The sequence below is a fragment of the Ursus arctos genome, unplaced genomic scaffold, assembly GCF_023065955.2.
Source record: "Ursus arctos isolate Adak ecotype North America unplaced genomic scaffold, UrsArc2.0 scaffold_18, whole genome shotgun sequence".
NCBI classification, from domain to species: Eukaryota; Metazoa; Chordata; class Mammalia; order Carnivora; family Ursidae; genus Ursus; species Ursus arctos.
The window spans coordinates 21,500,728-21,644,906 of NW_026622852.1; the positions used below are offsets into that span (position 1 = coordinate 21,500,728).

Genomic DNA, 144,179 nt, shown 5'->3' on the forward strand with positions numbered 1-144,179 from the left:
CCAAGGATCCTTTATCCAGCAAAGCTGTCATTCAGAATGGATGGAGAGAGAAGGAGCTTCCCAAGACCAGCAGAAACTGAAAGAATATGTGACCACCAAGCTGGCCCTGCAAGAAATAATAAGGGGGGTTCTATAAAAGAATAAAGACCCCAAGAGTAATGTAGACCAGAAATTTACAGAGACAATCTATAGAAACAAGGACTTCATGGGCAACATGATGGCAATAAAATCATATCTTTCAATAATCACTCTCAACATGAACAGCCTAAATGTTCCCATGAAATAGCACAGGGTTGCAGTTTGGATAAAAAACATGATCCATCCATATGCTGTCTACAAGAGCCTCATTTTGAACCTAAAGATACATCCAGACTGAAAGTGAAGGGATGGAGAACCATTTTTCATGCCAACAACCTCAAAAGAAAGCTGGGGTAGCAATTCTCATATCAGACAAATTAGATTTTAAGCTAAAGACTGTAGTAAGAGATACAGAAGGACACTATATAATTCTTAAAGGGTCTATCCAACAAGAAGATCTAACAGTTGTAAATATCTATCCCCCCAACTGGGAGCAGCCAACTGCATAAGCCAACTGTTAACCAAAATAAAGAAACATATTGATAATAATACTTTAATAGTAGGAGACCTCAACACTCCACTCTCAGCAACAGACAGATCATCTAAGCAGAAGATCAACAAAGTAGCAAGAGCTTTGAATGATACACTGAACCAGATGGATTTCATAGATATATAAAGAACATTCCACCCTAAAATGGAATACTCATTCTTCTCGAATGCACATGGAACTTTCTCCAGAATATACCACATACTGGGTCACAAATCAGGTCTCAACCAATACCAAAAGACTGAGATTATTTCCTGCATATTCTTAGACAACAATGCTTTGAAACAAACTCAATCACAAGAAAAATATTGGAAGAAATTAAAAAACTTGGAAGCTCAAGGCCATCCTGCTTAAGAATGTTTAGGTCAACCAGGAAATCAAAGAAGAACTTAAACAATTCATGCAAACCAATGAGAACAAAAACAAATCGGTTCAAAACCTATGGTATATTGCAAAGGCAGTCCTAAGGGGGAAATAATAACTATGCAAGCCTCACTAAAAAAAAAAAAAAAAAAAAAAAAAATAGAAAAATCCTGAATACACAAATTAACTTTAGACCTTAAAGAACTGGAGAAAGAACAAATAAAGCTGAAGCCACACATGAGAACAGAAATAATTAAGATTAGAGTAGAGATCAATGAATTAGAAACAAGAAATACAGTAGAGCAGATCAACGAAACAAGAAGCTTGTTCTTTGAAAGAACTAATAAGATCAGTAAACCACTGGCCAGACTTATCCAAAAGAGAAAGGACCCAAATTAATAAAATTATGAATTAAAGGGGAGAGATCATGACTACCACCAAAGAAATAGAAATAATTATTAGAAATTATTATCAACTATATGCCAATAAATTAAGCAACCTGGAAGAAATGGATGCCTTCTTGGAAACCTATCAACTATCAAGACTGAAACAAGAAGAAATTGACAATCTGAATAGACCAATAAGTTGAAGCAGTGATCAAAAACCTCCCAAAAAACAAGAGTCCAGGGCCAGATGGATTCCCAGGGGAATTCTACCAAATGTGTAAAGAAGAAATAATACCTATTCTTTTTTTTTTTTTAAAGATTTTATTTATTTATTTGACAGAGATAGAGACAGCCAGCGAGAGAGGGAACACAAGCAGGGGGAGTGGGAGAGGAAGAAGCGGGCTCATAGTGGAGGAGCCTGATGTGGGGCTCGATCCCATGACGCCAGGATCACGCCCTGAGCCAAAGGCAGAGGCTTAATGACTGTGCCACCCAGGCACCCCAATACCTATTCTTCTGAAGCTGTTTCAAAAAAAATAGAAACAGAAGGAAAACTTCCGAACTCATTCAATGAGGCCAGCATTACCCTGATCCCAAAACCGGGCAAAGAGCCCATCAAAAGGAGAATTACAGACCAATATCCCTGATGAATGTGGATACCAAAATTCTTTTTTTTTTTTTAAGATTGTATTTATTTATTTATTTGACAGAGAGCCAGCAAGAGAGGGAACACAAGCAGGGGGAGTGGGAGAGGAAGAAGCAGGCTCCAGCAGAGGAGCCTGATGTGGGGCTCGATCCCAGAATGCCAGGATCATGCCCTGAGCCGAAGGCAGACGCTTAACGACTGCACCACCCAGGCGCCCCTGGATACCAAAATTCTCAACAAGATCCTAGCCAATAGGATCTGACAGTACATTAAAAGGATTATCCATCACAACCAGGTGGGATTTATTCCTGGGATGCAAGGATGGTTCAACATTTGCAAATCAACCAATGTGATAGAACACATTAAAAATAGCAGACACAAGAAGCATTGATCCTCTCAATGCGGAAAAAGCATTTGACAAAATACAGCATCCTTTCCTGATTAAAAAACCTCAGAGTGTATGGATAGAGGGAACATTCCTCAAATTCATAAAAATCATTTATGAAAAGCCCACAGCAAATATCATTCTCAATGGGGAAAACCTGAGAGACTTTCCCTTAAGATCAGGACCATGACAAGGATGCCCACTGTCACCACTATTGTTCAATATAGTACTAGAAGTCCTAGCATCAGCAATCAGACAACAAAAAGAAATGAAAGGCATTCAAATTGGCAAAGAAGAAGTTAAACTCTCTCTCTTCACAGATGACATGATACTTTATGTGGAAAACCCAAAAGACTCCACCCCAAAATTGCTAGAACTCATACAGCAATTCAGCAACCTGAAAGGATACAAAATCAATGCAGAAATCAGTTGCATTTCTATACACTAACAATGTGACTGAAGAAAGAGAAATTAAGGAATCGATTTCATTTACAATATCACCAAAAACCATATGATACCTAGGAATAAACCTAACCAAAGAGGTAAAGGATCTGTACTCTAGAAACTACAAAACATTTATGAAAGAAATTGGGGAAGACACAAAGAGATGGAAAAACATCCCATGGTCATGGATTGGAAGAATAAACATTGTTAAAATGTCATGCTACCCAGAGCAATCTATACATTCAAAGCGATCCCTATGAAAATACCATCAACATTTTTCACAGAGCTGGAACAATCCTGAAAGTTGTATGGAACCAGAAAAACCCCAAATCGCCAGGGGAATGTTGAAAAAGAAAACCAAAGCTGGGGCATCACAATGACTGACTTCAAGCTGTATTACAAAGCTGTGATCATCGAGACAGCATGGTACAGGCACGAAAACAGATACATAGCCTAATGGAACAGAATAGAGAGCTCAGAAATGGACCCTCAACTCTATGGTCAACTAATCTTTGACAAAGCAGGAAAGAATATCCAGTGGAAAAAAGACAGTCTCTTCAATAAATGGTGCTGGGAAAATTGGACAGCTATATACAGAAGAAAGAAACTCAGCCATTCTCTTACACCATACACAAAGACAAACTCTAAATGGATAAAAGACCTCAATGTGAAACAGGAATCCTTCCAAATCCTAGAGAACATAGGCAGTAACCTCTTCAACATCCACCACAGCAACTTCTTTCAAGACACATCTCCAAAGGCAAGGGAAACAAGAGTGAAAATAAACGTTTGGGACTTCATCAAGATAAAAAGCTTCTGCACAGCAAAGGAAATAGTCAACAAAACAAAGAGGCAGCCCACGGAATGGGAGAAGATATTTGCAAATGGCACTGAAAAATAAAGATAACAGGCTGGTATCCAAGATCTATAAAGAACTTCTCAAACTCAACACCCAGAAAACAAATAATCAAGTCAAAAAATGGGCAGAAGACATGAACAGACACTTCTCCAAAGACATATGAATGGCTAACAGACACATGAAAAAATGTTCAACATCATTAGCTATCAGGGAAATTCAAATCAAAACCACACTGAGATACCACCTTACACCAGTTAGAATGGCAAAAATTAACAAGGCAAGAAACAACAAATGTTGGAGAGGATGTGGAGAAAGGGGAACCCTCTTACACTGTGGTGGGAATGCAAGTTGGTACAGCCACTTTGGAAAACAGTATGGTGGTTCCTCAAAAAGTTAAAAATAGGGCTACATTATGACCCAGCAATGGCACTTCTGGGTATTTACCCCAAAGATACAGATGTAGTGAAAAGAAAGGCCACATGCACCCCAATGTTCATAGCAGCATTGTCCACAATAGCCAAATTCTGGAAGGAGCCGAGATGTCCTTCAACAGACAAATGGATAAAGAAGATGTGGTCCATATATATAATGGAATACAACTCAGCCATCAGAAAGAATGATTACCCAACATTTGCATCAACATGGATGGGACTGGAGGAGATTATGCTAAGTGAAATAAGTGAAGCAGAGAAAAACAATTATCATATCGTTTCACTTACATGTGGAACATAAGGAATAACATGGAGGCCATTAGGAGAAGGAAGGGGAAAATGAAGGGGGGCATCAGAGGGGGAGACGAACCATGAGAGGCTATGGACTCTGGGAAACAAGCTGAGGGCTTCAGAGGGGAGGGGTGTGGGTTGATGGGTTAGCCCAGTGATGGGTATTAAGGAGGGCATGTATTGCATGGAGCACTGGGTGTTATACACAAAAAATTAATCATCAAAAACTAATGAGGTACAGTATGGTGACTAACATAACATAATAAAATTTTTTTAAAAAAGGAAAGCAGCCATGATTACATACTATGTAATTAATGAGCATGGCTGTGTTCCAACAAAACTTTATTAAAAAAATTATGGATGTAGAAGGAAATAAAATGACATTTTTATTAGGCTATAAAAAAGAACTGTCAACTCAGAATCCTTTATTTAGCAAAAATATCTTTGAGAGTGAATTAAAAGTCAAGATACTCTCTCAGATGAAGGAAAAGAGGTTGTTTTTTTTTTTTATGCCAGCATACCTACCCTAAGGAATGTCTAACAGAAGTTCTCTAAACAGAATGCAAACAATAAAAGTAGAAATTTTGTAACATTAGGTAGGAAGAAATGGCAATAAAAACAGAAAAAATTATATATGGGAATTCAACAGATTTTCCTTCTCGTGATTTCAAAATCATGTTTCAATAAAAAATTATAATATTTTTTAATACAGTCTTTTTATACAGTCGAATTGGTAAAATGTTAACATCGTGGATTTTGCTATTATTTATATTTAACAATCTTAGAGCAAGCACTAAAGAGCCATATAAAGAAATACACTAAAAAATACTGGAGATAAACATTTTTGAGAATTCCATTTTTAAGGGACCTCAGAAAAGCAGCAAATATGGAAATATTAAACAGAAAAAAATAAAACAGACTTAAATCTTGTTAAAGCCATAACAGTAAATGTAAATTGTTTAAATATTTAAAAGAGATCCACAAGTGGAAAAAAAGCACATCACCTAATAATATGCTGTAGTCAAACTCATTTCAAGTATAATGGCATACATAGGGAGAAAATAAATTATAGAAAATATATAATATAAAATCATTAATCTAAAGTAAATATAAGTGGCTATGTTAACATGAGATAAAATTTACTTCACAGTAAAGAAAATTACCAAGGACAGAGAGGGTAAATTTTATAATAATGAAAGAGTCAGTCCATCAAGTAGATATAGTAATCTTAAAGCAATGAACAACAGATCTGCAAAATATATGAAGCAAAGACAAAAAATTCAAAGGAAAAACAGATGAATCCAGAATTGTACTTGGAGACATCAACATCTCTACTTTATAGAAATAAAGAGATAATTAGCAAGGACATATATGAAAGAAGTACGACCAACCAACAGGATCTACTCAACATTTAAAGAATAGTCCCCCAAACAACAGTAGAATGCATATAATATTTATGTGTCCATGGAATATATCCAAGATAGAACATATCTTAATCATAAAACCTTAATTTTTTTAAAGATTTATTTATTTCAGAGCTACAGAACACGAGTAAGTGAGAGCATGTAGGGGGGAGGGGCAAAGAGAGAGAGAATTCTAAGCAGAATCTCCACTGAGCACAGAGCCCTACAGAGGGCTCAATCCCACAACCCTGAGATCGTGACCTGAGCCAAAAATCAGTAGTTGGACGCTCAATTTGACAAGCCACCCAGGCCCCCAACCTTAACTAATTTTTAAAGAATTGTGATCATAAAGATTCTGTTTTCTAACTGCTGTGAATGCAAAATAAAAAACAGGAACATCTTCAAATATGTGGAAAATAATAATAAACTTTAAAATAATACATAGGTCAGAGAGGAATTTGCAGAGAAAGTAATAAAACATGCATAGAACTAAATGGAAAATAGAGAATATCAAAATATGTAGGACACAGCTATCTCTTGTCTGAGAGGGAAATTTACATAACTAAAGATTTACATTAGAAAAACAGGAAAGACCTTAAAACAATAACCTAATTTCCTTCCTCAAGAGACTAGAAAACAGAAAAGCAAAGTAAATCTAATACAGGCATAAAGAAGGACATAAAGAAGAGCAGAAATCAATAAAATGAAGCCAGCAAAACAAAGAGAAAAATCAATGAATCAAAAGCTTAGGTCTTCAATAAGTATCAATGAAATTGATAAACCTCTAGAAAGACTCACAAATGTAAGAAGAGTGAAGATATACATCTCAGATTTAGAAAAAGAATAGGGGATACCATAACAGATGCTACAGCCATTTCAATTCCTTGGAAATGATAAACTTCCTAAAATTAATCAAAATGAAAAAGACAATCTGAATAGCCCTGTTACCTTTAAAGAATTTGAGTTTGTAATAAATCTTCCAAGTAGAAATATCTAGGTCCACATGATTTCACTGGAGAAATCACACAAGCAATCAAAAAATAAGCATCAGTTTTACAAAATATTTTTCAGAAAAGAGAACACTAGGGAAGTCTTCCCAACTCACTTGTAAGACTTCTGTTATCCTGATCCTGATTCTATAATCTGATAGATATAGTAGAAAAAGGTAAACTACAGATTCATTATTTCCCATGAATTTAGATGCAACATCCTCAGGTTTATATTAGCAAAGCAAATCCAGCAATATATAAAGAAAACCAAACACCATGAACAAATGGAATTTCATCCAGATATGAAGGTTGGCTCACTATTCAAAAATTTATTAATATAATCCCAACATATCAGTTGGTTAAGCATCTGTCTTCATTTCAGGTCATGATCCTGGGGTTCTGGGATCGAGCCCCTCGTCGGGCTCCCTGCTCAGGAGAGAGTCTCTCCCTCCCCCTCTCCCCCCAACTTGTGCTTTCTCTTTCAATAAAGAAAATTTAAAATATATCTATATAATCCCACATATCAAGAAGCCATAGAAGAAATATCTGCTCATGATCAACTGACAGAGAATGATCATTTAATAAAATACCCGTTCATTGTAAAAACTCTCAACAAACTAATAATCTAAGAATAAAGGAGAATTTCCCCAAATTAATAGGATTATCTACAAATGCCTATAATTAACATTACACTTGAAGATGAAATTCTGAATACTTCTCCCCTAAGATTGGAATAAGGCTAGGATATTCACTTTCATCAACACATACAACATAATACTGGAAGTTCTAGTCACTGAAGTAAAGGAAGAAAAAGAAAAGGCATACATACTATAAACTGAGGAAGAAAACTGTCCCCATGTGCCTATGATACAATTGTTTTTGTAGACAATCCCATGGATCAAACAAAATACCTTCTTAAAAAACTATTGACTTTGCAAACTTTTCAGGACAATATATCAAAATACAAATGTCAGTTGCATTTGTACAGACAAACAGATACATGGAAACAAAATCATACACAGTCTGTGTCATGAAAATTCCATAATGTAGCCTAAAGAAATCAAAGAAGGTCTTTATCAATGGATAGACGCAGTGCACCATGGACTGGAAAAATCAACAGAGTAGTGGTCTTCATTATTCCCAAGTTTACCTATAAGTTTAATGTAATTTCTATCAAATCTCAGAAATATTTTTTAGACATAGAATTATTTTTTTCTTCAATTTTTAAAATTCTAGTCAGTTAACACACAGTGTTACCTTAGTGTAGAATATAGACTGTAGTGATTCCACACTTCCATCAAACAACCAGCGTTCATCACAAGTGCCCTACTTAATGCTCGGCACCCATTTAACCCATTCCCCCACCCGCCTCCCCTCCAGCAACCCTCAGTTTGTTCTAGTTAAGAGTCCTTTTATGGTCTGCTTCCCTCTTTCTTTTTTTTCCTTTCCCCTATGTTCATCTGTTTTGTTTCTTAAATTCCACATATGAGTGAAATCATACGGTATTTGTCTTTCTCTGACTGACTTATTTCACTTAGCATAATACCCTCTCGTTCCATCCACATCATTGCAAGTGGCAAGATTTCATTCTTTTTTATGGCTAATATTCCATTATATATTTATATATAAATACATGGAGAGAAAGTGAGGGAGAGGCCACATCTTATTTATCCATTCATCAGTTGATGGACATTTGGGCTCTTTCCATAATTTGGCTAGTATTGATAAAAATGCTGCTATAAACATTGGGGTGCATGTGTCCCTTCAAATCAGTATTTTTGTATCCTTTGGATAATTACCTAGTAGTGCAGTTGCAGAGTGGCAGGGTAGTTCTGTTTTTTAACTTTTTGAGGAACCTCCATACTGTTTTCCAGAGTGGCTGCACCAGTTTGCATTCTCACCAATAGTGTGAGAGGGTTCTCTTCCGCATCCTTGCCAACATCTATTGTTTCCTGGGTTGTTCATTTTAGCCATTGTGATTGGCGTGAGGTGGTATCTCACTGTGGTTTTGATTTGTATTTCCCTGATGTTGGATGATGTTGAGCATCTTCTCCTATGTTTGTTAGCCATCTGTATGTCTTCTTTGGAAAAATGCCTCTTTGCATCTCATAGACAAACTTATTTTTTAAAATTTGTGTGCAAAGTATGGATGATAGAATTGTTTAAAAAATTTTTAGAAAAGAATAAAACAGGAGAAATTTCCCTATCCAGCATTAAGACTTAACGTATAACTACAGTAATTAAGACAATGTGGTATTTCTGGAGAAATAGACAAAAAGACTGAAGGAAAAAAATACAGAACCCCCAAATTTACCAACATAAATATGTCTGATTTTTTTTACAAGGGTACAAAAGCAGTTAAGATTACCTTTTCAAAAAACAATCCTGAAACAATTGGATATCCAAATAAATCTCAACCTTAACTCTCTACTTTGTACACAATTTAACTCACAATTTCAATAATATTTAGGGGTGCCTGGGTGGCTCAGTCAGTTAAGCATCCAACTCTTAATACCAGATCTTGATCTCAGGGTTGTGAGTTCAAGCCCTGCATTGAGCTCCATACTGGCTACGGAGCCTACTTAAAAAATATATATATAATAATAATAAATTTAAAACTTTGCCTTGGTAAAGGCCCTGTGAGGAGGATTGGAAAAAAAAAAAAAAACAGCTAGAATACTGAGAAAATAGTATTTTCAAAGCACACTTTTGACAAATGACTTCTCTCCAGAATATTTAAATTAGCAAAGTTGGGGGGGCAAAAAACTGCAATGAGAAAATGGACAAAATACATGTACAGACATTTCACTGAAGTGGATATATTTATCTACACACACATACACACTAATATAATAAATATATAAATTAGTGCCAGTTTAGTATTATTAGCCATTAAGGAAAGTTAAGACCAAATGAAATATCAATAACTCCTATCAGAAAAACTCAAGTAAAAATAAATTGTACTAATTCCAAATGCTGGTAAAAATGTGGGGGAAAATGCATCATTCACACATTACTTCAAGAAATGTTAAATGATCCAGCCATTCTAAAATATACTTGGCAATTTCTTAAAAAATCTACACTTGCACTTCCCATATGATCCAGCAATTGCAGTGTTTGGCATGAATTTCTATTAAATGAGATCTTACGTTTATACAAAATCTGCATACAAACATTTATGGCAGCTTTAGTCATTTGCAGTAGTCACAAACCGGTACCTCTAATACGTGAATTGTTAAACGGTGGTACGTCCATTTCATGGAATATGACTTGTCATTAAAGACACTATTGATACACATAACATCTCAGATAGATCCAGTCCAACAATTATCTTGAGCATGAAACTCAATCGTAAGTGGTTACACGCTATATGATTCTACGTAGCATTCTTGAAATGACAAAATTAGAAAGATGAAGACAGATTCATTTTTGCCAGGGGTTGAGGTGGTAATAGACTCAGGTGGCTGTGACTCTAAGAGAACAACGTGTGGGATCCTTGTGAGGAAACTGTTATGCATCTTGACTCACACAGTGGTCACATGAATGTAAACATTTGATAAAATAGCAAATAACTAAACACACATACATGCATAAAATTAGTGCATGTAAAACTGGTGGACCTGAATAAGGTCAGAAGATTTTTTAATGACAATATTCTGGTTGTGATTTATAGTTTAATTAAGAAAGATGTTTCCGTCTTGGGAAAATTGGATGAAGAATATAGGGACCTCTCTGTGTTATAACTATGTGTGAATCTATAATATTCCAAAATAGAAAGCTAGAGAAAGAGAAATAAAAGTTATAGCAACAAAATAGTTTATTTGGGGTTAATAAGAAAATGTAAAAAGGAAATAGTATTCTTTTCCTTTTTTCTTATTATAAAATCTATTTCCTAAAAGTTATATACTTCTTTAAGTGCATGGACACATCTATTTTTTTTTTTTTAATATATACCACTGCAGACTAGATTGTTGAAAGCATTGTTCTGTGAAGTTATTTTATCTGAAAAAAAAAAGAAGCATATTCTTTTTATAATTTGATCCTATTTGCAGGAAATGTTAGAGGTGTTATATTTGAATCATACTATTTCAAACTAAAAAGAATATCTCTATTAGTACCTAACATCCTGATTCCTTAGTACTTAAATTGGAAGACTTGAAAATGAAAGTTTTATTTGAATTCTTAAAATGTACCAGTTTGCACCAGCATGAAATAGCTTTCTAAGATATTCTATTCAAACCATCAGTAGCAAATTTAATGCAATCTTTATCAGGATTCCAATGGCATTTTTTACAGAAATAGAAAAATAATCCTAAAATTCATATGGAACCATTAAAGACCCCAAACAGCCAAAGCAACCCTGAGAAGAAAGAACAAAACTGAAGACATCAGGAGTCCTGATTTTAAACTATATTAAAAATCTTTTGTAATCAAAACATTATCATACCAGCACAAAAATGGACACATAGATGGATGGAACACAATTAAGAACTAGGAAATAGGGGCGCCTGGGTGGCACAGCGGTTAAGCGTCTGCCTTCGGCTCAGGGCGTGATCCCGGCGATCTGGGATCGAGCCCCACATCAGGCTCTTCTGCTATGAGCCTGCTCTCCTCTCCCACTCCCCCTGCTTGTGTTCCCTCTCTGGCTGGCTGTCTCTATCTCTGTCGAATAAATAAATAAAATCTTTAAAAAAAAAAAAAAGAACTAGGAAATAAACCCATACATATATGGTCAACTAATATTTGGCCAGGGAACCAAAAATATTCAATGGAAAAAAGATGGTCTTTTCAGCAAATGGTGATGGGAAAATTAGACATTTACATGTTAAAAGAAAATGACCCCTATCTCTGACCATCATGAATGTTAACTCAAGAAGGGTTAAAGACTTAGAAGAAAACCTAGAAATAAAGCTCCTTGACATGGTTCTTGGCGACAATTTTTTGGGTATGACATCTAAAGCACAAGCAACAACATAAAAAAATCAACAGGTGGTACTACATCAAACTAGAAGGCTCTGCACAGCAAAGGAAATCATCAAGAAAATGAAAAGACAACCTATGGACTGGGGAATATATTTACAAACTGCATATCTGCTAAGGGGTTAATATTCAAAATATATAAAGAACTCAGATGACTCAATAGCAAAAAAACATAATCCAATTTAAAATGGGCAAAGGCCTTGAATAGACATTTTTTTCCAAAGAAGGTATTTGAATGGTAAGCAGGAATGCGAAAAGATGTTCAACATAATTAATCATGAGAAAAATGCAAATCAAAACCACAAATCAAAACCACAAGACACCACCTCATACCTGTTAGAATGGCTAGTATCAAAAAGACTAAGAAAACAGGGGCACCTGGGTGGCTCAGTCATTAAGCATCTGCCTTCGGCTCAGGTCAAGATCCCAGCGTTCTGAGATCAAGCCCTGCATCGGGCTCCCTGCTCAGCGGGAACCTTGCTTCCCCCTTCTCCCACTCCTCTTGCTTGTGTTCCCTCTCCCACTGCCTCTCTCTCTCTCTGTCAAATAAATAAATAAAATCTTAAAAAAAATAGACTAAGAAAACAAATATTGGCAAGAATATGGAGAAAAAGGAACCTTGTGTACTTTTGGTGGGAATGTCGGTTGGTTACAGCCACCATGGCAAATAATATGGAAACTTCTCAAAAAACTGGAAAAAGAACTGCCCTATGATTCTGCAATTCTACCTCTGGGTATTTATCTGAAGAAAATGAAATTACTATGTTGAAGAGGTTATCTGCCCCCTCCTTGTTCATGGCAGCACGAACACGGCTATTTACAATAGCCAAGATATGGAAACAACGTAAGTGTCCATTGATGGATGAAGAGATAAAGCAATTATAATGCAATTGTGGGGTGTGTGCTTACACACACACACACACACACACACACACACAGGCATACACACACAATGGAATACTATTCAGCCATAAAAATGGTAATCCTGCCATTTGTGACAATATGGATTGATCTTGAGGGCATTATGCTAAGTGAAGTAAGACCAAAAAAGACTAACACTGCATCACCTCACCTAGATGTGGAAGCTAGCAAAACCACACTTAAAGAAAAAGGGACCAGACTTGTGGTTGCCAGAGGCAAGGCAAAGAGGGTAGAGAAATTTGGTGAAGGTAGTCAAAAGGTACAAACATCCGGGTTAAGAAGAATTAGTATCGGGGATGTAATGTATATGATGGCTGTTGTGAGCACTGCTGTACGGTGTATTTGAAAGTCGCTAATAGAATAGATCCCAAAAGTTCTCAACACAGGAAATAAAACATTTTTGTAACTATATTATATAATGGATGTTGCTTATATGTGGTAATCATTTTGCAATATACGTAAGTCAAGTCATTATGCTATACACCTTAAACTTACATGGTGGTATATGTCAATTGTATCTCAATAAAGCTGCAAGCAAAAGAAGCATTCTATTTATACTATGAGACCTACCCATCACTAGGCAGTCACATGGTTCCTTCCTCTTCTTTTTTCTTTATACTGACGGGGGTCTGCAGAAGATGATGATATGGCATGTTGATAATCATAAAAACTTGGTTTTCTAGCCAAATGCAAAAATATGTTCTGTCTCAAATACATCTTGACATCATGACTACAAAGTAGTTTCACTCTGTGCTTCTACCAAAGCTGGAAACTCTGAAGCATAGTTGTTACTAAAATATTCCATCATTGCAGCTTTTATTCCAAAGCATAGGAGACTGAGAAACGTTTATTCTCTTTTCCACCCTTTCTCAAGCACTAAGGACTCCAGAGGTTTCTTTAGCAGATAAAACCATGATGTTACACTTTATAAATTGTGTAGCATCCAGCAGTCACAGAATAGCTTCTCTTAGCGTAATTAGCTTGAACCCATGATAAGCGCTTCATATTCTACCACTATGTCTAATAGCTCTGGATTCAACTACTTTGGTGGGAGAGAGGCACTCATCCTCTTCTGTATCTTCTTAGGGTCATTTTTAGTCTTTCAACTTAATGTGCATTTCGTAGGTACTTTCTACATGCCAGACTCTGTGTTAGGCACATAAACAAATATTATAAAAGGAAAAGTCTGATTCCAATCTCAAGATACTTAGGAACTACCGAGGAATAAAAACCCTGCACAAGTATTTACAGTAAAGTTTGGTAAATGTTCTCAGATATGGAGACCTCTTGCTCTTATGTTGATAAGTCTTCAGTCTGATGTCTATCCTTGATCTCAAGTTCATTATTTGTAAATAAATACCATTTTGAATCAGCATGGTAGTTAAAGACAACCCAGTGATAATCCATATGATCGCTTGTGAAATTCTGTCCCAGAAAAAAATCTAAAGAAAAACCACAACACTCAATTTTTAGCTAAATAATTTGTCTTTTGATGGTTCCTTTTCTGATCTTTGTTGAAAATCAAATTTAAGGCCACAGAGACATAGTCTGTCTATTCTAAAAGGTTAATCAATAATCGGTCCATCTCCAGAAGGAATAGAACCTACACTCTTCATTGTGTTCCTTAGACTGGTTTCCCGTATAAGCTGTTTGGTGGGGCAAACTTCGGGCTCCGCTTTTTCTATTGCATATTCACATGTTAATTTCTGGGAACACATGTTTTTGGATTCTTGTTATTAGTAAGGCAGGCACTAGTGACAGAAAGATATAAATAAGATAGATGGAGCTATTATTTATTTATTACTCTCTATTTTTTTATTGTTTAATCTTTATAACATCCCCGAGTTTTTATATTTTTCTGTTCCTTATGACAAAACTAAGGTTATATTACTTAGGTTAAAGTACAACAAATACATTAACAAAATAAAATACCAGAGTAATAAATTTTTTAGCATAAAAAGTTGCTCTATTAACAAATGATTAAAAACAGTTCTGTTTGATGTAAAATCTTGGTGTACTCAACAGCACTAACAGCTTTCTAGTTACATGAAATCAAGATGTATGCTTTGAAATTTAAAAAATCTAAAATACAGCCAAACCTTTTCTGTGTAAGTTTTATAGTAATTTCAACTGTATGTTTGCTTTGAGACTTGAACTCAAATACTAGTTATAATTTTATATCAGCTACTTCAAGTTCCTCCTTAACACAAAGGTAAGTAAAGGATTGCCACTTGGGGCAGAGTGACTTGTACAAGCATAAGATTCATTTGATATATTTGGAACTAACATAAAAAACCAATTTGGTAAGAGAAGAGTAAATTGGAAAGTAAATTTTTCCTTTTTCATTTTTGAGGATAAAATGATTTTTGGCAACTCTATTAACCGAAGTATCTTCCAGACAAGATTTTGAGAGCAGTAAATAACTTGGGAGATATTATTTTTTTGCAATCTACTTCTATATAATTTACTCATTTGTTCATTTTTTCAGTATAGGAGGTGAGGAGTTATTTTTACCAAGTTCTCTTAATTTTTATATGCATTCATTCAGATCACCCAACCTGAATGTTTACAAATTAGAAAAATAACCTGCTGACATATTCTAGTATTTCTACCTAACTTCCTTTATGATACTTAATGCTATTCCAACAACTTAACTGCTCTGTAACATCTTTGTCTCTCTGACTAAACACATGTCTTAGCATATTGTCCTGAAAACTCAGATTCCCATGTCACAATTCATATGATTCACTCACCTAAATACTTATTGATCACTTCATATGTAATGTGCTGGGGAGGGGTCTACGAATGCATTTATGCCCTTGCTTCAATGTCTTTTTTTTTTTTTTTTTACAAATTGAGGTAAAATGTCGTCTTCCTGGTTTGCATCTACTCTACCTCCTAGACTATAGCAACTTTGACATAGTGAAGATAAAATTTAATGAATAAAAGCATGAGTCAACATTTCTTTCCCAGGATTAAAACCTGGGAACCATAGGATTAAACCATAGACACCACCACCTCCTTAAGGCAGGAGATTCTCCTTAATGCACGGGAAGGGTTACCTGTGATCTTAGAAAATTCCAACTCTCCTAAGGCCTCCTAACCCCATCTGGCTGTGGGTAACTGTCTTAGCCAGTTTGTAGAATGTTTTCATATTGACAACAGTTTTAGAAAGTCTGAGCATTCAGAGGTAGAGCTTCCTATGGATTCTGGAAGTTAAAGTGCACTTAAAAAAAAAAATCACCTCTCTTACCAGGTGTCCATGGCTCCAGCAGGAATTAGAAGTGGCCCTTTGGGGAAGCAGGAACTGATGGATTAGGTTCATCTGAAATTACTTGTGGCTGTAATAGATGCTGCTCTAATAATCAGGATGTCAGCCCCAGTGCTGGAGATGTTCCAGTTCTGTAATTACTTCGGCTTACCTCTTTCCTCCCTGAAGTTTCAAAGGAATTCTTTTCTCTGCCTTTTCTGGAAAGAAAATAAAGAAGCTAATAAGGCCACATTTGGTTAAAGCAATACTACAATAATCTAATAGATATTTACTGAAATTTTAAGAATAAAGTGACTATACAATTCCTTGTCAAAGATTTAATTATGTCTTTACTCATATAACAATAATGAGAAACGGACATATTCCAACCAATATAAAGTACACATAGGGATTTGAAATTTGGATTTAAAATGTTCTGTTTACAACATAATTTTGAGAAATATAATCAGCAAACACAATTTTAACTTTTCCTTCAGACAATAAGCCTGTATTTCACACAATTTTAATATGTTTAACTATTAACTCATAACTCTAAAGCTTAGATTGACATGTCCTTTAGAGTCATTTACCAGTGCCTTAAAAAATCTCATTGATGTTAGTGACAAAGTTGTTATAGTCTAACGGTGAATTAACAGATTTTAAACATTGTTGGAACATGGTCAATTAATTTTATTCCTCAATATGAAAATGACCCCAGATTTGAATGAGAGTTTTGATATTGCCCTACCCTATTCTTCTAAGGAACTGAGGACCTTAATAGTTGAATTATAAAAACAGTAGAAAAAAGAATAGTTGTTCAGGAACATAAAATTTTTTACATTTTGAGTTATTATCAATTTACCGAGTGGAAACCCAATATAGTTTAGCAATTAAAGTTATGCTTATTATATGTTATTTTTATTAACCTCCTGTTGTGACATCAATAAAACCATAGCAAGATTAATATCATAAAACTTTGCAAAAAGCAATTTTTTATGTTAACATAAATGTGACCATCTACAAATGAATGTGCTACTCTGCTACCATCTTATTCTTATAATGCTTGCTATTCTGAAAAAATTATTTCTTGCTACTAAACTTCTCAGCAATGTGACAAGTGCATTTTATAAATCATAAATTATAGAATAATTTGGGGAGCACTGCAACATTACTGCCTGAAGATCATTTGAAGGAATTTAGGAAGAAAGGTCATAGCTACAGAAGACTGGCTTTGGACCACTGTCTGTCACTATTGGGTTAAATATGTTTTTTCTCTGGTACATTGTTTGGTTGCATCCTAGCTCAAATATTTTGTTCCCAATGCAGAAGACTCAATAACACTATGTTTTTATTATTCTCTTGCATGTAGAACTTGAAATAGGAAGTAAAAATATTTCACGGATAACTCAATTTTCACCTAACAATGTCTATGCTTCCATTCACTTGGCATACCTGAATTATTTCTGAGGCAGAATTTCTGTGCCTTCAATTCATCTGTTTGTGAACATGCTGACTAACCCCGCACATCCATTGCTGTCAAATATCCAATAGATACTACAGAGTTTAATATTTGGGGTATTAATATGTACCTTAATAATCTAAAGCTGCCATTTTCAGATATGGGAATCAAGACTTTTACGAAAACAAGTTGGCCAAATTCAGAGCTAAATAGAGTCTATCAAAGGACATTGAGCAGATCTCTCAAAATTTTAAAGTAAAATAAATTTCATCAAAATGGTGATGTGGGAGATGAAGAAATATCTACATTATAGCAGAAGATCAAAACACATTAGATTTCTATTATGTATTAATAGTATGGATATATTTATACTACATAAAGTAAAATAACCTGTAGTAATAGCTCATTCACTTATTTATTCAAGAATGCAGCCTGTTTTACTCAGTGAAGTCTGGAGATACGAATGAGTATAATGTAATACACTGGTCACAGTCCACCTGCTATAAATCTTAACTCTGCCTACTACGGATAGTCATGTTTTAAGCTCCTGATGCTCAGGAGGCAGTTGAACTAGATCACTCTTCCAAGATCTGAGATATTATAATATCTAGAAGATAAATCTTCATTTATTTAAAATACATTAACACTTTAGACACAATGGGCCAATTTTATGTATTTGTTATGTCAACTTATCAACTGCTAGTAACTGGAAATACTTTATGCTTTCCTTCAGAGTAATTTAAAAAAAGTGTTCCCCCCATGTTTACTTTTCATTTTTTACTTTGCATATACCTGGAGTACAGAATGCACATTATGTATAGTAAATCTACTCACTAATTAAAAAAAATAATCATTTAGTCTCCTTAAATTTATGTGAAAATGCAAAGGACCTAGAAGAGTGAAAAATTTTTATAAAAGATGAAAAGTAAAAGGAGTAACACTACCTTATTTCAAGACTTATTATAATGGTACAATAATTAAGGCAGAAAGGAACTGATATACTGACCAATAAATAGGTCAACAGAACAAAATATAAAGATTTCAGGATCATTCTCACACACTAAAAAAAAAAGTTATAATAGACAAAAATGTTTAAAGGTACTTCTGTAGCTGAAACATTTTAATATCCATATACAAAAAACAAAATCCCCCTTAGATCCTTATTTTATACCATGTATGAAAACTAACTCAAAATGAATAATGGATCAAAATTAAAACCTATAACTATAAAATTTCCAGGAAAAAAAAAAAAAAAACAATGAGGGGTACCTGGGTGGCTCAGTCAGTTAAGTCTCTGACTTGTGATTTTGGCTCAGGTCAAAATCTAATGGATCAAGCTATGTATCTGTCCCCCCACCCCCACCTCCACCCCACTCAGCCCACTCAGTGAGGAGTCTGCTTGAGATTTTCTTCCTCTGCCCTTCCCCCTACCCACACGCACAGGCTCATAAATCTTTAAAAAAAGTCAATGAGAAAATTTTTGTAACTGTCATAGAAAACGTTTTTAAAGATATGATCCAAAAAAAAGATGATACCAAAAGAAAGGTCCATAAGAGAATAATAAATTGGACTTTATTAAAATTAAGTCCTTTGGAAAACACTGTAAAAATAATCAACAAAGTTGTTGACTGGGAGACAATTGTTACAAATTCTAGTTCTGACAAAGGATTATATCTAGAAATCTCAAAATTAGCCAGTTTAAAATAAATGGGTAAAAGATTTGAGCAAATCCTTTAAAGGGTTTAGCAGTCTCTTTAAAAGTTAAACTTTTCACAAGGTGTAGGTATTCCACAACTAAGATATACCCAAGATAATTGGAAACTTATGTCCCTATTAAGATTTGTGCATAAATAATCATAACAGCTTTACTTGTAATAACTAGATTCTAGATGCAAACCAAGTATTAATAAGTGAATTCATCAATGCATAAACAAAAGGTGTTTTATCTATAGAATTACTATCTAATAATAAAAATGAAGCAATTATTGGGTGAATTTTAAAATGATTATACTGAATGAATCAAATCGAGTATATTTTGTGATTCCACTGTATAAATACTGTTAGTAGAAAATGCAAATGGCTCTATAGAAAGTTTGTAAAAAGTCGACCAGTGGTGCCCTTGGGAATGGGGAAAGAAAGTTGGTCATGGAAGCAGGGAAGAGGGGAATTACAAGGGAACATGTAGAAACTTTGAGAATGATAAATATGTTTATCTTAATTGTAGATGGTTTCTTGGGCATATACATCTCTCAGACCATTATAAAATCGTAGACTTTAAATGTGTGCAATTATACTTCAATAGTCTTTAAAAATTTTATGTGAGGGGTGCTTGGGTGGCTCAGTCAGTTAAGCATTTGCCTTCAGTTCAGGTCATGATCACATGGTCCTGGGATCAAGCCCCAAATCAGGCTCCCTCTCCTCCTGGCTTGTGCTCTCTCTATCTCTGTCTCTCTCTCTGTCTCTCAAATAAATAAATAAAATCTTTAAAAAAATAAGCATAAAAAAATTTTACATGAGAAAGATTATTCAAATCCTTGCATGTGAGTTCCTTGCAATATTAGTAGTGAAAAATACACAATGGTGAAAAACTAGAGAAAATATTATATAAACACACATACACACACAGAGACATACACACACATACATATGTACACATTTAGGGAAATTAGTAATGCAAAATGAATGGAAAAGATTTGGGGTAAGGCTTAAAGTACAATATAAATATAAGGTAAAATGGAGATAGAATGGGAGAGGAAGACAGAAGTAGAAATACACATATGTAATTAGTACTATATTATGAATTTAAAATAGGAAAGCAATTTCATTAACCTCTTATTTGTTTTATTGGTATTTGGTCAATGCCTATGTAACTAAAGCCCATGCAAGGTCAAATAATATTGCTTATGGTCTCTAGAGTTCGGGCAGTTTTAATTGCACACTGGCAAACAAATATGTTTATGCTTTGCAGTGTGAGTAGTGTTTAAATAGAGAAAACATCTGGGGTATTATAAAATAAGCATAACTATAAAATTAATCAGCTGCCATTTTTAATTATTATAAGGCTGACTGACTATCTAAGAGCAGGGGATCTGTACTTATTCAGACATTGGCATTAAAATGTTTTAGGTATATTACATCATTCTGACACTAACAGTTTGCCTTATTAAAAAATATATTGTACTGTGAAGGAATACTGAGAAAGAATGGCCAAAGGCCAGTTTGTATACCTCCCTTTCTTTCTACCAGTTAATATTTCATTCTACATGTAACAGCTAAATGTTAAAGAGAACAAGTTTTTCTGGTTATTTTTATATGATGTGATATGGTATGATACATTAATTATAATTATATTCCCCCACCTAGAATATTCTCTTTGAAGCTTTTGTTTCTGGGCATTTCCCCCCAGACCTCTTTGCTTGTTCAAATTTTATATATTATTCAGTATTCAGCATAAGCATTATTTCTTCTAAAAACATTGCCAAATCCCTAGGCTGGCTTTACTTCTCCTTCTGTTTGTTAGATGTTATCTCCTTTTACCACTTCAGCTGTATGTAGTCTACTACAATGATTATCTGTTACCTCTTCTTTCTCCTCCACTGGGCCTACGTGGGCCAGTAACCATGAATCCTTCACCTGTATTCAAGTACATGCACTGAAACGTCTAATCATCTCACACATATTTGATTGAAATCATGGGGTACAATGCCCTTTCTTCCAAAGTCTCACTGAGAAAATACAGTGGAAAGATAAAATTTAAATAAATATATAGGATATCAATAATTAGGAAAGGTAAGATGACCAGTTACTTTGAAGAATTATGGAAATTAAAGAGCTCTTTCGTTCAAATCAACAGCAAAACTAAGCACAACCATATGTATCAGCAAGCTGACATAGAAGGGCTACTGAAGAAACGCATGTTGATCTTAGCAAGATATTTCCAGCCATTAGCTGGAGTGTGATGTATAGTATCCTAAGTGGTAACTCACTGGGCCAATTGTCTGCCTTCCGTACAAAAACAGCTCTATTTACAGTTTGGTCATAGGTTAAGAATAGCTAGTAAGACAAGTTCTCTACACAAAATAAAAAAAAATGTGTATGATGTTCCTAGAAAGTATGATAAAGCCACAAAGAAGAGCAAGATGATATTTTTGTTTTCTTTAGTCTATCCTAAGTGATATATATGGCTCAGACTGAAGCACATCCTACCCCGCTATCATAGCCAATACGTTTCCATTCCCATCTGCATTTCCTGCCAGAGAGACAGTGGTAGCTGTAAGGAAACCCCTTCATTTGTAATACTGATAATTTGTTATTACTATTACCAATCATTATTATTTATATGAATGGATAATGAATTATCACTAAATACATGAAAAAATGAAGAGGGAAAGCAGAGGTAACAAGTCAAATAAATAAACCAACTTTCATGAAAACAAATTAGAAGAAATTATATCTAGTTTATATAATCAGAAATTCCAGAAGAGTTTACATTTGTAAAACAAAAATAGGCTTCTCTGAATAAAACAACAGTTGTTCTTCCTTTCCATCTGTGTTATCATCATGAGATCTTGCCACTTTTTCTGTGCCTATAACAGTGCCTGGCAATACACGTACTAAGTTTTTCTGCCCATCTGTGCTTCTAAATTTAAGTTAGTTAAAAGAGTTAAGAAATACCCCACTAAGTTCTTCAACTGATAAAAAGTGGCAAAATCCACGCATGTAATATTCAACAAAGTACCCCATCCATCAAATATTAAGCACCTGTTGTATGTCAAATATCTTTCTAGGTTCTGAGAATCCATCAGTATAGGAGAAAAGAAATTATTTCCTTCAGGGAACTTACATTGTAGTGAGAGAAAACTGAAATTATCAAACAGTGATAAGTTCAAAGAATAAAAATAAGGTAGGTAATGGGAAAAGAGTAAGGTGGTGTATTCGGATTGTGTTCTGGGGGAAGATGTTTCTGATAATATCATAGTTAGCATCGACTTGAAAACAAAGATGTTGTGTACCATGAGTCAAGAGGTTTCTAGGCAGAAAGAACAGACAATGTAAAGATTGTAACAAAAATCATTTTCCTGTCATGTACAAAGAATAAGTTGCTGAGTGAGCAGTGGGGAGTGAAATAAGAGCTGAATCAGAGAGGCCACCAGGGAAGGATTGTGTAGTACCTCCTAGCTATTGGCTTTCGGAATCCACTGTGGTAGGGCAAGAGGAGAAGCAGGAAGAAGAGTCAGAAGGTCATGCAGTAATACTTTTGAAACCTGGAGCTCAGATTTTTGAAATATTGTGAAAGAAAAGTTGACAGAACTGGATGTGGTGTGTGAAAGAAAGGACTTAAAAATTAATGTTATTTGTCTGTCATTCTTTGGTGTAATACCTAGCTACACACTTTAAGTATTGAAACTGCCTTGGGTGAAAGTAGGGCAAGGAGGCAGGAGCAAGGATGTGACAATAAAGATAGCTAACATTTATTAAACACGCACTTTGTGCCAGAAAATTTCCAAGTGCTTTTTATGCATCATACCATTAAATATTCACCTTAATGCCCTGAGATAGATACTATCGATTACCACTGTTTTAGATAAAGCAACTCAGTCTTATATGATATATCCCAAGCCCTAAGATAATATACCGAGTAGTTTGTGGAGGAAGATGACATCAGACCAGCTGACTTCAAGTCCTAAACTCTTAAATAAAATTGTATCAAGGGATTACCCATCTGGTCATAAAATGCTAAATTAGGCACTTTACAAAGACACTCCTGTTTAATCATCAATAAGTGAATAGGAGTAAACCACTACTTAGTGAGGATATTAAATTTATCAAAAATCACAGAGACTTCAAACATTTATGATTACATTTTTGGTTTAAAGCAGCAGAGAGGATACTAATTGAACTGTTAAAGGAAATGAGACTTCATATTCAGAAGTTTCAGGAAATTCTGGCATAATTTGTTTTCTTGATTGCAAGAATTCTTGTAATAGTTTCATGATTATTGCTATAATCCCAAAGGAGTTTTAGCATCTAAAGTTCTTCAGACTTACTTAACCATACACTTACATTTAGAAATTCTGATTTTAAGTATTTTCTATCACATTTTTTTGTTATATGTACTTTAAGAATAATGATTGTTACCTAACAACTAGGTAAATGAAATTCCTTGGCCATTTTGATATCTCTGGGAAGAGAATTTGTAGACATTCTATAGAATTTTAACCACATCATTCTCCTTGGAAAGAAAAAGAGTCCAAGTTGACAGAGTGGAGAAGGAAAGTAAACTGGCTTTAATCCCCACCGTCAGTACCAAGTATACAACATGATCAAATGTACCATTCACTTCCTCTATGAGATAAGATTTGGGCATTTTCACTGACTCATCATTCTTATTAGTCAGCAAGTGGGTCACTCAATTACAAATATCTATCTTTATTATTTGCATGAACTCAAATATTCCTTGAAAAGTATCTCAAGCCCTGAAAGATAAGTCAATTATTGATGGAAATTGAGCTGTTGGTATCTTTAACAAACAACCATTTTGATTCTATAAGCCACAACAGACAAAAACACATTTATAAAAAATTTTTTGGTTGGTATTTATATTTGTGAGCTAGTAAGAATTCCACAGCTGATGAAAGAGATCTAGGATTGTTCAGCTACTAAAACAAGATGCTGATTTGTATCTACAACTAATTGATGTTAAGAATTGCTACACAATATATCAGGCTTTGCTGTTTACTTGCTGCGTGACATTATACAGGTGACTAATAATAATAGTGCTTACCTGATAAGGATTATTACAAAGATGATTGATGATGAAGGAAGAGGGAGAAGAGGAAGAAAAGGAGGAGGGGGAGGGGAATCGGAAGAGAACAAGAGGAGCAGCAGCAACTTAGAAGACTCCATGACACATAGTAAGTGGTATGAGTCCTAAATTTTGAAAATCATAATAATATACCACACTAATAATACACTATATGCAAAGTATAAATATTCAGAGTAGTTGTCTTCCAGATAATCTTTTTTTTAATCTGTAAACCTCTAAAAAGTATAGCAAATATTGAATGTTATCAATCCCTCACAACTGAGGAAAGCATAATGTATTGAGTAACTTTTCTAATCACAGTTTACTAGGAGCAAAGTACCAGTGGATGCTGTGAGAGAAGTAGTAACTCGATAATGGCTGTGCTTGGAATGTACCCCTACATACAGGCATCCGTTGTTGAAATTTTTAAATAGCTCCAGAATTTATTAAAAAAACAAAACAAAACAAAACAAAAACAGGCCACCTGGGTGGCACAGTGGTTAAGCGTCTGCCTTCGGCTCAGGGTGTGATACCAGCGTTCTGGGATCGAGCCCCACATCAGGCTCTTCTGCTATGAGCCTGCTTCTTCCTCTCCCACTCCCCCTGCTTGTGTTCCCTCTCTCACTGGCTGTCTCTATCCTGTCGAATAAATAAATAAAATCTTAAAAAAAAAAAAAAACCCTGCATTTAGAACACACACTCAATTGTTGATCTAAATTAGATATTCCTTAATGTAATAGCCCTTACTAAGTATGTATAGTAATTTAGAAAAAAATACATTGTCCATTTCTACTTAAAAAAAAGTACAGTTTTAGGATGCAGCGATAATAATATTGCTTGTGAATAGGATACTTATACCTTGAATCTAGCAGAAAGGCAAAAACACAAAAGGTGAGTGATAGTAGCCTAGTTTTGAATTTTATGGCTTGTGATTTGATTATGAAACTAGCAGTGCCCCCAGCATTGGATTATATAAAGTCACTTTCAAACGATGCATAATCTGGAGTCCCTTTGAAGTAGGAGTTAGAAATGTCATCAGTAGTTCTGTCACAGACATATGCCCTAATACCTGGTAGCAAGGTGAATGCATAGAAACAGGTTCTGACTCTGCTTATTACATGCTTTTGATTCCTTCTATTTTGAAGCAAAGGAATGAAATTGTTATAAAATTAAGAAATAAACTAGTGATACACTAGTGATGGTTTTAATTCATACATATCTGTATTTCTTTTTAAGTCTGAGAAGATAATTTAAGACATGAAAATACATAAAAACAATAGAATATCTCAGGAACTGAAATGAGACAAACTTCTTTTTGAAAAACAGTGTATCTATTGGTGTTTTTAGTGCACCATATTTCAAATTGGCTTCAGAATTTTCTCAAACTTAATATAATTCTCTCTAGATAGACAGACACATACATACACAGAAGCCTGACTGAGTTTCATTTAATGGTGATGGCTTCCAGTCTTTCCCTATGTTAAGAATTATAAACTGAACACAGCTAAAATATACCTAATTCCTATGGCACAGCAGCTTAAAGCTGTATTTTTAGCTTAGCCCCCAAGCATTACTTTTTAATATGGAATCCTACGGGACTTACAACAGTATTTTTCAAACTGTGAATTGACCCATTTATGGGTTCTGATGGAGTAGTGGGTCATAAGATCAAGTTAGAGGGCTAGGTAACAGTATTCATAAAATAAGAACAGAACAGCAGAATCAGAGTGCATAGCATATATAAGTACAGGTGCTGTCCCGTGAACACTTTGTTTCCTTTATGTGCATAGGTATGTGTAGGTGTGCGTATACACAAAGTTGTTGAACCATATTTATACTATGCATAGTAATTTAAAATTTTAATAGCAAATGTGTGAGAATCATGCATCTACTTCAAGGGTTTCATGTGCCCTAAAAACAGTCTTCAAAATTCTCTGGTTATGCACATTTCCTGAGGAAAAGTGCTTTGATCTGATGATCATGAAAATATTTTTTTAAAAACCTCAAAAGACGGGTGGAGAAGGGAAGATGGTAACAGAGTAGGAGGACCCTAGGCTTGCCTTATCCCATGAATACAACTAGGTAACTATCAAATCATCCTAAATACCAAAAATCTATCTTCAGACTGGCAGAAGAAACTCCACAACTAAAAGTAGAGAGGAGGCCACATCGAAGAAGGTAGGAAGTGCAGTGACACAGTTTGGGAGAGAAACAGAGCACAGCTACTGTGGTGGGGAGGCACCTGTGGTCCCAGAGAATAGTGAGAAACATGCTAACACATAGGGGAGCTTACAGGGCAAAAGAATCCCCACAACAATTGGTTTAGAAAGCAAGAGGGCTGAATTTCCTGAGTTCTTGTAAGCAGTGAGGCTTAAAGCCTAGAGTTCTAAAGGCCAGTGGGCTTGGCTCTGAGGGCACTGAGGCTGTTCTTGGAGAGAAGGCAGGGCAAACCAGCATCTGACACTCAGTACTTAACTTGCTTACATCAACCCCCCCTCCCCACTCTGGTGGAACCACCCTTCCCAATCATGCTTGCCTCAGTCCCAGCACCATAAGCCCCCTCCCACAGAAGACCACCCAAATCCATGCCAACACTGGGTCTCCCAACCTGAGACTTGTGTGAAGCCTCAGTTCTGGTGGCAGTAGCTAGAGCTCTCATTTGACAAGCAGAGCACAGCACACATAGTTAAAATTTCCCACATTCAGGCAAGGGACCAAACATAGCCCACAGAGCAAAGAGAGCCTCTGTTGAAACTGGCCTCAAGGATAAAATGGCCAGGACACAACAGCAGAGCACATGCAGCACGTATGAGAGGTACTCCCTGAAGTGCCAGGTCCTAGGGAACAGGGGACACTATATACAGCAGGGTATCCCAGAAACTCTTCTTCATGAGGTCATTACCCTCAGCATAGGAGATATAACTGACTTTCCTAACAGAAAATAGGCACAGAGATAGAAAGATGAGAAGATACTTATTCCAAATGAAAGAACAGGAAATATCTTCAGCCAAGAATACTCTATCCAGCAAAGCCATCTTCAAAATGTAAAGAGCTATAACAAGTTTCCCAGACACATAATAACTAAAGGAGTTCGTGACCACTATACTAGACCTGCAAAAAATATTAAGGGGGACTCTTTGAGTGGAAGGAAAGACCAAAGGTGATACTAAGAATGTAGGAAACACAAAAGGAGTAAAAATGAGTATTTTTGTAAAGTATCAGTCATGAAACACACAAAATAAAAGGTTATAAAACATGCACCATATGCCTGAAATGTGGGGAGGAGAGGAGAAAAGAATGGTTTCAAATGTAAATGAACATCAATTTAGTATACATATTTCTTTCAAGTGCACAAGGAACATTTTCCAGAATAGATCACATATTAGACCACAAAACAAGCCTCAACCAATTCAAAAGATTGACGTCATATCGTTCATCTTTTCTGATCACAATGCTATGAAACTGGAAGTCAACCACAAGAAAAAATCTGGAAACAAATGAAAATATAAACATAACGGGTCAAAACCTTTGGGATGCAGCAAAAGTGGTTCTAAGAGGGAAGTTTGTAATAATACAGGCCTAACTCAGGAAGCAAGAAAAATCTCAAACAACCTAACCTTAAAGCTAAAGGAACTAGAAAGAGAACTAACACAACCTAAAACCAGCAGGAGGAAGGAAATAACAAGATTAAAAAAAAAATACATGATATAGAAACTAAAAAAAACCCAAAAACAATAGAACAGATCAATGAAACCAGGAGCTGGTTATCTGAGAAATAAATAAAATTGGTAAACCCCTAGCCAGACTTATCAAGAGAAAAAGGACTCAAATAAATAAAATAAAAAATGAGAGAGGAGAAATAACAAACACCACAGAAATACAAACAATTGTAAGAGAATATTATGAAAAACTGTCTGTCAAGATATTGGACAAAAAGAAAAAATGGATAAATTCCTAGAGGCATATAAACTACCAGAACTGAAACAGGAATAGAAAGTGTGAACAGACCAGTTACCAGCAAAGAAACTGAAATCAGTAATAAAAAAAAAATTCCCAACAGACAAAAGACCAGGACCAGATGGCTTCACAGGTGAATTTTACCAAACATTTAAAGAAGAGTTAATACTTATCCTTCTCAAACTATTCCAAAAAATAAAAAAGGAAGGAGAACTAACATTCATTCTTTGAGGCCAGCATTACCCTGATCCCAAAAACAGATAAAGACTCCCCTAAAAAAGAGAACTACAGGCTGATATCCCTGATGAAGATAGATGCAAAAATCCTTAACAAAATGCTAGTAAACTGAATCCAACAATACATTAAAAAAAAAAAAAAAAACAAACACCACAATCAAGTGGGACTTATTACTGGTTTGCAAGTTTGGTTCAATGTTGGCAAATCATTTAACATGATACATCACATCAATAAGAGAAAGGATAAGATGCACATAATCATTTTAATAGATACAGAAAAAGCATACGATAAAGTACAACATCCATTCATGATAAAAACCATCGACAAAGTCGGTTTAAAGGGAATATACCGCAACATAATAAAGGCCATATATGAAAAAGGCAGAGCTAGCAGAATCCTTAATGGAGAAAAACTGAGAGCTTTTCTCCTACGGTCAGGAACAACACAAAATGTCCACTCTCACCACTTTTATTCAGCATAGTACTGGAAATCATAGTCACAGGAGTCAGACGGCAAAGTAGAAATTAAGGGCATCAATCAGTAAGGAAGAAGTAAAGCTTTTACTATTTGCAGATGACATGATAATATATATAGAAAATCTGAAAGACCACCAAAAAACTGCCGGTAGGAATGCAAACTGGTACAGTCACTGTGGAACACAGTGTGGAGCTTCCTTAAAAAGTTAAAAATAGAACTACCCTATGATCCAGCCATTACACTACTGGGTATTTACCCCAAAATACAAGAACACTAATTCAAAGGGATATATGCACCCCTTTGTTTATTGCAGCATTATTTACAATAGTCAAGATATAGAAGCAGTCCAAGTGTCCATCGATTGATGAGTGGATAAAAAGATGTGGTATACACATATGATGGAATATTATTCAGCCATAAAAAAACAATGAAATTTTTCCATTTGCAATGACATGGATGGAGATGTAGAGTACAATGCTAAGTGAAGTAAGTCAGAGAAAAACAAATACCATATAGATTTCCCTCGTATGTGGAATTTAAGAAACAAAACAAATGAGCAAAGAGGGGAAAAAGAGAGAAGCAAACCAAGAAACAGATCTACAGAGAACAAACTGATGGTTTCTAGATGGGAGGTGGGTGTGGGGGTAGGGGAAATAAGCGATGGGGATTAAGGAGTACATTTGTTGTGATGAGCACTGGTTGAAATATGGAAATATGAAATATGGATATATGGAACTGTAATTAAAATTTTTTTTTAAAAGCTCAAAAGACATTTATTTTCACTCTAAAGCAAACTTTATTATATTGGTAATTTGGGAATATATATACTTTAAAATCTGAAAATAAATATAATTTATGTTTATGTATTTATTTTACAAAGAGATATAACATAAACAATGGCTTATATGTCTCCAATTTAAATTTAGGTTCTAAATTTTTAGGTTCTAATTTTTTGTTTACATACAAAATTTATGTTCCTAAAAATGAAAGTACCTATAAAGATGCAAATAAAGTACATTCTGTATTTCAGTTTACCTAAAATGGTTTATATCTTCTTGAAACAACTATTTTGTGTGTTAATTTTTTCTATTTCTAGGTTTAAGATAATAAATATATACATACTAAGTACATAATGAGATGGTGGCTAATAGAGAGAGGTAGGGGAAAGAGAAGTGAAAGATTACTAAAGATCTAATAATGACCTAGAAAAAAAATAACACGTTATGAACAATAATTCTGTGCCACCTGCAGAGAACTTTTATCACTATGTTTTTCAGCATATAGACAGTGTTAGGATAATATTATTTAAATTTTGCAAATAAGGGAAGTGAGGATTAATGTGGTTAAGATTTTTTTGCCATGGATCACAAAATCAGTAAATGTTGGATCTTGAATTTTAATACAGCTCCGACTCCAAATCTACCTCAATCTGTAATTGAGCACAGGATAATGAAAGAGGAAGTAAGAATTCTCAGTTCCACTTCTTACTTGCAGGTAACTTTAGGATGTGGAGTATTGACTCCCTCTTCCCTAATACCATCTCACTCTGTGGACTAAATTGGATGTTAGATTATTGCAGAAAATAGGCAGCCCTGTGTAAGGGGAAATTGCCTTCTTTATTTAATTGCTCCACCCAATTTATTTTAGTACATCAAAGTTCCAATGAGCCAGGGTCATTAGGCAGCATTTGTTAATAAGAGGGACAGAATGTCACTGGGAGAAGTATACATAAATAAGCAAATGCTCAATTGTAACATGAATTTTGGGTAATAGCATTATGAGTGGCTTGGGCAGACATCATCACTAGAGTAACATTTAACACAGATATTATAAGAATATATGTGGCAAGGATCAGATCTAAGTTAAGACGTCAAACTCGAGGAATAGTAGATGGTGTGATACCCTTCCCAGATCCCCATTCAAGACTGAAGGGCTTATTTCTCCAGCTGCTATGAGTGCTGCTGTGTGATGGCTCTCAACTGCTAGCCCCCTCTGGAAATTGTCCTATATTTGAGAGACTGCCTTACTTTTCTATGGGCAGCCTGCATTCAAGAAGTTGTAGATTCCACAGCATAAAGGCCCGGTCCTCTTGCTGTAACACAGACTCATTTAAAGGGTACACCTAGCTTTAGAAACCCCTTCTCCAATATATGGCCACCTGAGGCTTTCGTCGAGACTGTATTGCAGCCTGATCTGTTTCTCTGCCAAACACTGCTGCTTCTTTCCCTCTCTTTCTATAGCAAAGATCTCCAAAACACTCCCTAACAAACTTCCTACAGTGTACATTCTACTCTGCAGTCTGTTTTCTGGGGAAACCAGGCTTCAAAAAGATCCACAATAATCTGAGTCTATATCCATTGTCAGCTGTCAAGAAACCCATAGAGATTAAGGGAGCAAGGCTAATTGGCCACATGATTAGACAGATGGTCACACTCATTCAAAGATCAAAAAGACAGAGGTATGGGGCAACAAGTAGTCCAAGAGAAAAAGAAGCTCTGTGAGTGATCAAGTCTATTCAGATGAGGCCTCCTGTGGCAGGGAGGAAAATGGCCCACAAAGCTGTGCACATTCTAATCCTCATCCACAGAACCGGTGTGTATGTTACCTTACATGACAAAAGGGACTTTGCAGATATGATTAAAGTTAAGGATCTTGAGATGAAAAGATTGTCCTAGATAGCCAGGATCAAATCTAATCACAGGTATCATTAAAAGGAGACAATCTTTCCCAGCTACAGTCAGAAAAAAAAAAAGATGTGACAATGGTCAGAGAGATGCCATATTGCTAGGTTCAGATGAATGAAAGGGGTCAATAGCTGAGAAATGTGGTTAGCCATCAAAAGCTAGGAAAGATGAGGAATCAGATTTTCCCCTAGAGTTCACAAAGGACATAGCTGTGCTGGTAAACTAAGACCATTAAGGCCCGTGCTACAATTCTAACCTACAGATCTGTGAGATCATAAATCTGCAATGTTTAAATCACTATTTTTTTGGTACTCTGTTATAGCAGCAATATTAAACTAATATATATTCAGGACCAGAGTGAGATGCTGCTGTAACCAATATCGAAAAACGTAAAAATGGCTTTGTAATTGGGCTATCGGAAGAGACTGGAAAAATTTTGAGGAGAATAGAAGAAGGCTAGATTTCCTTGAACAAACAGGAAAAACACTGATGTAAACTACCCTTAGTGAGGACTCTGAAAAAAGCAAGGAACAGGTCTGAGAAAACATAATTCACCTTAGAGAATCCAAAATCATTGTCAACAGACTGTTAGTAAAAATATGGAGATTAAAGGAACAGCTCGTAAAGGCTGAGAAAAAAAGGGGGAACATGTTACTGGAAAGTAGAAGGAAAAAAATCATTGCTCCAGAATGGCAGATGCTTAGCAGAATTGAGTCCTTCTGATATGTGGAGAGCAGAAGTAGTAAATGATGAAATTGTACATTTAACTACGGAGATGTCTAAACAGAGTGTTGAGGATGAAGCCTGGTTTCTTGCTGCTTATAGTAAAATGGTAGAAGGAAAAGATAAACTGAGCAAGAATTATTAAACAGAGAAAAAACAAAAAAAAAATTAAACAACAACAGTCTTGGGTAATCCTGGAAATTCTCAGACTAGTCAGACTGAAAAAGAAAAAACACTCAAATTAAGAGATTCACCCCTAGTAAATCACGATTCAGAGGAAAAAGCCAGCTATGGGGCTGTATCACTTTTTGCTAATACCTCAGAAAAGCAAAATGTCATGATAGTAATATTCTATCATACCAATGGCTCTTTGAGGACATTAAAGTATTATCTCACATATAACCTCAAACTAACTGGAGAGCATCTAGGAAGCACTAGCATTATCCTTAGGCCATTTCCACAAAAGCCAAACACAGAGATGGGATTATCTAGAAAAGGTCTGTGGAAGATCTTATCTAATGGAGTGAATACCATGACATGCACAGGAGACCCACAAGAGTCTTCAGAATTTTAATGAGTAAAAACACTGCTGGCGGGGAACTGAAAGGAATAGAGAGACTATAAAAACTAAATAAAGTTGATGGAACCACACATTTCTATAGAAAGGAAATAGGCTGATAAGACTACCCAGGTGCAAAACACATACAACCATTCATGAGAAATGAAGGATGCCTCAGAAGGCAGAACTGAGAGCCCAAGTATTTGAGCCACCTAGGATTAATCCCAGGATTTGAAATCTAATGGAATTTTTCCACCTAGGATTAATCCCAGGATTTGAAATCTAATGGAATTTTTCCACCAGGATTTTGAAATTTCTTGGACCCACTGACACTTTTCCGTTCTTTTTTTGACTTTCTTGAACCAGAATTTCTGTAACTGTTATCTTATGCGTGCTCTATGACAATATCCATAGGAATGGATGACTTGCCTCTTTAGTTCCATAAATCCATAGATGGAGAGGATGCCCCAGAAGAGATTATTCGAGAGCATTACCCATCTCTAATTTCAATGATTTACTGGATGAGTTTTAGACTTGTGAGCTAATGAGATTTAGGTAAGGTTTTGAATTTTGAATTGATGCTATAATGGGTTGACACTTTTTAGTATGTTGTGGTCAGGTTAATATATTTTTTATGTGGAAGACTGTGAAGCTTTGTAGGGTAGAATGTAGACTGTGATAGACAGAAAAATGGATCCCTAAATATGTCGTATCTTAGTCACTGGAACCTATAACATGTTACCTTACATGGCAAAAGGATCCTTGTAGATACGATTAAATATCTTGGGATGGGAAATCATACTAGATTATCTAGAGGAGTCCCATCTAATCATATGAGTCCTTAAAAGACCCTTTCTTGGCTAAGGTCAGAGTCAGAGGGAGCTGTGACTTCAGAAGAATGATCAGAGAGATGCAACATGGCTGACTTTGAAGATGGAAGAAGGGGGCCCAAAACAATGAATGTATGTGGCCACTGACCACTGGGAAAAGAAAAGAAAATGGCATCTCCATTAGAGCCTCGAGGAAGGAACACAGCTTTGGTGACACACTGATTTTAGCCCAGTGATGTCTGTGTTGGACTTGTCACCTACAAAACTATAAAATAACAAATTTATGTTGTTCTAAACCATGAATTTTGTCTAATTTTTTATTGCAGCAATAGACACATAATACAGTCCCTTTAACTGTTGCCCGCTATAGTACTTGAGACACCAGTGAGAGGAGTTAAAAGCTTAAGTTTGACAGTTGAAAATACGGTAATGAATAAGAGATAGAAGTCAATATGGTCTCTTCCTTGAGGTATCTTCTCTATGATATTTGGAACAGGGAAAAAAAAAGGCCTACTTATGAAAATGTGAATTAATGTTTATGTATAGATAATCTTAAATTCAGACACTTAGATATATGTTACAAATGTTCCATCTCACTTCTGACCTAAAATTATGCCAAGAAATTTGGGGGTACTTATTTGCATGGACAAAGAGCTTATATTCACTTTCATTATTTTATATTTTTCTTTGTATATGGAGCATGAATGGGTTTATCTTGTCTTTTCATAGTACCAGGTACTTCCCTGACTATAATTATAAAGCTTTTCTTTTTGAATATTTTTCTTTTCACTAAATTCAAAAGAAATTGCTTCTTTTATCTCCTCTGATTTGACTGAAACACTTCCTATTGTGAAAATGCTGACAGACCAGTTCTCCAGAAAGAACAATGTCACATTTTCTTATTTTGGGGAAAATGCTTGTAGAGAGTAGGGTTTCACTGTTGTGAAATTAATTGTTCTGATGTAACAGAACAGAATGGTTCTGAACAGACAGAATTAAGAAGTTTCAAACAGTATAAAATGTGTACCTAACCCAGGTTGCCGGAAATATTTGGTGCATACACTGAGTTTGTAAGACAATTTGAATGCATCGTGTATGTAGAAATGCAGGATAAGCGGTATGTTTATGTATGTAGAAAAGTAAGAAAACACGCTATTTAAAGGAGAATTTTCCAGTCTTTACGGTGAAGTGAAATGTCCTTTAATTTCTCCCATGATTCACTGACGCTTCATGGGCTGCAGTCAACTACAATCTCTTTCTGTGCTAGTTTGTGTTGATCATTTTCCTTTTCTTTTCCAATCTTTTGCCATAAGATCTTTAGTATTTTTTTTTCAAATAGAATATGTACGGATTCACTTCCCTGAACACACACATGTACACACAAATTTGATGCTAGTTTGACTAGCTATAGAATTTTTAGCTAAAATTATCTTTCTCGGAATTTTCAAGGAAATTTAACATTACCTTTTATCTTCATATGTCGGTGACTGGAAGTCATGCCAATGACTTGCATTCATTTGTAGGAAACCAATTTCATCTCCCTGTAAGTAACATCATTGTCAATCATTATCAAGATCATATATCTGAAATATACATGTGCACGTTATTTTTACTTCTGTTTGTAACAAAGTGGATTTGTTTATTTTGCAAGCATAAAATTGCTAAGAGGTTTTAGATTAGGAAAATACTCTTCTATCATATTATTGCTAACTGTTTCTTTGGTGGACTAATGCTCCATATCTCTAAATGTTTTCATATTTTTCACTGTTTTCTCCTTGTTTTAGATTCTACGGGATTCCCCACCCCCGCCCAACACTTTGTGATTACTAATTAAGTACATAGCTGCATTCATCCTATTAATTAGCCATTCTATTGTTTTGTAATTTTATTTTTAATTCTTGATAAATCTTCATTGTACTTTATTTGTATCATAGAGATAATGACTATTCATATCTTTCTAAGAATATGAACTAGAGTTTTCTTAAAGTTTTACTTTATACCCCCACATCAGATTTTCTGCATCAGATTGCACATCTTGTTCCTTTTTCAAATAGGTGTTTGTTTTCACTTTTCTAAATTGTCAGGTGATCAGAGTTGTTTCTTACATTTTTGAATGGAGAATCAGGTGGGTCAAGTAGAAATACTTGGTATGTGTTTTCCTTGCAGGTATATAGGCCTATATTCCCAATTGTTCCCTCCTTTAAATGAACATTAACAGCACATTCTATTAAAGTAGTTTTTAAGTTTGAAGTATGTGGCAAATAACAGATTTTTCTTCACTATTTTATGAGGCAGACAAAGTAGGCACCCACTAATTTCCAAAATAAGAAGGTGACAGTATTTCAGCAAATTTCTTTTATGGCTAGAATCTTTCTTTTTCTTTTCATTTGGGAACTGCAGTTATAGTCTCTTTTTCTTCAGATCCTAATTCCCACACATAAGATCTTCTAGGTAGAGATTAGGCTCACTTTAGAAAGAAAATGTTCCTGGGATAGTAAGTTAGCTTTTAAGAATAGGATATTTTTTGTCTATACTACCCAAGGCAATTTACAATTTAATGCAATCCCTATCAAAATATCAACAGCTTTTTTTTTCCCCACAGAGCTAGAACAAACAATCCTAAAATTTGTATGGAACCACAAAAGATACCGAATAGCCAAAGCAATCTTGAAAAAGAAGAGCAAAGCTAGAGGCATCACAATTCTGGACTTCAAGTTTTACTACAAAGCTGTAGGCATCAAGACAGTATGGTACTGGCACAAAAACAGACATATAGATCAATGGAACAGAATAGAAAACCTGGAAATGGACCCACAACTTTGTGGACAACTAATCTTTGACAAAACAGGAAAGAGTATCTAATGGAAAAAAAGACAATCTCCTTAACAAATGGTGTCGGGAAAACTTGACAGCAGCATTCAGAAGAATGAAACTGGATCACTTTCTTACACCATACCCAAAAATAAATTCAAAAGGGATGAAAGACCTAAATGTGAGACTGGAAACCATCAAAATTCTAAAGGAGAACGCTGGCAGCAACCTGTTTGACCTCAGCCATAACAATTTCTTACTAGACACATTGCTGGGGTCAAGGGAAACAAAAGCAAATATGAACTATTGGGACTTCATCAAGATAAAAAGCTTCTGCAGCCTTGGAATGGGAGAAGATATTTGCAAATGACACTAAAGGGTTAGTATCCAAAATCTATAAAAAACTTATCAAACTCAACACCGAAAAACAAATAATTCAGTTAAGAGTGGGCAGAAGAGATGAATAGACATTTTTCCAAAGAAGACTTACAAATGGCTAACAGACACATGAAAAGATGCTAATCATCACTCATCATCAGGGAAATACAAATCAAAACCATAATGAGATACCACCTCACACCTCACAGAATGGCTGCAATTAAGAACACAGGAGACAACAGCTGTTGGTGAGGATACAGAGAAAGAGGAACCCCCTCGCACTGTTAGTAGGAATGCAAACTGGTACAAGCACTCTGGAGAACAGTGTGGAGGTTCCTTAAAAAGCTAAAAACAGAACTACTCTACCATCCAGCAATTGCACTACTAGGTATTTACCGAAAGGATACAGAAATATACATTCAAAGGACTACATGTACTCCGATGTTTATAGCAGCATTATCAACAATAACCAAACTATGGAAAAAGCCCAAATTCCCATCTACTGACAAATAGATAATGAAGATGTGGTGCATATTTATACAATGGAATACTACTCAGCCATGAAAAAAATGAAATCTTGGGGCACCTGGGTGGCTCAGTCAGTTAAGCAGCTACATTCAGCTCAGGTCATGATCCAAGGGGCCTTCTCCCTCTCCCTCTCCCTGCCACTCTGACTGCTTGTGCTCTGTCAAATAAATAAATAAAATCTTTAAAAAAATGAAATCTTGCCGTTTGCAGTGACATGGATGGAACTGGAGGGTATTATGTTAAGCAAAATAAGTCAATCATAGACAACTGTCATATGATCTCACTCATATGTGGAATTTAAGAAACAAAACAGGATCATAGGCGGAGGGAGGTAAAAATAAAAAAAAAAGATGAAATCAGAGAGGGAGAGAAACAATAAGACACACAGACATAGGAAACAAACTGAGGATTGCTAGAGGGAAGGGAGCAGAGGGAATGGGGTAACTGGGTGATGGACATTAAGGAGGGCACGTGATGTAATGAGCACTGGGTATTATATAAGACTGATTAAATCACTGAACTCTGTCTCTGAAACTAACAATACAGTATATGTTAATTGAATTTAAATTTAAGAAAAAAAAAGATGTACACACATACACACACACACACACTGTGGACTACTACTCAGCCATCAGAAAGAATGAAATCTTGCCATTTGCAATGACAAGGATGGCACTAGAGTGTATTATGCTAAGCAAAATAAGTCCATCAGAGACAAGCAAATACCATATGATTTGAGTAATTTGTGGAATGTAAACGACACAGATGAACATATGGGAGGGGGAGAAGGAGTGAGGGAAACAAGCATTAAGAGACTCTTACGATAGAGAACAAATTGAGGGTTGATGGAGGAAGGTGAGTGACGGATGGGCTAGATGGGTGATGGGTATTAAGGAGGGCACTTGTTCTGATGAACACTGGGTGTTTTTTGTAAATGATGAACCACTGATTTCTACTCCTGAAACCAATATTGAACTGTTTATGTCAACTAGAATTTAAATTAAAAAAAAAAAAAAAAGGACTAGGATATTTTTTACTTAGAACTGGCGGTGTCGAAAGGTTTTTTCTTGCTGACATTTCTGTCCACCTTATGTTGTACATATTTGATTATGATGCTTTTGATTTGCTTTTGATCTAATCTCATTTGCATTCTATATTCCCCAAATTCTTTAATTTTCTGGCTCAGTAATGGTACCATTTCATATTATGGAGACATTTTGTCATTGAAGAGGAAGGTCAGTATGTCATTGTTTACTCTGCTAGACAACTCTCTAAGGACTTTTTAAAAAATATTTTTTCTTTTCGACTTGTCTGAGGACCAGGTAAATGCTGTGTGTCAGTTGTTGAGTGAGTGAGCTGTGATTCAACCTCAAATTCTCTGTTTTCACCTCCAGGTCTCTCATCCCTAACCAGACATAATTTTACATTGCATTTCATCCCACTCAATTCCACTGAGTTCAAGCAAAACATTCTGAATGCCTACAATGTGTCAATACTGTACAAGGACTAAAAATACAGAAATGGCTAAGACAAAGATCCTATCTTAAATCTAGTCACACTTTTGTATATGGAATATGGTAAAGAAGGAAAATAAGGGCAAGCAAAGACTAAATTGACTTACTAAACAATTTTGCCTAAGATTGTGCTGGTGCAGGCCAACTGAAAAACAAATGTGAATTGAAAGAACTTTCACTTTTGAATACCCATTATATGTTAGAGAAAATAATGAACATGCCTCTTTTAATGTCTTGATGTAATATATAAAATATTGAGGATTTGAAATAATATGCAAATGACAAAAATAAACTTACTCATATATACTTTGTAAGGATTAATTTTTTTAACCAACCTTCTACTTGTCAGAGTTAATTTCCAAAAAGTAGGCAAATAGAAAAACAAGTGGTGTTACTTTTAAATAAAATGAATACAAATGTATTTAGGAAAACCAATGCTGTTGCTTAACTAATTTATACCCGGCTTCTATCAGTTTAAGTAATATTTTCAAAGCTCCATGAAATACAAGATCTTAGAGAGCACTTATCTGCCTGTCTTTAGTTTTAGAGAAACCAAAGTCAAAGGAAGACCTGTCTGGGGACACACATAAATATAAAAGGCACAGGCGAGCCTACTCTGTAAATTGTTTCTCCTAATCCCTTCTTAATGGAGCAGGAGAATGGGGGTTCTTATAGTAACTTAATTACCCCTATTGTCCTTGAGGGAAACTTTTCCTTTGGTGTTATGGGAATACAGAATCTCAGTCTACAATTATGATTCCTTAAAAAAAAAAAAAAACAGAATGAGAATGTCTGGATAATCATAAAACAAAAGGAACCTGTAGAGATTTTTCTTGCATGTGATCAAATTTGTTTCATTAATGGCCCAAACTAGAGGGTATCTAATAAAATCAATGAGATTTTTTTTTTTTTTTGGTTGTTGACATCTATCATATTGAAAGGAATACTGCTGATGGTTTCCCCATCAGAATTTATGCAGGAAATAGACTCATGGCACACAGTGCGGTCTTATTTTTCACTCATGCTACTCTAGTTCCAAAGTAAAGGAGGTGGCTGAGAAAAGTGAGACACGATTACTGACTGAAAGAAATTAGCAATTTTTGGGGCGCCTGGGTGGCACAGCGGTTGGGCGTCTGCCTTCGGCTCAGGGCGTGATCCCGGCGTTGTGGGATCGAGCCCCACATCGGGCTCCTCCGCTATGGGCCTGCTTCTTCCTCTCCCACTCCCCCTGCTTGTGTTCCCTCTCTCGCTGGCTGTCTCTATCTCTGTCGAATAAAAAGGTAAAATCTTTAAAAAAAAAAAAAAAAAAGAAATTAGCAATTTTTCATGAAATTCAATGCTGATTAAGGGAAAGAACAATATTAAGAGATGATTTACATTCCCTATAGGAATTGAGGATCTAAGAAAGGAAAAAATATATATGTGTGTCTTTTGTAATGAATGTACCCTTTAGCTACTGCAGATTCAAATTAGATGTCAGTAGAACATCAGTAGCAGGCAAACACTACAGACATAACAGCTGCAGGCAGAATCTGCCAAAGGATACTAAGAGTAGCAGGTGGAAAGTTGAGAAGAAACAGGATATTATCATAGTTTCAAAATATGTACCCCAAGTTATTAACTACAAATGGAAAGAATAACCCAGCTAACACCATTTTAATCAAGTGATCAAAATTAACATCACCAGTAAAAAGACATGACATTTTTTTTGATTCTTTGGTATTTATGTCAAACACTCATAAACTCAGTCCAATCATGAGAAAAACATCAATCAAACCCAATTGAAGGACAAAAACCCAGATTGAAAGACCTTCTACAAAACAATCAGTAGTGCTATTCATAAGTGTCAAAATTATAAAAAAATAAGTAAGGCTAAGAATTGTTCCAGACTGGAAGAGAATAAGGGGGAAAAAAAAACCAACAAAAATGTCATATGGGCTCCTGTACTGGACCCTGAAATGGTAAGAGGACATTAGTGAAAAACTGGTGAAATTTGAATGTGATGTGTAGTTTGATTAATAGTATTGTATCACTGTTAATTTCCTGATACTGATCATTTTTCTACGATAGATCATACGTTAATGTGAGCAGAAGCTGGTTAAGAGGTAGGAACCTCCCTACACTATTTCAGCAACTCGTAAGTCTAACATTATTTCACAATTAAAAGTTTAAAAACAACCATGTCAGAATGAGAATACAAACTTTGAGGTCATACACTTTCTTCACTCAACTTTTAAATTTTGTTGATATCAAACAAATGAGATTTGGAGAAGAAAAGGAGACCTCTGTGGGGAATGGGTGAGGGAAATCAGAGAAGGTTTGAAGCCTTTTGCATTCAGGGACACATCTACAGGCCATTCTTCATCAGAAATGAAAGCTGGTATCCTGGAAGAATTACATGGAGCTCGAAGGCATGGAGACGACATGGGGTAGGGTGTGGAGAAAGCATAATAGAAAGATGGCAGGCTTCAGAGGCAGACCAATCCCTTTTTGAATCTCAGATCTTCCATCTGATAACTGCGTAACCAGTTTAACCATAATTTACTACCACTACCACCATCGCGACTTTTCCTCTCCCTCCTTGTCTTCCTCCCTTTCCCCTCCTCCTCCTCTTCTAAGTCGAGATAACAACTTATCTTACAGGTTTCCCAGATATTACTGAAATAATGTAAATATTGTTTACATAAGATCTCTTAACCCTATTCCAGTTAAAGCCATACATTTCTTATTAAACTAACATAGTATCATTACATGAAGTTTAAAAGAAAAGAAAAAAACACATACATTTTCATTTACGAGCAGGTATGTGTAGTCTCTAACTCTTACAGGTGTATTTTTAAATGGTTGTGATCTTAGTATATCATTTTTATCTTGCATTTTCCCCACTTACTGCTTATAAATGTTGCTACAATATTTTTAAAATAATTATCACCTTACAACCGAATATTTAAGTTGATTCCATTTTTTTAACTATTGTAAGCCATGAATGTTGCATTTAATATTGTTTCTTTACGTGGATTATTCCTTTGATAAAGGACTGTGCATTAACAGTGTAGTTTTGGTGAATTTAATAGTTAAAAATTAACCCTCTTCGTAAACTTATTTTTACCTCCTACTTTATAAATAAAGACACGAATCTTTAATCACTGAAGTCTCTTAACATTAGTATCTCAAGTACTTACTGGCATGATCTTCACTTCTAATACAGGACCACAACCCAACCCGGGTGCAGAAAAATGTATAACCACCACTGTTTAGATAGAAGAAGTATGACAAGTGCTACGCAGATGCCAGTTTTCATTATTATTAATATTGGCATGCTCTGTAGGTAAAAAATAACGGTCAATAATTCTTACTATCATTCTAGTAGGCCTCTTGTGTAGGTTGCCCCTGGCGGAAGTGAGCAAGAATACAGAAGAGATGAGACTCTTTTAAACTGTATGGGGAAGCCCATCACAGTATATCTCATTTTCCAGTGTTACTGCCGTGCAAATTTTCGCTTAGTTCTTTCGATTTTTAACAGTGACTGCGCTGTGTGGCGTTTTTCTTGATCCTTAGGTTCCGTAGATTTCGAGCTTATAATTACATACATATATCTCCCACCATACTCTGAACTTTAAGTTTATGTTCTGTTGATTTTGCTTACATTTGTGATCTCTGATTCATTGTGATCTCCGTAGTGTCTTTCTTTTGTCGTCTGATCTCGTGTCTTGCTTCCTTGTTCACTGTTATGCTGCCACCCTTGACCCAGTATGAAAAATTTAAAGACTATGGGCATCATAAAAGCTGACATTTTAATCTTATTGGAGTATATCATACATTTATCAGCTTATTAGAGTAAAAGATAAAAGGTTAAGAAAATAGGGCACATGCTACAAACTTTTCCATAATCTGTCCCTGAGCTGGGAAGGAAAAGTGAAGCACAACTTCCCAGTTAGAATTCACTCCAGTAGTTTTGACAATATTAGAAACAAACTAATTCACAGCGTTAGTTTATTATTATGTTAAAATACACAAAACATTAAATTTGTCATTGAAAATACTTTAAGTGTACAGTTCAGGGCAACGAAATACACTTCATTCACATTATCGTGCAACTTTTGCCATCTTCTCCGGGACTGTTCATTTTCCAAAATGGAAACTCCATCCATTAAACAGTAACTCCCTTTTACCCCTGCTCCCAGTCCCTGGCAACCATCATTCTGCCTTCTGTGAATTTTACTACTCTAGGTACAGAGAATAATAGGGCATTTTGTCCTTTTGTGACTGGCTTATTTCACTTAGCATAATGTCAAGGTTTATCCATGTTGTAGCATGGTTTTAATAGCTTTCCTTTCCAAAGCTGAGTAACATTCCACCATGGTATGTATATACTGCATTTTGTTTATCCATTCATCCATAAGTGGACACCTGAGTTGCTTCACCCTTTTGGCTATCAGGAACACTGCTGCTTTGAGCATGCGTGTATACATATCTAAATCCCTGCTTTCAATTGTATTGGCTATACATTCTTGTCAATACCCAAGTTTTGTCATTTTCTGTTTGTTTCCTGCCAGTACTCAACCCTTACTATTTCTCTTTGTTCTAACAGTTTTAAAATACTAGCCATCCTAATGGGTTTGAGATAGCATCTCATTGTGGTTTTGATTTGCATTTCCCTAATTAGCAGTGATGGATATCTTTTTGTGTAGTTACTGATCATTTGTAGATCTTCAGAGAAATGTCTGTATATTCAAGCCCTTTGTCCATTTTTAATTATTTTTTTCATGTCCACTCTAGTTTTAATAATGGAAGTTTTACATTTTTTTTTTAAAGATTTTATTTATTTATTTGACAGAGATAGAGACAGCCAGGGAGAAAGGGAACACAAGCAGGGGGAGTGGGAGAGGAAGAAGCAGGCTCATAGCGGAGGAGCCTGATGTGGGGCTCGATCCCAGAACGCCGGGATCACGCCCTGAGCCGAAGGCAGACGCTTAACCGCTGTGCCACCCAGGCACCCCAAAACTTTTTTTTTTTTTAAAGATTATTTTTTAGAAAGAAAAAGAGAGCCCGTGGGGAGGGGCAGAGGGAGAGTCTTGAGCAGACTCTACTCTGAGTGCAAAGCCTGACATGGGGTCAATCTCATGACCCAGAGGTCAGGGCCTGAGTAGAAACCAAAAGTCAGAGGCTTAACGGAGTGAGCCACCCAGGTGCCCCAATAATGGAAGCTTTAAACTTTGAATGAAAAGGTGAGAGGAGGAGAGATGTGATAAAGAGCTTTGGCTTCGATCCAATATATTTGGCTGTATCGAGGTATTTCCCATGTCTTGACAGGGAGAATAATGTAAGCCAGATGTTATTCCATATACAGTGCTACGTCACAGTTGAAATAATGGGTTACAAAGACTTTACAGGTTATAGGGAAATGATAACATCTGGAAACCCCGTAGCCCCAGGCTGAGCAGATGGTTCTTCCCCAAGGGATATAAAAGTAACTACTCTCCTTAAATAAGCCATCTGTCTGAATAATCATTTTTACCAATTAATAAATAAGACATTTAAAGGGTTGAAAAATTTGTTAACTCAAAAAGCAAGAAGAAAAGAACTACGATTTGCCCAATCATAACATGACACCATTCTGAGACCTCTCTGTTGAATGCAACATAGGATGTACTTTTGTTGCCCTTCCTGAAGTATTCTGTGCAGGGAGCTGAACTGATAAAAAGCAAATCAATAGATCAGACTAGCCTGTGATGATGAATTTGACTTGTTGAGAGCAGTGTATACTGTCATTGATCACCAAGATCAAATCAGGCAGAACAAGCAAGTCCCATGCTCTTATGATAAATAAAGCTCCAGCTCAGGGTGTTAAACTGGTGGTAATTGTGTCACATCTGTATGTCGTTTAATGCTTCTATTGGTTACAGCCGACCTACTACTCACTAGCCCTCTTCTTCACTCTGCATGCTCCAACTTTTTAGAAACGTAAGTTCCCTACTCATGTTGCACGTTAACAAGCTCATGTTCATGCTGGTGTCAGCCCCAATTGACGTCCACTTTGCCTATGGCAAACCCTTCTCACTCTTCAGATTCTAGCTCAATCATCTTCCCTGTTTAGGATTATTTCATCACCCAAGACAGCTGATAAGGTCATCTCAGCCTGCTTACTCTGTGTCATATGCATCAAGAAAGCAGCATTTTCTCCACTGAACTTAAAGATGTTGACTCCCGTATTAGGGTGTGATTACATGAGGAAATCAACTGTATCCTGCACACCAATGTAGCCTTAGTTTCTGGAAGTAAAAATTGGAAAAAAAGGTTAATGAGTAAAACGGGTTGGAAATACTATTGACAAAATGAGAGCTTGCTTTACAAAATCCTATCACTGATTATTTTATTAAGGCTTCAATTCCTTTTTGCTTAAAATGAAAGCTATAAATAAATTTCATTATTTTCAGTTTCTAAACACAGCAAAAATAAATTCCAATTTTAAAAAAAATTCACTGTCGGGATACCGGGGTGCTGAGGTTGCAAATTCTTTGGGTTTGGGGCTGTTAATTAAAAAGGAGATGCTGGAATCTGTGATCCAACTTTGCACCTGGGAATTTGTAGGAGTCAGAAATCCCCATAGCTTTGTGTTGAAGAGTGGAAAACAATGCTTTCTGGTGATTAAAGGGGCTAATTCGTTAGCTAGTTTCATTAACTATTCTTACTCACAGGAAATGGAAAAACCTAATGCTTATTTCCCCTGTTTGTAGGGCCAGCTACAGGCCGATTTCTCTCTCTGCCCCACTAAGATTTCCTGGAGCCAGACACACAGGGTGGAATGACACGCTTTAAGCAAAGCTTGCACATCACTGTGAAGCTAACAATGTTAAACGGTGTGAAAATGAATGAAGGAAACCTCATTTAAAATGGAATTGGAAAGCCCTGAAGGGGGAGCTCTCAGGCACAGACAAAGCTGCAACCAGCAGAAAGAAGATAGGAACTCTCTGAGCACAGAGGCCTTTTCACGTAGGAGTTTTGTCTCCTGCTTTTAAGAAGGAGAAACACCCTTTCCTGCCCAGGAACAACACACTGATCATTCTCTCAGGCAATGAGAACCCGCCACAACCTCAAACTCCTGTTCTTCCCCGGTGAACTTTTGTGTAAAACAAACCTCCTCAATTTCCTCCAAGATGTAATAAAAGCTGAACTCCCCTTTGTCTCTTCAGATCCTCCTTGGTTGGCCACAGTTTGCTTAACCTGAATTACAATTCCTTTGTTATCCCTGAATAAGCTCATTTTGCTGGTGTAATAACCGTCTCATGTTTAAGGTTGACAACAGCAAAACTCATGCACCTTTCCTTCCAAAACAAAGAAACCAGTTCTTGATGAAGTTATCTGTCTCTCATCCTCTCTCTCTGCATAGAAACATTACATTTTGATACCCCCCTTTGCCAAAACAGTGTAGAGTGGCTTTTTTTTTTTTTTTTTGGTACCTTACCTCAAACATTTGCCCAGTCTTTTTGTATCTGCTCACCCCATTTTTTTTCCTTCAGTAATTTTCTGATTACTGAGCCTTTTACTCATGGCAGCCCTTAATGATGTCGCTTCAGGGAATGTGCTTGGAATGAATTTTATGTCTGCTTGCTTTATCTAAGTAGTAAAGTCCTTTTGCATCCTTTTCCTTTCCCAGTTCCCTTAGTGCTGCATTCTAGCCCAGCTGATGGATTGTTTCCTGTCTGTAATCACTAACCAGTGTCATTCAGTCTGGGTTCTCGTGCGTTTAACTCACACTGTCTCATTGTCCTGTCCTCTTAATTTAAATGCTTGTCTCCTTGCCTCTCAGTCTAATAGCTCATTCCTTCTCCTCCCCTATTACCCAGCATTGTTTCTCCATCATATCACTTGCAATTTCCAGGATGACATATTTTACTTCAGATCATAGCTCATTTAGTCTTTTCGCCTGCTGGTATGCTAATAGCATCTCAGGCTAATCATTAATTTCCACCCTGTGGTTTCAATAATTCCTTCCATGCTAAATCTTGCATAGAAAAATTGTCTTAGGTTTGGCACCTTAACTTAGTCTAAGGGAAAAATGAACCAAAAAATGTCGAGTCACTGCCAGAGGCCCCACTGGTCAATGGGGGCATTATTGCTCACCTAGTTAAAGACTTCTAAAGGGCTGGAAGAATTAAAAGAGAAAGAAAAAAAAGAAGAAAGAAATGATTGTAACCCTGCTGCTTCATGTGTGTTTAATCCATGTCTTTTGGAAATAGAAGGTAGTATTTTGTAAAACTATTATTTATATGACCCTGCAAATAAATACGTGTTTGGAGATTTAAAAAAGCATCAGAAGGGAAGAAAAATTATAAAATGTTAGTACTTACAGGATCTTCACAAATAAAGTTTAAACTTCTCATTTTTACATAGGCAAAATCTGAGGCCCAAGGAGTGTCAACAATTTGCCAGGAGTCATACATTCTGTCACCCAAGGATTATGGGGTGGTGGGTGGGGAACAGGCCCTTGGCTAACTTTCGTTTGCAGTGCCTGTGGCAAGAGAACAAACAACTGGCTCCAAACCCACTTCTCTGCCCACTCAGGCTCCGGTAGGACACGGCGTACGGAGTTCCCCCTAGCTGTGCGTCTTGACACAGTTGAGTCTGTTCAGTCACCTTCGACCCAGTACATCTCCACCCCCAAGCGGCTATTGCCACTATGGTATGATGTGCATTTGGGAGAACACCAGGGAAATGCAGAGAACCGAGAAGCTGGCTCCAGGTGAGTAGGACAGGGAGTCTTAGAGTATCGGGTCCTAAAATAATGCTCTAGAAGGGTAAAAAATAGGCTCTAGGTTGGCTCATTTGGAGACTTTCTCTCATTCTCTCTCTCTCTCTCTCTCTCTCTCTCTCTCTCACACACACACACACACACACACATCCTATTTTCTCTTAATTCCTCTTTCCCCCTAATTGTTTAGGTCTTTATCTTTCATGTTGTGGGATGCCCTCAACTCTGTCTTCCTCCTCAACCCCACCCCAAAGACCCACCCCCAAATATCTGATATTTTATGTTTTCTTTCATACTGAAGTTTGCAGCACTAAAATACTGATAGAAACTTTATGTTGGGAGGGTGTGGGGAAAAAGAATGTCAACTAATGATTTTCCTTGTAGAAGAATGATATGGGCAGATTGGGGACCCATACATTTCCTTGGAGGACTTCAAAATATCTAGAGGTCTGTTTTATTGGATTATTCAGTGTCTCTATAGAAGGATTCACCTATCTCACACCTGGGGTATGTAAGTCTGGCTACCAACATTCTTAATCACAGAGGAGGGCTAAATTTCACTGAACACCTGTTTTTTTGTTTTTTTTTGTTTTGTTTTGTTTTGTTTTTTTGCAATGTAGCTCTCTCTTTCAACTGTAGTGACTGTTGTCCCTGAGTCTGATGCTTCTCCTATTCAATTTTTCCAGTTCCCTGGTAATCAATGTAACTTTGAGGTAAGTAGTGAGTGGGATGCATGGAAGGAGAAATAACCTGGGGTATACCTGCTTCGTGTTGTGTTTGTTACCTAACTCCCTGATTTTAGTCCCACACATCATACTCAGTCCCACTCTTATATCCCACCCAATATCAGTGCCTCTGATTCCTAAGTCCACTCAGGTTCTGTATTATTAATTATCTTGCTTTTCATTTGTATTACCCTCTGCAGGCGTTTGAAATCAACTTTCTGAATCTGCTGATGCCTCATCCACATTCTATCATGAAGTTTGTAAATAGCCTGTATCCACTAGTCTCCACTCCTCTTCTCATTGTAACTGTAAATTTATAATTAAACATCCTTTATTTTCATTTTATTAAAGTTTCAGAAGGCCACAAAAAACGAGTATTGATTTAGCTGTTGACCATCAGATACTCTCTCGGTAGAGTAAGGAGAAGATGATTTATTATTTATGATCTATTATTACACAGCTTACAAAGGCACTGAAAAGACTAGGTAAGCAGCTCTTGACTAATTCCCTGAACAAGATTGCTGAACTAAACCACTAGGTGATACTGAGTGTGTGATGTTTGGGATGCCGGAGAATTAAGACACTACCATCACTGTTTCTTACTCCAGGACCACACTGCGTCTGCCATGAACTGGACCAATAAAATATTGGCCCCGCATCTCTCCATAGACATGCAACTAGGTTCCTGACTTTGGATTTCTGATGCAGTTCACACAGAGAAACAGGATATAGTCTTGCTAACCAGAGGAGTCCTATATCTGCTTCCTGCTATTTTCTTTGCCTTCAGAATCAAATGCTGGTACTTTAGCTTGGCTGAATGTAGAAAATATGCACAATCTGAACTGTAACAGGGTCTAGGAAATACGACTTTCCATACACTCATAGGCAAGGGAATTAGAACAGATTGAGTGAGTTTATAGAAAACATCTTCCACATCTGTGTTTAACTGAATTCTCTTTCTATACATTTCCTATGGATTCAAACGTATATACGTCAGTTCTTTTCAACTGGAGAAACTGCCCAGTGGAGACATTTGGCCACACATTTGTCAGAGTCACAGTTAGGGTTTGGTAGGTACTGGCATCTAGTAGGCAGAGGCCAGGGGGGTCCTACATATCCTACGGTGCACAGAACAACCTCCAACAACAAAGGATTATCTCATCCAAAATATGAGTAATGCTAGAGTTCAGAAACCCTAATTTATTGAATACATGAAAAATTAATAACTCCTAACCATGATTATCTCCGGGGAAGAGGGGCAAGGATTAGATTTAAGAATGTTGATTAAGGAGACTCAAGCCATTAAACTCTTAAATTTTGTTTGTTTTTACAAAGAGAATGTGTGTAAATGGTATAAAGATTAGTAAAAATAATAAAACATCATGAATGGGAACTAAAATGTGGCAACAGTCCCATTACTAGCTTCCTGCCTTCAGAACTCTTTGACATGTAATTTTCTACGTCAGTGGCAATTTCATTCACAGGTGTCATCATTCACAATTTCCCCTCAAAAGGACCTTGGTAGTTTCTTGTTAGATCAAGAATGACGAAGACAGCACTTAGGTATCAGCCCCAGTTCCTATGTTCAAGGCAGGGGTCACTGATAAGTCACAGTAGTCCCTTTGGCTGCTATTCACGGTGACCTCAGACTCCCTCCTAACATTTTGATCCATGTGGCCACTACAAATCGACGGGAATCTGTATGAAGATGAAACCTATAGTGCTTTCCTGCACTAGGGAAACTGCTGCATCTCTAACATTTTTTGTCCATTTCAGTAAATATTTCCATACTGAGGAGTAGAAAGGATGAGAAGTTATTAGTGACTTACAGAATGCAGTTAGAGATTCAGGAACATCCCGTAACTGAATGTTCTTTCCTCTGCTTGTGAAAATCGAATGACCTTAGTCACAGTACTCGGCTAGTAACAACCATACTCTGGAACTGAACCTATCCTGTATTTCTTAGTTTCCTAAGATAGAGTTTGTTGGGATCTGACATTTAATCGTACAAGACTTGAAAGGACTATTGTTATGGAGCTTTAGGATGCTGCCTAGTTGTAAATAGACGTCCTCTAAATGGAAAAAGAGAATAATGACCAGAGACAGTCCCAGGATCTAGCAGTCAAGAGAACAATTGGGGAATGGTCAGGAAGGATAGAAGAGGGCAATGAACAACTTTGATCCTGGGCAAGTTTAAATAAAGAGGTGGCAAGGCAATGTGAAGGAGATTATTTCAGAATAAGCAAAACTAGCACAGAAAAGAGTCTGCTGACTGTCACAGGGGGACACAAATAGAATGCAAATTTATCACGAATGTGCAAATGTCATCAAAATGACATCAAATAGCAAGAAAGAATACAAACATCTAAAAGGAAAGAAGTTTGAGTAGAAATTCTTAATAGGAACTTAATTTCTATACGTATGATATAGGAAAAGGAGTGAGCAGTGTGGATTCAAGTGGGCCTAGCATAAACATATGGAGAAAGTGACATTAAAGAGAATGAAAAGAGAACATCTGACATTAAAAGAAAATTATGCAATACTTCCTGAGGAGAAATATTACTTTAAAGAAGAATTATCTTAAACAATACATTTTAAATTGATTTTATGTGGTTCAGTTTCTGAATCTTTCTTAGAGGCTAAGAAAATTATTGCTTGATTTGAATAACACTTTTTACAAACAATTTTAGACTTTTAGTATCTTTTATTCTTTTGCCTTATCATAGGAAAAAAATTCTTAACAAAGTGTAGACAGGACATTTGAACTTAAATAAAATGCCATTTATCACAGCCACATGTGAAATCAGCACCCAATACAGCAGTAGTATCCTCCAGTCTCACAGGATATTTAAGCCAACCTAGGTTTGCAATTCATTCAATCGGCAGTATTTTTATTATTTCCTTTCATACTTAATTTCAGGAGTAGACTGAATGATAGGTGGGAAGAAAAGCTGGATGACCTAAACTTGCTGTCTCAGAAATAAAAACTAAGGTAGTTTTATGGAGCAGATTTCACTTTAAACTTGTACTGTTTTTCATACAACCACACAATGACGACGATGTAGGAGGAAATGAGAGTAAGCATACAACCAATTGGGTTAGCAAGGTTAGAGCCTAGCAATATTGACATTGATTTTTTTTTTTTACACAGACTGATTAAACTACCACTGCTCCCTTACATACTAAATCCTTGAAATCCAATGACCACTTTACTGACACACACAAGTTGAAAAAAATTTAAAGGAGGAAAAGTCATTCTCCCAAAACACCACAGCATATTCATTTTGGAAATACTTCATTATAAAAGAAGATAGCACAAAGGTTAGGGTTCCATTAACCCAATTAGAGACTTTGTTTTCCTTCTAATCAAGTCAGAGGTAACTACGTATATAAGCAAGTACAGATATATGCATCTATTTTTCCATTCCAACACTTCCTAGTGAATGTATGCATATTTCCATTTTTAATTCTTTATGGAACTTTACAGAAGATATCAGAACAAAACAAGAGTGATTATCCAGACATATGAACGAGACCAGGACTCTACAAGACCAGAAAGTTATAGGCCAGTATCCCTGACGAACATAGATGAAAATGTCCTCAACAAAATATTAGCAAACTAAATTAAATAAACTAAAAAGATCATACACCATGATCAAGTGGGATTTATTTCAGAGATGCAAGATGATTCAACATTCCCAAATCAATCAACAGGACACACCAAATTAACAAAAAGGAGAAAATTCAATGTTCATATCTACAGATGCAGAAAAAGCATTTGACAAAATTCGAACTCCATTCATGATAAAAACTCTCAACTAAGTGGGAACATACCCACCATAATAAAGGCCACATATGACAAGCTCACAGGTAAAATATCATCCTCAATTGTGAAAACTGAAAACTTTTCTTCTAAGATTAAGAATAAAATGAGGATGCCCACTCTCCCCACTTTTATTCAACTTAGTACAGGATGTCCTAGTTGGAGCAACTAGTCAAGAAAAATAAATAGAAGGCACTCAAATTATAAAGTAAAAAGTAAAACTGTTTCTATTTGTAAATGAGATGGTATGATACATAGAAAACACTAAAGCCTCCACAAAAAACTGTTAAATTATTAAATGAATTCAGCATAATTGCAGGATACAAAACACAAGAATAAGTTGCATTTCTATATACTAATAATAAAGTACTAGAGAAATGAATTAAGAAAAAAAATCCCTTTTACAACTGCATACATTTAACCAAGGAGGCTAAAGACTTGTACAATGAAAATTATAAAACAACACTGGTAGAAATTGAAAATTAAATCAATAAATGGAAAGATATTCCATGCTCATGATTGGATGAATTAATATTATTAAAATACCCATACAATCCAAAGTTATCTACATATTCAATGCAATCCCCAAAATTCTAATGGCATTTTTCACTATCTTGAACAAGCTATTATTAAATTTGTATGAGCCATGAAAGACCTTGAATAAGCAAAGTATCTTGAGAAAGAACAGATCTGGAGGTATAATACTTCCTTATTTGTAACTATATTTCAAAGCTATAGTAATCACAACAATATGGTATTGGTATAAAAACAGACACATAGATCAACAGAGAAGAATAGAGTACCCCCAAATAAACCCACATATATATGGTCAAGTAATTTATGACGAAGAAACTATGACTGTGTAATGGGGACAGGACAGTGTCTTCAATAAATGGTGCTGGGAAAATTGGACATATTCAAAAGAATCAAACTGGACTGCTATCTTACACCATACACAAAAAAATCAACTCAAGATGCATTAATGACTAGAATGTAAGACTTGAAATCTTGTAACTCCAAGGAGAACACATAGATGGTAAGCCCCTTGACATGGATCATGGCAATATTTTTTTGTATTGACACCAAAACCAAAATTTTAAATTTTAACCTATTTATTTTATTGATATTCACATTTAATTAGTATTCATAAGATTTACTTCCAGAACAAGTTCTGATAGTGCCTCTTTTATTAGCTAGATCAAATTTAATTCCTTTTTTTTTTTAAGATTTTATTTATTTATTTGAGAGAGAGAACATAAACAGAGCAGGGAGGGAAGGGCAGAGGGGAAAGCAGACTCCCTGTGGAGCAGGGAGCCTGACACTGGGTTCCCTGGGATCCTGGGATCATGACCTGACCCAAAGCAGATGCTTAACCAACTGAGCCACCCAGGTAACCCCCCCCCCTTTTTAAATATTTTATTAGAGAGATCAAACTTAATTCTAAAATAAACACATCTGTCAAATTCTCTTCATGTCCAGCATTACACTAGTCTAAACCACCACCATCTCCCTTCTACACTAATCCAACACTCTAGTAAGTTGTCAGCCTGTTTCTAAACTTATTATTCTGCAATTTATTCTTCACACTATTACTAGGACAAAAATTTTTAAAAAGAAGTAAATAAAATTAAATTACATCTCTGCTTCAGATTCTTCACTGATTCCTAACCATAACTGATATAAAATTCAATGTCTTTATAGGCTAAAAACCTAGCATTGGCCATACTGTCAAACTTATTTCAAGCTACTCCCCATCTCTTTGGATCATTAAAAACTGGATTGAAGTCAATTCTTAACACCTAAACCCTATTCTTGTCTCCCAAGTTCAGATATAAGGTCTAGAAAGAATCCAAGAGGCAACCAAGAAAGACGTAGCAAAGGAGGAGAGAGAAAAAGAAAACTTGTTAGGAACCCAGGATTAGAGGAACAACACAGCAGCAGAACATCTTATGAACCTAGCCACTACAGAGAATTCAGGTAGGTTTATTCTTCCACCAGACTGAACTGTAATGCTGATGAAAACTGATGAATGTCTATGAATTTAGTAGCCCTTTTCTCAACTGGCATGTGATCCAGAAAGCCTCCCTATGGGTCTTTGTTCCCGTGGGTCTGATACTCTCCTTTCTCACTGAGAGGCACCAGGATGGATGGCAGCAGTGGAAAGGGGTATTCTAGTATAATAAATGCCCAGCACAGAAAGCCTCTTTGTCTCCATGGACTTGAGAGTCTTATCACTCACCCAGAGACACAGGGTATCCAAGCATAACTTGCAAAAGAACAACACTTAACCCTCTAACAAGTGGCCTGGCCTGGGAAGCCTCTTGATTCCTGAGTATCTGAAACTACCTACCTCAATGAAAGTAGGTATCAATGCCAAGATCTCACCAAAAGAAGAAACATTGTCCCTGAAGTCCTGAATCTCCCAATATCCATTCAAAAACACCAGGTAGCTAAAAGGCACTCATAGACATGATCCCAACACAAGAACCACCTCTCCTTGGAAGCACTCTAGCTCCTATCCACTCTAGTATCATACCCCAACAAGTTTCAAATTTGGAAGGACTCAACTTCCCCGTCTTGACTGAGGGTCTGCTCCTGCACCAGGATACCAATTACCCTGTGGACAATTGGAACAGTATCCTACCCCAACAATAAGCCCAGCCCAAGAATCACCAAAAGCTTCAGACACCCATTTCCCACCTAGAGACACTATGTTGGAGGATTGCAATGCCACAAACCAATATATTCACAACTTGTATGAGAAAAGAAAATGATTTGATGCTAACACTGAGTTGAATCGAATGTTGAAATAATGACACAGATTTTAAATCAGGCATCAGAAAATAAATGCTTAACCAAGCATTACAAATAATAGGAAAAATATTTAAGAAACTCATTAAAAAATAAAAGTTATTTAAAAAAAAGACACAGAAACTATAGAATGGAGAATCACAATAAGGGAAACAACTCAATCGATAGGCCAATATAATGAAGTGACAGAAAATATAGTCAGTGAACTTGAGGACAGCATTCCCAGAGAAAATAGACTGAAAGAATATACACAGAAATATTAACTGAAAACTTGCCAAATTTGGTGAAAGACACAAAACTATAGATTCAAGAAACTAAGTGAATCTCCAACAGGAGGAATATACACTGACACAATATTGTTAATTTCTGAAAAATAAAGACAAAGTAAAAAATATATATATATAAGCAATCAAGCTAAAACAACACATTACCAAAAGGGAACATAAATTCAAATGACAAGAAATTTTTCCTATAAAAATCATAGTGGTGGGGCACCTGGGTGGCTCAGTGTGTTAAGCATCCTAGTTCTAGTTTCCATTCAGGTCATGATCTCAGGGTCGTGAGATCAAGCCCTGCATTACGCTCCACGCTCAGCAGGAAGTCTGGTTGAGATTCTCTTCCTCTCCCTCTGCCCCTTCACTGGCTCACTCTGTCTCTCTCTAAAATAAAATAAATCTTTAAAAATAAATAAAATTATAGTGGCAAAAAAAAGTGGCATATATTTCAAGTGTTGAGAAAAGAATCATCAGCTGATTTCTATATCCAGCAAAACCATCTTTAAGGAATGAGGGAGAAATACATTTTCTCTCAAAGAAAAACTAAACGATTATGTCACCATCAGATCTATTCATAAAGAATGGAAAAAGGAATTTCTTTAAACAGATAAGACTTGATAAAAGAGGGAATAATGGGGAATCAGGAAGGAAGATAGGAAAATGGAAAATGCTGACATTTAGGTATATATAATAGACTATTTTTCTCCTTTAAGCTTCATAAATCATATTTCATTATTGAAATGAAAATTATAACACTATCTTATATTCAAGAAAATATATTTAGAATGTGAAAGTTAAAGAGATTGAAATGGAAATGAGGTTCTCACACTTTTCTTTAAGTGGTGATTATCACTATCAGTAGGCTGTGTTATGTCACAGTAATACCTAGAGCAATCACTATAGAAGATATATATACAGAGATCACTCAGAAGTGCTAAATAAACCAAGATGAAATCCTAAAAATCTTCAAGTAACCAATAAAAGTAAAGAAAAGGGGGAAAAAAAGGTAGGTTAAAGAAAGGAAAAATAGAAAACAAATGATAAAATGGTGAACTTTAGCTCTAACATATTAATTTTACATTACACGTAGTCTATTTACACTAATTAAAGGCACAGACTGTTATAGTGGATAAAAATAAAATATGGCCCACTGCATGCTATTTATGCAAACTCAGTTCAATTTCAACAAAATATTACCAAATTGAGTTCAACAATGTAAAGTATTATATACCATGGAAAAGTAACACTTATTCCAGGTATGCAAGGCTACTTCAAATTTTTTAAATTAATCAATTTAAGACATGATGATAACAGCTGAAGTAGAACTATAATAGGATACTATCAACTGATGTAAAAAACACATTTGAGAAAATCCAGTACTCATGCACAGTAAAGCATCTTAACAAATTAGAAGTAAATGATCTCAACGTGATAAAAAAAAAAAATCCAAAAAGCTATTGCTCACATCATACTGAATGTGAAAGACTGAATGTTTTCCACTTAATATTAGGAACAAGGCAAGGATGTCTGCTCTCGTCACTTGTGGCAATTTATTGGGAATTCTAGACACTGAAATAAGGGAAAAGAAAGAAATAAAAGGTAAAGGATGATAAGGATGAAAGAAAACTTTCCTGTTCTCACGTGACATGATTATCTAAACAATTACAAGGAATCTACAAACATAATTCATAGAATGAAAGAGTTCAACAAGATTGCATGATAGAAGAGTCAATAAAAGTTCCATTTCCAACTACTAAAAATGAACATGTAGATACTGAATTTAAAATCACAAGGACATTTATACAGACTCCAAAGAAAGTATTATACACTTAAAAGACTAAATAAATGGATAGGTCACTTTTGTGGGTTGAAATAAACAACATAGTGGAAATGTACATTTTTCCCCAATTAAGTTGTAGGTTTAATACGATTTCTATCCAAATCCCACAGGTTGCGGGGCAGTGTTTTTTGTTTTGTTTTGTTTTGGGGGGACATAAGCATCCTTATTTCAAAACCTACATGGAAAGGTACAGTTATAGCATAGTTAAAACAAACTGGGAAAAGAAGAATAAAATAGGGAGTATCACTCCATCAGATATTAAGTCTTACTGGGAAGCTAGAGCAATTAAGACTGTGGCACTGGCAGGTTACAGAAAGTGATAATAGAACAAAGTAGCAAACACCAAATAGACCAGCACAAATACACCCAACTCTTTTCTGACAAGGCCTGAAAGTAATTTAATGCAGAAAATGGAATTTTTCAAAGCATGGTGCTGGACCAATTGGACATCCATAGGCAAAAACATCTAATTCATATCTTACACCTAATGTGAAAATAAACACAAAATAAATCACAGATCAAATATAAAATGTACAACAGTAAAATTTTGGAAAAAGAAAACAAGAGATATGACAAGGTCAATGGTTTGGCAAATAGTTCTTATACTTGACACCTAAATCATGTCCCTAAAAAAATATTAATTGGACCTCAAGCTGAAAAACTTTTCCTCCATGAAAGACCCTATGAAGATCAAAAGTCAAGATACAGGCTAGAAGATACTATTTACAAACTACATATTTTACAAAAGAATAGTATCTGGAATATGGAAAGAATTCTAAAGTTCAAAAGTAAAAAAATTTTCTAAAGAGAAAAATTCCATTACAAAATGGACAAAAGACATGATAACCTACATATGTATCCTTAGAAGGTAAGGCCTAGAAGCGACAACTCTGGTGCATCCACCAGACTGTGAGTAACCCTTGTGATCTGAAGAAACCCACACTACGCACATTTGTATCATTTAAGAAAATACACATTGACATACATGAGAATTCACTGTCCTTTGCCCTGCATTTTTTTAATGTTCAGTTAGCCACTGTATAATACATCATTAGTTTTTGATATAGTGTTCAATGATTCATTAGTTGCGTATAACACCCAGTGCTCATCCCAAAATATGCCCTCCTTAATACCCATCACCTTACCCCATCCTTCCATCTCCCCTCCCCTCTGAAACCCTGTTTGTTTCCCGGGGTCCATAGTCTCTCATGGTTCATCTCCCTCTCTGATTTCTCCCCCTTCAGATTTCCCTCCCTTCCCCTACAGTCCTCCGTGCTATTGCTTATGTTTCACATATGAGTGAAACCATATGATAATTGTCTTTCTCTGCTTGACTTAACTTCACTTAGCATAATCCCCTCCAGTTTCCCCAGTCAAAAAATGGGCAGAAGACATGCACACTTCTCCAAAGAAGACATACAAATGGCTAACAGACACATGAAAAATGCTCAGCATCACTAGCCATCAGGGAAATGCCCTGCATTTTTAAATCTCTCAATGTTCTTGTATTCTTCTATGTGAGTGAATAGATAAACTGGAGTTTCACCTCTCATTTACACTTTATATGTGCAACTCCTCTTTTGGAACCTGGGGAGAAATGAAACTCACAATGTCTTTCTTTATCACAGAATTCTTTAAGTATTCCTTGCTTTTTCTGTTTGTTATGTTACTTTTGAAAATTCATCCCATTTTCACTTTCTTTTGGTTTTAAAACCTTAGCTAGATAATTTTTTAATATTCAACAAATGTTTTGATTCTTTCAAAATTAAAGCTGATGTTATTATCACTCATCTCCCAGAAAGTTAAACAAATTAGAAACATGAAGATGGCTTTCTGAGAAGTGTGATTCTTCAACTTATGAATTATGAGAAAGGAATAAAATCTAATGAACTATTATTTTATGTGTACACTTTGAGACAGAAAACATACCAAGAACACTGAATTAAAATAAAGGCCTAGCTAGTCCCTGTGGTGATATGCATGTTTTCCATATTTTTTCAAACTAATTTTATCTGAGATTAATAAAATCTTCAAGAAAAACATGAGCCTGTGAAAACGAAGTGGTGAACTTACACTCAACTTCCCTTTTTAAATAACTATTTTAAGTTTTAGGGTTTTGTTTTGTTTTTTAAATCTCAGAACACTAAATAGGAGCTTGGATTAATGGCAGCCACAATGTTAGCTGAGAGTTAGATCATAGTCTTGTTTGCTAAAATTTTCCCTAGCCATTTTTCTGCCACTTGACCTATTTAACTATCCATATGTGAAGAATCATTTCATAAAATATTTTATGAGGTTTCAATTCTGTCCATTTAAATATGCAAATAAACCACAGATACTGTTACAAAGGGTGCAGTAGGTACAATGTAAGAATTTTCCTTGCAAATTAGAATTCCCAAAGAAACTGCAAATGTTTCTACTATGTAATTTATTTCTTCTCTCATGGAAAGTAGTAAGATCCTGACTTGACCTAATTTCCACCTAGAGCTCTATGGAAATGAATTTGTTTAACATATTTTATTTGGTCTCCTTCCTCTCTCTCCCTCAATATCATGTTACCAGAGCTCAGTATTTAATCCCAAACAGATTGACTGATTAAACTAAGGGCATTTAAATGTAACATGACATCGCCCCCTCCCATACACAGGTGGGCAGGCAGAAAAGGTTCACAAATGAACTTTGCAGTGAGTTCTGAGTTAACTTACTTCAAAGTTTTATTGGTGACTGATTTCATACGACTGCTGGAGTATTTTATAGGAATGTTGGTAAGGAAAGGGTGTCACCTCAACCCTCAAATGCCTCCCTTTTGTGTTTGATAGAAGAACACTGAAAATTGTTCTTCACTACTGTGTCTAATATAGTGCACATTTTCTATTCAACATTTATATGTGGTGTTTTCACAGTTAAGCTGCAAATATAAACTTCTCTTAGTGAATTCTGAGCAGAGTGAGCAGTCAAATAATTATATTTATACATCTCCCAATTGCCTCAAATAACTGTTATTGTTTATTACCGATTTATTCAGTAATTCTTTCTTCTAACTATTCCAACAGAGATTATGATTTGTGACCCCCAAGACCATGATTTCAAAATCTCACTTTATATTAACTAAAGGAGTCTATGTTATTTTTATTCTCTGTATACCATCCTTTTTTCTTAGGATGAAAATGAGTCGGCAAATTTCAAATACCTTGCGAAGTTTCTCTCACTTGCCTTGAGTTTTGTCTTGATTGAGTAAAGGCAACCAGAAAATTCTGACACAGCCTCTGGACTTTTTACGTGGAGATATGTAGGTTATAGTTTTACTTAAGAATGATTTCCTTTATCATATTAAAAAGAAAATATTAGTGAAACACCACATGAATCTAAATATTACACAATGGCAAAACAAAAAAAAAAGGTTTCTAATTTTTAATGAATTGAAATTATTGAATAACTTCTTTTGGCTTACTTCATTTTTCTTTTAATAAAGGGCTTTGGAAATGGAATTTCATTTTGCCCCTGAAATAATATGAGTTTTAAAGTTAGAAAATCTTGGGGTGCCTGGGTGGCTCAGTTAAGTGTCTGCCTTCAGCTCAGGTCATCATCCCAAGGTCCTGCGATCGCGCCCCACATCGGTCTCCCTGTTCAGCTTGTGCTCTCTCTCTCTCTCACTCTCTTTCTCTCAAACAAATAAATAAAATATATATATATATTTTAAAGTTAGAAAATCCTGAAATGCCATTTGTAATTGCTGTTTAGTTCGGGGAATTAATCTCTCAAAGCCTCAGTTTACTCATCTATGAAATATGATTTTACTGAATTGTTTTGAATGTGAAATTAGGCAATGTATGTAATTGGACAATTTGGAGACTGACTAGCTGATAATTAAATACACTTCTTTTATTTAAGTCTGGGCATGTAGCTAGGATTTCTGAGCAATGGAATGTGGGTATGGGGAATATATACCCTGCCAGGATCAGATTATTAAATACAATTTCAAGTCTAATTCTCCAGTCTTTCTTTCCCCTTCTCCTAGTATAAGGAACCTTGAAAGCTATCATGTGGAAAATGGCAAATCTCCTATCAGATTGGGTCTCTAAGTGACTGCCATGTGCAGAGCCAAAATTGGGACTTTACTAGGAGGAAATGAACTTCAATTTTAGATTTCAAAGTTTGGTATATTACTAGTGTTACCTTAATTACATAAAATCTGAATAACAAATGTTGCTGATTATTCTCCAATTGGAAAGAGAAAAAAAGTATTTTAAATATACACAGTGCTTATTCAAAAGTATAGACTACATACTATGAATAGAAAGTTATTCATTGTGTTTGTGCAAAAAAAAAAATAATCAATCAACATCACCAAAACATAATCAAGAATAAAAGATTTATATTCCAGATGCCAAAGCTCAGAACCCAGGAGCATCACATTTATATGACATTTTCCCAGATTATAGGATCAAAGTCTTGCTGTTAACATTTTAACTTCAAAAGATCTTTTGGGTACCAAAGACATCAGAGTGTAAAGAGCAATGAATATTTGGCTACTGAGCAGATATGTCAAAAAAAAAAAAAAAAAAAAGATGATGGAAACAGAATTTTCACTTAGCTGAGATTTTACATTTTTAAATAACCCATATTCTCAGAAATTTATTCATTTAGTTCTAAAAATTAAAGGCAATTATCAGAAATATTGTTAGGAAAATCACAGTTACCAAACTAAGTATCAGATTGGAACAAGGGAATATGTGTGAATATTTTGTATGAGTTTTTATATTATGGCAAAATACACAGAACATAAAACTTACTATCTTAACCATTGATAAGTATAAAGTTCAGTGGTATTAAGGACATTCATATTTTGGGGCAACTATCAGCACCATCTTTCTCTAGTACCATTTTTGATTTGCAAAACTGAAGCTCTGTACCCAATAAACAATAAATCCCTATAACCTCCTCCCATCAGGCCCTAGAAAACATCATTCTAGTTTTTTAAATCTCCCCTTTTCCCCTCTGCCCCAGCCTCTGGTAACCACTATTTTGCTATCTGCTACCATGAGTTTGGCTCATCTTAATTTTTTTTTAATATTCAAAGTTTGCCCTCTATGTCTGGTTTATTTTACTTAACATAATGCCCTCCGGGCTGATCCCTGTTATTTTAACTAGTAGTATTTCCTTCTTTTTTAAGGCTGAATAATACCCCCCCCCCACACACACACGTATATATACATATATATGGACACAATATATAGTTGAGATATATTGTTTATATATAGGTCATTTCCATATCTTGGATACTGTCAGTAATGCTGCAATGAACATAAAAGTGCAGATAATCTAATTGAAATAGTGATTCTACTTCTTTTGGATATATATTTAAAAGTGAGATCACAGATCCATTTGGTAGTTTTATTTTTAATTATTTAAGGAAACTCCATACTGTTTTTCCAAAATGTTTGTGCCAACTTACATTCCTACCAACAGTGCAAGAGGGTTCCCTTTCCTTCACATTCCGACCAACACTTATCTACTGTCTTTCTGATAACAGCCATCTTAACAGGTATGAGGGGATATACCTCATTGTGGTTTTGACTTGCACCATCCTGATGATGGGTGATATTGAGCATTTTTTCATATACCTACCGGCAATTTTATATTTTCTCTGAGAATATGGTTAAAAACAGCTCATTTATATTCTGCGGTGCTCCAGGACCCCAAAATGCCGAACTCTGCTGGCTCTCTGAGCTAGATGATTTAGAAGTCAGTCTCTCAGGTGTTACTAGATGTGTGGTCCAAAACCTTGATCCTCAGGGAAAAGCTGGGAGTTAAGGATTTCCTCCTGATTATTAAGTACTGTGCCAGGGGTGGGATTTATAGCCTGATTGTTTCTTAGCTTTTCCTACCCATTTCAATGTGGGTATTTTCTCAACTGCCCAATATGTAGAATTTACTCAACTGGTTTCTGGATTTCTGTCAGAGGACTACATCCGTGTGTAGTTGAATATTTGGTGTGTTTATGGGAGTATGCAGAGTCAGTATCCTCCTATTCTACCACCTTCCTGATGTTTCTCTGTATAGATTTTTATATAAATATTTTCCACTCAGGAATGAAAGTGCGGATATAAAAACAACAGCATGTACTCATATGTCAGTGGCTCAGGCTAAATGGTAAGATTCCGTTAATTCAGACATTAACCTAGAATCTAATGGAATGGAGAGATTCAACTAGTTTGATCAAGAGGGTAGATCATGTCAGGGTACTTATGGTTCTATCCTTCAATTACTTAATATTTGCTTGCAATAGTGATCCTCCTCCTTTCCTTCTGATTTGAGCTAAAGGAGAGCTTTTATAAATCCCAATATTCAGGGACTAACTCCAAACTACAAATCAGAATATTTAGGGGTGTTATCAGGATATAAGTAATGCTTAAAGATCCCATGTAATTTTAACTTGCACCCAAGTTGAGAAGCACTACCGTAAAATGACAGGAATATATTTTTAGAGGTTTGTTGCACACCAGAACTGGAATATAAATAGAAAAAGATAGATTTTGTCTTCAGGAAGGTGAAGTAGACACAATTTTTCCTATTCCTCTCACTGAATACAACTAAAAACCCTGGATATAATATACAAAACAAATGCAAGATAACTGTTAAAGGTTGATAAAGGAAGTAAGACTGCCTAGGACCCCAGGATCCAAGGGCTAGCATGATAATGAGTTCTATGGATTTTGTTTTTGCTGCATATAACTTAGACTTGGACCTGAGGAAGCTGACAACTTGGAAATGCCAACAGATACATAGATAATTGAGAAATAAACCAATCCACAGTTATAGACAGGGACTTTAACATTTCTCTCTCAAAAACTGATAGACCAACTAGACAGAGAACCAACAAGAATATAAAAATTCAAAAAATTCCCATCAACCAATCAGATATAATCAACATTTTTACAACATCCCATCCAATGATGACAAAATAGAAATTTTGTTCAAGTGTCTACAGAATATATACCAAGATAGACCATATTTTGGATCATAAAAAACTAAACAAATTCAAAATAATTTAAATCTTATAGAATGTTTTATCCAACTACAATAGAACCAAACTAGAAATCAACAACAGAAAGTTAAAAGGAAAACTCCAAATACTTAGACACTACACATCATACTTGTAAATAATCCAGGAATCAAAGAGGAAGTCTCAAGGGAAAAGAAATGTATTGAAATGAGAGTCAAAATGAAATATATCAATATTTATGTGGCATAGCTAAAACAATTGGGGAGGGAAATTTATAGCAAAAATAGATGTACCCATTAGAAAAGTCCTAAACCAATAATCTAAGATCTCACCTCAAGAACTTAGAATATGAAGAGCAAAAGAAACTCAAAAGACATAAACTAATGAGAAATCAACAACACTGAAAACAGAAGAGCAATAGAGAAAAATCTATTTAAAAAATGGCTCTTTGGAAATATCAATACAACTGACAAAAACTCCAGCAAGACTGACCAAAAACAATGACGTAAGTAACACATATTAGTAATAAAATAGGAGATATTACTATGCATTTTGAAGACATCTAAGGATAAAAGAATACTATGAACAACTCTAAATGCATCATTTTAACTTAGATGAAATAGACCAATTCCTCAAAAAACACCCACTACCACAACTCATGAAATATGAAATAGAGAAATTGAATTGTCTTGTAACTATTAAGGTCATTGAATTCATAATTTTTAAATGCCCAATGAAGAAATATGGAGGCCCACATGGTTCCACTGGAAGATTCTACCAAACAAAGAGAAATTAACACCAATTCTACATAATCTCTTAGGGAAAACATAACAGAGGGAACAAATCCCAATTCATTCCATGAAGTTACCTGTTACCAAATCCAGACAAAAAAAATTCCAGAAAAAAAAAAAAAACCCACTATATACCAATACCTGTAATGAGTTTATATGCAAAATTTCTTAACAAAATGTTATTAAATAGAATTTAGCAATATATACAAGAGTTATACACCATGACCAAGTGGGGATGAATTCCAAGAATTAAATGTTCATTTAGTAACTGAAAATCAAACAATGTAATTCACTACATTAACATGCTAAAGGACAAAACTAACATGATTATATAAAACAATGCAGATAAACCATTTGATAAAATGATAAAATTCAACACCCATTTATAATTTAAAAAAAATCCTCAACAAAATAGGAAGAGGAAAATTTCTCTAAGTTAATAAAGAATGTCTACCAAAAACCTGCAACTACCATTATACCTGATGAGAAAAGACTAAATGCTTTCCAAGTTGAGAACAAGGCAAGGATGTGCTCTCTCACCATTTTTATTAGATATAGTGTTAGAGGTCTGTCCAGTGAAATAAAGCAAGAAAAGAAAATAAATATACATAATATGTTCATGGTGTGAAAGGCTCAGTATAGTGAAGATGTAAATTGTCCCTAAATTGATAGATTGGCTTAAAATAGTCCTGAAATTCCTCACAGACACACCCCCTCCACATACACAATCCATCCAATTATTTATTTTTAAAATTTCTTTCTTTGAGTGAGAGATAGCAAGAGAGAGCACAAGCAGGGTGGAGAGGGAGAAGCAGGCTCCCCACTCAACTGGGACCCACCCTGGGATCATGACCTGAGCCAAAAGCAGACGCTTAATCGACTGAGCCACCCAGGTGTCCCTCTAATTATTTAAATGTGAAGAGATTTTGTAACATGTATATGGGAAGGCACTAGAACTAAACTAGCCCAAAGTATTTTGGAAAGGAAGATTAAAATGTGAGGAATTTCTGTGCCTGATTACAAGACTTAATACATATAGTTCATTAACCAAAACTGCGTGTGTTGGTAGAGAGAGAGATATATAATCAATGTAACAAAATGGAGACCCACAAAAAGACCTACAAAAACATGCTTAACCTTTTCTCAAACATGTTGTGTTGCAATACAAACCCAAGACTAAAACATTACTTCCCAATGGATCATGAGCTTAAATGTAAACAAAACTATACAGTTTTTGGCAAAGAACATAAAAGAAAATCTTTGGCACTGGACCTATGTAAAGAGTTCTTAGACCTGACACCAAAAATACCATCCATGAAAGAAAATTATAAATTGTACTACATCAAAATTTTAAAAAATAAGCGTTCTAAATTTTAAAAATTAAGAATAAGTAATAATTGCTCTGAAAGACCCTCTTAAGAAGATAAAAACACAAGGTACAGACAGGGAGAAAAGATTTACAAACCACATTTTTGACAAAACATTAGTATCTAGAATACAGAGTACCGTTAAAACTTAGTAGAAAGCATACAATCTAATTAGAAAATGGGAAAAATACATGAGTAGACATTTTAGAAAATAAACAAATGACAAATAAGCCCATGAAAATATGTCCAACATCATTAATCATCAGAGAAATTCTAATTAAAGCCACAATGAAATATCACTATGCACCTAATAGAACGGCTAACTTTTTTTTTTTTCAATTGTGAAAATATTATATGCTGGCCAAGACAGTGAGAAACTGGATCACTTTAGAGTTGTTGTGGAGGGGTTGGAGAATAATACAAATACATTGGGCAGCTTGGAAATTACTAAAAAACAAAAACCAAACCAAACCAAACAAAAAACTCACCATGAAATTACAGTATGACCGAGCAATGGTACTTGTGGGCAATGATCCCAGAGAAACAAAGACTTACGTTCACATAAAAACCTGTTCACACATTTTTATGATTTCTAATAGCCCCAAACTAGAAACTAACCAGATATTCTTCAATGGGCAAATGGTTAAGCACAATGTTTTGCATCCATATAATATGACTCCTCAGTTAAAACAAATGCAATATTGGGGTGCCTGAGTGGGTCAGTTGGTTAAGCATCTGACTCTTGGTTTCAGCTCAGGTCATAATCTCATGGTCATTGGATGGAGCCCCACGTCCAACTCTGAGCTCAGTGTGGAGTCTGCTTTAAATTCTCTCTCCCTCTCCCTCCCACTCACTCTTTCTCTTCCAAACAAATAAATAAAATCTTTAAATACACACACACATGCACACATACAGTATTAATACACACAAAAACATGGGTGAATTTTCAGAGAATTATGTTGTGGAAAAACAAAGATATACTGAATCATCCAATTTGCATAACATTCTTGAAATGACAATATTATAGAAATGAAAAAGAGATTAATGGTTGCCTGTGTTTAAGAATGGGGTAAAGGTGAGAATGAAGTAGTTATGGCTCTAGAAGAGCAACAGGAGGGGTCTTAATGAGTTTGGAAATGTGTACTTTAATGTATCAATATCAGTATACTTGTTGTGATACCGTATTACGCTCCTGGAACATATTACTATTGGGATTTTGATAGGGATTGCATTGAATCTGTAGTCATTTTAGATACTTTAATATGAATTCTTCCAATCCATAAACATGGATGTCTTTCCATATATTTGTGTCTTCTTTAGTTTTCTTCATCAGTGTTTTATAATTTTCAGTGTCCAACTCTTTCACCTCTTTGGTTAAGTTTGTGCCTCAGTATTTTATTTATTTTTGTTGCCATTGTGAATGGGACTTTTTGTTTGTTTGTTTCCTTTTTGGATAGTTCACTGTTTCCATATAGTGACATCACTGTTTTATTTTTTTCCTATGTTGTTTTTCTATCCTGCAAATTTACTTATCAGGCCTAACAATGGGTAGAAATTTTAGGGTTTTCTATATCTATATAAGCTTGTCATCTATAAATGGAGGTAATTTTACTTTGTCCTATTCAATTTGGATGATTTTTTTTTTTTTTTTGTCTGACCGCTCTAGGTAGGATTTCTAGGACTATGTTGAACACAATTTACCACGTTGAATACAAGTGGTGAGAGAGGGTATTCTTGCCTTGTACTGATCTTAGATGAAAAGCTTTCAGTGTTTCATCATTGATTATGCTAGCTGTGGGCTTTTCCATAAATGACATTTGTTGTGTTGAGGAAACTTCCTTTTTTTACCTATTTTGTTGAGAGTTTTATCATAAACAGATGTTAAATTTCAACAAACGCTTTTTCTGCATCTGCAAGAGATGATCGTGTTTTATCTTTCATTCTGTTAATGTGGTATGTCATTTTGAGTGACTCAATTCGATGAACCACCATTGCACCTCAGAAATAAATCTTACTTGTTTTTAATGTCTTATTGAACTTCATTTGCTAGTAATTCAGTGAGGATTTTTGCATCTAGGTTCACCAGAGATAGTGGTCCATAATTTTGTTGTGGCATCTTTGTCTGGTTTCAATTTCCTGTTAATGATGGGCTCATAAAATAAGTTTGGAAGTATCCCCTCCACTTCAGTTTTTTGGAAGAGTTTAAGAAGGATTGGTATTATTCCCTAAATGTTTGGTAGGATTCCCCCATATTGCCATTTGGTCCTGGGATCTTTTTGTTAGGTGGTTTCTGTTTACTGACTCAATCTTATTTGTTACTGTCCTGTTCAGGCTTTGTATTTCTTCTTGATTCAGTTGTTATAGGATGTATATTCCTAAGAATTTATGTAATTCTTCTAAGTTATCCAATTTGTTGGTTTATAATAAGTTCCTAATAGTTCATTATGATACTTTTAATTTCTGAGGCAACCTCTGTAATGTCCCTCCTGCATTTCTAGTTTTATTTGAATCATCACTCTTTTTTTATTACTTAGTTTAGCTGAGGCTCTGTCGATTCTTTTTGTCCAGTAACCAACACTTAGAGAAGAGAATAATAATAGAAAAGGTTAAACTTTTCATTTATTTCTGCTCTTTAGAATTTTCTTTCTTTTTATAACATTGGGCTTTGTTGGCTCTTTATCTTATTCGTTAAGATATAGTTTTCTTTTTAATACAAAGTTATTTTTAAAAAGTAGGTATTTAATGATGTAAACTTCCCTTTTAGCACTGCTTGTGTGTTACATCCTATACATTTTGGTATGGTTTACTTTTGCTTTTTTTGTCTCACAATATCTTAAAAATTCTCTTTAATCTCATATTTGACCAATGGTTGTTCAAGATAGTGCTGTTTACTTGTTAACATTACCCTAGTACCAAAGTCAGAGAAGGACATTACAAGAAAACATATATAGAGCCCAACATCCTTATGAATACTGATGCAAAAATTCTCAACAAAAATTTAGCAAACTGAATTTAACAACACACTTAAGGGATTATACACCACGACCAAGTGGGATTTATCCCTGTGATGTGAGAAGTGTTCAATGTATGTAAATATGATATATGACATTAATAGCATGTAAGATAAAATCACATGATCTCAATAGATGTGGAAAAAATACTCAACAACACATATCTCAACAAATTGAGTATAGAAGGACCATAACTCAACATAATAAATATCATTTATGATAACCCCACAACTAATATATTGAACAGTGAAAAATGGAAAGCTTTTCTTATAAGACCAGGAACATGACAAGGGTGACAACTCTTACCACTCTTATTCAAATAGTACTAGAAGTCCTAGATAGACTTAAGCAAGACAAAGAAATTAGGCAAGACAAAGCAATACAAGGATCAAATCAGAAAGAAAAAAGTAAAACTGTCATTATTTGCAGATGATATAATCTTATATGTAAAAATCCTAAAAACCCTACTTAAAAAACATTGAAACTCATCAATGAATTCAACAAAGTTGCAGAATATAAAATCAATAAAGAAATCATTTGCATTTCTACATATAACAACAAAATATCTGAAAATGAATTTAAAAAAATTATCCCATTCACAATAGCATCAAAACCAATACTTAAGAATCAGTTTAACCAAGGAAGGGAAAGATAAGTACACTACAAACTCCAAGACCTTTATGAAAGAAATTGAAGATGACCCAAATGTGAAGACATCCTCTGTTAATGGATTGGAAAAATTAGTATTGTTAAAATGTCTATACTAAAAGCTGTCTGTAGATTCAATGTAATCCCTATCAAAATTCCAAGGCCATTTTCATGTAAATAGAAAAAACTACACTAAAATCTGTGTTGAAATGCAAAAGACTCGGAAGAGCTAAAGCAGACATGAGAAAGAAAAAAAAAAATTCAAAAGCATCACACTTCCTGATTTCAAAGTATACTACAAAGCTATAGTAATCGTTTTTTAAAGATTTTATTTATTTATTTGAGAGAGAGAGGGAGAAAGAATGAGTGGGGGGGAGGGGCTGAGGGAGAGGCAGAGAGAGAGAGAGAGAGAGAGAGAGAGAGAAAGCACACTCCCTGCTGAACAGGAAGCCTGATGCAGGGCTTGATCCCAAGACCTGAAGATCATGACCTGAGCCAAAGGCAGATGCTTAATGACTGAGCCACCCAAGTGCCCCAAAGCTATAGTAATTAAAACAGTATGATGCTGGCATAAAAATAGACACATAGACCAATGGAACATAATAGGGAACTCAGAAATAAAGACCATAGTGAAGAAACTTCTTCCCATTGCTCTAACCAATGATTTGTTTTAAAAAACAGGAGGGGTGCTGGGTGGCACAGCTGGTTAAGCGTCCAACTCTTGGTTTCACTTCAGGTTGTGATCTCAGGGTTTTGAGATCTAGCCATGCATTGGGCTCCATGCTCAATGTGGAGTCTGTTTGGGATTCTCTCTCTCTCTCTCTCTCTCCCCCCCTCCTGCTCTTCCTCTTTCTCTCAGATAAGGAAATAAATCTTTTAAAAATATGACACCAAAAGCACAAGCAACAAAAGCGAAGTCAACAAGAAGGGCCACACAAAACTACAAAGATCCTGCACAGAAAAAGAAAAAGAAAAAGAAAAAGCAATACAATGAAGAGGCAATTTACAGAATGGGAGAAAATATTTTCAAATCAAATATTAGACAAGGGGTTAATGTCCAAAATATCTAAAAATTCATACAACTAAATATTAAAAAAATAATCTGATTTAAAAATGGGTGGAGGAATAGACGTTTTCCCAAAGAAGACAACCAGATGATCAACAAATACATGAAAAGGTCCTCAATATCACTAATCATCAAGGCAAATGCAAATCGGAACAAGGAGATATCACCACACACCTGTTAGAATGACTATCAAGAAGACAACAGGTAAATGTTGGAGAGGATGTGGAGATAAACGACTTCTTGTGCACTGTTGGTGGTTATGTAAATTTGTTTGCCATTAGGAAAACCATTGTGAACATTCCTCAAAAAATAAAAATAGAACTACTATATGAACCAGGAATCCCACTTCTGAGACATATATGTAATGGAAATGAGAACAGGATATCTAAGAGATAGCTGCACCCCCACGTTTATTGCAGCATTATTCATTATATCCAAGACATGGAAACAATCTACGTGTCTATCAGGGGCTTAATAAAGAAGTTGTGATATATATCTATACATATCTATATCTATATATATCTATATCTGTATATCTATATAGATATATCGATATACCTATATCGATATACCTATATCGATATATCTGTATAGATATACAGATATACCATATATATACATACACACATCCATGTATATTATTCACAGCATAGAGTGGTAAAACTTACTACTACTACTACTACTATGACTACTGACACTTTTCCAAGTGATTTTTTTATGTCATCACATTTAATCTTTACAACAACATTTTGAAATAAGTTACTATTATAATCACCATTTCTTGTTACAGGAAACTTAGAAGACTTCAATAACTTATTCCAAGTTATGTTGCTTTTGTTGTTAAGGGTCAAATGTTATGATCTGAAAATCTATTTAAATGTAATATTTAAAAATACTAATGACATTGGGAAAGATGCCCATGTGTAAAATTATTTCTTAAATTGTGATTTTATAATTTTCCTACAAAGGATTATTTGCAACTGCAAATACACAGCACCATTTCAATGGTTGATTTTTATCTTTTCATAGACTTTTCACCTCTCTTAATCTGAAAGTTTGGGCTTTCCAGAATCAAAGAGAACTCTATAGATCAAAAGCTCCGTAAAACCCTGCTTTGTCCTACACTAACACATTGCTGGGAAGATGGACCAAGTGAAGTTTAAGTGACCTTGATTCCCAAGTAAGTCAAAAATGACAAAGGATAAATAAAAGCAAGAAGTGTATCCCAAGATGGTACTCTAAGAGTCTAGAAATACAGGCCACATTTCTGACTTTTATTTAAAGAAACCTAATTTATGGGCTCTGGGGTGATCTCAAAAACATAAAACACTGTTTGCATTGTTTTTTAAAATTTGTTTTTATTTGCCCCATGGCTTCAGAGGGTAAAGAACTCACAGTTAACACCTTAATAATAATCTTAACCAGAATGTTGGCCAATGGTGAAAATATCACTATTTCTAATAGTGGATTAAATTGACATTATCCATAGATCAAGAAAGCTCTGAATAAACCATTTTTGCATAGAATGGTTGTAAACTCTATAGGATAGAACTTCTTTAAAATCTCTAGAGCTATATGGATATGATCAAGAGATCTAAGAGTTAGGATGTGCCTAATATAAGTCAAGTATTGTTTGCTATGTGACCCTCTGAATAATCCAGTGAAATAAATATCATTATCCTCATTCACCAATAAGTATGGTACGTGATTTGCCTTCATACAAAATAAGCAGAGGTTCTAATATTCAAACCAAGATTATGCTTTTGGCATTGATACCACCTAAGAAGGATTTCTCCTACAAAGTTCTGGTTAGTAGACATGAATTCAGGCTGACTCCTGAACCTTTTTTTCATGATCCTATTTTTTTTTTAATACTTTCTTCTTTCTGCTATCAGGTTTATATCAAGATCCCTTGTTACTTTCCCTGTTCTAGATCTGGAATCAGGCATTTCTCTGAGAATTCCAGGTTGCATTTTGTGGGTAACTGTCTTAACAACTTAAATATGGTATCAACAGTGTTTATTGTTACTGACGTTTCTTTAAGAGCATATATTTTTAGAATATAGATGGCAATATTTCATATTTTCAGTTAAACTTTAATGTAATGGTATTTTCACTTAATTCACTTGATTTTATAATTGCATCTCTTTTATATTGAATAACATAATTAACATAATTGCTTTATTCGTGTTATAGTAGTCTTAAAATAAAAATGCTGGTATTACTACAAACAGTAAAATTGAATAAATATAAAATTTGTGTTCTTATAATTCTTAGAACTCATTGCATTCAGTCAAATTCCAAGGGCAGTCTAATGGGAGTGGTCAAACCTGGAGGTAGTCAAGAAAGGGATGCTTTTTCTCCAGAGCATTCCAATTCAGTAATAATATTTATTAACACTTGATCTTTTTATCATTAAATGCCAGCAATATTAACTCCCAGAATTAACCTCCAAATCCTTTGTCTAATTTCCAAATATTTACCACATTAGTGAGTTTCAATTACACGCAAATAAATATACTTCGAATTAGCACATAAGTATTATTTATCTTTAGGAAGGTACTTTGGAGAACTGCATTATAGAACTAGCCTGGAGATATGCACTCAGCTACGCATGATTCTTTTAAGAGTAAATTTGTAATGGCTCAAAAATCTTTCCAGCTTTCTTCTGATTCAGTTTGTGTCTCTAATCCTGCTGGTACAACATACCCTCATGTGCAAACCACAAATGGAGATAAATAATGCGTGCAGTGATTGCAAAGCCAAAGATACAAAACTTGAATTACTCCAGTTCTGTTCTGCAATGTGACTGTTGCAGAATATTGGTGTGAAAGTAAAAAGACCTTCCCGCAAAACTGAAGGGCTGCTCATTGTCAAGCTGTGCACATAGTAAAAAGAAATTTTGGGAAGTTAATCTCAACCTCTGAAGTACTGTGTTATCCAAAAGAAAATGGGGATACAAAAGAATCTGCTCAGATTTTTCTATTTGCTATATGTGATTTTGCTTTTCTAGGTTATTACGTTTTCCTTAAAGTTTTATAACATTTACAAGCAGCAGGAAAAGCCTTTTACAGTGAAATATCAAGCTTTAAAACTGCTCCCGGAAAGAAGAAATTGTGTAGAAGACCATTAATTTTGCAATGACAACAAAAGCAAGTGGCATTTAAATATAGAATATAAAAATCAAATTTCAAATAAGGATACCAAGAAAAAAAAACAATAAAAGATGCTCGTCTTAAAATTTCAAATCAAGTGATCTCTTCTGTTTTCTATCATTTAGTCACTTCTGGCTTTTTGTTTTTCAAACAAAACAAAACCACTTAAAATTTTTTTTAAATCTCTAAGATATGACAGAATTTTTTTTTTACCTCAGGTGGAAGCTTAGATGACTGATTTTAGATCTTTTTAATATATGCATTCAATTCTATAAACTTCCCACTTACTGATTTTACTGTATCCACACATTTTTATAAGTTGTGTTTCCATTTCCACTTAGTTCAAAATATTTTAAAATTCTCCTGTAATTTCTTCACTGATTCATGTGTTATTTAGGAGTCCATTATAAACAAGTATTTTGGGATTTTCTATCTATCGTTCTGTTACTGATTTCTAGTTTAGTTCCATTATGGTCTGAGAGCAGACATGGTACAATTTCTGTTCTTTTATTTTTGTTAATGTATTTTATGGCCCCAAACATGGTCTATCTTGGTGTATATCCCATGATATCTTGAGAAGAATTGTATTCTGCTGTTGTTGCATCACACAGTCTATAGAAGTCCATTATATCCAATTGATTTATTGTTAAATTCAAGTATGTCCTTAATGATTTTCTGTCTTCTGGGATCTATCCATTTCTGAGAGAAATGTTAAAGTCTGCAAATATCAGAGCATATTCACATATTTTTCCTTGGAATTTTATCAGTTTTTGCCTTATGTAATTTGTCGGATATGTTGATGCTGTGTTGCTAGGCACGTATACTTTAAGGATTATTATACTTTCGTGGGGAATTGACCCCTTATCATATGTAATGCCACTCTTTATCCCTGATAATTGTCTTTGCACTAAAGTTTCTCTGTCTGTAATTAATATAGCTGCTCCCACTTTTAATTACTGTTAGCATGTGGGCACCTTGGTGGCTCAGTCTGTTGAGTGTCTGACTCTTAATTTCAGCTCAGGTCATGATCTCGGGGTTGTGAGGTGGAGCCCATTTAGGGCTTTGCACTCAGTAAGGAGTCTGCTTGAGATTCTCTCTCCCTCTCCCTCTACCCCTCCCCTACTTTCTCTCTCCCCCTCTAAAATAAATAAATCTTTAAAAAAAATTAATGTTAGCATGGTTTATCTTTCCCCATTGATTTATTTTTATTCTCTATATATCTTTATATTTAAATTGGTTTTCTTGTAGAAAATAGGTGGTTGGATCTTAGTTTTGATCCACTCTGACAAACTCAGTTTCGGTCTTTTATACTTTTTCGGCCTTTTGTGCTTTTAAATTGAGCCTTTTATACAATTCCATTTTCTCTCCTTTCTTGGCATATCAGTTTTCCATTTATTTATTTATTTATTTATTTATTTATTTATTTAATTTTTTACTTATTTTAATAGTTTTCCTAGAGTTTGCAATATACATTTAGTAGTTTCCCTAGAGTTTGCAATATACATTTACAACTAATCCAAACCTAAGTTCACAAAACACTATGTTGCTACACGGGTAGTCCGAGTACTTTATAAAAACAGAGCAGTACTAATTCCTCTTTCCTCGCTCTTGTATCACTACTATCCTTCATTTTACTTATAGATCTAGATCTAGATATAGATATATACAGTTGACACTTAAAAAACACAGGGGTTAGAGGTGCTGACTTCCCTTGCAGTTTAAAATCTGCATATAACTTCTGACCCCCACAAAACTGCTAATGGTCTACTGTTGACCAGAAGTCTTACTGATAACAAAAAAACAGTAAATTAACACATGTTTTGTATGTTATATGTATTATATACTGTATTTTTTTCTATAAAGCTAGAGAAAAGAAACAATCCAATTAAAAATTGGGTAGAAGACATGAACAGATATTTCTCCGAAGAAGACATTCAGAGGCCAACAGACGACGCATGAAAAGATGTTTATTATCACTTACCATCACGGAGATGCAAATCAATACTATAAAGAGATATCACCTCACACCTGACAGAATGACTAAAATCAACAACATAAGAAACAACAAGTGTTGGTGAACATGTGGAGAAAAAGGAACACTCGCGCACTGTTGGTGGGAATGCAAACTGGTGCAGCCACTGTGAAAAACAGTATGGACATTCCTCAAAAAATTAAAAATAGAACTACCCTACAATTCATCAATCTCACTACTGATATTTACCCAAAGAATACAAGAACATTAATTCAAAACGATATATGTACCCCTATGTTTATAGCAGCATTATTTACAATAGCTAAGATAAGGAAGCAGCCCAAGTATCTGTTAATAGATGAGTGGATGAAGAAGTGGTGTACACACACACACACACACACACACACACACACACACAGTGGAATGTCATTCAGTCATTAAAAAATGAAATCTTGCCATTTGCAACAACATGAATGGAGTAAGAGTATAACGCTAAGGGAAATAAGTCAGTCAGAAAAATACAAATGCCATGTGATTTTACTCATAGATGGAATTTAAGAAAAAAACAAGCCAAGGGGAAACAAAGAGAGAAAGGCAAGCCAAGAATCATACTCTTAACTTTAGAGACCAAACTGTTACCAGAGGGGAGGTGGGTGGGGGATAGGTTAAATAGGTGATGGGGATTAAAGAGTACACTGGTTATGATGAGTGCTGAGTGATGTATGGAATTGTGGAATCACTATATTGTACACCTGAAACTAATAAACATTGTGTTTAAAAGATAAAATAAAATCATTAGCAAAAAATGAGAAACGATGACTGAGAATTTTTCCCAAATTAACGTCTGACACCAAATCTCTGATCTGTAAAGCTCAAAGAAGACCAAGTAAATGTCAAATAAACTACACCTACGCATAACATTTTCAAGCTTCGGAAAAATCAAAGATAAAGAAAAAATCCTGCAAAAACTCAGGAGAAACACCCCTTACCAAAAGAGGAGCAAAGAATTACATTTGACTTTTCAGAAAGCATGTAGCAAGAGGAGACTAGATTGAAATATTTAAATTATTAAGAGAATAAAAACATCAGTCTAGAATTCTGTACCCTGTGAAATTATCCTTCAAGAGTGAATGAAAAATAAAGATTTTCACAGCAAACAAAAATTGACTGAATTTGTTGTCAATAGACCTGCCTGACAAGAAATGTTAAGTTCTTTAAAGAGAAAGAAAACCATATAGATCAGAAACTGATCTACATTAAGAAAGGAAGTGCACTGGAGAAGGAACAAGTGAAAATAAAATTAAAACTTTTTTTTCTTAATTGTTCTAACATATAACAATTTGTTCAAAATAATAGCAACAAGATATTTAATTATGTACACTCATGTACGTATATGATTATTTCATATATACACATAACCCTTGAACACACATATGAACTTTGCAGGTCCACTTATAAACAGCTTTTTTTTTTTTATGGAGTATAGTACAGTGAATGTATTTTCTGTTCCTATGATTTTCTTAATAACATCTCTTCTCTAGCTTACTTTATTGATAGAATATTTTAGACTGTTGATATGTATAAAAGCCAAGAGAACCAATCCAGAAGCACATGTGTTGACATAGATGAAGACATAACAATTTCTAGAATTTATTATGAAATATGAAGGAATCTCTGCCAAACACATCTTTATAAGATTTTCCTAATCATTTGCATATCTGTTGCTTGATGTTAAAAAGCAATACTCAAATTATTTCAAAATGTTCTTTCATCAACTATGAATGAAGATAGAAAATATAATTTACATGTTATTCTAATAAGTGTGAATACATAAAGACCGTTCACCAATTTACAGAAGTTAAAGCTTAAAAACAGGAATTATTACTGTGACAGGTTAATATGTAGGTATTTGCCTTTCACTTTGTTTATTTATTTATTTATTATTTATTTATTTAAAAGAGAGTGGGGGGAGAGAGAGAGTGCGCGCGCGCGCGCGCACACACACACACACACACACACACACACACACACACACGAGAGCATGAGTGGAGGGGACTGGGGGAGTTCCAACCTGGAAAGGGAGAGAGAGAATCTTAAGCAGGCTCCACGCTCAGTGTAGAGTCCAATGCAGGCTGGATCTCGTACCCTGAAATCATGACCTAAGCCTAAATCAAGAGTCAGACGCTTAACCAACCTAGCCACCCGGGTGCCCCAGCCTTTCACTTTTCGTTAAGACAAGTTCATTAATGTGTTTTAGAATTATTACTTGTAACTTCAACATTTATATTAGTTTCTACTTTTTACAACCATGATTATACATTTAAACTTTAGAAAAAAGAAAGTGCTCACTTTCTGAATTTCTTTTCTGATTAGTATTAGTTATTTTATTTATTATTAATGGAAAGTACCTTTGCCATATAAACAAAGGTGCTTTAAAATGGGCATTCTAGGTATCTGGCCATTTTTGAGTTCCTTTTAGATTCTTGGTATTCTTTCATAGTTCCAGTGGATATATATTTAAGTTAAACTTACGGTGTATTGCTGTTTTTGCCTTCATTTTAGCCTTTTTCTGTGATTTTTCTTTCTGCTGAAAATCTGAATTTTTCCTTAATTACAAAAATCTTTATATGGTCATGAATGTTTTTAAAATTAGCATTCATATTTAAGCAAATCGACATTCACATGTTTTGGATTTTCCTGAATCCCTTTGAGGAGAAAGGGAGAAGTTTAAATGTGGCCACAACTCTTTTCTACTGTTCCCATGACGTGCAAGAGGTCCTGTCCAGTGACTTTTTTTTTTCTGTACCTTGTTGTGCCTTTCCCCTGAGCCACTTTCAGTGCTCCTTTGCTACCCTATTGTTCTTAGAATTGATTAAGTCAGTCTTCCCTGGGGGAGGGGGTGAATGCTTTCAGTCTGGGAGAGAGGCAGTTAGTCCTAGTTATGGTGTTTTCTGGCTACAGCTTTCTGTATGTTCACTTGAGCACCTTTATTTTCCCCACAGTACCTGCTACACTATCCCATTTGTTTGCAATAATATTTCTAGGCCTGGATAGCCCACTCTTCCTGCTCACTTACATCTTATGGGAACTTTTATGGAATTCCCGCCTCCATCTTACTCACGGTGGCAATCGTGGGAATTAGTTTTTGTTCCCATTCTTGTCAACTACTGCTTTTAGGTGAAGAAGAAGAGAATCAGCTCAAGGCTGCTTCCTTGCTCCTGTGGAAAGTGGAAACACTAAAAATATTATTTAAATGAAAATTATGGGGCACCTGGGTGGCACAGCGGTTGAGCGTCTGCCTTCGGCTCAGGGCGTGATCCCAGCGTTCTGGGATCGAGCCCCACATCAGGCTTCTCCGCTATGAGCCTGCTTCTTCCTCTCCCACTCCCCCTGCTTGTGTTCCCTCTCTCGCTGGCTGTCTCTCTCTGTCGAATAAATAAATAAAATCTTAAAAAAAAAAAAAAAAAGAAAGAAAATTATGGCCAACATAGTGACTGAAAATCTATTACACTCTTAAAGGAAGAGAAGTGGCTGAGGAACAAGGTAGAGAAATCCAACTCATTTTTTAATTAGAGAGTAAACAGCTAATGTCTTAATTTAAGAATATGTAGCAACATGGAGGTAAACAATAAAAGAGCTAGAAATCCCAACTAATAAAAGTTAGTTGCCTGTGAGAAGCACGTATGATGGTGGGGAGATGGTGGAATTGGGGCTTTTTAATTTTCTCATAAGCTACTATTTACTGCTTCTGTTAGACCTTGTGCATTTGTTTCTCTGTTCTCTTAGTATTTTTTTGCCTGTGTGTGTGTGTGTGTGTGTGTGTGTGTGTGTCTTTTTACCAGGTCATCCATCTCAAAGATGGTTTGAAGCATTCTTGTCCTAAAATGAGGAAATAGACTAGTCTCATTTGTAGTGATCAGAGGATATTACAGCTGTCATGACACCATGCTGGACATCATGCAAACCAAGGCCATGAACCGTTACTCATCTGAATTTAAATGGCCCACATTTACTTCAAAGACATTATGAATTAAACAGACCTTAAACAGCTTTTCTTGTTATTTCTAGTAATATAAGCTACTGTTGAATATTTTTAATCCAGATAATTGTGTGATGGACTCTGAGACTTTTATCTAAACACATTTAATTACCACTATGTATACCAAATATCAACGTATATTATATTCATCATTATTAAACATTTAGTTGTTGACTGAATTTAATGATTTCCTTAGTGGTCACTCTATAGCATCAGCCACTTTTGGCCAGCCAAGAACTTAGAAATAAAACGGAAGGGACTGGAAGGAAGATCTGGTTTCCAGGGGCACAGATCAGGTGATTTAACGTACCTCGAGAACCAAACATAAAATAGCTAGAGAACATGGATTTATTTGAGCCAGAGGTTCTAAAGGTAAATTTGTATAGCTTGTTGTGGCTCTGTCATCTATGGCTGGCAGACTTAACTTTTCTCAGATGATGATGGGACCTTAGACATTTAAAGTTTTTTGTGTATGTGATTGAGTGAACTAGAGCATTGATTTTTGGAGAATGACTCTGGATTTTTTCTCCTCCTTCATAGTACAATAATAAATCCCAAGTTTAAAAAATCTGGTATGTTTTGTAGAGTATCACTTACCAGTATCTGGGAACATTCAAAATCTATGATATTCTGTGTGGTAGATTTGAGTATGAAGACCAGTTGAAAACATTTGTCATTTGTAAAACATAGAGTTAAGTCATTTAAATTAAGTGTTGTAATATTGGATAGTTGAAGGGACTTTTATCCTTATTACAATAGGGGAAGTAAAATAGTGCTGACTACCAGGATAAATTTCTGTTTTAGTCAGAGGCTGGTTGTGTGGGTCATACTAGAATTTCTCTCTCTGCAAGAATATAGGGGCAATGTGATCTATTTCATTTCTGTACTTAAAATTTTACAAACAAATATTCATTTTTCAACAAAACTGTAAGTCACTGAGGCATATATCCAGTTGAGTTTTTGGCACTGTCAAGTCTCATTTTTATTTTGCCCATTGTCAATTTTAACTTAGTCTTAGGACTAAAGGCATATCATGCAACTGATATGCCTTCATCCACCCTCCAGTTTCTCCCATCACTGCCCTCTTATAATGATTCCTGCCCTGTTACACAGATCCACTACTTTCTTAAATTCTGCTAGATGAGAAAGAGTTTTCAGCGCTCTCCCTCTGGTTCCTGCAGTTGATGATTTTTAAAGTTAGACTCTTTTTTTTCCCCAGGATTCTCCTTTTTTTTTGTTTTGTAGTAGTATTTTAAAATTTAACAACTCAACACTATGCTTTAAAGACTTGGTATTTTCTAAAAGACCAATAAGAATAAAAATTTTAGTTACAATTTAAATGAATTATAGTTGAGTTTAAATATCTATCTAATCTAGTTAGAGGTGTTAAAGAACATGTTTCCCATCTATCTAATCTAGTTAGAGATGTTCAAAAACATGGTTCCCATCCCAAAAGTTGTCATTCCTAAAATTTAGCTCTTTCTGTATTCTCAAAATTTATGAATTTACATGAATATATTAATCTTATGTAGATCATGGCCTTGTCTTTTCATAGCAAATCTTGTCTCATTGAGCCTATTCTTCATACAGCATCATGTGCTCTGACCCTACTAATCTCCCCAGATTCTTGTTACCTACTTTTATTTTGAATCCAGTACTTTCAGTTCTTCAGATACACCATGCATGGTTATTCCTCTGAGCTGCATTTTCCCCTTGCTTAGAATCTTTTTTTCCTCCTCCCTCTCTCACTTCTCACCACATACACATTGCTTGGCTAACTCACATCCACTTCTGGTAAAATCATTTTATTAGAGTTCCATGACTTTCTTGCATTACTACAATAGGTTAAAATATAATGATATATGAATAACTTGTAATTCCCTTATAATTAAATCTCTACTTGTTTAAAATCTGTTTTCCACTATAGAACACTTATGAAAGAAATCGAAGATGACACAAAGAAATGGAAAAACATTCTACAGTCACGGATTGGAGAAACAAATACTGTGAAAATGTCTAATACCCAGGAAATCTACACATTTAATGCAATCCCTATCAAAATACCAACAGCATTTTTCACAGAGCTAAAATACACAATCCCAAGGTTTGTGTGGAACCACAAAAGACCCTGACTAGTCAAAGCAATCCTGAAAAAGCAAAGCAAAGCTGGAGGCATCACAGTTCTAGACTTCAGGCTATAGTACAAAACTGTAGTCATTAAGACAGATGGTACTGGCACCCACAACTATATGGTCAACTTATCTTTGACAAAGCAAGAAAGAACATCCAATGGAAAAAAGACAGTCTCTTAACAAATGGTGTTGGGAAAACTGGGCAGCAACATGGAAAAGAACAAGACTGGACCACTTTCTTAAACGATACACAAAAATAAATTCAAAAGGGATGAAAGAGCTAAATGTGAGACAGGAAACCATCAAAATCCTAGAGAAGAACACAGGTAGCAGCCTCTCTGACCTCGGTCTTAGGAACTTCTTACTAGACATGTCTTAGAGGCAAGGGCAACAAAAGCAAAAATGAACTATCAGGACTTCATCAAGATAAAAAGCTTCTTCACAGTGAAGGAAACAATCAACAAAACTAAAAGGCAAACCTACAGAATGGGAGAAGATATTTGCAAATGACATACTTGAAAAATGGTTAGTATCTAAAAATCTATAAAGAACTTGAACTCAAAATTCAAAAAACAAATAATCCAATTAAGAAATGGACAGAAGTCATGGAAAAGCATTTTTCCAAAGAAGACACACAAATGGCTAATAGACACATGAAAAGATGTTCAACATCACTCATCATCAGGGAAATACAAATCAAAACCATAATGAGAGGGGCGCCTGGGTGGCTCAGTCATTAAGTGTCTACCTTTGGCTCAGGCATGATCCCAGAGTCCTGGGATCAAACCCCACATCGGGCTCCTCTGCTGGGAGCCTGCTTCTTCCTCTCCCACTCCCCCTGCTTGTGTTCCCTCTCTTGCTGGCTGTCTTTCTCTCTGTCAAATAAATAAATAAAATTAAAAAAAAAAAAAGATAATGAGATGCCATCCCATACCTGTCAGAATGGCTAAAATTAATGACACCAGAAACAATAGTTGTTGACAAAGATATGGAGAAAGGGGAACCTTCTTACACTGTTGGTGGGGATGCAAACTGGTGCAGTCACTGTTGAAAACAGCATGGAGTTTCCTCAAAATTTAATAGAGCTACCCTACAACCCAGCAATTGTACTATTAGGTATTTATCCGAAGGATATGAACAGTGATTTGAAGGCATACATGCACTGCAATGCTTATAGCAGCAATGTCCCCAATAGCCAAACTATGGAAAGAGCTCAGATGTTCATCAACAGATGAATGGATAAAGAAGATGTGCAATACACACACATACACACACACACACACACACACACACACACACACACACTGGAATACTACTCAGTCATCAAAAAGAATGAAATCTTGCCATTGGCAACGACATGGCTCAAACTAGAGGGTACTATGCTAAGTGAAATAAGTCAGTCAGAGAAAGACAAATACCATATGATTTCACTCATATGTGGAATTTAAGAAACAAAACAATGAATATAGTGGAGGGTGAAAAAAGAGAGGAAGGCAAACCATAAGAGCCTCTTAACTATAGAGTTAACACAACTGAAGTTTGATGAAGGGGAGGTGGGTAGGGGGATGGGCTAAATGGGTGATGAGTATTAAGGAGGGCACTTGTGATGAGCACTGGCTGTTATATGTAAGTGATGAATCACTCAATTCTACTTCTGAAACCAATACGACACTGTATTAATTAACTAGAATTTAAATAAAAACTTAAAAAAAGACTGTTTCCCCATTTAATTTCGTGCAATTATGTGTGACTTATCCATAATAATGTAAAGAAATAAATAATGTTGCAGAGTAAATGTATTTCAAAGGAAGCTCCTTAAGAGTACTTTCTCCTCATATCTGTCTACATCCACAGATTCTAGCCATTATGGAGTGCATAAGAAAATATATTTTTATAAACATCCTACTGATATCTAAGTATATGTAATCAAAATAGTTCAATACACATCTGCTACAGTTTGAGGAAATTTTCCTAACCCAAATCTAAAAACTACTTTTGCACTGAAATATTTTTATTTTTATTTAAGATTTTACTTGTTTATTTGACACAGAGATAGAGCACAGGTAGGCGAGAGGCCAGCAGAGGGAGGAGAAACAGGCCCCCCACCGAGCGGAGAACCGGACACAGGGCTCAATCCTAGGACCCCGGGTCCACGACCGGAGTCGAAGGTAGACAACCAACCAACTGAGCCACCCAGGTGCCCCTTGAAATATTTTTATTATCTCTATTATCTGGTGATTAAAAATATATTAGTAACAACTTTTTTCTCACCAGTCTAAGTTTCGCAAAGGCATGTAAATTTACTAAAGTTGCTTCCTCTAACATTTTTTAATGTAGATCTCCATGTAGTTGTTCATCTACTCATTTGTAGTAAGGTCATGATTAATAGTTATAATGCTAATTCAAGACTGTACAAGATTCTGAAGTGAACTTCTAATGATCAAGGACAGGTTTAAATTGTGCTAACGACAATAACAGTAAGCATTGCTCCAAGTAGTTCACATCCCAGACTCATGTTCCATTTCATCTCACATTCATCACAACCCTACGTTATGGCATTAGTATCCCCCATTATGAACTAAGAGCCCTCCAATAGCACCCAGCTGGGCGGTGGCAAGATCAAAAGTCAAACCCAGGTTTGTGTGATTACCAAGTCCAGCATCTTAAGAACCACTTACTGTCCGCAGGTATCAGAATCAAGTGGACTGAAGTTATTAGACTGAGTCTCTCTGGGAATCTATACCATACTGGGTCCAGGATCTGGGTTTCAGCTTTTGGGGATTCAGAAAAATGCTGATCGAGTGAGCTCCCTCAGGGAGGATTTGATAATACTCACAAGAGACTTGTTTATAAACTAGAATGACACTTTATTATTTTACGCTGAGAAATATTACTGTCAAACTGGCTTCAATACTCATGTTTGTTTGTAACATTTTTTTCTGACAAATTCTGTGTTAGGTTATAAAGTCTGAATCCTTTGAGAACTGCGTCTGTTAACTTGAGTGACTAGGAGAAACTGGCACATAGAGAGTTGCTTCAGAAGGGCTTTTTCTGAATGATGACGGTAATTGATAGCCCCTAAGACATATTTCTCTTAGCTAGGGATTTTTGTTTTCGTGTTTCTCAGCTAATTGTAGAGAACATTGCCCTTCTATTCCTCCTCCCTTCCAATATTCAAATTGAAAAAGAGCTCTGCTCTCCATAATAAAAGGATTGCCATTCGGTCTTAAAGGTTTAAAAACATAACATCCTCAGATCTCTGAAAGGAGCTCTACCCTCCAGGGCCAGACAGCCATTAACCAAACGCAAGGACTTATACATACACATTCAAAATATCATTCTCTCCAGTATTTTAAACACCTACAGGAACAGCATACCCTTAATATGTATGAATTAGCACATTATTCTCCTCTAGACAGAATAACCGAAACAAATCAAGCTCATAAAGCTGCTGAACACAAAATAAGAACAAAAGGCTTTAGTGAGATGTATTAAATGTGTAATGGCTCCAGAACAAAGCAGCCTCATCTGTCCTCTACACTTAGAATGATCTTAACAATGGGGCTGAACTTTAAATACTCTGAGCACCCGGAGTTGGACGCTGTCGTAACTTCCTTTATTGAACTCCTTTTGCTTTTCTCCTCATTAGCCCATACTCGTTCCACTTTTTGATTTCTGCATTCTTTCTTTAGACTTTTCCTATTTCTCAGTTCAAATTGGAACATTGTATCTGGTCATTTACATTTTTCAAAACTCTTTTCCGACTCCCATGGTGAGGATTTAAAGTTTGTCAGAATGTTGTATTTTTATTTCCAAGTTCTGAGTCATTCTATGCAGTTTCCACGTGCTGATATATAGAGGCACTATTGCCTAGCATTTAGGTACACAGACATTACATCAGACTGCCTGGTTTCAAATCCTTATTACTTTATTTATTTATTTTTTAAAGATTTTATTTATTTATTTGACAGAGATAGAGACAGCCAGCGAGAGAGGGAACACAAGCAGGGGGAGTGGGAGAGGAAGAAGCAGGCTCATAGAGGAGGAGCCTGATGTGGGGCTCGATCCCAGAATGCCAGGATCATGCCCTGAGCCGAAGGCAGACGCTTAACCGCTGTGCTACCCAGGCGCCCCTATTACATCATATATTAAGTGACCTAGGGGTGTTGATCTTTCTGTACTTGTGTTTTCTCATCCATAAAATGGGGGCAATATATTATAGCAGCAAGAAACAGATGGCTCAGCTAGAGAGATAATAAAGGGACTATTTATAGAGGTATATTTAGGGTTAAAAGAAAAAAAACACAAAGGATGATGAGATACCAAAAAATAAATAAATAAAAAACTAACCACAAAGCGGAGCTGTTACCATCACTATGAATGAAAGGGCACAGAAGACCAGTGAGAACAGAACTGTAAATACAGGCCACATAGTGAAAGCTGATTTCAAGGAAGGGTGCGTCTATGTACTAGACGCAATGACTAAGAAGGAATGCAGTTGGAAAAGAATACCCAGACTGCTCTATTTCCTCTCACCAAGCTCCTGCCATTGCCTCCCTCTGGCTGAGCAGGCACAGATCCAGTGAAGGGGACAATCAATGTATCTTGTATTCATAGCAACTTCTTAGTTTGTGGAATAAATGGGTTATTATTATAATAAAAAAATAAATGGGTTAATGTACGCGCAATCATGCATAAACTCTTTAGCTGAGGAGAGAAAAAAATCAGAACGTTTGCATGGGTGAGGCTGGTAGCATAGAACTTTCAGCACATGAGGGAAGTTGGAAAAAGGGAAATAGTGATTCTTGGCAGTTCCTCAACTGTTGGGCCTCTGTTCCATCACAGTGCATGCTTCCAATATCAGTTCCCCTGTGATCCTCATTTCATCTCCTGGTTTGATAGACTTCATACAGAATGCTGTGAATTTCTTCCTGAACACCCTACTATTTCCATGATAATAACTCTGCATGGTTTTTATTTTAGCAGAGGACAATTAAGCGCTTGTGGAAGGGACAGTAAGAACCAAAAAATAGATGCACTTATTTCACATCCCCACCCTCTGAAAATAGTCCAAAGTGAGCATTCCAAGTCAGCAGAGGTCTCTGCTCCCTCAGGTCATGTAGACCCTCAGGCTCCATCCTGTATCTCTGTCATGCCCCTGAGGCATTTTATTTATCTGCTAGCCAAAACCATACCCTAATACTTCCATGTATTAGCTTCTGAGAAGGGGAGAGTGGGAGAGGAGTGTTCACTGTTTTGAAAGTGCTTGTGTATTATCAATACCCACTTCTGTTCATATTCCATTGCCCAAAATTTTAACATTTAATCTTATTGCTACACCTAAATACAGGAAAGCTAGAAACTATGGGGTAGCTCAGGAGTCATGTGCCTATTTATTTTTAAAAATTATTGTTTAGGGAATGAGTGAATGGATGCTGTTAATAGCCATAGCTCTGACATTACTTTCCTTGCTTGCTGTTCTTGGATAGAACAAGTAATACTGTCTGAGATGTAAGTTTACACATTTCAGTTTACTTAAAGAATGCCTTTCATCAATTTCTTGGCTACATATTATTTGGCTGAAGGTAAGTAAGCCAAATAGGCTATAAACCAGAGTATGTTGACAATATATAGGAAGACCTATTAAATGTACGTAGAGGCTAGCACCATGTGGTCCACTACCCATTCATTAGTGGCCATGGGGACAAAAATTATATGAGAAGATGATCTGCTAGAATTGGCCCATTGACATATTATCCTCTGATGAATCAATCTAATTTATTATTGTATGCCTCCTAGAGTCACATTTCTAAGTGTTAGCATTTTATTTAGAGGAAAAATTCATGGATATATCTTGTAAGAGTTAAAGGACTCAACTCACTGCTATGATTTTAGAGAATAGAGATACTACTGTGGGTTTCCATGGACTTCGATGACTTTGTGTAGGGGTACATGGTAGAGTGTGCTTCTGCAGTTGACATTTGAACAGATACAGAAAGGAGAAAGTACTCAAAAGGTAGGAAATAGAACACATAAAGACACAGATGAATTAATTCTTATACACAGAAAAGCCAGATCCTGTTATACCAAAAACAGTTCATATAGGTAAATAGTAAATGAGTGATAGAAACATTGTCTGAGACATTAAATACATTTAAATTTACGGGATTCTGATGCTTTCAGAGCCAGTGTAAATATTATCTTATTTAATTCTTTATACAGCCCTTGTACTCTCTTCCGTATTACTCTTATTTTTCATATGATGAAAGGACAGTGCAGAGAGGTTAAAATAACTACAGCTAGTGAGTGACAGAAACAGAACTCGAATTCCACTGACTCATTTCAGTGAACCACAGCATTTACCAAACATCAAAAATTCTATTGATCTTGCCTAACTTGAATTTATTCAATCCAGTATGTCTAAAAGTTCTAGAAAATCTAATTTAGAGGGGTGAACTACATTCCAAATGGCTTCATGTTATACCTGGGTTATGTGGGCCATGGCAAACCATTTCTTGACATACATTTGCCAGATTATCCATAGAGATCATTAGATTTAATACCACATGCATATTTATAAAATCTCTGACCTACAAATGAAGCAGCTTTCCAGTTTTAATTATTATTTATTGTTTTGAATTTTTGATAGCAGTGCTGAGTTTTGCTAAGAAATTTATGTAGGGATGAATCTCCCCTTTTGAAGACTCCACATACTCCAGTGTAAGAATAAGCATAATAATATTAATATTATTATTGTTAATAAATTTTAAAACCTACAAAACTTAAATTTTTACCAGAGTTTAGAAAGCATTAAAGGCATTATGTAAACAGACTCAGCATTTCAAAAACAGTACATTTATTTAATGCATCTGCTTCTTTTCTGGTTCTGGTTGTTTTTCATACTGGAAAGATAATGGTTGGCTGTGATCGTATAGTGGTTAGTATTCTGCGTTGTGGAAAGATAATGGTATCTCAGAGTTAAATTGTTTTAAAAATTAAAAGGAAATCCATATTTATAAAAGCATTAAAATGAACTGTGCCCTAACCTTGCTTTTAATGGTTTATTAATAAACACTTCACGCAGCAGATAAAACAAAGCATGAATTATTCTTGTGTTTATTATTTTTACTCTTTAACATACATTAGTCATACACAAGCATGTGGAGGACTATATAAAATGACAAAAAGCTGGAGCGATGATTAGGTTATATGCTGGTGCTGAAATCACAGTAGGTGCTCAGTAATAAGTATGAGTTGTCCTCTGATTTTTTTGCTAATGGTTAAAGAGAGGTCGGTAACATTCAAGCAGGATTGTGGAAGGCAATTCTATGTTTATTAGGGATAAAATCCTATATTATGATCAAAGATTTTATGTCATAACCCTCCTCATTTTCAAGCATTAAAAACAGTAGAATAGATTCTAAATTCACATCTCCCAGTTGCTTCATAACACTTTCAATTCTGGTTCATTTCCTAATTTAACAAGACCTAGCCAGTTCACATGAAAGATACAGAGCTTCTTCAGTGAGACACAATGGACAACCACATTCTTTTGACACATTAGATTCCACATTGGCTAGAAAGTGGTAGAATCATCACTGGCATTTTCATTAACCACTTGCCAACTTTGAACTATGTGTCTTTGGGCATCTCATTTAAACTCAGCTATCAGTTTTTCCCTGGCCTCTTGTTATATATAACACTCGATTTCGTTCAGTATGGTCTGTATTTTTCAGTTCTATAATTTCATATTAATGTGATCATATATTATTCATGTCTCTTTTTTGTCTTGTGTGTTGTTGTTGTTTTACAACTCCTTCATGATTTTGCATGTATTGGTAGTTTCTTCCTTTTTCTTTCTGAATACTTACCATTTTAAGAATAATCATTATCTCTTCACCTGTAGATTAAAATGTGGCTAGTTTTATGGGCTTAGTTCTCATGAATAAAGCTGCTCTGAATATTTTATTTAAGTCTTTGAGAGGGTTTATATTTTTCTTTCACTTGAGTAAATACACAGGAGTGGGATTCCTGGGTCCTATGATTTATGTTTAAATTTTTAAGAAGCTGCCAAATGCTGACAAATTTTTAAGAAGTGCCAATGTAAATGGTCCTAACATCACACATTCCCATTAGTAATTCATTACAGTTCCAGGTGCTAGCTATCCTAACTCTTGGTATGGGACAATAATTTAAGTATGTATTAAGTGATATCTTGTGGGTTAAAATTTCTCCATTCCTTCTGATTAATGATGTTATGTATCTTTTCATATATTTACTAGACATTTGAATACCTTAATTTGTGACATTTTTGTCAAAATCATTTACCTTAATTTAGATTATTTGTATGATCATTACTGAGTTATCAGAGTTATTTATATATTCAGAAAACATGATGTATATGGATTGCATTTTTTTAGTTCTATCACTTGAGGAGAAGAGGACTTCAGTTTACAAGACATGCAGATGACCAACAGGTACATGAAAAGGTACTCAACATCACTAATCATCAGAGAAATCAAATCAAATCATCATGCAAATCAAAACCACAATGGGATATAAAACCTCTCACCTGTTAGAATGGCTATTGTCATAAAGACGAGAGTTAAGCAATGGGGAGGATGTGGAGAAAAGGGAACTCTTGTGCACAGGTGATAGGAATGTAAAGTGGTGCAGCCACTATGGAAAAACAGTCTGGAGCTTCTTCAAAAGAGTAAGAATACAACTACCCTATGATCCAGCCATTCCATTGCTGGGAATTTATCTGGAGGAAATGAAAACACCAACAACCTAAAGAGCTATCTGCACGCCCATGTTCATTGCATCAGTATTTACAGTAGCCAAGACACTGAAATAACTGAAACATCCATGGATGGATGAATGGATCAAGAAATGTGGTGTTTACACACATCTACGTACATAACACGATGGATTACTCAGCCGTAAGAAGGATGAAAATCTTGCCATTTGTGACAACATGAATAGAGTTTGAGGGTATTAAACAAAGTGAAGTAAGTCCAAAAAAAAGCAAATACTGCACAATCTCACTTTTAAGTGGAGTTGAAAATAATAATACAACAAACTCAGATACAGAAAACAGATTGGTGGTTGCTAGAGACAGGGAGGAGGTAGAGGTAGATGAAACGGGTGAAGGTGGTCAAGAGGTATACATTTCCAGTTAGAAAATGAGTCCTGGGGATTTAATGTATAGCATGGTGACTGTATTAATAATTTGTATGTATATTTGAACATTGTTAAGAGAGTAGATCTTAAAGGTTATCACCACAAAAAAAGAATATAACTATGTGTGATAATGGATGTTGACTAGGCTTGTGCTGATCATTTTGCAATAAACACATATGTCAAATCTTATGCTGTATACCTGAAATTAGTAATTTTATATATCATTTGCATCTCAATTTAAAGAAGATTTCAATGTGACTGAAGTTCAATTTATCAGTTTTTTTTTATAAATTACATTTTGTTCTAACTTAAACCTTTCCCTGCCTAGTCACAAATCATTTCCCTAGGTTTTATTTTACAAGTTTCACAAATTTTTGGATTTATATTTAAGATTATGCTTAATGTCAATAATAATTTGTGTACCTTGTGAGATAACATTTGGGAATCATTTGTTTTTTGTAAGCTGTCCAGTCATTCCAACACAATTTGATGAAAAAAATTTTTCTACTTAATTTCTTGTACCTCTTTTCAAACAAACAAACAAATGAAACAAAACAAAACTTAATTGTGCAAGTATAGACCTATACTGGACTATGTATTGGTTCCACTGATTTTTTTAACTGATATTTAAAATATGTAAGTGAAAGGTGTACAGTGTATTGATTTGATACATTTATACTGTATTGTGATTACCACTGTAATATTAGCAAGCACCTCTATTATGTCACCTGATTATCATTTCTCTTGTGGAAACAAGATCTAGTCTCTTAGCAACTTTCAAGTTTACAATACAGACAGCACTTAAATCAGAAAGAAGTAAAACTATAATTATTTGCAGATGGTGTTATCTTATATGTAGTAGATTCTTAAGACTCAACCAAAACACTGTTAGAACTAATCAACAAATTAAGGAAAATTTCAAGAGATAAAATCAACATACAGAAATCAGTGTAGTATCTATAGTCTAAAATGAAGTATTAGAAACCTATCCCATTCACAGTAGTATCAAAAATAATAAAATACTGGGGCACCTGGATGGCTCAGTCAGCTAAGCATCTTACTCTTGATTTCAGCTCATATCATGATCTTGGGGTTGTGGGATTGAGCCCTGGATCAGGCTCCATGCTCAGTGCAGAGTCTGCTTGAGATTCTCTCTCCCTCTTTCACTGCCCCACCCTCCATTCATAGTCTCTAAAATCTTTTTTTAATATTATATTATTATTGTAGATATTATAGATATTATTGTATCTATTATAATAGAATACTTAGGACTGATTTTAGCCAATGAAGTGAAAGATCTGTACAATGAAAACTACAAGACACTGATGAAAGAAACTCAAGACCTAAACAAATGGAAAGATACTTGGTGTTCATGGATAAGAATTAATATTGTTAAAATGTCTAAACTACCCAAACCCATCTATAGATTTATGAATTTCCTAGCAAAATTCCAATGGCATTTTCACAGAAATAAAAAATAATTCTAACATTGGTATGGAACCACAAAGACCCTGAATAGCCAAAGCAATCCTGGAAAAGAATAACAAAGCTGGAGACATCACACTTCCTGATTTCAAACTATTCTACAAAACTGGAGCAATTAAAATAGTATGGTACTGGCATACAAACAGACACAAATATCAATGAAACACAATAGAAAGCCTTGAAAATGCATATACAATATACAAAAACTATTGGGATTCAACAAAAGCAGTTCATAATGTAATGATAAATGCTTATAGCAGGAAAACTAGCAAACAAAAAAGTATCTCAAAGAAACAAACTAACACCTACAGGGAAAAAAAAAAAAGCCTGAAATTAGAAGGGAGGAAATATATATCATAGAAGAAACAGAGACTAGAAAGACAATAGAAAAACAATAACAAGGATACTAAGAGATAGTTTTTTGAAAAGATAAACCATACTACTGCTTAGACTCACAAAGAATGAGTACTCAAATTATAATAGAAAGAGACATTACAACTGATACTACACAAATACAAAGGACCCTAAGAGGCTACTATAAACAGTTATATGCCAACAAATCATACAACCTGGAAAAAAGTGTAAGTTCCTAGAAACTTACAACCTACCAGGAACAAATCATGAGAAATAGAAAAGCTGAACACACCTATTACTAGTAGGGAGATCAAGTCAGTAGTCAAAAACCTCCCTAAAAAATATCTGGCTTCACAGGTAAATTCTACCAAACATTTAAAAGAGAATTAACAGCAGTTCTTCACAAACTCTTAAAAAAACTAAGAGAGAGAAAACTTCAAAACTCATTTGATGAGGCCAGTATTGCCCTGATACTAAAACCAGACAAAGTCACTACAAGAAAAAGAGCACAAAATTACCGTTCAATATCCCTGATGAGCATAGACACAAAAATCCTCAACCAAATCCAGCAATACAGTGAAAAGACTGTACACTGTGACCAGGTGGGATTTATCCCAAGTAAACAAGGATGGATCAACATATGAAATCAATCAATGTGATATACCACATTAATGAAATGAAGGACAGAAGTCATATGATCACCTCAAATGATTCATAAAAAGGATTTGACAAAAATCAACATCCATTCAGTATTAAAAATACCGAGAAATTGGGTATAGAGGGAACATACTTCAACATAACATATATATAACAAGCCCAAAGCTAACATCATACTCAATAGTGAAAAACTAAAAACTTTTCCTCTAAAATAAAAACAGGACAAGAATGTCAGCTCTCACCAATTTTATTTAACATAGAGTACTTCAAGTCCTAGCTAAAACCATTAGGCAAGAAAAAGAAAAGGCATGCAAATCAGAAAGGAAGAAACAAAATGGACTCTATTTGCAGAAGATGTATAGAAAATCCTAAAGACTTTACAAAAACTAATAAATAGAAACAATAAATGAATCCTGTAATGGTTCAAGATACAAAATCAATGTACAAAAATCAGATGTTTTTGTATACACTAAGAAGGAACTATCAGAAAGAGAAATTAAACAATTCTATGAATAACTATATCAAAATACAATAATTAGGAATAAATGTAAGCAAGGAGGTAAAAGATCTGTACACTGAAACCTTTAAGACATTAATGAAAGAAACTGTTAGAAGACACGCATGTATATGGAAATCTAGTTCATGCTCACGGATTGGGAAAAAAAATTGTTAAGTCCATAGTACCCAAAGTGATGTATAGATTCAATGCAACCCCCTAAATTTCAATGGAATTTTTCACAGAAATAGAAAAAAGCAATCATAAAATTGGTATGGCACCAAAGTATTGTCAAACAATCCTGAAGAAAAAGACCAAAATGGAGGCATCATACCTCCTGATTTCAAAACATATTACAATGCTATTGCATAAAATGAGACACACTGATCAAGAAGACAGAATAGAGATCCCCGAAATAAACCCATGCATATATAGTCAATTTTTGACAACGGAACCAAGACTGCCCAATGGAAAAATAGTCTCTTCATAAATAGTTTTGGGAAAACTGGACAATCACATGCAAAAGAAAAAATTGGTCCCCTATTTCATACCACTCACAAAAAAATGACTTGAGAAAAATTAAAAACTTAAACCTAAGATGTGAAAATGTGTAACTCTTAGAAGAAAACATGTTGGGGGGGGTGGCTGGGTAACACAGACAGGTAAGCCTCCGACTGTTGGTTTTGGCTCAGGTACGATCTCAGAGTAGTGAGATCCAGCCCCCCACATTGGGCTCCACACTCACATGGAGTCTGCTTGAGATCTCTCTTCCTCTCCGCTTCTTGGTCATGCTCGTGCTCATACTCTCTCTCTCAAATAAATAAATAAATCTTAAAAAAAAATATGGAAGAAGCTCCTTAACATTGGTTTTGGCAATGAGTTTATTTTTTTATTCCTTTATTATTTTTTTGGCAAATAGTTTTTTGGCAAGACACCAAAAGCACAGGCAACAAATGCAAAAAATCAACAAGTAACAGTACATCAAGTAAAGATTCTATGCAGGCAAAATAAAATAAAATAAAATAAAATAAATAAAATAAAATAAAATAAAATAAAAAAGGCAACCTACAGAATAGGAGAAAGTATTTGCAAACCATGTACTGGGTAGGTTAGTATCTAAAACATGAACACTTCATACAAGTAAACATAAAAATAAGAAATAAGTAAAAAATGGGCAGGAAACCTGAATAGACATTTTTCCAAAGACAACATACAAGTGGCCAAGAGATACATAAAAAGATACACAACGTCACTAATCACCAGGGAAATGAAGATCAAAACCACAATGAGTTATCAGTACACATGTGATAGAATGCCTATCAAGAAGACAAGAGGTAACAAGTGCTGGCAAAGATGTGGAGAAAAGGAAATCCTTTCACACTGTTGGTAACAATCTAAATTGGTTCAGTCATTACAAAAAAACAGTATGGAGGTTCCTCAAAAAACTAATAGAAAAACCCTATAGGGCACCTTTGGGACAGTCAGTTAAGCGACCAACTCTTGATTTCAACTCAGGTCATGATCTCAGGGTTTTGAGGGCAAACCCTTCGTGGGCTCCCTGCTCAGCAGAGTCTGCTTGTCTCTCCCCCTCTGCTCCTCCCCCTGCTTATGCATGCTCTCTCTCAAACAAATAAATAAAATATTTTAAAAAATACCCTATGATCCAGCAGTTCTACGTCTGTGTGTATATATCCAAAGGAAATGAGGAAAGGAGTATCTTGAAAAGATACCTGGACTCCCATGTTTATTGCAGCATTATTCACAGTAGCCAAGATATGGAAACAATCTCAATGTCCATCAGTGGGTGAATAAAGATGTGTGTGGACACGCACACACATCACTCAGCTATAAGAAAGAAGGAAATCCTGCTATTTGGGACAACATGAATGTTCCTTGATGGCATTATGCTGGGTGAAGTCAGAGAAAGGTAAGTATTTTACGATATGACTTACATGTGGCATCTAAAAAAAAAAAAAAAGTCTAATTCATAGAAACAGAAAAGTGGTTGCTAGGGGCTCGGGGGTGGAAGAAATAAGGAGAGGCTGGTGGAAAGTAACAAACTTGCAGGTGTAAGATGAATAAGGAGCTAATCTAATATATAACACGGTAACTGTAGCTTATAACACTGTACTGGATAATTGAAATTTGCTAAGACAGTACAATTTACATGTTCTTACCCAAAGAAATATGAAGCGATGTTTGTGTAAATTAACCACATAGCGGGAATCCTTTCACAATGTATACATAGTATCAAATTACAATGTATACTTTATTAGCTTACAATTTGATTTGTCAGTTATCTGCCAATAAAGCCTAACAAACAGGAAACCTCACTGAGAGACCATTTATTTAGAACTTCAATTTCTCTCAGCAAGGTTTTAGAACTTTCAGAATTTTAGGGTTCTTTTTTTTTTGATGCTGCTGTTAAAATTTTTTATATGTCCAAATATTTGTGTATTTCCCAAATTTTCTTCTGTTGATGATTTCTCATTTAACTCCTTTAAAAAAAATCAGAGGATATTCTGCATTTTTAATGCTACTGAATATTTGTGAACACTTGCTCTATGCCTAGCATATGGACTCTCAGAGAATATGCCATTTATAGAATTCTGTACTTACTGGTCTCTGGGGCCAAAGAGGTTTCTCTTAAGGTTACTCACTACGACTATTTTACTCTATAAATCAGAGTTTTTGGGGGGGTTATCAAAACTATTAAAGAATACTATCCATATCAGCTCAGAGTTTAGTGCTACACATCGCGAATCAAATGAACAAAACTGTTAAGACATTACTGTGTTAATGTCAGCACCATAGCACCTCTTCGTGCCTCAGTATCGGCAGGACTTCCTAGTTGGACACATACTAGATTTTCTTATAAACTGAATTCTCAATGACATCTAATTATATCACATCTAGACTGCATAAATTTTATGCACTCAAAGGGCTAAAAAGGTTGGCAGGGAATAAAATGTTATCACTTAAAGTCTTAATTAAAATGGGATGTTGTCTATATATGTATATACTTAATATAAAGATAAAAATATGGCCTTATCAATAGAAAATAAATTGTTGCCCAACCCAGAAGTTAATGTAATTAAGCAATATTATGTAGAGCGTAAGTATTCAGTTTTTTAGTATTACCTGTGTTCAAAAATCAATCTTCCTCTCTAACAAGATGTTGGAGAGTAATTAACACCTCGTGTTCTCCTCGAATGGAAATTCTAATAGTACTTACTACATCACACTTCTGTGAAACTGAATGTAGATGTCTTCAACAGTGGAAACACACCTCAAATTCCTTGTTGCCATGATTTTTACACTATCATACTATTGTTAATACACCCATCTCTGACTTTAGTACTAAATGAATATAAAGAATTAATTTATAGACTCAAAATCACAGAAATTTTGGAAGAGAATTATCTTCAAAGGGGATTTTGGTCACTTTTTAATGTGAAGTATGGAATCTGGCATCACAGCTAATTCCAGAGGGAATGTATCTATTGTATTGTAACTGTGACATAGAGAGTGCTTCTCACTGGCCATCAGTGTAGGTAAGAATTTAACTCTGTTAACCTATTACGGAGGTCCGACAACCAAACTTCTCTCTCAATGTCTTCAACTTTCTGAGACTAACTTTTTATCTTTCAAATTTATTGTGATCAGGAAATTAAAATGTTGGAAAATGAGCAACTGAGAAATCAGCAGTGACAATGCAGTGTACAACTACCTCTTTGTGCCGATCTTGCTTATTTTAATATTGATTTGAATCCAACACATTCATTTTACTGTGACTATAAAAACCGAGTTTTGAAAAATAAGCAGATGAAGGGGCGCCTAGGTGGCTCAGTTGGTTAAGTGTCTGACTCTTTGATTTCTGCTTGGGTCATGATCTCAGAGTTCTGTGAACCCCTGTGTAGGGCTTTGTGCCGGGCGTGGAGCCTTCTTAAAATTCTCTCTCTCCCTCTCCCTTTGCCTCTCCCTCCCTAAAAAAAAAATAGTAATAATAAAAAATAAAATGAAGCAAGTGTTCCTAGAAGTCAGTCTAGGTTTGAGTACCTAAAGCAGTGCTTATTTTTAAAGTGGTATTTCCTTTGCTATTTTATTTGTCTTCAGCAATTTTGACCGTACCAATTTTAACTGGATACAGTAAGAGGTCTTATGATAGCATACATATAGTATCTCAAAAAATATCAAAGCATTCCAAAGTCCAGGGAATGTATTAATAGAAAAACTGAGTGAATGTAATTTTAGTGCAGCGTGACAGAATCAGAATGTAATAGGCTGAATAATGGTCCCCAAAGATGTCCATGTCCTCATGATCAGAACCTGTGAATGTGACATTATATGGCAAAAGAGATTTGACAAATGTGATTAAAGATCTTGAAACGGGAAAATTTCCTTGTGTTATCTAGGTGGGTCCAGTCTAATTTCAAGGTCCTAACAAGAGGCAGGCAGAAGGACACACAGCACAGAAAGAGACATTGTTAGTTCTAAAGCAAGATCCTATACTACTGGCTTTTAGCATTGAAAGAAAGGGCCATGAACCAAGGAAGGTAAGGAACACTGCTCTAAAAGCTGGAAAAGACAAGGAAATAGACTCTCTCGTCAAGCCTCCAGAGGGGAGCACAGACTGCTGACAGCTTGCTTTTTATCTGCAAAACTGTAAGAATAAAGTTGTTTTAAGTCATCAGTTTTGTCCTAACTTGTTATGGCAGCCATAGGAAACCAGTACACAGGAGTAGGACATAGATTTTCAAATCCCTACTCCAGTGCTCTTTTGCTGTATTTTAACAGGCTACTTCTTTTCTACTACGGGACAAGTTTAAAGAAGTAAAGGTATTAGCCATCCGGCTACCAAGTGCTGCCAAATGTACTGGTTCGGCTGACTCTCACAATCACAGCCAAGTGGCAGAACGCTGTAGCAAGAAAATCTGGAAACAAATATCTGCGAATACAGACTGTTCTATGAATAACCACGCTTCCTCGGTTGGCCTCTGACCTATTTGTAAAATGAGGGTAATACCTACAGTACCAGGTTATTTTCAGAATTAAAGTAACTCTCATGCAACGTGTAAGATGTTCAGCCCATGTTAGAATTTCAATAATCCCCAGCTATACCTAAGGTAAATGTGAAGTTTGTTACTGATGTGCCCATGTAATAACTGGGGAATCTGGAATTCCAAGACCACTTGGTACAGGGATAGTTGATGCAAGAGCTAAGGCTGGAACCCAGGCCTCCTGAAGATAATCTCATGAAGTTAGCTGCCACTAATTTATGAGCTCAACTTAAAACTTAAGAAAATTACTAAAAAAGAGATTGCTCCTCACAAATGAAACTGAAAGACTAAGAAAATATCATATAAATTTCTTAGCCAAATAATGTCTGAAACCATTAACAATCAGAATTCTTATTTTTAAAAGGCTCCTATGCTGGGAAGAGTTCAGATGAAGGAACAACACGCTAGATCTCAATATAAGGGGTAATCCACAAAGAGCAGCTACAAAAAGGGCCATGTTTATTCTGATTTTTTGGCAGGGGGTGGGGGGGGGCAGGCAATGGCATCTACACTGCTTTACTGAGTGAAACATTTAAGTTCTCCAAGGTAAAGTCTAATTGTTTAAAGTTATTTCAATTACTCCTTGATTAAAATGTTAAATTGGCCAGAAAGTGAGGGGTTTATGAATTTTAAGGGAATATTTCAAATTTAGATGAACTTTATGAAGATCTGCTTTTGTTTTCTACAAGGTTGTGCTCAAATCATTGATGCTATGAGCTGGATTGAAGAAATTACGTGCAATACCAGTTCCATCTCTTGTGTACTGCACAGCTCTAATATAGGAATAATATTTCTTCTGGAGAGCCCCTTATCATGTAAAATTATATACCCATATGTGTTCCATAAGTTCTAAGTAAAATACAAATGTGGTAATTCATTCTAATATATTCAGCTTGGGTATATTTTATTTAGGACACTTCTTGGGGTAAACTGATTTGCAAAAAATTTTCATTTTTATTTCTTAAAAAATGCATTTTAAGGGGCGCCTGGGTGGCTCAGTCATTAAGCATCTGCCTTCGGCTCAGGTCATGACCCCCAGGGTCCTGGGATCAAGCCACGCATCAGGCTCCCTGCTCAGCCTGGAGCCTGCTTCTTCCTTTCCCACTCCCCCTGCTTATGTTCCCTCTCCCACACTCATTCTCATGAGCGCTCTCTGTCAAAAACTAAATGCAATCTTAAAAAAATGCATTTTAAAATAACATGTATGCATAAATTTATAAGAATGATTACTGGGCTATTATCTCATGTAATATTGCATGTGTAGTAGACAAAATTAAAAATTGTTGTATCAAAACAATTCTAACTCATGCTTTTCATAGTACTAGACAACGGGTTCATTGTTCATCATTGCAAACTGTTCATTATTATTTTTTTTCCACTTTATCAGAATGAGTTGGAGTTTATCCCCAAAAGGAAATTAAACACACAGAATTGAAGCACTGAGATATCAGCTAGCTTCAAATCATCTCAAACATTTGTCGTATATTTTTCCATGCGATTCCCTACCAGTTGTCAAAACATTAAATTGTTTATATGGACCACATCTTCTTAATCCAGTCATCTGTTGAAGGGCATCTCGGCTCCTTCCATATACAATGGAATATTATTCAGCCATCAGAAAGAACGATTACACAACATTTGCAGCTACATGGATGGGACTGGAGGAGATTATGCTAAGTGAAATAAGTCAAGCAGAGAAAGATAATTATCATATGGTTTCACTCATTTATGGAACATAAGAAGTAGGAAGATCGGTAGGAGAAGAAAGGGAAGAAGAAAGGGGGGGTAAACAGAAGGGGGAATGAACCATGAGAGACTATGGACTCTGGGAAACAAACTGAGGGCTTCAGAGGGGAGGGGGGTGGGGGATTGGGACAGGCCGGTGATGGGTATTAAGGAGGGCACATATTGCATGGTGCACTGGGTGTTATACGCAAATAATGAATTATGGAACACTACATCAAAAACTAAGGATGTACTGTATGGTGACTAACATAACAATAAAAAATTATTATAAAAAAACACATTAAATTGTTTAATTTTATTGAATAGAGTATATATGAACCTAAAAGTCGAGTTTTAATTCAATATTTGCTGTAAATTGAAATTAAAGAATTTAGTTGCATCTTTATACAAAATATCTGTAAGTCATAGGTTTGCAAGTAACACAGTAATTTTTGTCAGTGCTGATTACAGATAGACCTGCAGTGGGTGTAGTGGTTCAAACTTACTGTATGATTAGCCTATTGGGTTTCAATCTATCTTTCAACAGTTCATAAGTCTGGGTGAGCCCAACAACTTGGGGAAGAAAAGTCAAATTTTTATAGGGCTTTAGCAGGAAGGGGTTAGGTTGAGTTGAGTTTGTTTAGGATTGGTTGTCAAAGTCAGTTCTCAGAAGAGGGAGGAACTCTTCTTATTATCAGCCATTTGGGGGCATTTAAAATTTTATCAACAGGGAAGGAAAAAAAGTTAGTGGCTCAAGACATATACATGAGTGAGGGGTTGGGGAGTTTATAGGGAGACACAGGCCACAAAGGCAAAAAGAAGTAAATAGGACTATGTCAGGATTAAGAACTTCTGTGCATCAAAACACAACCAACAAGCTGAGAAGGCAACCTATGGGTGAAAATTTGCAAATCGTGTATCTGATAAGGGATTAATGTCCAGAAAATATAAAGAACTCCTAGAATTCAACAATGAAACATGACTGAGAAATAGGCAAAGGACTGGAATAGAGATTTCTCCAAAGGACACATACAAGTAGCTAAACACATGAAAAAATGGTCAACATCACTCATCAGGAAAATATTTTAACTATAAGATAGTGTCTCACACCACCGAGGATGGTTACTATTAAAATAAAAAGCAGAAATACATACATACATACGTACATACATACCAGAAAACAGAAGATACTGGTGAAGATGTGGAGAAATTGGAACTCTAGTGCACTGTTGGTAGGCATGTAAAATAGTACAACTGCATGTAAAAAATTACTGGAATTACTGTATGATACAGCAATTCCACTTCCGGGCATATATCTTAAAATATTTAAAGCTGGGTCTCAGAAGACATGTTCACAGCAGCATTATTCACAATCACTAGAAATGGAAGAACCCCAACTATTAATTTACTGATAAGAGGATAAATAAAATGTGGCTTATATATATAATGGAGTATCACTCAGCATTAAAAAAATAAATTTTGACACGGGCTACAGCATGCCTGAGGATATTACGCTAACCGAAAAAAGCCAGTCACAAAAAGGCAAATACTGTTTGCGTCTACTTATATAATGTACCTACAGTAGTTAAGTTCATAGAAATAAAAAGTAGAATGGTTGTTGCCAGAAGCTGGGGAGAGAAAGGAAAGAGGAGCTGTCTGATGGGCCCAGAGTTTTAGTTGTGCAAGATGAAAAGCATTCTTGCAGACTAGTTGCACAGCCACGATGGTCACGTTTATGTGTATTCTACCACATTTTAAAAATGTGAAAATAAATCAGTGTGGTTGGGGAGGAAGAACTTCAGGGACAGGCAGGAACTTGCAAGGTCTTCAGTGCAAGGTCTCAGACAGCGCCCCCCCCCCCCCATCTCTCGTAGTAATAGACAAGTTACTTAACTCTCTGCCTCCAGTTTTCTCCTGTTTAAAGTAATAGCACCTTGTTGAGAAGATTAACATGTTCATACCCGTAACACCCTTCAGACAACTTCTGGAACATAATAGCACTAGTAAACTGCTCACTATTCAGAGGAAATTACTTTGAGCAGCAGAGCATCGCTGGGGGGGAAACTGCCTATTGCTGCAAGTAGACCTAAAACCATTAAAAGTCAAATCACCATCTCACTAGTATGGGAGAGTTCTGTCTTTAAGTAGTATTTATCAATTTATAATGACCTTTTGAAAATTCATTCCCCCTAAAATTCATCTGCCTTAGCTTTCAGAATACTTGCCAAAATATGTTTATTAATACTTCATTTCAACCTCCAAATTCACGTTTCAAAAGTTTACTATTTCAAAAGAACTTTACAACACGATTTGATTTCAATTTAATTCACTTTGGATAGGAATATCCATGAGTCTGTTCTTAAGTCAATTTGACATCTTGAGGGGAAAAATGATAGTGCCAATAATATTTTCAGAAAAGTCAATCTTGGGAAAATACTACTTGCAATCATAGCAAGTCTGTACAGAGTAATTGGTTACAGAGCCCTAAAACTGCCAAAGAAAAGTCCATGGATAATATTAGCATTGGCGGGAATCACTTATAGGGGGATACTTCCGTGGGTATTAACACAGTCAGTAGTTCTCAAAATGTTAAAATTGTCACTGTAAGTGAACTAGAGCTGTAACAGGTAACAAATAGCTTTATACTATTTGTATCGCTTTAGGAAAAGGTCACATTATTCTAATCTCTTTTGCATATTATAAGTAGTAATCTCAATAATATATGACCTTATGTATCTTCAGAAGCTGTAATACTATTGTTCTAAGTATAGCGAGATTTAACATACATTTTTTCCTCAATATTTTCTTGGACTATTAAAAAATAAGCTACTCATTACAATTTTAAAGGAGCTGGTTTTTGAAAACAACCACTTACTTTTATCCATCCCATAAAATTCAACATCCTTTTTCATTAAACATTTTTGTGAGTCCATAACGAGGACTGAATTGGACGGTTTCATTTCTTTTATTTCCTGTATTTACCCTTTGCCAGAGGTGCTAATGAACAACAAATTGGGACTAAAGACACGCCTCGGGAGGGAGGAAGCAGGACTCAGACTGGCTTGGAAAGTTTATCAACAGAATACTCTGTCCTTAAATAAGAGATGCTGTTTATTCCAACATCAAATCGAGAAGTTTGTACTCCACCTGGAATTACATATGCACAGGATTAGGTGGCCAGATTCGCATTGTTTACCATTTTTTAGAGGCTGGCCATCACTGATTTTCTCTCTCAAGAGAAAACAGGTTCCATCGTGACAAACAGTGCTATTGTTTCAGCCGGGCAGATTTGAAGGAGAGGGTTTATCACAATCCTTGCTATTAATGTATTGAAAAAAAGTCTCAGACGTTTGGGCTATTCTCTTTTTGCTGTATTACAGTTAGAATATATAATCAACATGGAATTGTTTAACAGGTGAGCCTAGGGAGATTGGCATGAAGTTGTATTTTGTGCTCTTTTCCCACATTTCCATATTCTCTCCATCACGTTACACATTGCACGAAACCCTTTTCTCCTCACCTAGGAATTTATAGTCTTTGTGTTTTGATTCTACTTTCCCCCCCTTATTATCAAATTCTGTCTTTCCCAGTAACATCTTTCACCCATCACATAAATCTTAAGATAACCTTTTAAGTTTTCCAGTGTTTTTTTACCATTGTCTAATTATCATAGAAAACATTCATCTTCATTCAAATACTTGCAGTCATAAAAGTACACCTAACAAAAATTTTGGACTGGTGCTATTGGGGGCTGAATTGTGTTCCCTTACCCCTCAACTTCTATGTTGAAGTCCTTATCACCAGGAACTCTGAATGTGGTCATATTTAGAAATACAGTCTTGTAAGGTCATTAGGATGGGCCCCAATCCAATCTAACTGGAGTCCCATAAGAAGAGGAAGACAATGGAAGACACGGGGAGAAGAGCCATCTATAAGTTAAGGACAGAGGCTAAGAGGAGGTCCTTACCTCATAGTTCTCAGAAGAGATCAACCCTACTGACACTTTGATGCAGTTCTGTTGTTCAAGACTGCCTACTCTGTGGTGCATTGTTGGGTCAGCCCAAGCTAACAAGTGCTTATTTCAGTACTCCTAAAAAACACATCGCAAATTTCACTGCCCAATAGGTCTATAAGTACGGCTAATTCTTTCAGGGAGGCGGGCATTGCAGTCTCCTACTCTTGTGTACGTAAAACACGAGGAAATGGCATTCAATATACACTTATTTATGTACCAATGTGTGTATGTCTACGGTGTGTAAAACTGAGTAACACCATGGAGGATACGAAGCTCCTGCTCTCAAGAAACAAACCAGAATGAGGAAGACAAACATAGAAATTAGTCATTTATTCCTAAATATGTGCAATTTCAGAACAACATTGATATAAAAAAATTTACTGCCTGACAGATCGAAAGTATTTTACAAGTGCAGTTAGGGTGAAAGGATTTTGGGGAAAAGCTTAATTCCAACTGGATATACTGTGATAGGCTTTCTAAAAGGCCATCTTAATTTAACCTTATAATTTTCCACTTCCTAAGCTGAGGGGAAGAGTCAGACACATAAAAGGAATGGCCTGTGTTTTAATTCTACTTTTAAATCTTGTTTAACAAAATAGGACTGGTCTTATGGAGAAACAATGGAGAAGGGAATGAAAATAAACACTCATTTGGGATAATTAATAAAATCAAACTTTTTAGAAATAAGGCAGAATAAAAAATAAAACAACAAAGAGATGAAGTGCTATTCAGTACTAAGTACTAAGCAATAACCTTTTTATGTACAATGTTTTTTAAATCTCACATAATTTGTTTATAAAAACAGCTATCTTTCACACCCAAAATCCAAGTAAAAATGAATCCTCTACTTGCTTTGCAATGTACTATCAAAGCAAGTTTTTTATACCAAGATTGGAAGTTTCCTATATAGAAATTCTGATTTTTCCATTTGATGATTCAAGAATGTTTATAGGTAAATTAGCAGGTTTCAGTAATGGCAATTTTGTTTGTAGGAAAGTTCTTTGTCATCACTATCATTTGGTATATGCTCTCATTGTAGCTTTGGTAACTTTAAGACAGTCTTTGAATTATGTTCATTCCAAAATTCACATAATAGGGATACACTTAATTTTGTTTTTTATTTGTTGTCTAAATTTCCCTTTGTATCTCCTGAGGTCTTGATTGAGAAGAAACACATTCAGTTAAGGCAAGGAGATAACCAAGTCTATAGTTTGGCCACCTTACCCATACGTTATTCTAAGTGATGTCAGTTAGAACCCATTGTTCAGACTTGGCCATTAGTAAATCTTCAAATATTTATATTCACCATTTCGTAACCAAATCTTAAGAAATGTGGCAAAAGGTCAATGTCATTAGAGAAAAAAAAAAGTGAGCCTGGTATAGAAGAATAAGGAACATTATTGGGACAGGTGACCAAATTGGAATATAGGGGACAGTTTTGTTAAAAGAAAAGCATCAATATTAACATCCTGAATTTGATAGTTACAATGGGTCATGTATTCACTTCTGGGTAAAAAGGTAATGTACGCAATGCTCACTCAAGCACAAAGGGGGGTGAGGAGGAAGGTAGGAAAAAGTAAGAAATTAATATATCTTAGTAAACTTTACCTAGGAGTTATTATTCTGATGGAATTTCTGTTTAGAATTATTTCAGAAGTCAAAGCATAATTATTATAGAACATTATCCAGAACTAGATAAATAAAGTAGGTCACTTCTCTCTTTTGTCATTCTTTTGCTGGATCTTACATCATGTTTTGACCATTTCAAACCTATTGACAAACTGTTTTAAGAACAAAAGCCAGTAAGGAAAAGGAAAGCTTGATACGTCTCAGTTATTGTTACAAAAAAGTAAAGCTTTTGCAATTTCCTTATTTGGGTGCTTAAGTCCCATGTTGTTCTGGAAAAAGCTATTTGGAATTACATACCTAGTTGTTTTTGAAAAGCAGAACAACACGAAACAAAAACAATTACCCTGGCCTCTTAAGGTGTTTATTTTGCATTTTTAATTTTAACATATTTGGCATGAAGAAGTCTTAGGAGGTCAGAAAACCTTTGCGTTGTCTTGCATTCAGTATTCAAACTGAAAACTGGCTGCCATCCTAAAACTTTGTTCTGAAGAACATGGTTCTAGGAGGGGGTGCATTGGAGCTGGGCCTCTGAGTAAGAAAAAAAAAAAGTCAATCATGAGAAGTCCGGCATTTTTAGCCTATCTGTAATACAGACATCTTTCACCTGTTTAAACAAAGCAAAACAAACCAAAACAAACAAACAAACAAACAAAAAAACAGACTTCCTAACTTAATGCATCAGATACATGTTTCTTTTTCATTATGGAATTATTTCATGAAGAATAAATGAGGGCAAATGGAATGACTTATTTCCTACTTCATTCAAGAAATGGTATAAAGCTCAAGTGGTTTATATGATTGGAAATAGAAAAATCTCACTAAATTTAATTAGAGTCACTCCATACTTTATCATTTTCTTTTAATACAAGTATTTGTCTTACTCAAGGGCTTAATAGAAATATAAATGTCAATAAGGAAATGAAACCATAGCCAAACAGATAATGGAGAACTAGGTCTCCCTGCTGGAAAATGAGCTGTGGGTCAAAAAATACATAGAAGTAATGGCTTTGGAACACTTTGTTTCAGAAATGGAGATTCAAACCTTTCACCTACATCCACTTACAGCATAACATGGGGATATCTGTAGACCAGCTCCTCAGTTAAGTGGTAAAAGTTATATTTTTAACTAAAGAAAATGATTTAAGGTCTTTGGAAATACTTCTAAAACAGCAAATGAAGAAACATCTGTTCAAGAGACTTCGTGAAAATTCAGTAATAATTGAGAATCTGCAGTATTTAAACCAAGAGAACTCTCTCCTTCCACCTCCCAGCTCAGCAAGATGGAGACTCCACAGTAGTGTATCCAAGAACACAGGGCTCCCTATTCTGTCAGCTCCCAACCAAAGGGCTTTATTCCTGGGAAGAGCAAGACATCAGCATTTCTCAACATGCCCTTTGTTTCCTTTCACTGTGGCTAAATTCTAGTTGAGCATGGTTGAGAGATGGGGTTCTTTCCTCCCACCCAGGCTTCCTTTATGAAATATTCTACCTTACTCATGGCACCGTGAGAATATTGGGTCCCTAAGCACCCTGTCCTGGCTTATAAAGCAGTAGTTCCCTAGCAGGAGAGGCAAGCCAGAAAGACCTTAGGCTTTTCTTCACCTCTCACCTGGACATTTAATATTAAAGAGGGGCTGTCACTCCAAGAAAAGTACGCCATTGTACCCAACTGCAGAGTCCCAGCCTTGAATCTCAGATTTTGCCAGGGGTAAGAAACAGGACAAAAAGCAAGATAGCTCCTAATCTGTTCCCAAATGATTGGATTTAATTTTCAACAGGACCTGGAGATGTTAAAGCCTAAGGACATTCACCAAACATTGGAGGCTGTGGTGAAAAGCAACAGGGAGGAGTTTGTAATATTAATAGGTGTAATAGATATATAACAAAAATATTATGAAAGGAAGATAAAGGTTAAGGGATATGTAGAAATAAGATTTCTCTATCTCATGGAAAATTAAGGTAATCTAAATCTGATGCTAATTCTAGTCAGTGAAGATACATATGGTAAGCCTTAGAGCAACCACTAAGTAATGACGCTATAAAATGATGTTTAAAACAGGGTAAAATGTGTCATGGGAAAATATTCGCTTAATGCAAAAGATGACAGCAGAGAAGGCATAAAGGAATAGAAAGGAAATGGGGCACATAGAAAGCATGAGGTTTAATAGACATAAATCCAGTGATATCAATATTATGATATGTTAAATGGATTAAAATCCAATCAAAAGGCAAAGATTTTAACACTAAAAAAAAATCCACCTATATGCTCTCTACAACATTTATATTTAAAAATATAAATTGCCAGCAAAAAGATGGATAAAGGTCTATTATACAAATAGCAAACACAAGAAATGTGAAGTGGATATATGAATACCAAACAGATGTTAAAACCATTTTTTACTACAGATTAGGAGGGTAATAGGGTAAAGCCAACAAAAGAGAAAGAACAGTTATAAATATTGTACCTTTTAACAGAGTGCCAATTTACATGAAGAAAACTGACAGAAATGGAGATACCAATGCAGAAATAATGGTTGCATACCTCAAAGCTCCATTTTTAACATTTTATAGACTTGATAGTCATCTATAAAATACTCCAGTGAATAAAATGTGCATTCTTCTCAAGTGCATGCAGAACGTTCTCCAGGATTGACCATATCTCCATCCATAAAACAAAATTCAATTAATTTAAAAGCATAGAAATATAAAGTACGTTCTTTGTTCACAATGGAATGAAATTAGAAAACACTAAGAAAAGATTTGGGGAAACTCAGAAATGTGGATATTAAACAACAAACTGTTAGGAAAGTTATTTAAATAACTAATGAGAAACAAAAGGGAAATCAGAAAATACTTTGAGATTAATGAAAATGAAGGCAGAAAAATAAATTCAAAATGGATGGAAGACATAAATGTGAGACAGGAAACCATCAAAACCCTAAAGGAGAACACAGGCAGAAACCTCTTTGACCTCAGCTGTAGCAACTTCTTACTTGACACGTCACCAGAGGCAGGGGAAACAGCAGCAAAAATGAAGTACTGGGACTTCATCAAGATAAAAACTAGCCTATAGAATGGAAGACGAGATTTGTAAACATCCTACCTGATAAAGGGTTACTTTCCAAAATCTACAAAGAACTCACTAAACTCAACACCCAAAAAACAAATAATCCAATTAAGAAATGGACAGTGGACATGAATAGACACTTTTCCAAGGAAGACATACAAATGGCCAACAGGCACATGAAAAGATGCTCAGCATCACTTACCACCAGGGAAATACAAATCAAAACCATAATGAGATATCACCCTACACCTGTCAGAATGGCTACAATTAACAACACAGGAGACAACAGCTGTTGGTGAGGATACAGAGAAAGGGGAACCCTCTTGCACTGTTGGTGGGAATGTAAACTGGTGCAGCCACTCTGGAGAACAGTGTGGAGGTTGCTCAAAAAGTTAACAATAGAACTATCCTACCATCCAGCAGTTGTACTACTAGGTATTTACACAAAAGATCAAAAAATGCAGATTTACAGTACAGAGTGCATCCAGTATTTATAACGGAATTGACAATAGCCAAGCTATGGAAAGAGTGCACATGTCCCTCAACTGATGAATGGATAAAGAAGATGTGGTGTGTACACACACACACACACACACACACACACACGCACACACACCGGACTACTACTCAGCCATCAAAAAGAATGATATTTTACCATTTGTAATGACATGGATGGAGCTAGAGTGTATTATGCTAAGTGAAAGAAGTCAGTCAAATACCATATAATTTCACTCATTTGTGGAACTTAAGAAACAGAATGGATGTACATACACAAGGGAGAAAACAAGAGGGAAACAAGCCATAAGAGACTCTAAAGGACAGAGAACAAACTGAGGGTTGAGAGAGGGAGGTGGGTGGGGTATGGGCTAGATGGGGGATAGGTATTAAGGAGGACACTCGTTATGATGAGCACTGGGCGTTATATGTAAATGATGAACCACTGAACTCTACTCCTGAAGCCAATATTCAATTGTATGTCAACTACGAGTTAAATTAAAATAACAAAAATTAAAAAAAAGAAAATAAAGACAGAACATACCAAAATTTAATAAAATGTAATGTAACAAATCTTCACAGAGAAATACATAGCTGTACCTATATAGGTTTTACAATTTTTTTCTAGCATAATGCCCTCAAGGTACATGCATACTGTTGCAAACAGCAAGATATCCTTCTTTCTTACAGCTGATTAATATTCCATTGTGTGTGTATATGTGTGTGTGTGTGTATATATATGTATTTTTTTTACATGTTCTTTACTCATCAACGGACACAAGTTGTTTCCATGTCTAGACTAATTTAAAGAATGCTGCAGTGGGGGTGCCTGGGTAGCGCAGTGGTTGGGCGTCTGCCTTTGGCTCAGGGTGTGATCCCAGCGTTCTGGGTTCGAGCCCCACATCAGGCTCCTCCTCTGGGAGCCTGCTTCTTCCTCTCCCACTCCCCCTGCTTGTGTTCCCTCTCTCGCTGGCTGTCTCTCTCTGTCAAATAAATAAATAAAATCTTTAAAAAAAAAAAAATAGGGGCGCCTGGGTAGCGCAGTCGTTAAAGCGTCTGTCTTCGGCTCAGCGCGTGATCCCGGCGTTCCGGGATCGAGTCCCACATCGGGCTCCTCTGCTGGGAGCCTGCTTCTTCCTCTCTCACTCCCCTGCTGTGTTCCCGCTCTCGCTGGCTGTCTCTCTGTCACATAAATAAATAAAATCTTTAAAAAAAAAAAATAAAATAAAAAAAATAAAAAATAAAAATAAAAAAATAAAAAAATAAAAAAATAAAGAATGCTGCAGTGAACATGGGGGTGTAGATATATTTTTGAGTTACTCTTTTCATTTCCTTTGAATAAATACCCAGAGGAGGAAGTGCTGAAACATGTGTTAATTTTGATTTGAGGAACCTCCATACTGTTTACCATAGTGGCTGCATCAATTTACATTCCCACCAACAGTACACAAGGGTTCCCTTTCTCCACATCCTTGCCAGCATTTATTATTTCTTGTCTTTTTCATAATAGCCATAATGACAGGTGTAAGGTGATATTCCATTGTGATTTTGATTTTCATTTCCCTGATGATTAGTGATGTTAAACATCTTTTCATGTACTTGCTGGCCATCTGTTATGTCTTCTTTGGAGAAATGTCTATTCAGATCCTCTACCCGTATTTTTTTTTAAAGATTTTATTTTATTAATTTGACAGAGAGAGACAGCCAGTGAGAGAGGGAACACAAGCAGGGGGAGTGGGAGAGGAAGAAGCAGGCTCCTATCGGAGGAGCCTGATGTGGGACTCGATCCCAGAATGCTGGGATCACGTCCTGAGCCGAAGGCAGACGCTTAACGACTGCACCACCCAGGCGCCCCTTCTACCCATATTTTTAATCTTTTTTTTCTTTTTTTGCTATTGAGTTGAAAAAAATTTAATTTAAAACTTAACTTTCCATTTGAAGACATTGGGGAAGAGAGCAGACTAAAACAAAATCAAGCAGAAGGAAGAAAATAATAAAGATGGGCACAAAGACTAAAGAGAAAATAGAAGACCAATAAAGTTAAGGAGTCCAAAAGCTTTTAATGAAAAAAATTAACAAAATTGACAAACTTTTAGCTGGATTGATCAAGAAAAAGTGAAGTATCAAATAACTGTAATCAGAAATGAATGAGGGATTATTACTGACCACGGAGAAATAAAAGATTAGAAGGGGACACTAAATAACTGCATGCCAATAAATGAGGTAACTTTCAGGGAATGGATTTTCTTTTTAAAAAGGATATTAACTACCAAAACTGACTCACAAAGTAATAAACAATCTAAATAGGCTTAAAACTGAAGAAATTGAATTAGCAATAATCACCATCATCATGAACCCACAAAGAAAAGCTCAGACCCAGAAGGCTTCAGTGCTATCATCTACCAGAGCCTTAAAAACACAATTTGTGAACAATTATTCATAAACTCTAAAAAACACAAGTAATGCTTCCAACTCAATATCCAAACCAGACAATGACATCACAGCAAACAAGAACTACAGACCATATTGTTTACGAATATGGACACAAACCCTTACCAAAATACTAGCAAGGTAAATCCAGCCACAAAAAAATGTTAATTGGACAAGTGTTATATATTCTAGTAATCTAAGGTTGGTTTAACATATGAAAAGTAAGTTAGTGATCCCAATAGATTCAAGGGGAGTGGAAAACCTAAAGGAAAATGACTAACAGAAGACTCCTGATCAAACTCAGTGACTTACAACACATTTATGATCGTGGAGTTCTGGAGGTCATGAATTCACAATGACTATAGGTCTAAAATCAAGCTGTCACTTGGTTCCTCCCTGAATCTCTAGAAAAGCATTTGTGTCCTTGCCCTTCTCTGGTTCTAGAGACTGCCCCAAGTTCTTTGCTTGCGATTTCCCACAGCTCTGACCTCTGCTTCTGTTATCCCATTGGGTTCTCTCCCTCTGCTTCCATTGCCATATTCCTGAGCTATTTCCCTCAGTCCAAGAGGACTGTTTCTTCTGGTATTACATGTTCCAGAACTTTGCATCCTCTATATGTCACGGGAATTCATCCAGACAAGAAGGACAAGAGGCTTCTCCAGCAACATTTTATGGATAATCCCATCCCTCTTCCTGGATTCTGCTGAGATGATGAAGATCCAAGAGTTACACTCAGATTCTCTTCCAACAGCTCTCTGTGGCTGAATACTGTATTTGATTCTTCCACAGCACTAATAAAAGGTTACCCGGCTACACCCTTGGCGTTCCTCTTTAAAACACACTTTTCTGCCAGATGATCTCCTAATTGCAGTATCTTTTACAACCTGTTTAGGCTGCGAGTTTCCCTCACCATCAAATCCTAGTTCCTTTACTTAATATTTCATAGAGAACAAAATGGAGTCTCTCATGTCAAGCAGGAGCCTGTGTCAAGCAATGACGCAAGCAGTTACGATACTAAAGCTAGGAGAAATCTCGGGGACTAACGTCAGCTGACCCCCCAGAACTGATAACAAGCAGAACCAGAGAAGGGCTGCAGAGACCCTAAACTGATTAAATCCCTTTAAAAAGGGAAGGATTTTGGCAGCATACTATCAAAGACTCTTCAGACCTGACTCCTCTACGTCTGACCACTTAAAAAAGGCAACTGCCACCAAAGGCTCTGCCGGACTCATCTCCGAACGGAGCCGAGATCCTTCACTGCTGGAATATCAGAAACAGGAAGTGCCCAGAGCTGAGCCGGACCAAACCGAGGCCTTATCTCAACTCCATGCCCACAGACTGACTTCGCCTTTGGTTCCTTAACGTCCTGCACCCTTCTGTTATCTTGTTGTGTGGCTTGTCTTCTGCCCGGCCTTGTGTGCTGTGTAAGGAGCGAAGCTGAATCACAGGGTGAATTGTCATTGAGTTTGGAATCCTGAACTTTTTCATAATTGTGATTTAACTTTGCTTTATGATTGAATAAAGCTGCTGACATTGTGGAAAGACACAACTCCACAACTCGTGTGTGTGCCTTCATAGCGTGCTCATGACGCACTTCTTCCCTCAATTTTTCCTTTTCCGCTTACATTTTACTATAAGCAGCAAGACTTCCTCAGGCCACACTTCCAAAGTTTACTTGGAAATCCCCTTAAATATTCAAGTTTACTGCTTACAAGTTTGCATTTCCACATAACCGCAAGACACAATTGAATGAAGCCTTCTATCACTAGTTAACAAGGATCCCCTTTCCTCCAGTTTCAATAACATGTTCCCATTTCCTTCATAGTTCCTACCAGCAGAATCTTTAACATCCATAGTCCTAACAGTTTGTTCAGAATTATCCAGGTCTTTTCTCTCATGCCCTTCAAAAATCGCCCAGCCTCTACCAATCGCCCAATACCAAAACCACTGAAACATTTCCAGGTGTTTGTAATAGCAGCACCCCATTTCCACGTACTAAGAGCTGTATCAGTCAGGGTTAAACTAGAGAAACAGAACCAATGCTGATATATGTTAAAATGTTTACTTTGAAGAACTGGCCGCCATGATTGCGGGGCTGCCAAGGCAAGTTTGAAATTCATAGCACAGACTGCCGTACAGGGCAGAATGAAAATCTCAGGCATGATTAGACTCTCGGCTTAATCTGGGCTGCTGTAACAATACACCACAGAACAGCTAGCTTATAAACAACAGAAATTGCTCACAGTTTTGGAGGGTCAGAGTCTGAGAGCAGGGTGCCGACACGGTCAAGTGAGTCCCAGAGCTCCCGTTGCATCCTCACACAGTGGCGGCAAGTGAGTGAATGTTCTAAGTCCTCTTTTATAAGGGCCCTAGTCCTATTAATGAAGGCTCCGCCCCATGACCCAATCACCTTCCAAAGTCACCACCCAAATCATCACCTTGGAGGTTAGCTTTCAACATAAATTTTGGTGGAACAAATACAGATGATAGCAGCTAGAGCTCCCCCCTCCCCCAGTTATTCAATCAAACACTTTCTTAGGTATTGTCATAAAAGTATTTTATAGCCATCACTAAAGTACTCAGCTGACTTAAATAAGGAAGATTATCATAGGTAATCAGGATGGTCATTCAATCAGCTGGGGCTTCCCTGAAAAAAAACAAAAAACAAAAAACTCTGCCAGTGAAAGGCAGTTTGAGTTCACATCGGAAAGATCTAGCCTGACCTTCTGGCAGCCTGCCCTATGGATTCAGGCTTCCCTAGTCGGCTCTCACAATCACTTAAGTCCATTCCATGCAATAACTTCTTAAATATATAACTGCTATTGGCCCTGTTCTCTGATTGAACCCTGATTTTCCTGGATTCAGAATATTTGTTCTTACAACATAGCATAAATCAGTTTAAACAGATGACATCTGTTTCCAATAATCAGATTCTTACCTGAGTTTGGTTTAGAATACTTCAGTTTCAATGTTACGAAATACCTACTTATAACCTTGCCAAATCAGGTTAATATTAAATTTAAAGTGGCATACCCAGCCTCTAATGGTTTTGTTTGATCATGAGAAGTAATCATTAAAAACCCTATAAATGTCTCTGAATATTAGTGAAGTCCCTATATCTGTGTTTTAAATTGATTTATTTTATTTAGATGGATATAATTGGTCACACACACACAAATCAATGCTATTTTTCAGCAGAAGTGATCTACAGGCCCTTTAAAATGATCTTATAAAGATCACCTTAGACTGATTATTTTCAAGTGAGGAACCATTTAGATCCAATTTGATTTCATGGTCTTAATGAAGAAAACAAAATGACCTTTTCCAACTATTAACATTTTTTCTTGCCCGAGGCAGAAAAGGCTTCTCATCAGGCCACGACTAAAACAAAGCAGCAAAAATCATCTTATTTTTCTTAAAGAAGAAATTTTATTTTATTTGTAATGAACCGATTTAGAGGAGAGCTATTAAGCCTCCACATATAAGCAATTACACTATAATTCTGTTCTTCAGGCTCTATTTTTTTTATAAGCAGTTAGATTAGGAATATACGTTGACAAACTTTGAAAAACAGCAGTAATGAGAAATTATGCTTAGCTAGTTTAGTCAAAAAACATACTTACAACCTATTCTGAACTGAGGTGGTTTGAGAATTCTGATGATGCCAAAGGAGTTTTACTGAACAAAGATATATAAAATGTCATTCTGTGTAACCAATATATGATTTTACATAGAAAAATAAACAGCAGAAGTCCTCTGCTTCCAACCATGACACAGCAACTGGTACTAGACTTACTTTTCCAGGAAAAAAACAAAAAAACATTTGAGGCAACTGCTGTTGGACAATGAACAGCAGGCCGTATTAGGACTCTGATTTTCACACAGAGGCAAACACAAGAGGTGAGCCCCCATGTGAATTATCCTAACCCCTTGCATGTGGATGTTTTTCTGCAATGAGTTAAGGAACACCTAGGCTGAGCTAAGAAGGTAGAAATTAGACTCCCTTCCCACTAAAATAATAGGATTTCAGGGAAACAGAATTTGCATGGAAATTCACCACAATTACTTAACTAAAGGCTGTGCTTCTTAAGTGTAGGCAAAGACTCCATGAACCTACAGATATCATTTACTTCTAGGCTGAGAACTTGCAGATGATACCAGAGGTTATCCATCACTAGGGGATATCGGAGTTCTGACCCGGTAGAGGTGGAGAGTCCTCACTGAGCACCAAGGACATCCCGATGAAATCTCCAAATAAAGGCAAGCCTAATAGTAAGGAGCACACCCTCGAATAAGGGCCGCTCCCCACAGTTGAGCCCCAAACTGTTGCAGCCTTCCTCTAACAAAGAATTAAATCCACCTGAGAGGAGCAAAAGGCTCTTCCAGTAACGTGACCACCAACAGAAACAGATCTCAACACTTCTCAGAGCAAAAAGACATAATCCAGACACCTTAGAATATATCACTCAAATGACCAACATGAAGTAAGAATTTACTGGGTATATGGTGAAGCAGAAAAATGGAACCTATAATCAAGAGTAAAAGCTGTTCATAGAAAAGACCATGAGTTTCCCCAGATGTTTCAATTAGGAGACACTGATTTCAAAGCAATTATTATATCTTCAAAAAGGTAGGGGGAAAGATGATCTAATGAATCAACTGTGGAATTTAAATGGAAAAACGTAAATTTAAACAGAACAAAAATCTACACTTGAAAAGTTGAACTTCTGAATTGAAAACATCATTGACTGAGTTTAATAGCAATGAAGAAAACAAAAGAAGTATTTGCTGAACTTGAAGCCATATCAATGTCAAGTCCCCAGTCTAATGAACAGAGAGCAAGGAGATTGAAAAATAGGAAGCGTCTCAGTGACTTAGGTACAGTATCAAGTTAAATACACGTGCAATCTGATTCGAAGATGGAAAAGATAGAGAATAAGAACAATTATTTAGAAAATATTTCAGCAATGCATTTAAAGGTTTGTTTTAGATTATCTAACATCTAGGTGTTTTGTACTGAAAAGAACATTCAGAATGTCCAGTCTGCCATACTGCCACAAGTAGTTCAATACATTAATTTTTGAATTGATATTAGTTTGTTTCAATATTTTCCAAACCCGTCCATTTCTACCCTTCACAAATGACAGATCATATAGAGACACAAAAGAATTTGAATTTTCCTAATATATCAACAGGGGATAATGTAGATGTTTGATGAGTCAAATCTCTTTGGGTAAAAAATATGTAGTATTCTCATCTCAGTATTTTTTGCCAATGGTATAATAAAGACATCAACTATGTAGTGTCACTCACTCTGTATTTTTCATGTACAATGATACTTATGACTCACTGAATTGCTTTTCCAATGAGAGGTAAAAGAAATGTAATGATACACTAAACAAATTATTACAAAGATAGCAAATGCTGTTTTAGATGACCTGGCTTTACCCATGAAACATAGGCTAGAATACAGTGTAACTTCAGCTGTCTCCCCCTATTTTTGAACGCAATAGTAATATTAAAATATATACGGTGCATGACTCAATATATTTCTACCTATCACAGTGTCACTTGCAAATAGTTAACAAATCATCAGGCCATAAGTATATTGTGGCTGTAATCATTTTCAACACCAATTATTTTTTCTCTTTGCCCACATTACTGAGTGCCTAACACAGTAGGTCTCACACTGTGGTCCTACCATGGTTTCTTGGTGGCATGCTAGAAGGACTTGATGCCTAAAACGACTGTGTACACTTGCCCTGCTCCTTGAGAAGATAAAACAACTGAAACATTAATTTGAGTAAATTATCTCTAATGCGGCATGAGATAAAATGCAAAATTTCTCTGCATATTCTAAAATGGAACCTAGTATTCAAAGACATCCTTTACTCCCCGCAGAAGCTTTAAACTACACCTTTAAATCAGAGCAGGCATTTACTCTGCTTATAGAGGTACTTCGATAGCAATATTTTAAAAGTACTGGGTTAAGGGAGTATATTTCATTTTGTTATTTAATCTCCATTTAAAAAATATTGAAGTGGGTTATCATAAAAATACTGCATAATATGGCTATAAACACAGAATTAGAAATTAAAAAAAATGATATCAGTAGAGCCAACAAAAGCCTCAGGGTAAGAACAATGTATTTCATTCTAGACCTGGTCATCTGCAACAGAGAGGGTTTTTCAAGGGTACGGATTCAGTATGTGTCTTAGAGAGGTCCTTCAAGAACCCTCACCCAGAGCAAGTTGAGTAGTTTTTTTTTTTTTTTGCACAAACACAATTTGTCTGTTACGCAACTCCTTTTAGAGGAATTGAATGTGATCTCATATATATATATATATATATATATAGACAGTGAAATGCAAATAAGACACCTTAGGTTACTTATATACGAACCTCTTGTCGCCTTACAAGGAAAACTAAGCTGAGTGATAAAAGAAAGAAGAGCTGAGATATATAACATTTCTTTAAGGACTGTTGGCTACTGCCCCTTAAGTCTCCTCTGAAAATAGGTTTCTAGCTTAGAGCTAAGTGTGTATGTTTTCTCCGAGTTAATGCAGACTCAGGAAGAGGTTCACAGATACTGCCCTAAATATACTGGCAGTAAGAAATAGTAAAAGCACTAACTAGAATTTACTATAAAAGATCAGAAACAGGGGTGCCTGGGTGGCTCAGTCAGTTAAGCATCTGCCTTCGGCTCAGGTCATGATCCCAGGGTCTTGGGATCGAGCCTCACATCGGGCTCCCAGCTTAGCAGGGGAGTCTGCTTCTCCCTCTCCCTCTGCCCCTGCCCCTGCTCATGCTCTCTCTCTCAAACAAATAAATAAACATATACATACACGCATGCATACATAATTCTTTTAAAAAAAAGATCAGAAACAACATCCATTACTTCATCTAATGCCAAAAAGTTAAAATAGATTCATATTTTAATAGTAACGATAAATAAAAACCATTCCATAGTGTAAAAGCTGAGTCAAAGTAAATGCAACATTATAAGTTGGAATAGAAATCCAATGCTATTTAAAAGGCCCTTTACTTTAAAAGTCATAATTTGATAAATTATCCTGACTTCATGAATTTTATTAATAACAATGTTTTAAATTAATAAATTATAATAGTTTCATCACAGACATTCACGTTTGCTAAAATCTGATGAATTATTATCAATGCAGCTAAAAACTGAAACTTATTCAACTATATGCTTATACACAAATACCGAAAAACAGATCCCCCTCTTGAATACACTCACCTGGCATTGAGAAATATGCATACATTATAAAGAGTAGGTAGGGATACAAGAAATGTTAGATTTAGTTTGAAATATTCTATATTCAAATTTAAGTTTTAAATTGAACAATACCGTTCTTAGTTACAACATGCTCAAATATGAGAAATACATAATATTGTGCTTCTTCTTGTTTCATACACATCCTTTGCTCTATCTACACTAGTTTCATAATTCTTCTTAGTTTTATGTTGGGTCCAAGGAAATGAAGGAGATTTTAGAGGGGATATCTCAGCCACCGCTAATCTCCTCCTTTGATTTCATGACTTTACTCATGGGTAGCCATTCCCTACTTCTCAGTAAATTTTCTACTTTAGCCCTGGATTGTCACAAATTGCAGTAATCAGAAAGGATTCATGTACTTATAAGTATCAGGCAAAGGATTAATATAAGCACAACCGGTCTGTGACCAATCCAATTTCAACTGAATTGTACAATATAAAGACATAGTTTATTTTCTGCGTCTGTGTCTATGATCGTGGGGAAAGCGGTAGAAGAAATAGGAATTTCTGATTCTTTTTTCACTCATGAATTGAAGTGAGATTAATCATTACAACTACATTAACATTTTCTTTTCAACTGAAGCTATAGTCAGTGTCAGCACAGGGCACAATGTACACTGAAGATTTCTTCCAGCATGTGAAATAATTTGCATCTTTTCCAAACTGAAATCTAAGTCTCCACTTCTACAGTCACAAAACTTATCATCAGCTAATGCCAACATGAGTCTCCTATTATCCTTGAATAATAAAGAGGAGTCAAAGTCCTCACTGATATTTATGCATGGGACTAGAATGCTTTTAAAATTTGTTTGTTAGCAAACTTACTTTCCTAATTATATTTGCTTAAGTGAATATCGCAATTTGCTTACACACAAAGTCAGATCACACACTGTGAGTAGTAGCACCATACAAATCGGACTTAGGATTTTTGTAATCAACAAGCACAGATAAAAATTGTTCTGAAGAGTTTGGAACAACTGACCAAAAACTGCTCAGTAGAACTCATATCATGCAAATACACAATCAGAAATTAGCTATCTTTGTGCAGTAAAATACCATTTCTCAATTTTTAACATTTTCCTCGTTTGTTGAGAGAGCATTCAATGCCATAAGAGTACAGGTCCATGAGCTTTTCAAGAGCTATGACATGATCTTAGTCATTTCTGTATCTTCAGTACACCTTAGTGCAGAGCATATGCATATTTCATCAATTTTACAAGGCACATTTTTAATAATTTAACACCTCTGAAATTAGAATGTGTCTTACCATCAATGGCATGTCATAGTTTCTTTTCTTTCTCTTTTCTCTAACTTCTTAGTGGAACATACACATTAGTGCACCTTAAGATCAATGATGCCTTTTGATTCAATTGAATATATGGTAGTAGGCATTGACTAAAAGTTTATTGAACTTGGAAAGCAGCATACTATGGTAGAAAGATAGTTCTAGGATCCAACTCTGAGATATATTGCAATATACACACTGAAGCAATGACATTTGTGAAGAGATGGGATTTGAGGCTAACAGTGGGTCTTTTTAACAGAGGGAATAAGCTACCACACAAAGAGACTCGGTAGAGTCAAGACCAAATAGAAATTTTGCTTACGGATAAGAGGAGTGGCACATCGGCCTGACATGTAAAATGGAGATTGGAGAAGTGAGGGGACATAAAACACAGGGGAGGAGCAGGGGTGATTAGGAAATAGAACTCATAACTCTTGGATGTTTTAGTGAAGTGAAAGACAAGATCATATATTGAGGATCAGACCACCTTTAGACATGGAGCCGAGAAAGGCTGGCCAATAATTTCGTTCTTCGTGTATGCAAAACAATGAGAATCCTGAAGCAACGTTTTGTGAGGTTCTGGTCAGAATCACCTAGAGGAGAGGTGCAATCCTACAGCAAAAGGAGTTGAGAAGGAGGCCTCTGTAGGTTCTTTATTTATAACTTGGACAAATCCCTCTGGTCCAATGTTTCATACTCCATTCAATAAAACCAAAGCCCTGATATTGAAAGTAATAATGAAAAATTTAAAAACCAGTCTCATGGCATTTTTTTTAAGTTTTTTTTTTTTTTTTTTTTTTTTTTTTTTTATGTGACAGAGAGACAGCCAGCGAGAGAGGGAACACAGCAGGGGAGTGGGAGAGGAAGAAGCAGGCTCCCAGTGGAGGAGCCCAATGCAGGACTCGATCCCGGAATGCCGGGATCACGCCCTGAGCCGAAGGCAGATGCCCAATGACTGCGCTACCCAGGAGCCCCCACATGGCATTTTTAAAATGAATAGATATGCCTGAAATTAATCTAATCAAATCAATCTGGTCAAACCAAAAACCCTAGTACCAACTGCCATTAGCAAGAGAGAATGGGAAGGAAAAAATCTAGTTTTTATATTAAAATGAATTAAGTAAAAAAGGAAGAATGGACCTAATATAACTACAAGTTAAATAACTTTAGGCCACCCCAAGGATTATTCTAAGTGTGAACCTAGATTGGATAAGACAAATAAAAATTTAAAGGTGGAGCATAAAATTCTCTCCCTATATGTAAATCCAAATTGTTATGTGTCAGAATTCTTGTATATTACAATCTTGGCTTCTGGTCAGGTTGGCCAGGTAATAAATTATGTAGTTTTGTGTTCACATGGAAACATTTGCTCTATTAAGTTGTTCAGCATTACTGCTTATTAGAAATCCCAGGATCATAAGCTGGAAAAAGTCCAACACTGGCATTCTTCGTCTTGGATGGAGGATTCTCGGATAGGAACACTCTCGACAGCTTGCTGTTTTTAATCGTTTTCCCTGGTTTTGCCAGAGGCCAGAAGAGTTGGCCCCACTTGTAGTGAGGAAAAGTGGAAATATCACCTTACACTGAGCAATTGCACGCTCCACAGAAACAGTTTAGTTTATATTTTTGGGTATTAATAATCAGATTATGAGAGAAATCCATCCAAGTACCTATATGACTTTCTCTGAGACTTACTGTAATTCTTTTTTTTTTTAATCTAAAAACATTTTAGGATTCTGTAAAGTATCCACTGGTGCTCCTGTATTCCTTATTAACTAGTACCTTTGGAAACCATGTTTTGTGTGTCCCTTATTCTGCCCTTAGAAGAAGAAAAAGTAAAGAAGTGGAAGACATATTTGACCCATGGCTGGGAATTGGAAAGGCAGTTGTGTTAGAACGAGGGACTAGCAAATGTACCACTGACAGGGTTTATTACATCATCGATGCTGTTTGGATTGAGAAATAAAACCAGAATGTGGTTGATTTACCACAATTAAACAATTAAATAGATACTTTGTAATAGGTTGTACTCTTGTAATAGGTTTGGTGAGAAAAGCAATGAGTAAAAGACGAAGTAATGGGGAGCCTGGATGAGCTCCAGACGCTTGGTTTTGGCTCAGGTCATGGTCTCAGGAATTTGGGATTGAGCCCTGAGTTGGGCTCACGCTCAGCACAGAGTCCGCTCATCCCTATCCCTCTGCCCCTTTTCCTGCTTGCGTGCGCACTTTCTCTCACAAAAAAAAAAAAAAAAAAAAAAAAAAAAAAAAATGAAGTGGCAATTTGTTCCTGAAATTGCACTTGTACAAAATAAGTAAGAAGAATAAGGGTCTTGTGATGAGAGCAAAAAGCAGGCAGGAAGAGGGGCTGGAATCTGGCATGTGTGTGCCTAACAGTGTATGTACAGGCTGAGAATAGCCCACTGGCCACCAGTTGTGGAAAAATGAAGTCAGAAGGAAAAAAGATAACAAAAAAGAATGTCAAGTAGGGTGATCTGAAGAGCAAAGCTGAAAAAGCAGCTTTTGCCTCCAGCGTAGCTCAAGGCGCAGCATTACATAGTGTGTCCACCTATTTCACCGGGTGATTCTGACAGACGCATATTAGGAACCATGGGCTTTCCATGTAAACCCTGACCCCCAGAAATCACGGATTTTTTTAAAACACCATTAATAATTTCAAAATCCACAATAACCCATTCATACAATATAAATTCCATTAACAATTTTAGCTGTCCATTCAAAACAAATTGATGCAATTTTTCACTGTGTTGGATATTTTTTAAAATGAAAATTTTGCTTGTTTGTTTTCACTAATTTACTGGTAAATTTACTTGAAATGGTCAATCCAGCTCTATAATTATGCAAAGCTAATGGATTTCTTGGACTAAGTCATTAGATAATTATATCCGTTAATGTTCTTTTGGTTGCGAGCAATGAAAGCTGACTCTGTGAGCTCGAACAAACGGGAACCTTAATGGCAAGACACTGAAGTAGTTTATGTCATCCAGAGAACCATTGTGCAAACGGGACTGACAAGCGGATTGAGCTGGGCGGGCCAGCTTTAAATACTCATGGTCCTTTCCCCTAGACTAGAGCAGACATGAGCACACTTTTTTTTTGTTTTGTTTTCATTAAGAGCCCGATAGAAAACATTCTAGGCTCTGTGGGCTGTACAAGTCCCTGGAGCTACCATTGCAGTGTGAAAGCAGCCAGCCACACACAAACACAAAAGAGCGAGCATGGCTGTCCTCCAATAAATCCTTATGTATATACACTGAAATGTGAATACACAGAATTTTCATGGGCCATGAAGTATTATTCTTCTTTTGACTTTTTTCTCCAACCATTAAAAAAAATGCAAAAACCCAGAAACAGGCAGTAGGCTGGATTGGCGTGAGAGTCTTAGTTTGTCCACTTTTCTTCTAGGAGGCTGCCAAGAACTCTCAAGGACTTTCAATTTCTCTTTGTTCAAAGTTTAAAACGCTGGAAGAGAGAATCCTATTGTCTTCTTGGAAGTTGGTTTTCTACTCTTAGATCAAATGTTCTCTGCCAGATGGGAAAGGCCACACAAGGCAGGCAGAGTTTCTAGAAGCTTATCCTCAGTATCAGATGCAGTTACCAGAAAAGATTGGGCAGAGGAGTGTTAAGAACTAAGCAGCCCCCCTCACAGAAAACCTACTACAATAACATTATTTCTTTGTATTTGTCTCCGGACTATTAACAGATCTATGTACTTAGTAGATAGGAACTTGGTTAATCAGTGCACCCACACATTCTAACTTTGTTTTGTCTCTTTATCTTTTCCTGTCTTTGAGATAAGAAGTAAATTCCCCGGGTGGGACACTAAGAGCCAGTAAACATCAGTGCAACCTTGCTTTGATCTATTCCAAGTTCATGAGATCTTACTTGAAAATTTTTCGGAAGCTTAAAGAAAAAATTTCAACTGCTTAAAGTGGTTTAAAGCTACCACCTCCAGGAAAATGCTTAATTTGAGAAGAATGATATAGAGATCCTTCATCATCTGACCGGAACATACACTAATAATCTGTCACCCCCTAAAATGCCCTATGTCCCTACTCTACTGTTCTCTAAACACACTGTCTGTACACAGCTTTGTGTCTTGTTGCAAGCTTCATTTAAACACACTTTTTTCCTCCTTCCTTTCTTTACGAACTCCTGTATGGCATTCATTAACACACACACAGTTAATTGTGCTTTTAAAACAGTTAATCCTTATTATAGATATAGCAAATCTGCCTAATTTTTCTTTCAAATATTGAAGTACAACTATTAGTTTAGGCTTTTATTCTTTCCCATCCATATATATTTTAATTAGATACAGGGTGCTCTAAGTTCTCCCACATTATGCCATCTACATACCCTCTGCCCTTTCTCTCAATCCAAAATTACATACACCATAAATCCTTCTTGACAATATTGGAATTATATTTGAACTACCTAAAAATAAGACATATGAGTTTTTTCCCCTGCCTACGTGCATTAAGTTTAAAATAGCTTTGGGGAAATGACCGTATTTGTTATGGCCTATTATAGTAGGCATAATGCTAAAATGGTCTTCAAGATTTCCACCCACTGATATGAACATACCTGTTTTATCCCACCCCTTCAAGTGTGAAATCAACATATAATTATGATGGGCTATAACTCTCCTCATTATGTTATGTGAACAATTTTACAGATGTAGTTAAGATCTCTAATTAGTGGACTCTGATTTAACAAAAAGGGACAGTATCTTGGTGGGTCTGACCTAATCAGGGGAGCCCTTTGAAAGAGCAAGAGATTTCAGAGAAATGCTCTTGTGCTGGCCTTGAAATAATGAATGGATAAAATAAACATAATAAATAAATATTCCACACAATGGAATATTGTTCAGCCATTAAAAAAAGGGAAAACCTGCCATTTGCAACAATATGAATGAAACGAGAAGACATTATATTAAATGAAATTAGTCAGACAGAAAGGACAAATACTGGGAGCCTGGGTGGCTCAGTTGGTTAATCATCTGCCTTCAGCTCAAGTCATGATCCCAGGATCCTGCTTAATAAGTCCCACATCAGGCTCCCTGCTCAGTGGGGAGTCTGCTTCTCCTTCTACCCCTCCACCCTGCTCATGAACTCTCTCTCTCTCATGCTCTCTGTCTCAAATAAATACAAATCTTAAAAAAAAAATTAAAAAAAAGAAAGGACAAATACTGTATGATCTCACTTATATGTGGAATCTTAAAAAAAGAAAAAAAAATGTCAAACTCATAGAAGCAAAGTAGAATGGTGGTTGCCAGGGGTTGGGGATGTGGGTGGGAGAAACGGGAAAATGTCGGTCAAAGGTACAACCTATCAGATATGAGATATGTAAGTTCTGAAGATCTAATGTACAACATGGTGACTATAGTTAACAATATTGTATTGCATACTTAGAATTTGCTAAGAGAGTAGATGTTAAGTGTTCTCACCATACACAATTAACTTGGTTGTGGTAATTATTTCGCAATGTATATTATATCGTCATAGTGAACACTGAAAATATATACAATTTTTTGGTCAATTTCACCTCAATAAAGCTGGTGGTATGGGGGGAAATGATGGAAGAAGGGGCAAATTTCTGTTTTGTAAGAAAACCAGTGGATGGGACCAGGTGGAAGGAAACAGATGGAGCGTAATCACGCCCCAAGGAGCTATATTAAAGAATTACAACCAGCAGCTTCAACAGCATCTGATTTAGAATGATTTAGATGATGATGAGATTTTGGACTTTGAAATGATGATATTTAGATTTGATTTTGGACTCCAAGTTGAAGATATGATGAGATTTAGATTTAGATTATGAGATTTTGGACTTCTGAGCCAATACTGTGATGGGATGAGATTCAGGAATTGTGATAAAGGGTGGATGTATTTTGCATTTGGGAAACATGTGAATCTTTGGGGGCCAGAGGGCAGATTGTGGTGGCCAGAATTCTAATATAGCTTCCAAGATTCCTGCCACCTATTGTATATATTTGGTATTATCTCCTTCCGTTGAGTGTGGACAGAACTTGTGTGCATGATGGAATATTGTTCTCATGACCAGGTTACTTAATCATGGCAAAGGTAAAAGCATTTTCACATAATTCAGATCTCTAACTTATTGACTTTGAAAGAGATTCTCCTTGGTGTGGCTGACCTAATCAGACGAGCTGTTAAAAGAGGAACTCTCTTGCTGGACTAAAAGGAAATAAGCATGTGGTAAACTGCTTATGGAAAAGGTCACATGGCTAGGATCTGACAGGTGACTCCAGGAGTTGAAAGTGGTTCTAGTTGACAGCTAGAAAGAAAAGAGGGAACATCACACCTAAAGGAGCAAGGGACTGAATTCTGCCAATAACCACATAAGCTTAGAAGAGAACCCGAACCCCCAGAAAAGAATGGATCTCCAGCTCTCATCTTGAGTTAAGCCTGGTGAGATCTGAGCAGACTTAGATAACTAGTACCTGAACTTCTGACCTACAGAAACTATGAGATAATAAATGGATGTTGTATGAAACACTTAAATTTGTGATAATTTGTTACACAGCAATAGAAAGCTAGTACAACAAAGTTATGATCATTAGTCTTAGTTCCCAGATGCTAGCCTGGTGTTACTGTCTATATTCTGTATCTAATTGTAAGTCTTCCAAAGAAAATTTAGTACACATTTGCATAGTTCTCTCATGAGTAAATTAAATACATTGTTTCTCTTATCCTTCCTTTATAGGAAAGCTCAAGTATTTCTATATTCATTGTTCACTGTTTCTATCCTTGCACTGAAATTAGTATTATTTTTCATTTGTTTTTAAGTCTTTTTTTCCTTATAATTTGATAAATGTTTATGCTTGCTTAATTGCTAATTCAAAAATAAAACCCAAACAAACCCAAACATTATTAGAACTTTCATTTGTATATGAGATTATTTTATGTCCCTGTTGTATAGAGCAACTAACCACATTCCCTCAGCAGGAAAAAGATCCAGAAACACAGCCAATTCTGATTTCATTAAACACTTGTCCTCGATTAGTTTCCTTCAGTATCTTGAAATCACATGAACTGTGCATGGGTTTATTTCACCAATTATTGCTCCAGCCAAGAGACAGGAGCTAATATTCCCACGATCCCATTTTGTTAGGAATTATTTTTTATATCAAAAAGTTCCAAAATTAAAGTGTATAAAATAATACATTAAGAAATGAATCGCAAAATAATATGAATTAGAAGAAATTATACTGTAGTTATAAACCATACTCCCTGAAATTTTTAAAAAAGCTATTCCAAAAATATCTATAGATAATTTAAATATATAAAGGGCATTTTAAACAGAATTGTACATGATTTTTAAGAGAACGTGCAATTTGAATTTCCTTAAAAATCGGTAATATATATTGAAGTAGTTATGGTAAAAAAAAATGAGACTGAAAAATTTAAGACTGACAATATCTCCATGAAAAGTAGAAGGGACACAGGTCCAGTGGTAATCAGTGTTAGTAAAATCTGGATTTTTTTAAGGTGAAGAGGATGCAAAAATTTCAGAACATTTTCTGACACACAAATGTGAAATTGGTGTGGTGAAGCCATATAAGGAGATATTATTTACTAGGGCGCAGAATTCTTCCCACGTCCAAGAAGGTTCATGGTGAATTCCATCAAAAATGGTGGCCTTGCTTTCCTAAGCCAGTCAAAGGAGAGCTGTCTCATTCTTTCCTTGGTGTGCCAGGATTTTGTGTCAGATTACATTTGCTTTTACTTTGATTCTGGATTTTAAGTCCCATTTTTGATCATAATAGTTTGAATCTACTCTCCAACTCTCATCCCAAGCAGTGTGGCACTAGGTGCAGTGCTGGTCTGATCGAAGACATCACTGGCTGTGGATTTGGCTCTCATCCAGAAGACATCAAAGGCAACCTGACAGGGTCTCAAAGTCGGCTTCTGAGCTGTTGCCTCAGCAGCCTGTTTCCTTGCCGAGTTCCCAGTTCTTACTCTTGGCTTCCATGATGCTGATTTCTCTCTGTACCACTCACCCCATACACATTTTCCTTCATTTTTTCCACGTACAGCTAACACAAGCTGCTGCGTACAGAAAAGGCTTATTAAATATATGGGAACTTAGAGGAAATTTTAAATACTAAAAAAACCCCACTAGAACCAAATTACAAGCTGCTTCTTTTGCCTCAGGTCAGTTTTCCTTTCACTATTACTCCCATATGATTTTCCTTTTCCAGGTAAGACTTTCTGTTCCTGATCTTTTTTAACCTGAACAATTCACTTTTTCAGTCTCTGTCTTCTTTATCCTAGTCTCAAGTCACTTAATTGATTTCATAATACACTAATGGGTATTGGCTTATAGTGTATAAAAAACTTATTCAAATCATACCCCAAAGCCTTCAGATATCATAAAAAAAATACTAATCAAGGTTTTTTTCCCCCCAAAACATCAAAGCATCTGCCTTGGAAATGAATCCAGTCCCTGTACCTAGAATATGTTAGCACTAAATATTACATTATTGAAATGGTATTGTTTCTTTCTCTAGGATACTATTCTCATTGGACCTGTTGTTACTATTACTGCTGCTCTTACAACTATTAGCACAACTGCCACACTACTGCTATCATTACTACTAATATGTTACAGTTCATTATTATGCTTGATTCTATATCAAAACTTAGAGTTTTAATTGTTCTACTGTCCTCAGATACTTGTTATTAACATCTGAGATAGGTAGCCTCTAAAATTGCTCCCAATGTTTCCTGTCTCTCGGTATTCATGAAATTGTTAATCCCTCCTGTTAATTGTGGGTTCCATTGGTGACTCACTCCTAAAAATAGAATAGGACAAAAGGCACTTTGAAGACCAGGTTACAAAAAGACTCCAGCTTCTGTCTTGCTTGTCCTCTCTTGCTCTTCTGCTTGCTGGTTCTGATGGAAGCCAGCTGACATGTTGTGAGTTGACCTATGGAGAAACCACATGGGAGGGGACTGAGGCAGGCCTCTAGCCACAGCCAGCAAGGGCATTAGGCTCTCAGGCCAATAGCCCTCAAGGAACAGATTCCTACCAACAACCACACGATGGACTTGGATGTAAATCCTACCTGAGTGGAGCCTTGATAGGATTACATCTGTGGCTTACACCTTAATCACAGCCCTGGGAGAAATTCTGACTCAGAAGCTACATATAGTGTGTAGATTTCTGAACCACAGAAGCTCCGCTGGCTTAATCTGCTATGTTTTGGGGTATTTTATTATGCAGCAACAGAAAACCAAAAAACAACCTTCCATAACTGAGTTTTTTGTGTCTTTCATGGTTCTATAATTATTTTTACATGAGAGAAACTAGAAAAATTGAGTAAAGAGATGTGAAAAAATAAAAAAAGTGTATAGTATTTTCATTAAATCTCAAAAGGTAAAACCCATGTGGAATCAGATGAGTTTTATCAATAGTTGGCCCTCTTACGTGTTTTGTAAGACTGGTGCCTTGGTCAGCACTCTGACACTTGGGTGACAGACTTGCTGAGAGCCTGGTGTCCTAAGTCCCACATGTCCTGGAGAGGTTATGCTTATTTTCTTCTCAGGGAACTAGATGTTGAAAGGCCTGGAGTTTCTAGCTCTCCCTTCACCTTCTCTTTTCATTCCTATGCTTTCGATCATCTGTGCATTAGATTTTAGGAGTGACTCACACGATATTGAAAGGAAAACGGATCTTCAATCGATATGGTTTTTCCAGGCTGACACTCCATCTGCTTCCTGTCAACCTAGAACCCTGGTCAGTGGATGACACAAACTTCTGCCGGCTTTCCTTTCTAATGAAAACCGACAGGAAATACGACCCTTGGTGCTGCTTGAGGCAGAAGCTCCCAGCTGCCTTTTTTTTTTTTTTTAAGAGAGGGAGAGAGACAGGGGGATGGGGAGGGGCAAAGGGAGAGACACAATCTTAAGCAGGCTCCATACCCAGTGCAGAGCCTGACACAGGGCTTGATCTCACAATCCTGAGATCATGCCCCAGACAAAAATCAAGAGTCAGAGGCTTAACCAACTGAGCCACCCAGGTGCCCTTCCCAGCTGCTTTTCATGATAACTTTTTTCTTCCTCAAGTCCTGGATGCTTTCACATCAGTTTCTTCTTTCATTGCACATCTAAATATTTGAGCATTATTCGACAGTTGCCCCTATGTGTTAAATCTAAGATTACCAAACTTCTCTATTGTATAGTTTGATTCTGTGGAATCTGCATGTTTGACAAGTATCCCAGTTGATTCTTACCCACAGGGAAGTTTTAAAATCACAGGAAGACAACCTAAAACCAGTGCTAAAATACTACCTAGAAATAACAGTGTAGTTCTCTGTTCTAAGCCATTTAAATTTTGAACCTCTTTAACTCCACGCAATTTACAAATAAGCAACACCTTTTCCTTTAAAAAAAAAAAAGAGTATAGTTTAATATTCACATAAATGAAATCCAGCACATCTATGCTCCAGGCACTACATCGCACCGAGATAGAGACGAGTCAGACATGTTTCCTGTCCTCTGACAACACAGCTGAAATTGACACAAGAATGGAGAAGAAAATCCTTCAGAAAAGGAAAATTAGACATATCAAGAATCTTACGGAGGGGTGTGGGTTCCAAACCACATGTAAGCACAGTAATTTGCAATTCTACCTAGGATTCTTAAATTCCAAGTCTAAAAGGAAACATATCAAGTCGTAGACTGCTTTTTATGGGACGAGGCACGAACCAGGTCCTATGGAGCAAATCTTTATTTCACCCATACGCTGCAAAGACTTAAATTCATAGTGTTTTTACATGAGGAATATTAAATGATGTAAGTGGTATTTATGAATATAAGAAAAATAGGGTCATTCCTAATGGTTTTGACTCTGACCCAGAAAAAAAAAACGTCAGTGGGGAGGAAGAATGGTGGTTTGGAGGAAGGGGTTGATAAAGAGACAATTAAGTACTGAATAGTGGGATGTGTTTTAAAAGATGCTTGCAAGTCATGTGTCTGTAACTCAGCAACAAACATACTTATTACATGCTAATAAGCTTGTCAATAACAGAAGTCAATATAAGCAGAAGATGAGAGGCTTTGCTTTTTTGTGTGTCTGACCCTGAATTAGAATGCACCTTTGACTTTATCTTTAACCATGCATTTTGCCAAGTGACATAATTATGACCATGATAACATTAGGACATGTCAATGTGTCCATTTAAAATTAAGGAAACATGGATTACTTTTCTGCCAGTAATTCTCCGAGTGTATCAGTAAAAAGCCCATTGACTTCCGGGATGTAGCTGTGCCCTTTACACGGTGTCATTATAGAGAGGGCTTATTTCAGAACCAAATGAAGATTCAATGGTGAATCTCTACCAACAGTTTATGAAATCTAAATCTTGGAGTTGCTGAGGTACAGTGTTCCCATCGAGTACTTTGTATAAAATGGATTGGAAGCTGCCCTGGTCTTACATCTCCTTGACAGTCAATTTTGTACCTTATTCGCAAATGTAGCACTTCGTGTGAAGCAGTTCGCCATCGATGTTACAAATCCTAATGAACTGCTTTACCTCCTGCCAGATTTCAGTTGGGAAGGCTTTCAAATGTGTTTCCATTTATACATGCCTGCTTTTTACCCTCGCTGCACAATGAAATCCTACTGAATAATGTGTTTTATTTTCTATTTCCTTTCTCTGGGATATATGTTGAAAGACAGAAAGTAGATTGGTGTTATAAATGCAAAGAGAGAGAACCAATTAAGTCATAAAAAATTGGATAGGCTTTGCCTAATGTAGATGTATTGTTATAAATAAGAGATGTGTAGAAGTCTGTAGACTTTGGAATTTCATTCCCCATGCCACTGATTTTAGTTTTCTATCAATAGTGAGACAGCAAGGATTCTATTTTCTTTTCTGCCAGCACCTGCTGGACCTCAAAAACTATACATAAAAAGCATGTAGTTTCAGTGTTTTAGGAAGCTCATTCTGTATTTTTCATCTCTCTGGCCCAGGGCCATTAAGAACCACAAAGGGGCACCAGAGGAAAAAGTATTAAATATGATAAAAACATTAAAAAGATAAACTATGCCAAATAAATAAAAACTGGAAAAATCACAGAAAAAAATATTTAAACAAAGTGACTTGGTTCGCTGACTATTCGGCACCATTTGTTACAACGATTGTAAATCTCAGCCTGATCACAGTGGGAGATGAGCTTTGGTAAACTGACAACAAAGGCTCTAACAATCATATATTTGGCTTCCACCTTGCAATATTTTTAAATTAAAATACATGGTGTCTTGAATGATCATTAACACGATTTTCATTTAAACAACCATACTGGTCATAAGATTTATGCTTGTTTTATCACCCGAAGATAGAAAATTTAAAACCACGTTAATAAACCATAGTATTTATCATTTATTCATTTTTATAATCATCCATATCATTTGAAATCTTACTAAGAGAGGCATATATCTTTGGCTTCCGTGGCTGTAAGTATGATCAAGGTATAATAAAAATAATGCTGAACACAGATTTCAAAGCAATTGTATAAAATTATACTGTTGGTCTTCAAAGACAGCAATAGTGACATGAGAGACTATGGAGTCTGAAAAACAAACTGAGGGCTTCGGAGGGGAGGGGGGTGGGGGAATGGGATAGACTGGTGATGGGTAGTGAGGAGGGCACGTATTGCATGGGGCCCTGGGTGTTATACACAACCAATGAATCATCGAACTTTGCATCAGAAACCAGGGATGTACTGTATGGTGACTAACATAATATAATAAAAAAACATTAAAATAAAAAAAAAGACAGCAATAGTAATAGCCCAATAATATTACTCTATGCAGGTGTTGTTCTGAATGCTTCCCCCATCACTTCCTCACATCCTCTCACTGATGTTATTTTACAGATAAAGAAACTAAGGCCCAGAGAACAAAAACATACTCAAGGTCCCCAATGTCGTACACCTAATAAAACCAACAAACAAACAAACAAGAAAAAAAAAAAAAAAACAAGAGGGATTTGAATCCAGACAGCTTGGTTCCAACACCAGGTTTTTAAATGCTACAATATATCCCACTTCTCTGGCTCTCTCGTATTCTAGCTTAAGGATTCTGCAGCCAAGGCAAGAAGAAATTAAAAAATCTATAAACTGGGAGCCACTCAAGCACTATTAGTTTTACCTATTGACCATATCTGTAGCAATGATAAATGACTAAAAGAGAAAAAATATTTTTAAGAAAGCACTGGGCTAGCAACTCATGATAAGTCCCTGCCGACATCCCATTACAATGTCTTTGCAGGCACCAAAAAGTGTAAAAACACACAGCAAAATTTTTAGATTAGATAGGTAGGCCATTTATTGTCATAATATGTGAGACATTTCATCAGCTATTGAAAATGGAGTTGGACACCCATGGACTTCATATCACAGGACTGGTGTACTTAAGGGAGGAGGGGGAAATATTCACATGGATAATGTGCTGTGAATTCCTAATTTCTTAGTCTAGGCCCTTTTTGTCATTAGATGCTGTCAGCATAGTGTCTAACCCTCTAAGATTTCAAGGGTCATGCAAAATAACTGAAAACTAATTGAAAACAGAAGAGAATATTAACTAGAGCATACAAAATAAAGAAAATAAGAGTGCAATGTTCAAAAAATATACAACTACTACATTCATAAAATATGACATCATATGAATTCATTGCAACAAACACATGAGCCAGATTTTTAAGTACGGAAATTAGGAGAAATACTACAGAGGCCAGTGTATTCCCTAAAGCATCCTTGCTTTGATAAGCTCTCACCAGATTCTTAGCCTCTGATTTTGTCACCCCCAGGTCCTCGCACTCAATGCTACTGAGCTCCTTTCCTTCAGGCTCAGCATTACTCCGTTTCCACGGCTGAACAGGGCTCACAAAAGCACAATCAAAGGCAACTTCTGCCTCCCCAAAAGTTCAGAGCAATGTGAAATTATTCCAGCATTGGGCAAAAGTGGCACATCTGAGCAAGGTAGCTGCTAGTTCCCATGCTGGCCATTTCCATATATCTAATACTTAGCGTTGATTTCAACTACAGTCCCCAATCTCATTTCTCTTTCACTAACTAGACTTTAATAATACAGATTCTCTGAAAAGCTTGGAGGCTAATGTACTGTTAAATCTTGGGCTCCAACTCCCATACTCTGTGCCAATATGTAGTTTTGGACCAAACTTCTTTGGCGATCCTGTTGTAAGCTATATTTGAGTGGTCTATCTACTGCCACAATCTCCTTCCTCTTTCCTGACCCCTTTTTCTCCTCCGGATTCAGAACATGGCTCTACATCCCTGTTATCTCTGCTTCACTGTTCCCACGGATCACTCTATAGTTCAGCTGCTGCTTCTTGAGTCTCTGGAGATCTCCATTCATCTAACCCAAGATGGGAGAGGATGGTCATCCCTGACCAGTTGAATCTCTGGTTGGTCAGGCCCAAATGCATTCCTGGAATAATAACAGATTCCAAGGTTTTGCTATTGCTGGATATAACTTAGCATAAAGAAAAAGTATACTTTACTGAAACTTCCTGAGATTATATGAACTGAATTTTCTTCTATGTTCTGATACTCTCCTTCTGCCTAGTCTCCTTTTCATTCCATTTTGGGAGCACATCGGGGATTCCACTACAGGAAGTGAGAGACATATTCTTCTAATATTCCTATAGAAAGACTCATACCTTTGAGAACATATTTGGAACACTCATATCTAAGGCTTTTTTTTTTAATATGATGGTATTATATAAAATAATTCAAAGTCCATTAAAGTGTATCAGGTTTGGAATTAGAATGATTTCCTACGTTAATGACTAGCAATTTTAAAGAAGAGAGAGAAGGAAAAAAAAAAACATTTAAAACCCCTGAAGTTATGGTTTACCAGAGCTGTGGAGGGCATAAAGAATAGTGCGCTCAAGAAATTTCAAGAAAAACTAACTCATTAGCAGGGTGAAGGATGGTCCTTGGATAGGGAAGATATTTCTCTTCTTTTTTCTCCCCTGCCCTTTTCTATTTCTTATGTGTGGTTGTTAAATAACATACCCTTTTTGCAAGAGGCCACCCACAGCAATGTATTGGCAAAGGTAGCTTTAGATGGTTGTGGTTTTGGATAGCAAAGATTCCGATAATCTCTACACACACAATAAACTGGATACTTTATTATTCCTTATCCATTTTGGTTTAGTGTATCAATCAAAATGAATAGCTAATAAAAATTAAATAGAATGTCCATGGGTTGCAAAATATTGTTAGTTTAGGGTGCAGATAAAAGCAGAATTAGCAGAACACTGCCTTGAGAGCCTGTTTCCTTCCCCATTGTGTTTTTTTTGTTGTAGTTTTTTTGGGTTTTTGTTTTTTGGGCTTCTTTAATGTAAAAAATGTTATCAGTGCATACTGATATGAGGTCTGTTGGCCTCTGGTATTTTCTGCCTCAGCAAAGAGGATATTGCTGAGATGTGCACAGCTGTAACAACTATGTCCTACATAAATGCATCTAGCCTGTCTTACATGACTTTTTATGTTCCCTGGGAACTGGGTTGATCTTATGAAGCTTTTAATCTCATGTGTGTATGTGTTGTATAAATTCCAAGACCACTGCAAAAATCTGTAAGTTACCTATATTTTTTTTCAAGGCAGTATTATTTAAAAAAAATTTTTAAGCCTATTCTTATGAATAAATTAATGACAGAAACACTGCCTTTGCACAAGTTCTGAGACCAAAAATTTCAGATGAGTTCAGAGGAAACCCAGAAGCCAATCAGAAGAGAAATAAATAAGTAAACAATAAGCAAATAAGTACAACCACAATAGTTTTACCTATGCATTGACAAAACACTTAACAATTTACATATTACATACAAGGAAAGCAGCATCTGTTATTTGTGACAAACATTTCCAATTTCTTTCTTTCAGAGGCAATTTTTTTCCCCAAAGATAAAAGGAAATATTTCATGTGTATCAGAAATTTAGGAGCTTTAGAAATTTAGAAATTTTTCAGAAATATTTCATGTGTATCAGAAATTTAGATGCTTTATATTTATCTTTAAGATAATTTTTATAAAAGCAATTTTTGAAGCACCTTCTCAAATGTGCTTTTGAGTAATTGTATGTCACTTTAAAGTTTTATTTGCTATACTTCTAAAACAGTTTCCAAATATTTGTAAGTGTAAGAACAATGTATGACAGCATCCATTATTAGTGACATTTGCATTGTGAGCAAGACAAATTATGCTAACCCCTTCATTTTAAAAAATAAATGTCTCTCTGCCTTTCTCTCTGGTATACCTTTTCCTTTAGCCTCTTTTCCATTTTTTTCATTCTTACATAATATTGGCAGAAAATTCAGTGAAGGAAGAGATAGATACCCTTTAGAAACAAAATATAAAACACAAATTTTATAACTGCCTAAGTTTATAACTAAGCAAAAATTCTCAAGAACACAAATGAAATTTTGATGTCATATACGTTCTGAAAGGACACTGATTTTGTTATTTCGGATGCTGAAATTCTTTAATAGGAAACTTTTCTTTATCTCTTTCTTGGACCCTGTGCTAAAGTTCCCACATGAGAGTTATTGCTGATATTCAGGACATGTTCCCAATTATGGGTCCCTAGCTCTATGGGACTTATGACAACTCACAATAGTTATTAACTGACAGGACTGATGAATTAATAAATAAATGATATTTTAGGTATGTGACCTGCTATTTTGGAGAGAGATGGAGAGGAGAATTATACTCTGAAGAGAGTAACTAACTTAATAATTATAACAATAATGAATACTGGAAAAGAAGTTAGAGAAAGTAATGGTAGAGAAAAAAAGAGAAGAAAAAATATGGTAGGCTACAGGACAAACAATATTTAGGAAATGAGCCATAACCAGGATAAAAAGGAGGCAGGAGATCCTGCTATTTGTGTTCGAAAGCCCACAGGAAGGTGACGGTGTTCTCACTGTCCAGATCTTCTGTAAGATAGTAATTCCCATTTTGAAAAGTATTACGCTAGCATACAGTTTTAATATGGATGATCAAGTATCAGTGTAAATTCCAAAGACATCCTGTGAATGTATGTGTGTGTTTGCATGTGTGTGTGTATGAAAATAAAGGTGAACTCTGCATATCCCAGTATAGAAACAACATCATTATATAGTAGATATTTCAGAGCTTTTGCTAATTTCAGTTAGTATCATTGAAAAACATTGGTCATTTAAAGAAAACTTTAAATGAGTAAGTTAGAATTTAAAAGCAAATGTTCTGAACCCAGCTATCTTTATGTACAAATGTATATCAAATATTTAGAAGGGAATGTGGAAGATAGCAACAAAAAAATTCCGAGAAAATCCAGTACTACATTGCATTTACAAAGAAGGCAGACAACTCTGTACATTTTTGTACGACTCTGTGGCTCCATCATTACTTTAGAACAATAAGTCACAAAAAAACGAAGGCAAGGTAGATCCACTTTTTCTTCATGCCCAGTCTGACTCAGAGGTGAGAGAGCTCACAGACATGGCGTGCCAACCTCGCAGCATTTATGATAGATGTTTACATAAGAATAATTGAAGCCACCACACATGCCATGCAGACAAGAAGGCTCTAACTGGTGCAGAGAAATTGCACAGAAGCTAGTGGGAAGAACTTTTATTCATCTGTAAAGCAATGCAATTCAAAGAAAAACAGCTGCTATGCTTCTGACTATTTCTGACAAGTTTTGGAAAACTCATTAAAGGCTTTGGCTCAAGGTAAGGATGTAAGCTTAGCACTGGGAAATTCTCCTCCGACACAACTAAATAATGATCGTTCCAATAAAAGTATTCAAATAAATTACAATACTATAAATATAATACTAAAAGCAGTGCAACCTCAATTAAAAAAATGTTTCCCGTGGATTCTAAATGCACAGAAGTAAACTGGGGATGGAGTGGCACAGTACAGCAGTAGCAGATATTGAAAAAGCTTTGAGTGGCAGAGGTCTGGACCGAAACTGACTACTTGAATTAAGGAGGCTAAAAATAAGCAGGGAATGCTGTCTGGGACTACAGCTGATATAAATCAGTGTACTTGTGGTTGCAGGAGAAATCACTGCAGATGGAGCTTGGGTGCAAGTCATCCCTTGGTTGAATAACGGGCTGAAACCACATTACTATGAGACAGAAGTCTTTAGCTACTGATAGAATACCTGACTCTGGACTGGGAGTCCACTAGTAGTGCCCCCAAAGCCTATAAAAAGGAAAAAGTTAAGTGCAAAGTTTGAGGGGGAACATTTCAAAAGAAAGTCTTCCAAACTTCCAGGGAAGAGGGCCGAGTAGGAGGACCAGAGGCTCACCTTGTCCCATGGATACAAGTAGGTAACACTCACATCAATGTAAATAACCCAGAAAACAGCCCAAAGACTGCCAGAATAAGCTCTACAACTAAATGTAGAGAAGAGGCCACAATGAAGAGGGTAGGAGGGGTGGAGATGCAGTTGGGACCTAAAGGGACTCGTGGGACTCTGCAGGAGGGAGGGATGCTACAGACACAGAGACAGGGAGAGAAACAGACCATTACACCAGGGAGCCCATATGGGGGAGGAGAATACCCATAACATTGGGCTTCAAAAACCAGAGAGAGCAAATTTCATGAGTTCTTAGAACCAGTGGGACTTAAAGCCTGGAATCTTAAAAAATCAGTGAGCTCACTCTGAGAGAGCTGGGAGGGCAAGAAGAAACTGAGTCCCTGCCCATAAAGAGCACAACAAACGGTTGGAGAGACAACCCAGAAGTAGCAGTCTGAAAGGTGCCAGGGGCATACAGGAGGGAGAGTTATTTATAATCTGAGAGTATGTCTTAGGGGGACAAAAATCACGGGGGAACTCCTCCGGAAACAAAGGGACTGGCAAGTGCCATTTTCCTCCCACATGCCCCAGCATACACCTATGACCATCTGCAGGACTCACTGCCTCCCTTGCCAGTGCTGCCACCCTGCCCCACTATGCTGTGCTTCCAGGGATAGCCCCCTTCTGGACAGACTGCCCCAGCCCCCACACAGCAGGACCCTTCCCACAGAGGACAGGGACATGCAAAGCTTCCCAGCACTCCTACCCTGCATCACTGCCCCCTTGCACTGTGCTTTGGCAGATCCGCCCTCTCTAATACCTTCTTGGCCGGAGCCTACACAGAATGGCGTCACAGACCTGGCAGTGAGCAAGCAGCCCTTACAGTGGGCAGCACCACACAAAATGACTCCTGACCCAGAGAGAGGAAAAGAAAGCCACACAGTGGTCTGGAAGCAGACAACTGGTCTGGCTGTAGGCCCCACCCACCAATGAAAATGTCTCAGGAGACAACACAGGGAAAGTGCCCTGCAGTTATGTGCTACTGCATCTCAGATAAAACACCTGCTCTGATTCAACTCAAGCCAAAGGGGTTCCCAGACTGGCCCACTAACACGAGAGTGACCAAACACTGCCCGCAACAGGCAAAGAGAGCTACTGCAGATGACTGGACTGAAAGAAAAAGGGGCTCAGCCACAATGAAAGAGCATAAACATCACAAATAGGAGATACCCCTGAAGTGCCAGGTCCTGGTGAACAGGGGACATTGCATGGCAGGGCACTAAAGGACCCCTTCTTCATAAGGCCATTACATTCAAGTGCAGGAGACATAGCTGTCCTTCCTAACACAGAAACAGGCACAGAGAGTTAGATAAAATGAGGAGACAGAGAAATATACCCCAAATGAAAGAACAGGCCAAAATCACAGCAAGAGCCCTAAGCAAAATGGAGATAAGTAATATGCCTAATAGAGAATTTAAAGTAATGATCATAGATACTCACTGAATTTGAGAAAAGAGTAGAGGACATTAGTGAAACCCTTAATGATGAAATTAAAAAAGAACTAATTTGAGATGAAGAACACAAAAAATAAAATTAAAAAAAAACTAGATGGAATAAATAGTAGACCAGATGAAGGAGAAAAATGAATCAGTGAACTGGAGGACAGAGTAATGGACAGTTATCAAGCTGAGCAATGAGAGGGAAAAGTGGGAAAAGAAGAGTGGACAGAAAATTTATTTGAAAAAATAATAGCTGAAAACTTCCCAAAGCTGGAAACTTCCCAGAAATCCAGATCCAGAAGGCACAGAGATTCCCCAACAAAATCAACTCAAGGAGGTCTACATCAAGACACATAGAAAATAAGATGGCAAAGAATAGTGATAAAAGAAGAATTTTAAAGGCAGCAAGAGAAAAGAAAGCAGCTACACACAAGGGAAACTACATAAAGCTATCAGCTGATGCTTCAGTAGAAACTTTGCAGGCCAGAAGGGAGTGTCATGATACATTCCAAGTGATGAGAAACAAAAATCTGCACCCAAGAATGCTCTATCCAGCAAGGCTAGCATTCAGAATAGAGGGCAAGATAAAGAGTTTTCCAGACAAACAAAATTTAAAGGAGTTCATGACCACTAAACCAGCCACACAAGAAATGTTAAAGGGGACTCTCTGAGTGGAAAGGAAAGATCGTTAGTAAGAGTAAGAAAAGTGGGAGGTACAGGGGCACCTGGGTGGCTCAGTTGATTAAACGTCCAACTCTTGGTTTCAGCTCAGGTCATGATCTCATGGGTTGTGGGATCGAGCCCCACACTGGACTTCTTGCTCAGTGGGGAGTCTGCTTGGAAGATTTTCTCCCTCTACCCCTCCCCCAATCGTGCACATACTTTCTCTCTCTCAAAATAAATAAATAAATCATAAAAAGAGAGAGAGGGAGAGAGAAGTAGGAAGTACAAAAGCAGTAAAAATAAGTATATCTGTAAAAATCAGTCAAGGGACTCATAAAATTAAAGGATGTAAAGTATGGCACTATATATATAAGACATGGGGAGGAGAGGAATAAAGAATGGGTTCAAACTTAAATGACCATCAGCTTAATACAAACTGCTCTATATGGAAGATGTTATATATAAGCAATTGGTAACCACAAATCAAAAATCAGTAATAGATTGGTGAAAAATAAAGATAAAAGAATCTAAGCATATCACTAAACAATGCCAACTTATCATGAGAGACGAGAGCAAGGAAAGAAAGGAAGAGATAAGCACTACAAAAACAACCACAGAACAAATAACAAAATGTCAATAAATACATATCTATCAATTATTGTGTTGAATATCATGGACTAAATTCTTCAATTAAAAGACATAAAGTGATGAAATGGATAAAAGAAAAAGAAAAGACCCATCTATATGCTTCCTACAAGAGACTCATTTCAGACCTAAAGACGCCTGCAGATTGAAAGTGAGGTGATGGAGAAACATTTATCATGCAAATGGACATCAGAAGAAAGCCAGAGTAGCAATACTTGTCTCAGACAAACTAGATTTTGAACCAAAGACTGTAACAGGAGATGAAGAAGGGCACTATATCATACTAAAAGGGTCTATGCAACAAGAAGATCTAACAATTGTAAATATTCATGTCCCCAACTTGGGAGCACCCAAATATATAAAAGAATTAATAACAAACATAAAGGAACTCATTGACAATAATACAGTAATAGTAAGGGACATTAACACCCCACTTATATCAATGGACAGAGCATCTAACCAAAAAACCAATAAGGAAACAATGACTTTAGATGGCACACTGGACTGGATGGACTTAACAGATATATTTAGAACATTTTATCCTAAAGCAGCAGAATACACATTCTTTTTCAAGTGCACATGAGACATTCTCCAGAATACTTCACGCACTAGGTCACAAATCAGGCCTCAACAAGTACAAAAAGATTGATATCATACCATGCATATTTTCTGATCACAAAGCTAAGAAACTTGAGGTCAAGCACAACAAAAAATTTGGAAAAACCACAAAAACATGGAGGTTAAAGAACATCCCACTAAAGAATGAATGGGTCAGCCAGGAAATTAAAGAAGAAATAAAAAAATGAATGAACGCAAGTTAAAATGAAAACATGACAATCCAAGACCTCTGGAATGCAGCAAAAGCAGTAATAAGAGGAAAGTATATAGCAATACAGGCTTACCTCAAGAAGCAAGAAAAATCTCAAATAAATAGCTGACCTTACACCTAAAGGAGCTAGATAAAGAATAACAACTGAAGCCTAAAGCCAGCAGAAGAAGGGGAATAATAAAGATCAGAGCAGAAATAAATGATATAGAAACAAACAAACAAACAAAAAAATCCCAGAACACATCAATGAAACCAGGAGCTGGTTCTTTAAAAAATTAATAAAAATGATAAAACCCTAGCCAGACGTATCACAAAGAAAAAAGAAAGGACCCAAACAAATAAAATCACAAATGAGCCAGGAGAGATCATGACCAACACAACAGAAATACAAACAATTATAAGAGAATATTATGAGAAATTATATGCCAACAAATCAGGCAATCTAGAAGAAATAGATTAATTCCTAAAAACATATAAGCCACTAAAACTGAAACAGGAAGAAAACAGGAAGAAAGAGAAAATTTGAACAGACCAGCAAAGAAATTGCATCAGCAAACAAAAATCTCCCGACAAGCAAGAGTATAGGACCAAATTGCTTCCCAGGGGAATTCTACCAAACACTTAAAGAAGAGTTAATACCTATATTTCTCAAACTGT

At 36.0% G+C, this 144,179-nt stretch overlaps 1 long non-coding RNA gene across 1 annotated transcript; it reads right to left on the bottom strand.

The window, feature by feature from the left end:
* Positions 1–10,754: 10,754 nt before the first annotated feature.
* On the bottom strand, positions 10,755–115,287 carry LOC123001432 (uncharacterized). Its single transcript, XR_006410319.3, has 4 exons — positions 115,188–115,287; positions 35,169–35,245; positions 15,977–16,191; positions 10,755–13,352 (listed from the first exon to the last, which is right to left on the bottom strand). It is a non-coding gene; the product is annotated as an uncharacterized LOC123001432 (long non-coding RNA).
* Between the last annotated feature and the right edge of the window lie 28,892 nt (positions 115,288–144,179).